This window comes from Oncorhynchus gorbuscha, linkage group LG25 (genome assembly GCF_021184085.1).
Source record: "Oncorhynchus gorbuscha isolate QuinsamMale2020 ecotype Even-year linkage group LG25, OgorEven_v1.0, whole genome shotgun sequence".
Taxonomy (NCBI): Eukaryota; Metazoa; Chordata; class Actinopteri; order Salmoniformes; family Salmonidae; genus Oncorhynchus; species Oncorhynchus gorbuscha.
The window spans coordinates 3,368,455-3,507,247 of record NC_060197.1 but is presented as its reverse complement, the minus strand read 5'-3'; the positions used below and the strand labels follow the sequence as shown (position 1 = coordinate 3,507,247).

General features: G+C 42.8%; 3 protein-coding genes and 1 long non-coding RNA gene across 9 annotated transcripts; 2 read left to right on the top strand and 2 right to left on the bottom strand.

Moving 5' to 3' along the window:
- Positions 1 to 6,704: 6,704 nt before the first annotated feature.
- On the bottom strand, positions 6,705 to 32,982 carry LOC124013789. The gene is made up of 4 exons (XR_006834931.1): positions 32,893 to 32,982; positions 21,675 to 21,772; positions 7,244 to 7,310; positions 6,705 to 7,078 (listed from the first exon to the last, which is right to left on the bottom strand). It is a non-coding gene; the product is annotated as an uncharacterized LOC124013789 (long non-coding RNA).
- Positions 32,983 to 76,090: 43,108 nt separating this feature from the next.
- Positions 76,091 to 90,650, top strand: LOC124013695 (zinc finger protein 239-like). Of its 3 annotated transcripts, none has more exons than XM_046328116.1 (8): positions 76,091 to 76,333; positions 76,604 to 76,800; positions 76,932 to 77,036; positions 77,145 to 77,240; positions 77,792 to 77,902; positions 78,200 to 78,320; positions 78,913 to 79,176; positions 90,574 to 90,650. In XM_046328116.1, exons 1-8 carry the CDS (start codon positions 76,300 to 76,302, stop codon positions 90,633 to 90,635), a joined length of 990 nt encoding a protein of 329 aa, XP_046184072.1. In that variant the 5' UTR covers positions 76,091 to 76,299; the 3' UTR covers positions 90,636 to 90,650. The 3 variants fall into 3 exon arrangements, with proteins under 3 accessions (XP_046184072.1, XP_046184071.1, XP_046184073.1); XM_046328115.1 differs by lacking the exon at positions 90,574 to 90,650 and adding an exon at positions 83,187 to 84,465; XM_046328117.1 differs by lacking the exon at positions 90,574 to 90,650 and adding an exon at positions 83,278 to 83,470.
- Positions 90,651 to 90,994: 344 nt separating this feature from the next.
- Positions 90,995 to 100,403, top strand: LOC124013697. 3 transcript variants are annotated; one of them, XM_046328123.1, is made up of 8 exons: positions 90,995 to 91,356; positions 96,145 to 96,341; positions 97,154 to 97,258; positions 97,367 to 97,462; positions 97,785 to 97,895; positions 98,074 to 98,194; positions 98,299 to 98,592; positions 99,218 to 100,403. In XM_046328123.1, exons 2-8 carry the CDS (start codon positions 96,192 to 96,194, stop codon positions 99,364 to 99,366), a joined length of 1,026 nt encoding a protein of 341 aa, XP_046184079.1. In that variant the 5' UTR covers positions 90,995 to 91,356; positions 96,145 to 96,191; the 3' UTR covers positions 99,367 to 100,403. The 3 variants fall into 3 exon arrangements, with proteins under 3 accessions (XP_046184079.1, XP_046184078.1, XP_046184077.1); XM_046328122.1 differs by lacking the exon at positions 90,995 to 91,356 and adding an exon at positions 94,318 to 96,010; XM_046328121.1 differs by lacking the exon at positions 90,995 to 91,356 and having other exon boundaries at positions 96,027 to 96,341.
- An 800-nt stretch (positions 100,404 to 101,203) lies between these two features.
- On the bottom strand, positions 101,204 to 134,426 carry LOC124013696 (ras association domain-containing protein 8-like). Of its 2 annotated transcripts, none has more exons than XM_046328120.1 (5): positions 134,179 to 134,426; positions 116,202 to 116,391; positions 113,128 to 114,059; positions 105,148 to 105,277; positions 101,204 to 104,867 (listed from the first exon to the last, which is right to left on the bottom strand). In XM_046328120.1, the coding sequence occupies exons 2-5, from the start codon at positions 116,311 to 116,313 to the stop codon at positions 104,752 to 104,754; spliced, it is 1,290 nt and encodes a 429-aa protein (XP_046184076.1). In that variant the 5' UTR covers positions 116,314 to 116,391; positions 134,179 to 134,426; the 3' UTR covers positions 101,204 to 104,751. The 2 variants fall into 2 exon arrangements, with proteins under 2 accessions (XP_046184076.1, XP_046184074.1); XM_046328118.1 differs by having other exon boundaries at positions 116,202 to 116,375.
- Between the last annotated feature and the right edge of the window lie 4,367 nt (positions 134,427 to 138,793).

The window sequence follows — 138,793 nt, the reverse complement described above, 5'->3', positions numbered from 1 at the left end:
TGAGACACTCCCATTTAACTAATACCACTCTTTATGTATGATAGTGGTTCTCTGTATTTACAAACCACCCATTTGCAACATAGCATCACTTCTGAATTTTCAGGATCTTGGTGGAGAAAAGTAGGGGTTCTGTGTTACGCTGAATGCTTGAGAGCAAATTACACTAATTAATTTAATCAAATGTGTACAAGGAGGGGATGGAAGTAGACCCCAGTTGTGAGCACTGTTGATCATTGTTCTACCATGCTAAATCAGATGACACCTGTAGGGAGGAACACTTGTCAAGCGTAGCAATTGCATCTTCTAATTGGGAAGACTTCAGCTGGGGCACAGACACAATCAATAGCCCACTGTGAGAGGAAAGTCAAACCCATTCATACACTGCCATGAGCATTACGAAAAGTTTGAGAGTACATTTTGTATTGATGCACTTTGTTTCAGATCGATTGCAGAAACCAGAGAGTATATCGTAAATAGTTCAAATAGGACAAGAATAGGCTCATATGTAGGCTAACAGCTGTGAAATTATATGAGGTCAAACCACATCATTTGGGACTCATTGTGGCTCCTTTAATTCCACAATGGTTAAGTTTGCCCTGTGGTATTTTGGAATGGCTGACACTCTAGGTGACACAAACTGATTGTGTTTATCATGTATGGATTCAGAAAGGTTTAGAACACCCACTCACTTTACATGCCACTGTACACTCTTACACTCTCTATCTAGAACCTAAAATGGTTCTTCGACTGTCCACATAGTAGAACCCTTTTTTGTTTGATTTTTAAAAAAACTTTGGGTTCCATGCAGAACCCTCTGTGGAAAGGGTTTTTCATGAAACCAAAAAAGGTTCTACCTGGAACCAAAAAGGGTAATTCAAAGGGTTATCCTGTGGGGACAGCAAAAGAACCATTTTAGGTTCTAGATAGCGAGTGTAAGAGTGTACAGTGGCATGTAAAGTGAGTGGGTGTTGCAGAATCAGCCAACAGCAGGGGGCGCTGTGTCTATTTGAGTCATTACCCAGTATTGGGTTCAGGTGTGATCACTGAGCTGCTTTGCTTATGCACTACCCTAATATACAGTGTTGGGGATCTGTGTTGACATTAGTCCATGCTGTAGGTAGGTGGTTGTATGTGTATGGCAAGAAGGGACGAATTGTCTTCAACTGGACATTCAATCAGGTCTCATTTATCTTCAAGCGCCTGTTCAGTTGTGAATGCAATTTTCTTTGCAGGAAAACCATTTTGTATAAACCTATAGAAATACAACCCTATAGATATGCAGCAGATGTAGTATGCAACCCTGTCTGGATGTAATGAATACTCATGGGAAAAAGGTGTAGATTCACAGGCAGAGTGTGGCAGATGTTTATTAAGCCTTCACAGAAGGCAGGCATTGTGGTCGCAGTCAAAAAACAAACAGTACCTCACAACCATACAAACAGAAAGAACTGAACTAAATAGGGAGCTGATGAGACCAGGTGAGAAACGAACGCAGGTGAAATAAAAGAACCAGAATGAAAGATGGCTACGTTCCAGAACACAAAGAAACAGGGCTACGTTCAAGAACACAAAGAAAAAGAACACAAGGTTGACCAATGAAAGAAAAGCAGAACCTTACACTGGATGGTTGTGGGGAGAGAATATAGCCATTCCTATCAGGAATGGAATTATTTTCTAGCCAACATTATCCAGTTGTTGACTGAGCAAAACTCTAACATTCTCAGTAATTACAGGTTTAGCTTGGTACTGGACACAGCAGCAGCAATTGAAACAATTAATGTTGTTTGAGAAGCTGGGATGCAACACAGCAAAGACCATTAACAAACCATTAAAAAGTCATAACCACTGTGATCACTGCCAGAATGCTGACACACTCGTTTGAGGACCTGGGATAAGGAAGCGTTATTGTGAGATATGTCTTGCTAAGACATATTTAGCCAAAAAGACTCAGCAGCAAGGTTCACTATTGGTCAAAGATGACTAATTAAACTACTAGTATTGAGGACGCAGATACTGGCCTTGTCCGAATACCCATACCTACAGTAAACTTGGGTTATAAATACTGTAGTAGCCAATTTCAACATTTGAGTACTCTTTAAAACAAATAATGTGTATAAACCCTGGATTGCTGATGCTATGTATTGGCCAATAAATTGTAATTACTTTGCTACTATGGCCTATTTATTGCCTTACCTCCTCACGCCATTTGCACACACTGTATATAGACTTTCTTTTTTTCAATTGTGTTATTGACTGTACTCTTGTTTATTCCATGTGTAACTCTGTGTTGTTGTTTGTGTCGCACTGCTTTGCTTTATCTTGACCAGGTAGCCGTTGTAAACGAGAACTTGTTCTCAACTTGCTTACCTGGTTAAATAAAGGTGAAATAAATAAATAAAAATACAAATATTGGTATTCCTCAGAAGGCGCAGTCATAGGAATTAATGGAATGCTATAATATTTCACAAAAAAAAAACGTTTCAAGGACATAATTACATGTATTTAAGTATTTCCTTGTTGTAGTTGGGACAGTAACATTAGCACTCTCTAAAAACGACTTTAAGGAATATGTTTTTATATATTATTCATGTTTATGTCTTATTCACATAATATAATTGTAAAGTATGCATTAAGGTGTCTGTATTAGAATATGCTTGTCAAAACGACTGTAGACATTAATAAATGCATTTCTGTAGCTTCATATTTATTTATTTTACAATGGAGGAGTACCAAAATGGCTGTGCGGTGGCTTCCAAACAGCATCCCCCTGTCAGTCATTGTTTAACGCCAGATGTCAAACTAATTTTGGCCTTTCATCTAGTAGAATTGGCTGCATGCTATTGAGGAAGAGAATCGTCTTTTCAGACCCATGTGTGTTTGACAACAACTGATCATTCGCTGGCAGGACGGGTTGTACCAACATGAATAATTGGCGGGAAATGCAATTGTGCATTAGATGAAGCATTCTCAGTATATGTGAGTCCTAGTATGCTGGCATGTTTTGCTTACTGCATCATTTCTACTAAGCAGTACATTCAAAATAGTGTGTACTATGATTAACAGCCTATACAGTATGCTGTTGTAGTAAAATGTAGGCAAGACAGATTTCGGACATGACCATTGAGTATCACTTTCTGAATTAAATATACAAATATACACATTTACTCAGGCACCTCAATTCTGATCTTTTTTTACCACTAATTGGTCTTTTGACCAATCACCTCAGATCTTTTTCAGAGCTGATCTGATTGGTCCAAAGATCAATTAGTGAAAAATAGATCAGAATTTGTCTGCCTGTGTAAATACATCTTAATCCTTCTTAGACTGGCATAGTTTAGGCTACATTTGGCTCACCCTGCAGTTGTTTAGCATGCGTTTCACTCACTGGGCTCATCTGATTCAATATTTGTCAGAAGTTCAGGTTTAATTACAAACTCCCCGAACACACTGCCGAAATTCCATGGATTATCCAATTACCATTTTATTTCCGTGCTGACAAACAAGTGGGCTTCTTTGCGTTCCGCTAATTGCGGTAAGAAGTGGAAGCAGCGCTCGGGGGGAAACGGCTACGAGGAGGAATTATTGAAGAAAGGAGAGAAGAAATAGAAAAGAGAATGTGTGGTGTGCCGGCAGCAGTCGGATTTCCTCTAGTTTCATCATGAAACCACAAACTGGATCCCCCAGACAAATGGCTGGTGTGTGTGTGTGTGTGTGTGTGTGTGTGTGTGTGTGTGTGTGTGTGTGTGTGTGTGTGTGTGTGTGTGTGTGTGTGTGTGTGTGTGTGTGTGTGTGTGTGTGTGTGTGTGTGTGTGTGTGTGTGTGTGTGTGTGTGTGTGTGTGTGGGCGGGCTGCTCCCAACCACAGTGAAGAAGAAAAACATGCTGGTCTTCTATCAAGTTTCCACTTTACCTCAATCACTCACTCCAGACTGCTCCGCTCCACTCTGCTGTCACGGTTCGCCTGTCCCTGAAATCACTCAAACTCTCTCAGGCTTTCCCTGACAATCATGTCCGAAATATTGTTTGCCTAGCCAGTGTCAACTTTTTACCCATCAATATTGCCTTGATTTTTTTTTTATGACAACACATTGGCACAAATTTATCAACATTGACAATTTATGAAAGGATTCAACCCAGTGCTCTTACAGGTGTTAGGGGTCAAAGGTAATTGGGTGTGTTTGTTAATTGCTATTTACATACAAAATGAGTAGGAGTTTAGACTTGTTCAACCCCTGCAACAGCCTTTCAGTATTTAATTTGAGAACACAAGTTTGTCTAGGTGTTGCGAAAAGAATGCTTTGGTGTGTGTGTGTGTGTGTGTGTGTGTGTGTGTGTGTGTGTGTGTGTGTGTGTGTGTGTGTGTGTGTGTGTGTGTGTGTGTGTGTGTGTGTGTGTGTGTGTGTGTGTGTGTGTGTGTGTGTGTGTGTGTGTGTGTGTGTGTGTGTGTGTGTGTGTGTATCATTTAAATAACAGTGCAGATGAGCAAAAGGTGTGTGTGTGTATCATTTAAATAACAGTGCAGATGAGCAAAAGAAACAGATCGGTACAGAAGGTTGGCTGAATGCATAATTTATTAATCAATTCGCACCATTGAAAATATGAAAACAAATGAAGAACGGCAACAACACAAAACACAGAAGAGCATTATTTATTACAGGAAAATCTGCCAGGAGATAGATTCTTATAAGACAGAGATGCATGTATATACATACAAAGACTTCATATTAATGCATCAACTCAACTCAGGAAAACAGAGAGGCACACGCAGCCTCAGGCAGTGAATCCATTGGCAGTAATCTATTCCAACACATTCTCCCTGAAAGCTTGGAGGTCTATAGAAAACACTGTCAATAATTGATGCTCCTATCATGTGTTGTGATGTAGATTTATAGTGTGAACATTCATGTACATTAGTGAGGGTGTTGAATTATTACACTTCAGCTATGATGGCAGCTAGAAGTAGGTTTTATGAAGCACATAGAATAACATTTCACACTTTACAATGATTCATCTCAGTATTCTAATGTTCATCCTATTTGGGGTTGGGAACCTGGACGAAACTCACCTCAGTTTAGATGGATGTAGTCGACCTACCTTAGCTTGAAGTATTCCATCCATTTGTTAGCAGAACCGGGCTTCCCTTTTCTTAAGGATTTCTTGAACAAGGTTGTTTGATAACCAGTGAATTACAGAGTGGTTTTGGACTATATCCTAGGACTTTCTTTGGCTTTGTTACAGCCTTCAGTACTGGGCCTTTGTTGGTGGGTCTTTGAGAGTTGCCATTCTGTTTAGGCCTATGTGTTTGACATTTCTGTTTAAAAGTTGTTTTTTTCTCCCCAATTTCGTGGTATCCAATTGGTAGTAGTTACAGTCTTGTGTCATCGCTGCAACTCCCTTACGGACTAGGGAGAGGCGAAGGTCAAGAGCCATGCGTCCTCCGAAACACAACCCAACCAAGCCGCACTGCTTCTTGACACAATGCACATCCAACCAGGAAGGCAGCCGCACCAATGTGTCAGAGGAAACACCGTACACCTGGCGACCTGGTCAGCGTGCACTGCGACCGGCCCGCCACAGGAGTCACAAGTGCACGATGAGACAAGGATATCCCTGCCGGCCAAACCCTCCCTAACCCGGATAACGCTGGGCCAATTGTGCGTCGCCCCATGGACCTTCCGGTCGCGTCCAGCTGCGACAGAGCCTGGGCTCGAACCCAGAATCTCTGGTGGCACAGCCTTAGACCAAAGTAACTTAACGGGTGCATGTAGGCCTAGAGTTAGACAGTAAACTCCACTGTAACATCACCGCAGGCTATTTGCTCTGTGTGGAAAAGGAAGCTTTGGCTCTACTGGCCTGCACGTTGACCTCTCACCGTGTGTTTAGTGGCTTCTATCCCTACATGAACACATCTACCCTCACGTAGGAATAAAAAGCCATAAGACACAGCAGCAATCTCACAGGAGGAGGAGGAGGAGGGACGGACATCACCTGAAAGAGGGCAAGGAAGAAAAGAGGAGGAGGAGGAGGAGGAGGAGGGACGGACGGACATCACCTGAAGGAGGGAAAGGAAGAAAAGAGGGGGAGGAGGAGGAGGAGGAGGAGGAGGGACGGACATCACCTGAAGGAGGGCAAGGAAGAAAAGAGGGGGAGGAGGAGGAGGAGAGGAGAAACCGGTGCTCGGAAACTAGTGGAGGAGGAGAAGAACAGTGGGGCAGCAGGGACGTAGGGACGGGGGGAGACACAGAGACAGGGACATTAAGGGAACTAGCTACTAGCAGGGAACAGTCAACATGGACAGGTGGAGGCTTGGCTGGACCGTGTGTGCATGACTCTGCGTGTAGATTATCAGTAATACACTTCTCGTCAGATCTCAAAGTGTAACTCATCTCAGCTCCCCTGTTTGCGTGTGAGAAACTGCCTGTTTATGTGTCGGTTTATCAGGTGATTGACATGTAGATTTCACTGACCATCCTCACTCAGGACATCTCATGCTCGAACCATTAGGAATGCACCTCGTTTTCCTCCTTCACTTATGTACCACGACTAAGTTATGCCTGCGTGCGGGTTATTGTGCGAGTGTATTCGTGCGTAAGCCAGGCACACTGCGATAAATATGCATGACTGTCTGCCGCTGATATCCTGCTTTGTATGGAAATGAGCTTGTGTAAGTTTAATAATGCAATCCCGGAGGATTGGAAAGCCGACACGTTGCAGAGCGGAATTTTAAACAGGGCTCTCCGCCTGTGGGCTCCTCATGGCTGGGATCAGACCTGGCTCTCCGTACAGCAGAGACACCATGAGAGCATTCCCCTCTGCGGCCCAGGGCTCTGACATGGGGGCCAACGTTAATGAGGGATACAAGAGAGGGAAGGCCAACTGGATTCTCATTGGAAGCCACTGTCACAACTAAACCGCTGGGTGGAAACAGCAGGACTGAACAACAAGGGACTGGAGTCAAGTTGGTGATGGGAACTGGAGTCATGTGAGGTTGAGTTCGAGCTGGTTTGGAGCTTTTAAACTCTTAGGGCATGATGGGATTCTTGGGATTCATGGAGGGTGAGCCCAGCACATCTTGTGACCTGTTTTAGAAAGAGGGGGATGGGGGGTTACACAATTGCAGGTATAATTATGGACATGGTGCGTAAAGTATTATATAGACCGATAACCTCGCTTTATCTCTATAATAGATGTCTTCTGAAGACACGACTAACCTGTATGTGAGATGGTGGCACCAGCCAACCCACCTGTTAATGTGCTAATTGCTGACATGTTGGTCACTGAAACAACTTCTTCCAATGATTTTGCGGGGCCCTGAAAGAAGAACGGGGGGATAGATTATTATAATTATTATATAAAATAATATAAATGTAATGTGGTGACAGTTAGTTACTATCACCATTGCTAAACATCCCTATTGTTAATGGCAGCAGTATAAAATGAGTTAGTAGTACTGCCATTAGCAGCACAACTGAAGCCTTCTATAAAACCCTATGGACCTCATTTGATAGATGTGCAAAAAATAGGTTCTCTTTTCAAAGTGTCCTATTTTCTTCCCTTCTCAATTTTGTTCCAAATGGTTCAGTATTACATGGCACACAATGAGCAGTGACAGATTTATTGTAAAAAGATCGATTGATCCGCCTCAAACTGGCGCTATTGGAGAGACAGATTGCTCAAACATTTTTAGCTCCAATAGCACTACATGACAAATGGGCTATTTACACAACAGATGAATAATGACTCACTCTAACCATTAGAAGTGGACTCTGGAACTACCCCAAACTGCAAAGGCCTTGCCATCTATTAACATGTTGTACATGAATAATTAAACTCCTATAAAGTGCTAATTAACGTGTAATTGATGTACTATCCACGGATTTGATTGGGTTCTGGCTCTGATGGATCTTTGGGTGCGATTTCACAGTGGGAACAGATGTATACTCGTACATCTGAGAGAGCTACGGTTGCTAGTGATCATTCCCACCCCACTGAGAACAAAATAGCCCTCATATATCCCTGTAATCTGCATTAGCACTGGAGCGGGAGCTCCGAGACAGCAGCTAGGAAGATGAGTAATGGGCTACTGCTGTAATGGCTGCCCCTGAGCCACACCCCAAAACCAAACCAAATTGCATCCAAGAGAATAGGAGATGTTAGTAGAAGGAAGCTCCCCTCAACACTGTTTCTAATAACCAGCATCTCTCCAGCTATTACGACACGTTTCACAATGATACACCTGTTGAGCTAAAGACCAAAGAACACATCCAAGTCAGAAAACTGCCCTAATACTGTAAGTCCCAAGACATCATGGAGCAACTCCTCACACAGACGCCTGCACTCAATAATTCAACACAACCAAGACCTGGCCTGAAGACCCCTTCCCAACTTAGCCAACATTTCTCTGAAGAGTGTTTCCCTGCAGCAAGATAGGACATCCATATCTGATGTTGGAGAAGCCAAAGCCAGCATTTCACCCTTGAGGATGAAATAGCCTTCAGAATGTCATGATAAAATGCCCTTAATTTAAAAATCAAATCTGTCCTCCCCTGCAATCTTCCATTCAGCTTCTTTCTCGTTCTCTTTCTACCTCTCGTTCTCCATAGCACTCCCACTCCCTTCGACTCCTCGATAAGTGAAAAGATTTTAGAGTAGGCAATAAAAGGCTCATCAGGACAAGCTGAAATGATTTCTTAATACGATGGCTTTTTAATGAGGACTGAACGAGACGGCCGTGTGGCTGATGGCAGGTCCCTCTTTATCTACGAGGGCAGGGCAGGAGGACTGATGGCACTTAAACACTCTGGCTGGCAACCCTCTCCACGGTGTGTGTGTGTGTGTGTGTGTGTGTGTGTGTGTGTGTGTGTGTGTGTGTGTGTGTGTGTGTGTGTGTGTGTGTGTGTGTGTGTGTGTGTGTGTGTGTGTGTGTGTGTGTGTGTGTGTGTGTGTGTGTGTGTGTGTGTGTGTGTGTGTGTGTGTGTGTGTGTGTGTGTGTGTGTGTGTGCGTGTGTGTGTGTGCATGTGGATCATTGATTGGCCTTTATTCAGCCTACTCCAGTCATGATTTTTTTACTCTGAAAACCTGCCTCCTGCATTGTGAGAAGAGAGCTCTACCATATGATGACAATGTTATGAAAAATATTGCAGTTAAAGCTGCAATATGTAACTTTTTGGGCGACTGGATTAAATTCACATAGAAATGTTAGTTATAGATCTGTCGTTTTTGCTTCTTTTACTTTTGGTTTTGTACACCAGTTTCAAACAGCTGAAAATACAATATTTTTGGTTATTGAAAAATATTTCCCAACAATTTAGATGGTACAATAATTATATACACTATAGTTGCTTGTTTTGTCACATAAACTGAAATTAGGCGAACAATTATAATTTTAGCAACCAGGAAATGTGTGATTTCTACATAGCGCACCATTACATTTCTCTGCCTGTTAGTGAATGACTCGTCAGAAGTATAGCGTTTGGTTACAACTAACATAACCGTACATGCTGCATTGATTCTGACTGGAAAAGTCTATCTTTGTTTGTAGAATTATGTTCTACACCATTCTTCTATTCTTCCAGCATTCCTGTATGTCTGTCCTTATTATGTCTATTATGTCTGTCCTTATTATTATTATGTTATTTCTTATCCTCTCACATCTCTCTCTCTTTCTTTCATTTCTCTCACTCTCTCTTTCCTTTGACGGCTCTCACGTGGGATGAGTGGTCAGAGTTGGCTGACTTTGCTATGAAACCTGGAGGTCAGATTAGAACGAAGGCTTCACAAGATGAAGAAGGGGCGAGGAGTAGCAAGTCGGAACGGAGGAGGAGAGAGGCCCCCTGCTAGGCAGACAACAAAACGTGTTTGCGAATCGCCCGCGTGGGCGTCCCGCCAAGCCGCCCCCCTCACATAATCAGAGCCTGGTGCGGACACAAGGTCGTTTCAACACCGGCTACGCCTCCCCAATTAGCATGCAGCCCGTGGCGCGGCCTGTCTGGGAGCAAACACGTGCATGACGCGTCGCTGCCTTAATGAGCTGCCAGTCAGCAAGGAGCAGGCGGCAGGCACAACGTAAAAACTTTCGCGGAGTGTTTGCGTGTGGTCTCAAGGGCGGAAGAGGACACTCCAACCTTGAGAATACCGTCCAGCCATATACTCTGCAGGTCATCCTGTCAGCTCCTTTGGAGAACAGGTGCTAAACTGGTGTTGCTATTTTACTTCATGACTCTGCCCAAAGGTCCTCAGAACTGTGTCTGAACCACTACAGCACTAGAACTTCCAAAGCTCTGTCAATATTGCTTATACATATTTGTAAAGGCCCTTTCCGAAGACACAAACCTTCTTTGCATGTTCTGTCCCATTGACAAATAACATATTAAATGTCCGTTTTCAACTGAAAGTGACTCTCTGTTGTGAGCCAGCTATACAGCAGTCTTCCTGTTGTGTTTGAATCTGTAATACTTTACATAGAATACTGTCCTTCAGCAGTTTATCAGTCTGCATCAAGTGATGATGTGGTCTACACAGAGTAACAGCACTAACACATTCAGGCCAAGTACACCGGAAAGCCTCTGTAACTGCTAAGAGACGTTACTTAAACACAAAGGACAATATTTAGACCTGAGCCATCTCTCTCTGTGCCGAGGATCGATGGTAGGAGTCAGTGGGGGATCTTGACTAGATAGAGATGGTTTTTTGGGGCTAAGTGAGTGTCAGCTTTCCTAGAAGCTCTGTAAACCGTCGGGAGCGTTCACGATTCAACATTTCGCTAAACAAACACACCACATATTGCCCATTATTCCATTCATGTTTTATGTTAGACACCTAGTCTTTTAAAACCCTAACCCTAAAAGAGGTATCCGTCTCAGAAAGTGTAGCTTAAACCATTTATAATGAAGTATATATCAAACCCTGTGTAATGCATACATGCAGTATATTCCTTGACTATTCATAATGGTTGGTTAAACAGGTCCGTAGTCTGGGACTTTGCCAAATGTAGCATAACCCTTACGTCACCCTTTAGTATGATACGTACTTCGTTTCGCTTTTGATTCCAACCATGATCTGCGACTATAAAACCTTTCAAAATCTAAAGAAGATCCACCGTAACTCCTGTTATGGGATCAATTCACCAACCGTCTGGCATCACTGGGCGCCGCTGAAATCGATTGAAGGGTACGTTTCAGGTTTGCCGTCACTAAAGACATTTGCCAATTCAAACAATGAAAACAACCATAACAACAGCTGTTGGTTTATCAACATGCCGTGGCGTGTTACAAGCATATAGAGAGCTGAATGCAAAGCTCTGGCTTGCAGGCCCACCAAGTGTATGCATTGGTATATTACACTGATATATTTTAGTAAGAGAGGGGCTGTAAGGAGGATAATTATCCAACAGAATCTTCTGCTTCCCACACGTTTGTTCCAGATTCATCCTCCACACCAATCTGTCAGGACAATCTGCTCGATCGCCTTGCCCAAAGTGTGATCAAACAGCCTGAACCAGCAGACTGGGAAAGGAAATACAAGAACTCACTAGTTTGATACTCCTTTGAACTCTCAATAAAGCACCGTGTCATTCTCAAACATAATAATTGATTTGTTTATTTGGGCATGAATGACTCAATTCATTAAATCCAAATGGGACCATTTTCTGATAGACTGCAGCAGGTTTATAACACGCTGACAGCACTGAATAACAAGAGTACAGTAACACAACGAGTACAACATTAAGGTGCATGTAAGTTTACGTACGGTATTATTAAGATGGACATTAGGCCATGCTTAACATTAAGGTGCATGTAAGTTTACGTACGGTATTATTAAGATGGACATTAGGCCATGCTTAACATTAAGGTGCATGTAAGTTTACGTACGGTATTATTAAGATGGACATTACGCCATGCTTACCATTAAGGTGCATGTAAGTTTACGTACGGTATTATTAATATGGACATTACGCCATGCTTAACATTAAGGTGCATGTAAGTTTACGTACGGTATTATTAAGATGGACATTACGCCATGCTTAATGTCCCCTAGGAACCAATGTGTCGGGTCCTTTACTGCTTCAAGTCCTCTGTAACAGTTTGCCATCATTACATAATCACACTACTGAATGGCACATCTACAATCAAGTCTATGCGAAAGCAAGTCACGCCTCGTAAAGCCCCGACGGAGTTCGCTAACTGTCTGTTTTGTCATTGCATCCACATAGTGCCGGTTCCTGTCGGCAAAGGGGTGTTCTGTTATTGCTGAGCCAATCACCCTGCTGACTGTCTGCTGGCCCCTATTTCCCTTCCACTAATCTGCCAGATCTCTGATGCAGTCGCTAAATCAGCTTTCACTCCCGACCTGCCACCCCATGACGACGCAGGGAGCATCCCAAGGGCGCCTCGCGGAGCAGCCAGAGCCCAGGGTTTCCATGGAGATGTGAGTGTTAGGACGTGGATGGGCGGGCTAATGATGCCGTTATCTCCACTCTAATGGTTCTGGCAAGAGGCCAGGGTTATTAACACCATGAGATGACCCTAACAAGGAGGTCAGCCATTGACCGAGGGCCTCTACTGTCCAAATACACCTGCTGTCTACTACGTGTTTTGCGTGTTTGTGTGAGTGACAAAGAGAGAGCCGTTTAAAGGCATACAGGATGTTGAGGCCTTACAGCTCTCAGAATATATTACAACTCATGTGTTACAAACACAATCATCTTTGATACATGTTATACCAGGGTTTCCCAAACTCGGGGGGGGGTTCAGTTTTAATGGTGTAACACAGGGTATCCCAAACTCGGTCCTCGGGATCCCAAGGGATTCAGTTTTAATGGTGTAACACAGGGTATCCCAAACTCGGTCCTCGGGATCCCAAGGGGTTCAGTTTTAATGGTGTAACACAGGGTATCCCAAACTCGGTCCTCGGGATCCCAAGGGGTTCAGTTTTAATGGTGTAACACAGGGTATCCCAAACTCGGTCCTCGGGATCCCAAGGGGTTCAGTTTTAATGGTGTAACACAGGGTATCCCAAACTCGGTCCTCGGGATCCCAAGGGGTTCAGTTTTAATGGTGTAACACAGGGTATCCCAAACTCGGTCCTCGGGATCCCAAGGGGTTCAGTTTTAATGGTGTAACACAGGGTATCCCAAACTCGGTCCTCGGGACTTCAAGGGGTTCAGTTTTAATGGTGTAACACAGGGTATCCCAAACTCGGTCCTCGGGATCCCAAGGGGTTCAGTTTTAATGGTGTAACACAGGGTATCCCAAACTCGGTCCTCGGGATCCCAAGGGGTTCAGTTTTAATGGTGTAACACAGGGTATCCCAAACTCGGTCCTCGGGATCCCAAGGGGTTCAGTTTTAATGGTGTAACACAGGGTATCCCAAACTCGGTCCTCGGGATCCCAAGGGGTTCAGTTTTAATGGTGTAACACAGGGTATCCCAAACTCGGTCCTCGGGATCCCAAGGGGTTCAGTTTTAATGGTGTAACACAGGGTATCCCAAACTCGGTCCTCGGGACTTCAAGGGGTTCCGTTTTTTTTGTTGTATTTTTCACCCCTTTTTTCTCCTCAATTTCGTTGTATCCAATTGGTAGTAGTTACAGTCTTGTCTCATCGCTGCAACTCCCTTATGGACTCGGGAGAGGCGAAGGTCAAGAGCCATGCGTCCTCCGAAACACAACCCAACCAAGCCACACTTCTTCTTGACACAATGCACATCCAACCCAGAAGCCAGCCGCACCGTGCCCGGCCCGCCACAGGAGTCGCTAGTGTGCAATGTGGCAAGGATATCCCTGCCGGCCAAACCCTCCCTAACCCGGACGACGCTGGGCTCCTGAGGACCAAGTTAAGGATACCCTGTGTTATATTATTAAAACTAAACTAAGGAACACTTTACCTTCAGAACAGAATTTAGTGTCCATTTGGCTGTAACAGTGTGAAATCTTGTTGGTAAGAATTCCTCCACAGGATCGAATGGAGGGCTTCTCTCACCACTTGAGAGGGCCAAGCGGTGAGAGATGTAGCTAAGAAGTGAATAAACTCAGAGGAAGGTGGTATGATTAATATGCGAGAAGTTACGGCTAACACACAGACACACTTAGCCCCCCGTTATCGAGCAGCACAGATGTGCACAGCCACTTCCCAGCCCTCCCCTCATCCACATCCATCAGAGAAATGCACCTTGGGAGATTGAGAGGATGGCACCGGCGCCAAGCCCACCATCTGCCGTCATTTAGAGATAAATGACGGCCCAAACCTAGAGGGAGATCTCCATCCGCCTGTCTGGTTCTGCTGCCAGCCCCCGACGTGGTGACGGATCCGCCCAACCTTCACGTCCAAAATCGATGTCTGAGACCCTGGCTGTCAGAATGGAGCACACCTCGGAGAGAAACTCAGCCTGGCTTTGGTTGGCCGAGCACAGTCTTTTCCTCTGGAGGGTGGGCAGTTGGAACAGCTCCAGTGGCACTGATGCCACTTTGTAAAGGTACTCACTAATACCTTACAATTGGTCAGGTTAATCAAAGCAACATGATAATATTTTGTGAACTATGCATCTAAACAGCTGTACGTTAGAACTGTATGTAAGGAGCACCTTGGGGAACATCATTGCTCCAGATCTAGGAACATCCTCTGTTCCCTGGGAAAAGCACTAAAGTTCCAGTTAGCTAAGTTCTCACACTGACTCCACTATGCCACTATGTCACCAAGCCACCAAGCCATAGCAGTCTGCTGATGGGAGGTTAGCTTGATTAATTTCATGGATTTGGAAATGAGCCGTGGTGATAAGGCTATCGCTCCCTCATCTGGGGCTGACGGGGGCGTAATTAAACAGATAGCCAAAGATGATGAGGAAACGGTCTGGAAAGCCTGGGGAATATGAGGGCGGAATCGTCGGCTCGTTTACGCAGGCGGATGATTAGATTGGCGCTTAATTGCTGCCTATGCTATTTTTAGGGGATCTGCTCACATGAGGCGTTCCCCCACTCCATCATCCGAGCGGTCAAGGTCAGCCTACTGCTCCCCTACTCAATTGTTAAGGCTGTGTCAAAGGGATGGGTGGTAGGCGATATTGAGAAAAGGTGCCCACGAATCTCCACCAACCCCCCCCCCATACTCAATAGAACTTTAGCTGCCTCTGGTGCTGAAACACACCTTTCTGCAAGCCAGAGAACAGAATAAAAAGTCACTTGGGTATTGGAGCCACACAATAGCACTTATTTGCAAATTGAACAGTTCCTATAGTGTTGCAGCAAACAGAAGGTTTGGGTGGTATTACTGAAGGAAAATAGTTTGATAAATTGTCCCCTGGCTAGATCAATATCATAGCCTGATTGTTGCGCCATAGCAACGAAGACCGTGAGACAGAGATGGATAACTGGATAACGGCATAGACGCCATTGTGTATTTCTCACAAAAGCTATTGGATGAGAGCTACCTGAGCAAAAAGTCATCAGGCAAGGCTATTGGGTGAGGTGATTTCATACATACGGACACATGACACGATTGGGGGGTGCGAGTCTTTCGAGAAACAGAGAGGACGATTGGATGAGACAGATGTGAAAACGTGCTGTAGACGTCTGTCTCATGCTCACGCAGTCTGCCTGAACGGCCATGGTGTCTGTGCTGCATGCCGTTCTCCAAAAGCCTCTGCGAAACGCTAAAGCCGTCCATAAAACCATAATCCCGACTCTGCAGACACAGAAGACAATAGAGCTTTATCGCTTTGGGTGACACTCTGTGTGTTTCCCAGCATCCTCCGGGCTTATCGCGCCACGGCACCCAGCGTATTGTCCCGTTATCCCAAGCACCGGGGCAGTCCTTAGAGCTGGAGAATGAGCAGACTTGTCAGACAGCAGTACAAAGAGAATCTGTAGAGCCATGGATTAGAGCGATAGAGATAGATAGATGCAGGGAGGGAGAGAGAGATGCAGGGAGGGAGAGGCAGGGAGGGAGAGAGAGAAAGTCAGAGGGAGAGAGGTGCCTAGAGAGAAAACGAAAAGGATGTTGAAGGCGAGTTCTACCTTATACCTGTCGTGGAAATTCTACACAGGGACAATCACATACCCTTTGCAGTCGTTCAGTGAATTCTGGGCTGACCAACTGAATTGTTGCTAAAGGTAGCAACAATCTTTAATCAATTAAAAAAACAAGCAAGCATTCAATCAATCAAACAGGATGAAAGAGAAAACACTTTATTTGTGCAATAAAGTGTGCTTGCAGAAAATACCTCCTCTCCCGTCCACAATCACTCACACACACCCGGACGCCAACTCTCGTAGAAACCCAATATCACCAAAAAGCTATATGGTGCAGACGAGCACGCACGCCATCCCAAGATCCCACACTTCATTACGTGCCCAGCCAACCTTGACAGGAGTAAATCGATGCAGGATAATAGCCAGCAGACGCCTCCTCCCTCCATCCCACCCGAAGGTTTTATCAGCGCTGCAGATCATTCCGCTTATCAGACTGGGCCAGTAATAACCCTCCCATATAACGTCTGTTGTGATCACTGACAGCTTGGCTCTGCTCTGTGTGGTGACAGTATGTATATGTTAAGCTCACTCTCCTGTTCTGTCTACCGTGTGTCAGACTCCTTTCAGTTTGGGGCTGTTCTGTTTGATGTATTTTCAGGTATCTGAGATGTTTGTGTTTGTGAATGACAAACAACAACAAAAAAGCCCTGCACAAGGTTATTGCTACCCAGTCTCATGCGCTCTATTTTAAACCATGACAAATGCATGTTTATAACTTAGCCTATATCGGGACATATTAAATTTCTTTGTGTGACAGTTAAGGCATTTCTAATAACCAAACGCAGTTTTTTTTATGTGGAATTAAAAGGGAACAAATCAATTATGGGGATTTGTTAAGATGTGAAGAGGGAAAGGAGGTAGAGAAGAAAAGACAGCGAGTCAAAGGTCAATATCGCAAAGTTTTGCGATATTAGAATTAAATAAAGAAAATGTCTAGTGTGGAGAACCAGTCAGCTCTGTCAAACGAACCATTTCAAAAAATGTTAAAGACACTTCTTAAAACAAAATACGGTAGTGGGAAAGAAAGGGAATTCAGATATTTCAAAGAGCTGTCAAAAAGCAAGGTTTGCTCAGGTGATGATGATCTGTAAGCAGAGTATTGATCAAAATTATGATCAAAGATGGCATCCTTTCACCTTACCAGTGGGAAGCAAAACCCCAACTTATCTATGATGGAGAGCACGGTTGGTGAGTTAAAATTTTTTTTTTTTTGTAATTTTTAGTAGGCACTTTTATCCAAAGCAACTTATAGGAGAAATTAGAGTTAAGTGCCTTGCTCAAGGGCACATCGGCATATTTTTCACCTAGGCTGCTACGACATTCAAACCAGCAACCTTGCGGTTCCTGAACCAACCCTCGTAACCGCTAGGCTACCTGATGTCCGATCTAATGGTGTCTCAAAGCTCTACCATTTCTTGCAATCGTCATTCCATTCCCTGGCAGGAGCTCTGTGTAAATACATTTCAAATGCACCCTTCCTTTTTCCTTTCCCTGGGGTAATGACTGCTTGGCATAACTAGACTGGTGTAGCAAACACCACTATCTCCTGACAGGACGGGGACTAAATAAATATCAAAAGACTTACAAATAGTCAAATATCACGTTGAAAGAAAATTGTACTATGAATCAACTGAAAGTCTAAAAACATGTTAAATAAAGCCTACAACACATAAATGTAAAAGAAATTCATTCACTCTTCAGCTGTTTGGTAAGTAAATTCCACTGCAGACGAGCTAGATGTAAGGTAAACCTATCCGAGGCTGGTGTTGATGCAGAGTTAATATTGAAGCAGCTGCAACTCTCAGTGAGGCGGCCATTAAGATGGGGAGGGTGATCGAGGGGGTTCTCCAGAGAGGAGGTATCTAATGAAGGAACATCGCTCCTCGACATCTGCCTCCCTCCATCCCCGTTTACACCCCTCCCACTACCGCAGCAACCCCATCGCCTCCATCTCTTCCTCTCCTTGTTAACTATGTTTGTTTTCAGCCGTTTTTCGGTGGGGGGTCTGGAGAGTATGAAGGAGGGGTGCCCCCCCAACACCTTCTCCCCAGGGCTGCTCATAAACCCACCATCCATCTCCATTATGCCCCAGAAAATGCTGTTTGTCACTTTGCGGGGGGAAAATAATCAATATGTCTTGTGGGGGCAGCGAGCGCATTAGAGGAAGCAAATTGATGTCTCTCGCCCCAGCGCGCCTCTCCAGCACACTGCACCCCAACTAATGGGAAACCTCACAGGTCTGGCAGACAGGGACACATGGCCTGTGTGTGTGTGTGTGTGTGTGTGTGTGTGTGTGTGTGTGTGTGTGTGTGTGTGTGTGTGTGTGTGTGTGTGTGTACGTGACTGAATAATTGAGTGAGCAGGCCATAGGGAACCGGTAAGTAATGCATTTGGCCAATGGGTTTGGCAGTGTGGCTATATAACTGTATCTCTGTATGTATGTGGCTCCTTCTTCCTTAAGCCTTAGCTCTACTAGCCATCTGGTACCAGATCTCTGGGCATGTCTCTCTGTCTCAGGGCCTCCACGGAGCACCTTAAAGACCACCTCCCAGACTGACACTACACTGTCAGGGCCAAGAAACCCCGTCCCCTGATTGGTGCCTTGCAGACAGGAGTGACTCCCACTCACGTCTCATCACCATGTTCCTAGAGAGCTCTGGTCTTAGCTCAGTTGGTCGGAATCACAAAGGTCCAAGTAGAGCCTGCCAACATCTTTTAGAATCTATCATAATAAGTCTCTCTCCTCTTCCTGGAAGGGTGATGGTGGTTACAGTCAGCTTAAGACACTTGTCTTTAATAGCCCCAACCCTGGGTAGGTTGAGACAAGGTATGTGGTTGGGTGTCTCAAAGATAAAGATTGGTCGCAAAATGAGAAAACACACACACACACACACACACACACACACACACACACACACACACACACACACACACACACACAGAGAGAATCATTCTCAGAATCTGTCAGAGTTCAGAAGGATACAGTGGGGCAGAAAAAGTATTTAGTCAGCCACCAATTGTGCAAGTTCTCCCACTTAAAAAGATGAGAGAGGCCTGTAATTTTCATCATAGGTACACTTTGACAGACAAAATTAGAAAAAAATTCAGAAAATCATATTGTATGATTTTGAATGAATTTATTTGCAAATGATGGTGGAAAATAAGTATTTGGTCAAGAACAAAAGTTTATCTCAATACTTTGTTATATACCCTGTGTTGGCAATGACAGAAGTCAAACATTTTCTGTAAGTATTCACAAGGTTTTCACACACTGTTGCTGGTATTTTGGCCCATTCCTCCATGCAGATCTCCTCTAGAGCAGTGATGTTTTGAGGCTGCTGCTAGGCAACAAGGACTTTCAACTCCCTCCAAAGATTTTCTATGGGGTTGAGATCTGGAGACTGGCTAGGCCACTCCAGGACCTTGAAATGCTTCTTACGAAGCCACTCCTTCGTTGCCCGGGTTGTGTGTTTGGGATCATTGTTATGCTGAAAGACCCAGCCACGTTTAAGGAGGAGGTTTTCACTCAAAATCTCACAATACATGGCCCCATTCATTCTTTCCTTTACACGGATCAGTCGTCCTGGTTCCTTTGCAGAAAAACAGCCCCAAAGCATGATGTTTCCACCCTCATGCTTCACAGTAGGTATGGTGTTCTTTGGAAGCAACTCGGCATTCTTTGTCCTCCAAACACGACAAGTTGAGTTTTTACCAAAAAGTTATATTTAGGTTTCATCTGACCATATGACATTCTCCCAATCTTCTTCTGGATCATCCAAATGCTCTCTAGAAAACTTCAGACGGGCCTGGACATGTACTGGCTTAAGCAGGGGGACACGTCTGGCACTGCAGGATTTGAGTCCCTGGCGGCGTAGTGTGTTACTGATGGTAGGCTTTGTTACTTTGATCCCAGCTCTCTGCAGGTCATTCACTAGGTCCCCCCGTGTGGTTCTGGGAGTTTTGCTCACCGTTCTTGTGATCATTTTGACCCCATGTTGTGAGATCTTGCGTGGAGCCCCAGATTGAGGGAGATTATCAGTGGTCTTGTATGTCTTCCATTTCCTAATAATTGCTCCCGCAGTTGATTTCTTCAAACCAAGCCGCTTACCTATTGCAGATTCAGTCTTCCCAGCCTGATGCAGGTCTACAATTTTGTTTCTGGTGTCCTTTGACAGCTCTTTGGTCTTGGCCATAGTGGAGTTTGGAGTGTGACTGTTTGAGGTTGTGGACAGGTGTCTTTTATACTGATAACAAGTTCAAACAGGTGCCATTAATACAGGTAACGAGTGGAGGACAGAGGAGCCTCTTAAAGAAGAAGTTACAGGTCTGTGAGAGCCAGAAATGTTGCTTGTTTGTAGGTGACCAAATACTTATTTTCCACCATAATTTGCAAATTAATTAATTAAAAATCCTACAACGTGATTAAAAAAAAAATTCTCATTCTGTGTGTCATAGTTGAAGTGTACCTATGATGAAAATTACAGGCCTCTCATCTTTTTAAGTGGGAGAACTTGCACAATTGATGGCTGACTAAATACGTTTTGCCCCACTGTATGTGTCTCATTCCAAGCTCTGGATGGGGGCTGGCACCACAGGATATTATATTATTCATCTATTCGCTGTTGAGGGCTTCAGGGCCTGTCAATCACAATTTACCTGGGCTGTCCACACACTCCCATTCCCGCCAGCTCCCGCTAGCTCCCCCCTGCTCAGCCACACACACACACACACACACACACACACACACACACACACACACACACACACACACACACACACACACACACACACACACACACACACACACACACACACACACACACACACACACACACACACACACACACACACACACACACACACACACACACACACACACGCACACGCACACGCACGCACACACCAGCTCTGAACACCTCTATTTTGCACATTTCCCTTAGTTGTAGTCCTTGATCCAAGCAATGTGATCTAGAGGGATTACATCCGCCTTACAATACAAAACTGGTTGCTTTCGAGCAGCCAGCAAACAAATTCATCACACAGACTCACAAAGGGTTGACATTGCAAGGTCTTTTGGGAGGCATGTAATAGAGAGGAAATAGGATTTTGTATATTTATGAAGCATTCTCTTGAGTATTTACCATTATAAATTGAATATTTTAAATGTTTTAAGCACCATATTATCCAATGACTTTCAGAGATTAGACCATTAACAACTTTACTTGATTAGAATATCTAATTTCATGCAGCAACAAGAACATAATTCAAAGTTGAATATTTTAAAACTTTACAATGTATGCACACATCCCTACTGAAAAAAAAAGTTTAAAAAAAAAGTAAGCACAGATCCACCAGGAAAAGGTGGATACTTAGGCTTTGTTTACACAGGCATACAAATTCTGATATTTTTTACACTAATTGGTCTTTTGACCAATAACATCAGATCTTTTCACATAAGATATTTTTCAGAGCTGATCTGATTTGTCAAAAGACAAAATGAATGATTAAAAGATAATAATTGGTTGCCTGTCTAAACACAGCCTAATCAAACATTCTTCACAGTTAAAATGAGTAAAGATGATGCAGTAGGTGGATAAATACAGACGAATGGTTTCAGTATTGATGCACACAGACACACACATGATGACACACCTATGGTAGAGCTGAATGGTCCTCGTGGCATGTTCCGCTCCAGTCGATGTCAGTCTGTACCACACACCGTCCATAGTAGAATATGAACATCAGTTTACCTGCATAACAAAAACAGAAGAGACCCATTATCAAAGACAGTAAGACATCTCTTATCTTTATCATAAAAACTGTATACTCTACAATCCCTTCCATGTAAATTCAGAACACGTTATCTAGCAAGTGCTATTATCCTATCATCTATCTTAAAGGGAGGATGTGAGCAGATTTGGACCTCATTGTCTGGTTGCTGCTGACAGCATGTTTGCATGGCCATTTGTCTGCCTGTCCCTACCTGACTATGGCAAAATGTTAAGACTGTCACATAGAAACCTGTGCCTGATTGATGATGACAGCATGTTTGGTTTCTCGTCTGTCGTTATGTTCATTGCTGATGATGATTAATGACAAACAGTTGACTGTCATGACATATTTAAGATTATAAACTGGGTGGTTCGAGTCCTGAATGCTGATTGGCTGACAGCCGTGGTATATCAAACAGTATACCACGGATATGACAAAACATGTATTTTTACTGCTCTAATTATGTTGGTAACCAGTTTATAATACAAATAAAGCACCTCAGGGGTTTGTGGTATATGTCCAACATACCACGGCTAAGGGTTGTGTCCAGGCACTGCGTTGCGTCGTTCCTAAGAACAACCCATAGCTGTGGTATATTGGCCATATACCACACCCCCTCGGGCCTTATTGCTTAAATAGAGACTGATGATGATTAGGAGAAGTTCTCACTGGCTGCAAATCCAGGATCAGCTTGTGTATAAGTAACTGCTAGATTGTGTATAAACTGTAACTAAGTACAATGTAAGTATTATATAGAAATGTGCAATATGCATTAGTTTGCAAGTAATGTATAATAAACGATGTGCAGTTCAGTTCCAGTGGTAGAGCAGGTGCAAATTGGTTTCAGTGAAAGAGACATGGCAGTGTATGTAAGGGTTTAGGTGAAAGAGACATAGCAGTTTATGTTAGGGTTTAGGTGAAAGAGACATAGCAGTGTATGTAAGGGTTTAGGTGAAAGAGACATAGCAGTTTATGTTAGGGTTTAGGTGAAAGAGACATAGCAGTGTATGTAAGGGTTTAGGTGAAAGAGACATGGCAGTGTATGTAAGGGTTTAGGTGAAAGAGACATAGCAGTGTATGTAAGGGTTTAGGTGAAAGAGACATGGCAGTGTATGTAAGGGTTTAGGTGAAAGAGACATGGCAGTGTATGTAAGGGTTTAGGTGAAAGAGACATGGCAGTGTATGTAAGGGTTTAGGTGAAAGAGACATAGCAGTGTATGTAAGGGTTTAGGTGAAAGAGACATGGCAGTGTATGTAAGGGTTTAGGTGAAAGAGACATGGCAGTGTATGTAAGGGTTTAGGTGAAAGAGACATGGCAGTGTATGTAAGGGTTTAGGTGAAAGAGACATAGCAGTGTATGTAAGGGTTTAGGTGAAAGAGACATGGCAGTGTATGTTAGGGTTTAGGTGAAAGAGACATAGCAGTGTATGTAAGGGTTTAGGTGAAAGAGACATAGCAGTGTATGTAAGGGTTTAGGTGAAAGAGACATAGCAGTGTATGTAAGGGTTTAGGTGAAAGAGACATAGCAGTGTATGTAAGGGTTTAGGTGAAAGAGACATGGCAGTGTATGTAAGGGTTTAGGTGAAAGAGACATGGCAGTGTATGTAAGTTTAGGGAAAGAGACATTATCATTCTAGTATACAACATAAAACACTTCTCTCATGTCAAGTCATTTTTATGATATCCCCATAATCATTTCCGTTCTGATTGAATAAGGAGCAATGTTTGGCAAAGGTGCCATTTTCAAGAAGAAACATTTTGTTCACATCACAGACAGAATGAGATCGAGACGCCGTAGGGTAAATCTGAGCTTTGTCTGATGCCGACAGTGAAACTGTGGCAATTAGAAAAACAGTGTGTGAGTTGGCTGGTGTATGCACCGCTGGGCACAAATGAGTCTAGCAGCCCGGGTGACACAGGCAGGCTGTAGCGCAGCCGCCTAAGACACGCCTAAGACTCCCATTGTGCCACGGCTAATCCATTTCCACTCTAACAAGCTGCTGCCTCCGACTGAGTCATCCAACTAGTCGTTTCTCTCACGTCTGTTGGGCCTCGTTCAGGTCCAAACTCAAGCTGTACTGGGATCTGTGTGAAGCTAACATGATGGCTCTGTTACAAAAGGCAAAGTCTCTCCCAGTGAAATAGTTACTGGTTCAGGGACTGTCCACGTTTATTGTTAAGTTCAATGAAAAGCTTTAAGGCTGGTGGTGATTATGATCGTAACACCTCAACAAATGTGGATGTAATATTCGAAGCAGAGCAATACATGTACCATGCACAGACTCAATAATAGTACGTTTGAACCGATACCAGCGCAGTGAACATTCTTTAGATGACTGAAATATCCTAACGTGCATTTCTCCAGCATAAGAAGAACATACTCTGTACCTCAGCAGGGATTTGTGTGAAGGTTACTGACTTTCCTCTCGACGTTTGATGCTGACAGGTGGCAAATCAGCTACAGTGCATCCTCAGCCGTTCTGACACATGGCAGTATCAAGTACCCTGCAGTCAATGTGAGATGATAGGAGTTTCTCTCTAACCAGTCGAGTATGAGCATCAAAGCAGCCACAGCAAGCCGCATATATTGTACAGAGAATTAAAACTGCCCTTTCAACTTCAACTACAACTTAACACCATTGTAACTCCCTGGGGAGACCATGGAGAAGATATTGGCACGTCTCCAGTCTGGTATCATGAATGGGATCGTGCTCTTCATCACTTAAGACATATAACCCCATTTATACATTCTTTAAAACACTGCCACAAAATCTGTTCTCTACGATTCATTTTGGTGATGGAGTGGATTTTGTACAGACAATTTGGTCCTAATCGGTGGACCTACTTTCCAAGTCAGTAGTTCCTTTTCACATAGTTTAATAATTCAAATGATTGTGACAAATACCTATCTGGAAGTTAGTCCAAACAGAGGGAGATTTTTTAGCAAACGCAATACCTCCCATGAATTCATTTCCCTCACTAGAGACAATAAAACTAGCAGAAATTGGGGGCTCTAAAGCTGGTTTAAACAGTCCAGAGCAGGGGGGCTCCCAAAGTCAGGTAGAGGCTTGCAGAGACCTTACAAGGACTCACAGAGAGGAGACATGGGGCTCTCCTAATGAGGCCCTTAGAGACAGAAAGGAGTGACATACATGTACTGCCTTTAAAAGGTCCCATCGAGTCCGGAGGTTAGTCCTCCACTTTTTTTCTTATCAATTATTCTATTTTTGTCTGCCTCTAGCCTTCCCCCGCTATAGGCCCGTGACTCTAGAAAATTAGAAGAAAGTGTTTATTACATTTTTTTAAATCATGGAGGTCCTATTTCAAAGGAAAATGTGTATGGGCCAATTTCGGCCTGTCTCTGTCTAAGCTGGTCCCACTTTACAATAAATGTCCCTCAGACCATGTTGAGTGTAATTACAATTGTGAGTTAATTTGTAAATCCTTGCATGATGCATGATGCAAACAGGTATTAATGTGTAACAATGTATAACTAAACTGTAGCTGTCTATAGAACGACCATGTAAATGCATAGTTACAGTTTGATTTTAGTTTATTGTCTTAAAAAGTCAGCAGTAGACATTGGTTCAACAACTTGTTTTGTTATTTAAATACTTATTTTCTGTGTGTTTGAGTATTTACAAATAATGTGACCCGAATCCACAACCTCTATTGAAGTATTTTCAAGTATTTTCAAAGACTTATATAAAATACTATTTTTAAAATACTTGGGTTAAATGCATGGGAGTGTAGTTGAGTTAGTGTATTTGAGTATTTACAAATACATTCCATTATTCAACTACTTTTCAAATAAAAATATCTGAATACTTACTTCCAGAGGTCTTTGAAAGTAATTGAAATACCCTAAATAGTATTTAAACCCAGGTCTGGTCAGCAGTAAAATTACCAACAGACCAACATGCTTCTGACATACCAGAAGATGACCAAGTGAGAGTCCTCCACATCTCACATAACATCAACAGTCACCACATCTCACATAACATCAACAGTCACCACATCTCACATAACATCAACAGTCACCACATCTCACATAACATCAACAGTCACCACATCTCACATAACATCAACAGTCACCACATCTCACATAACATCAACAGTCACCACATCTCACATAACATCAACAGTCACCACATCTCACATAACATCAACAGTCACCACATCTCACATGACATCAACAGTCACTACATCTCACATGACATCAACAGTCACTACATCTCACATAACATCAACAGTCACTACATCTCACATAACATCAACAGTCACCACATCTCACATAACATCAACAGTCACCACATCTCACATAACATCAACAGTCACCACATCTCACATGACATCAACAGTCACCACATCTCACATAACATCAACAGTCACCACATCTCACATAACATCAACAGTCACCACATCTCACATAACACCAACAGTCACCACATCTCACATAACATCAACAGTCACCACATCTCACATAACATCAACAGTCACCACATCTCACATAACATCAACAGTCACCACATCTCACATAACATCAACAGTCACCACATCTCACATAACATCAACAGTCACCACATCTCACATAACATCAACAGTCACCACATCTCACATAACATCAACAGTCACCACATCTCACATAACATCAACAGTCACCACATCTCACATAACATCAACAGTCACCACATCTCACATGACATCAACAGTCACTACATCTCACATGACATCAACAGTCACTACATCTCACATAACATCAACAGTCACTACATCTCACATAACATCAACAGTCACCACATCTCACATAACATCAACAGTCACCACATCTCACATAACATCAACAGTCACCACATCTCACATGACATCAACAGTCACCACATCTCACATAACATCAACAGTCACCACATCTCACATAACATCAACAGTCACCACATCTCACATAACACCAACAGTCACCACATCTCACATAACATCAACAGTCACCACATCTCACATAACATCAACAGTCACCACATCTCACATAACATCAACAGTCACCACATCTCACATAACATCAACAGTCACCACATCTCACATAACATCAACAGTCACCACATCTCACATAACATCAACAGTCACCACATCTCACATAACATCAACAGTCACCACATCTCACATGACATCAACAGTCACCACATCTCACATGACATCAACAGTCACTACATCTCACATAACATCAACAGTCACCACATCTCACATAACATCAACAGTCACCACATCTCACATAACATCAACAGTCACCACATCTCACATAACACCAACAGTCACCACATCTCACATAACATCAACAGTCACCACATCTCACACAACACCAACAGTCACCACATCTCACATAACACCAACAGTCACTACATCTCACATAACATCAACAGTCACTACATCTCACATAACATCAACAATCACCACATCTCACATGCCATCAACAGTCACTACATCTCACATAACATCAACAGTCACTACATCTCACATAACATCAACAGTCACCACATCTCACATGACATCAACAGTCACTACATCTCACATGACATCAACAGTCACCACATCTCACATAACATCAACAGTCACCACATCTCACATGACATCAACAGTCACCACATCTCACATGCCATCAACAGTCACTACATCTCACATAACATCAACAGTCACCACATCTCACATAACATCAACAGTCACCACATCTCACATGACATCAACAGTCACTACATCTCACATGACATCAACAGTCACCACATCTCACATAACACCAACAGTCACTACATCTCACATAACATCAACAGTCACCACATCTCACATAACACCAACAGTCACCACATCTCACATAACACCAACAGTCACCACATCTCACATGACACCAACAGTCACCACATCTCACATAACATCAACAGTCACCACATCTCACATAACATCAACAATCACCACATCTCACTTAACATCAACAGTCACCACATCTCACATAACATCAACAATCACCACATCTCACATAACATCAACAGTCACTACATCTCATATAACATCAACAGTCACCACATCTCACATAACATCAACAGTCATAGGTTACGCTACACCATCAGCTATTGTTTGCCTTCGATGCAGTGTCCCCTCCACCCACTCCCTGCCAGGGTGTAGTGATATGAGATTATAGATTAACAGGCTGTTCAAAGTGACTGCTACTTGCGACTTTTCTGATTGGCAGAGGGAAAAATCAACAAAATAAACCTCCAGCCAAGGACAAGGCACGTCAATAACTGCCAACCTCGGCTTAGAGGAGCTTATAACAGGGTCTCATTTCCTACTTTAAAACAACGAGCCTGGAGACCGGCTCAGTGCAAACAACAGAACAAGAAGCCAAATCCCACTCACCTTCATTTTGAACACGTACAGTTGGTGTTTTGAGCCACAGCAAATATTAGCATTAAAACTAGTGGGATGCTATCTGACTGTTTCGCTGTCGTTTGGTTTCTAGAATCCTCTGTTAACAAAAGCAGAATAGACAAAGAATGTACTATTTTATGTGTGTGAAATGAAAAAAAGTAACAACCTAGAATGTGCATCAATGTTTAGATAAATCTGGACACGACCTTTTGATGTGTGATGCGATCTGGTATAGCCTGGCAGTAACAGCAGTATGCCGTTGGTAAGTTATGACTATGTATGCTACAGTATACACTCTAAAAGCAAACTCGAGATGTGCTTACATTATGTGGTCACCAAACACTTGGGATATTGCAAATGTCAATGTCGGTGTTCTACTTGTATAGTATCCTGGTGGCAAGCTCTTCCTGTGTGGTATACTGGTGGTTAACATAGGGTAGAGAGGCTACGCAGTGTGGCTTTGGCTATAGCACCTCGCCAGCTCTTACATAGTTCTTCCTCTGGTAGAGTTGTTTCTCTGGTCACCCACACATTGTGGAAGGATGAGTTTTCCTCAGTGGTAATGTGTGCAGTGAAGCCTCTATCTGGGGAGCGTAGACATCTATTAGAGCCATAAATCATGTTAGTGGGAGAGGAGGGTGGACAGGGGGAGGTGGAGGGTGGACACGGGGAGGTGGAGGGGGGCTCAGGGTCGTAAATCTCATTACCTGAGACTGTTGCTCCCCGTTCTCAATCACTCCCATTATCAGCTGACCTTGACCAGCAGCGCAGACACTTACACTCAATCAGGCCTCGGGGAGATGTATGCTTGTGTGTGTGTGTGTGTGTGTGTGTGTGTGTGTGTGTGTGTGTGTGTGTGTGTGTGTGTGTGTGTGTGTGTGTGTGTGTGTGTGTGTGTGTGTGTGTGTGTGTGTGTGTGTGTGTGTGTGTGTGTGTGTGTGTGTGTGTGTGTGTGTGTGTGTGTAGTGAGAAAATGTCAGAAACCTCTTTACTTTTTCCACATTTTGTTGTGTTACAATGTGGGATTATAATAGATTTAGTTGTCATCTTTTTGTCACTAATGTCAAAGTGGAATGAAAAATAAAACGAATATGCTGTATCTTGATTAGATGAGTATTCAACCCCCTGAGTCAATACTGTACATGTAAGAATCGCCTTTGGCAGCGATTACAGCTGTGAGTCTTTCTGAGTAAGTCTCTAAGTCTAAGGGCTTTGCACACCTGGATAGTGCAATATCTGCACATTATTCTTTTCTTCAAGCTCTGTCAAGCTGGTTGTTGATCATTGCTAGACAGCCATTTTCAAGTCTTGCCATAGATTTGAATACCAATTTAAGTCAAAACTGTAACTAGGCCACTCAGCAACATTCAATGTTGTCTTGGTAAGCAACCAGTGTATATTTGCCCTTGTGTTTTAGGTTACTGTCCTGTCTGGGGAAAAGCAGACTGAACCAGGTTTTCCTCTAGAATTTTGCCTATGCTTAGCTCTATTTTATTTATTTTTAGCATAAAAACACGTCCTAGTCCTTTCCGATGACAAGCATACCCATAACATGACGCGGCCACCAAAAAACATATATGATGAGTGGTACTCAGTGATGTGTTGTGTTGGATTTACCCCAAACCTAACACTTTGTATTCAGGACAGAAAGTTCATTTCTTTGCCACATTTTGTTTTACAGTTTTACTTTAGTGCCTTATTGCAAACATGATGCATGTTGTGGAATATGTTTTATTCTGTACAGGCTTCCTTCTTTTCAGTCTGTCAATTAGGTTAGTATTGTGGAGTAACTATAATGTTGTTGATCCATCCTCAGTTTTCTCCTTTCACAGCCATTGTTTCTATTTTAAAGTCACCATTGGCCTCATGGTGAAATCCCTGAGGGGTTTCCTTCCTCTCTGGCAACTGAATTAGGAAGGACACCTGTATCTTTGTAGTGCTTGGGTGCATTGTTACACCATCCAAAGTCTAATTAATAACTTCACCACGCTTAAAAGGATATTCAACGTCTGCTTTTTGTTGTTGTTACCCATCTACCAATAGGTGCCCTTCTTTGCGAGGCATTGGAAGACCTCCCTGGTCCTTGTGGTTGAATCTGTTCTTGAAATTCACTGCTCGAATTAGGTAACTTATAGGTAATTGTGTGTGTGGGGTAGAGAGATGAGGTAGTCATTAAAAAATCATGTTAAACACTATTATTGCACACAGAATGAGTCCATGCAACTTATTATGTGACTTGTTAAGCCAATTGTTACTCCTGAACTTATTTAGGCTTGCCATAACAAAGGGGTTTAATACTCATTGACTGAAGACACTTCAGCTTTGAATTTTTAACGAATTTGTAAACATTTTGAAAAACGTAATTACACTTTGAAATGACAAGGTATTGCGTGTAGACCAGTGATGAAACATCTCCATTTAAATTCAGGCTGTAACACAACAAAATGTAGAAAAAGTGAAGGGGTGTGAATACTTTCTGAAAGTACTGTATATCTGACTAGGTCAGGGTCGTTTAACCTCCGTACAGTATAACCAATAGTTCCAATGTGTCCATGATATTCGTGATCTCCCTAAGTGCACGAGGGTGATAGTTTGCAGTGTGATTTCCTTCACGTTCCACTGAAGTACTGAAAACCTTCTTTTTTTTATAGTCTCTCACCACAACAAAATGTGGAAAAGTCAAGGTGCTGAATACTTTCGGAAGACACTGTATATTATGTGTGTGGGGGCTCATGTGTTAGAGGAGTCTTGTTGTCATACAGGTCAGCTGTTACGATGCTCATAGTGTCAGTGGTGCGAATGGATTTGGACATGAACGTGTTCCTTTTTGTTCATATGTTTCTGCATTTCCATGTACTGTATGTTGCGTTTCAGCTCGTTTAGTTCTTTGATTCATTTTTTGTCTTTGCACTCCAATCTTCTCTATCGTCTCAGCCGACTTTCTCCATCTGTCGTCTTTATTGGACCTCTCTGACCTTTTCTCAGTCTCTGTCCTGTGCTGTTTGCTTTTCTCAGAGTGGAGTTGCAGCTCTGTGGCGTTGCCCTTGGTTTCTCTGTTGTTAGAGCACTCCTGCCATCAATCTAACAGTGGGGAACACTGACCAAATGAATGTCAGGATTCCAAAAAGAGCAGAGAAGCCAGTCTTGTGTTGCTTACACACACACACGCACGCACGCACGCACGCACGCACACACACACACACACACACACACACACCACAGGAGGCTGCTGAGGGGAGGACGGCTCATAATAATGGCTGCAATGGAGTGAATGGAATGGCATCAAACACATGGAAACCAATGTGTTTAATGTATTTGATGCCATTCCACCACTTCCGCTCCAGCCATTACCACGAGCCCATCCTTCCCAATTAAGTCAACCTCCTGTGACACTCACACGCACGCACGCACGCACGCACGCACGCACGCACACACACACACACACACACACACACACACACACACACACACACACACACACACACACGGATCGTTATTCACAAACCAATTTCTCTATTTTTCCCCCCACTGTTGGCTTCTTGCTACTTCACGTCCTCTTTCAAGCACACAACAATCAATTACCAGGTGGATGCAAACCACAGTGCAAGTTCACTTAGAATGTTTATGCTATATAAGGGGTGTTGACTGCATTCAGACAACATACCCTGCAAGCTGTCCACCAACAATGTCATTGGATATTGAGGCAAAACAACATCAGTCCTAACAATACACCTTGACAAACATTTTTTGTAAACCTGCAGTGCGGTATATGTTTTTGGGGCTTTAGTCACTTACTGTAGAGCACGCACACACACACAAACACACACAGGTCTTGGAACAGGTCTCATTAAAGACCACTGCAGGGTCAGAGTGCACCATACCCATGTCACTTAGCCATCCCACAATCCCTTGGGGCCTCAGCACAAACACAACAAATCACTGCACAATGCCTGCTGCCGGCATCCTAATGCCTAGATCTTTACACTTCAAAAACACAATTATGCTAATGCCAGGAATCATTTGCCATTCCGGGTCTGATTTAATTCACCCTTTTAGCGAAGAAAGCTAATTAGAGGGTTTAATTAACATTTGCGACACAAACCGAGAATGGGGCGGCGAGCCTGTCGATCGTAGAGAGCAACTAGCACTACTGAAGACGAGGGAAGAGAGAGCGAGAGAGAGAGAGAAAAGGTCTGAAACCCATGCAGATGAGGAGAGGGAGCACCATAGGGAGCACTAAGTGAAGCTCTTCCATCCGTCTGCCAGTGAATCAGAGCACTGTCTTGTGATGTTTACTGCTGCAATGGTTTGGTAATTATCACAGTGTGACTTAGCCAATGGCCGCCTCAGTAACACACTACGGGTGACATTTTACACTAGCAGTGCAGTCTGGCCAATGAGCAACAGGGGGGATGGAAGCTCAAAACAATAAAGCATGGAACAAGTGGTGACATCCCACCCACGGAAAGGAGGCATCCCAGTAATGCACTCTAACCCAGACCAACAGGTGATCACAGATAACCCTGGGAACATGTCAGTCACACACCTTAATGGAGTGTTAAAGGCCCAACAGTAGTAGTTGTGTAACACATCGGCTGGAGTCATCACAATGACACCCTACGATCCTGGCTGAAGCTAGCCATCAACGAGATGAGGATATTTGACAGGAGGGAGAATGGCACACCTTTGTATGCAGTGCACTCCACTCAGCCTGGGGCAGGAGAACACTTTCACTTTCGTCTTCATGGCACAGAGCAGCTCCTCGTCTCCTCCACCTGAAGGACAATCATAAAGAATACATTAATGACTGATTAACTTCACTCTCTCTCTCTCTCTTCACTTTCTAATTTTTTTATGACATTACCAATAGAGGTCTTCAACATCAAACCTAAAACCAACTTGACACTGGCTCAGTGGTACTCTTAGAAAAAAAGGGTTCCCAAAGGGTTCTTCGGCTGTCCCCATAGGAGAACCCTTTTGGGTTCCATGTAGAACCCTCTTTGGAAAGGGTTCTACATGGAACCCAAAAGGGTTATACCTGTCCCGGAACCAAAAAGGTTCTGTCTAGAACCAAAATAACTCTTTTAGGTTCTAGATAGCACTTTTGATTCCAAGAGTGTCAGGTGGTGCTCTGTCAACACCACAGCCCAGAGACGAACAACAACAGGAATATCTTCAGCTATGAAGTGCATCAATGTAGCGATTGACTTCAACAGTGTGTCATTTTGATAAGACTTGCTGGGGTCTCGCTATCGTGCGAAACACGGTTTTTCTATGAAGTCAATCACCGGCATTAATCCCCATCTTCAAAGAACTGTGAACATAAAGGCAGTGGGAGAAAAAAAAAACTCTGATAACTTCAATCGACAGTCTGCACCACGCAACGCTCATTAAAAAAACAATACGAGCCTAGAGGAACAGAACAGCGGCAACACTGGCGGTATACCAGGGTGGTTGGATGTGAGGGCTTTGTAGTGAACCTGATTAGAGGGAAATTGCTTTCTAATGCTCTCAGGGTCTGCCTCCCCGAGTGGCAAAGCTCTTGTCAGCGCTAAAGGTAGAGTCTCAGAAACTATTCTGTCAGTCAGAGATACCCAACATGAGGTGATGCTCCTGAACTTGTCTGCGCTGGAGAACAAAGAGCGAGGAGGTTCTGATGATGCCTAACAGGGTGATGGGTTAAATGGCTGTTGAAGAGGGGGACTTTGTTTTGAGTTCATATCCACTTGATCAGGTTGATGTTTCACTTGACACCAACGCAGGCAATCCAAGTCACCTCGACCATCTGGGAGGTTGCCTCTGAACTCCTCGACTCGCAAATAACTACAAAATATTCCAGATCCTGGTGGTCTAACATCACTGTAAATTCTGCTGAAAAATATGTTGGGCAACTTGGGCTATCAAGTTAAGTTCAGTTAATTAAGTCAAAAAAGTGTTTGGTTGATGTTTGATTGATGTCGTAATTAAACTGAGTGAGCACTCGGACCCGTGTCTGTATTGTATTCGTGTCTTTGCATTAGACTGTGTCGACTCGGCTCTAGATATGTCAGTGACCGAGCCAGGACAGGAATCCCATGGCAACACTCATCCCACACGATCGATAACCACTGTGACAACCGCCGCATCCGCCTCGCCCTCGGTCGCAGTCCACAGAACAAGCCATCCTGGGGCCTGAGACTGACGATAACAGCCCCGGAGAGGTAACTTGATTTACGACCGTAGTACCAAGATTGAGGCACCCCCATCCACCACAGTCGCCCCCACAAACGACCTGCCTCCAGTGGGGCTTAGCATGATGCTCACACCAGTCTCCCCACCTCCACGCTTGTCCACCCTCCAGTGTCTGTCTGTCTGCCATTTAATAAGGCTAATATGCAACATAGCTCAGGTTAAAGTACGTGCCCTGGAGGAGTCTGGGTAAGCAAACTGTCATTTTCTGTGTTAGAATGGACGTCACATAGGGCAGATAAGAAGACTCCATTTTAAAGAGTAAACAAGGAGAAATTAATATATCCCTCACCTCGATTAACTCGACTGCCCAGGTTAAGGGTGTGTCAGTCTGTCGGCCAAATGGAGCTATTCGCAGATGTTGTCCCATACCTCAGCCCCCACCGCCACCCCCTACCCACCTACCCACGACCCCCCCTCCTGTTCATCGGTGGAGGTTGATGAGCGATTGAAGACACTGCCTCCATCTCTCTCCCGAGCCGTATCAATATTCATGGGGCTGTCGGGCGTGTGTGCGCTGCCTGTCTCGTTACCCTTTGATCCCCCTGCGAAGGCTGTCGGAAGCCCAGCCGCACCAACAACACAGGCGGCGTTTGAAGTGAGGAGAGACCAGCTGCTCACATTGATCTCCAAACACTCTCCCTCTCTCTGCAGCACCCCCACACACATATAAAACACATACAAAACACATACGAAACACATACGAACACATACGTTCATTCCCACCCGCGGGCATGCACAGCGACGCATGAAGTACATTGAGTCTGTGATGAAACATCAAACACAAGTGAACAACCTCTATGTAGACACCCCACTGTGCCACACATAGTAATAGAAACAGTACAGCTGTGACAATTGCCTTGTTAATTTACTCTTCCATCTTATTGTCACAAAGAACTAATCAACAAGTTTTCACGGTAACGAATTACCATAGTTGCGTGGGGTCATTGCTGTATTTAAACACAGTAAAGAAACAGCAGGAAAACTAGTTGCTCGTAAATCATTTCGGTTTAGTTACTATCAGTGATATTATTCAGATCCACATTTAAATATATTATATTATATTTCACTTACTTCTTTATGCCCTTTCAACTTCGTAATATCTAGCAATTAAATTAAATAAAAATGGGAAGAAGTTGGCTTATTTGAACATTAATTGGTTTGAATGAGTAAATGTACATTTTTTTTGCAGTGATTGGTTATTTTAACTCTCAATAGAGAGTAAGTAACCTCAGGTTCGTTCAGCCAATCCTATGGGGGAAAATAATGAGTAAAGAATAAGGTTTTGCGATAAACGTTTAAAAAAAGGTCTGTGTTAAACACAGGCTTAGGAGATCTTCTACATTTTGTTCTATGAGATAATATCAGTCAGTTAACATGACCTTTATGAATTATGAAGCCTTTATGTGATTTTTTTATTACAAAAATGCTAAAAAAAATCAGTGACTAGCTGATGAAGATTATCTCATAGAACAAAAACGTATAAGATCTCTTAAGCCTGTGTTTACCACAGACCTTATTTTCAGTGTTTATCCAAAACCCCTAGAAAAACTCCATTAATTTCCCCAGGCTTTGAGCAACAAGTCATGCCTACAGTTAGAGTTAGTGCCTACAAAAAGACGCCATTACTATTGTGCTCTATTGCAGTCAATTTTACACAAATTTAAACCCAGAGTTAGAATAGGTCTCTGACTTAATCTGTAATTCTAACCAACCCAAACTATGATGACAACATCTACAACAAAAAAACATGAAGATTGAAATAATACATCTATTATAATCCTATTAAATTAAGGTTTATTGTCAAATACAATCTGGAAATCAGGCAAATTAGTAATATCAATACAATCAGTTATTACAGTGCATTATGTGGACATCTATAAGTACCTAGGTGTCTGGCTAGACTGCAAACTCTCCTTCCAGACTCACATCAAACATCTCCAATCGAAAATCAAATCAAGAGTCGGCTTTCTATTCCGCAACAAAGCCTCCTTCACTCACGCTGCCAAGCTTACCCTAGTAAAACTGACTATCCTACCGATCCTCGACTTCGGTGATGTCATCTACAAAATGGCTTCCAACACTCTACTCAGCAAACTGGATGCAGTCTATCACAGTGCCATCCGTTTTGTCACTAAAGCACCTTATACCACCCACCACTGCGACTTGTATGCTCTAGTCGGCTGGCCCTCACTACATATTCGTCGCCAGACCCACTGGCTCCAGGTCATCTACAAGTCCATGCTAGGTAAAGCTCCGCCTTATCTCAGTTCACTGGTCACGATGGCAATATCCATCCGTAGCACGCGCTCCAGCAGGTGTATCTCACTGATCATCCCTAAAGCCAACACCTCATTTGGCCGCCTTTCATTCCAGTACTCTGCTGCCTGTGACTGGAACGAATTGCAAAAATCGCTGAAGTTGGAGACTTTTATCTCCCTCACCAACTTCAAACATCAGCTATCCGAGCAGCTAACCGATCGCTGCAGCTGTACATAGTCTATAGGAAAATAGCCCACCCATTTTCACCTACCTCATTCCCATACTGTTTTTATACTGTTTTTATTTATTTACTTTTCTGCTCTTTTGCACACCAATATCTCTACCTGTACATGACCATCTGATCATTTATCACTCCAGTGTTAATCTGCAAAATTGTATTATTCGCCTACCTCCTCATGCCTTTTGCACACATTGTATATAGACTGCCCATTTTTTCTACTGTGTTATTGACTTGTTAATTGTTTATTCCATGTGTAACTCTGTGTTGTCTTTTCACACTGCTATGCTTTATCTTGGCCAGGTCGCAGTTGCAAATGAGAACTTGTTCTCAACTAGCCTACCTGGTTAAATAAAGGTGAAATAAAAAATAAAAATAAAAAATTAGATTGACATTATCCAGGCCAAGGGGTGTAATCAATATAACCCACTATCAGACATTTATAAGCCTGTAAACCTCACTAACTGTAGCCTCTGCATGACTCCATTTTATTTTATACTCAGTACATTCTCATGCTCTCTTTATATCTTGTGTGATAACTCATAACATACACATTGGCAAATTATTGTTATGGACTATGTACATAGAAACACATATTTCCCATTGTTCTACCATCGGTTGTGGTGTTGATTGGAATTGCTTCACACTGACTGAACAGAAATAAGAGGTCAATCTAATTTGACAATTTAACCCTAACAAATCAAGGTTTTAGTTTAGAACACCCTATGAGAACACCCTATGAGAACATCTTATGAGAACATCCTGTGAGAACACCGTGTGAGAACACCCTATGAGAACATGAATTGAGAACATGAATTGAGAACACCCTATGAGAACACCCTGTGAGAACACCCTGTGAGAACACCCTATGAGAACATCCTATGAGAACACCCTGTGAGAACACCCTATGAGAACATTCATTGAGAACATTCATTGAGAACACCATATGAGAACATCCTATGAGAACACCCTATGAGAACACCCTATTAGAACACCCTATGAGAACACTCTATGAGAACACCCTATGAGAACACCCTATGAGAACACTCTATGAGAACATCCTATGAGAACACCTTATGAGAACACCCTCTGCTGATTTTGTTCCAGTGACCAAATAACCTCAGCAAGTCTAGTTAGTTAATCAAATAGAATTTTCAATTTATGATCATATAATTGAATAAGCTAATTATTTCCCCTGGGCCTGGCTTGCTAAAGTAATACGATGCACCATTTTCAGCCTTGTATGTGAAGTTAGATGAATGTCTTACATTCTCAAGAGAAATTCAAGGACAAATCACGGGTCTCGATGCAAAATGGCTCTTTCACTGTTTTTGACAGCACCTTGAGTGTGCTTTGCATGTCAAAACATATCTTTCACAGGGAGTGCTCACCAAATTGTGGTCACCCGTGTAATATTGACTGCACAGTCCCATTCACTCAGATGCAAAGCAGAGAGCTGTAAAACACATCTGACCTATTCAAAAAGAGGGCATTGCAACAGTGCTATGGTAACCATGCTGGTAGTACTAAATGTATTTTATCTACGACTGGAAATGCTCATGGAAAACAAGACAAGTGCATGTTCTTAACAACGCTCTTATCGCAAGAGTGTTGTTAATACGAGCCCTGGTTAAATTCCAAACCTGGCCCCTCACTCCATCGTGGCCATGTAGCCTGGTTCCCAGTGTCAAATTAGCATAACCACTTCACTGTGACAGTGGATATGTGGTGAGAGTTCTGGCACAAAATGGCTGTCATGCATCACCCAGATGGGTGCATGAGTAAATCTGATGATCTCATGAGTTGGACAAATAAGGTCAGGGCAAGGTGGGGGAAGGTGGGGCTACAGTAGTATACAAGGTTTACAAAAAAAATGGAATACTGTGTTGACCACACTCTTTCTTTTCGGTCTATAATACAGCCTGCTAGGAACGATCGTTTTTCTAGTGATGGTACAGTGAATCATGGGAAACCCTCCAGGGATGATCCCCTGGAGAACGACAGGAGATAAGAAAGAGTCAGCTCTGAGAAATACACCCCAGCTGGAAGTCAACTCTAAGTACAGACCTAGGATCAGCTCGGAGAAATACACCCCAGCTGGAAGTTAACCCTAAGTACAGACCTAGGATCAGCTCTGAGGAATACACCCCAGGTGGAAGTTATCCCTAAATACATGTCTAGGATAATCTCTCCTTACCCCAGTCCTACTCTTTAAATTGACCAATTGATCAGTGTGTTAAAAGCATCTTAACTCATCAATACGATATATGACACTTGGTTTGTTAAGATGTTAAAGAATTACTGAAAAGCTGCATTCAGATCAGCAGCTGCATCGTCCATTGCTCCCAGAAGGAGAGGTTGGAGATCGATACAGCCAATCTTCAGAATAACGTTAGCCACTTCCTACTGGCGCTAATGAAGAGAGCTGTCTACAGAGAGCGAGGAAAACCTTTCTCAAGGGACCCACAGTTACCCATGATCACATTACGAGAGACGGGCAGTGAAACAGACGTAACAGATTGAGCAAACACATACCTAAATACACACACACACACACATCTACACACAGACTACAAACACACACCTAAATACACACACACACACAGACTACAAACACATACCTAAATACACACACACACACATCTACACACAGACTACAAACACACACCTAAATACACACACACACACAGACTACAAACACATACCTAAATACACACACACATCTACACACAGACTACAAACACACACCTAAATACACACACACACATCTACACACAGACTACAAACACACACCTAAATACACACACACACACACACACATACACACAGACTACAAACACACACCTAAATGCAAACTTGTTATAAACACTCACACAAACATAAGCCAAATGTGAGCCTGATACAAAATGACACAAAATCCTACATATGTATATTAAACGTTCCACTGTTTTAGTATACCTCTTAAAGAATTAGATTTAGAATTAGTTTCTCATTAGTAACTTGTATGATAAGGCCTTTATAGCACTATATATATAATACTCTCCCAAGGCACTTCAGTGCTCTTGTCTCTCTTCTGAACTTCAAAGATTTCTTTCCGTACAGCTATATTCAACATATTCCTCAGTGTTTACATGATCTTCACAGGACTAACGAGGTGGTTTTGTCCCAGTCTGATCACTAGAAATAGACTTGGATGTGAAAAGGTCCTGAGAGCGTGTGGATATCTGCCTTCCTCTGCACTCGCCCAGCAATGGGCACAAACTCATCATGCTCAGAGCCGGAGCACGCTGCTTCGACCACTGCGTCACCGCGGTTCACAGTTCACTCTAGCAAACCGTGAGAATACTTGATGATAGAAACAGGGCATTGTTTTTTATTATTTTGTTTTATTCCTGCCCCAAACCATAGCCCTGACCTTAACCACTCAGAAGTCATGCCTAAACTATTAACCTTTAGAGTTGTTTCTGTTTTAACTCTGTAACCACACGGAATCAACCCATGTACCCACGCAGAATTAATGCTTCAAAAATAGACTTTCATCCATAATACGTCGAATTTCAAAGGGAAACTGTGAGATTTGATGTTTTGTCCACCCGCTGAATGACACTGTGCCCTATGATGGCCGAGGGGTTGTGTTGGCAAATTATTTGACCGCTTGTAGAACAGTTTCCATAATGACTGATGGAAAGGTATCACGACTATATTCAAATAAGAGTTGCATTTAATATTTCTCACTGTGATATAGGAACTTGAACTACTGCAATATTGCCACAACCTGAACAAACTGCTATGACAATTATTAAATTTTTTTCACAAAGTACTGTCCATTTAGAAACCGCCACAAGGCTTTTCTTGGACATATAGCTGGACCTGATGAATACAAATAGAGAACAGAGCTGATGAATAGAGCACACATGTATGTAAATTCATCCACACTGAGTAGAACAACATGGAAGGATAGCAACCTGGCCGCAGGAGGACGGTTAATGTCAATGAGCTAGCTATGTGAATAGCCCCACTCCGCAAATACGCACATTGGGTCATATTTTTTTTACAAATGTTTTTGTCACTGCTCGACCAACTTTATATGAAATCTATCAATATATTTTTTATCTAAGACCACAAAGGAAACAACCACGTCGACTATTTAGTGGTATATGTTTAGTATTATATGTAGCAGCATTCATCCTGTTCATATTAAAATGTACACAAAATATATCCACAATCACACAGGTTATAAACCAGAAAGCATATCAGTTAGAAGTCAAATCAATTCTCTCTTGGCTTAGAGATGCAGAGACACCGCTGACGCAATGTTCGAACTTACCATGTCTCTCTTGAACGCAACCCAACACAATAGCTGAAAATGATGCAGACACCAACAAAACCTACTGTAATCCGCCTGTAAAACTCCTGTAAAAACCTGTTTCCTTTGTTGTTGAGGTAATGCAGAAAGTACAGACAATCTGCTCTCTTTTATTAGCCGACTAAAATTGTCTCCTAAAAAAGCACACCTGGCAAACTTCCCTTTATGACACACTTGCACACGCGGACAAACACACACACATCCACAGTTTCTTCACTTGGGTCACTATCAACAGCACATTTAGTGTGGTCCTTCTGTAGCTCAGTTGGTAGAGCATGGTGCTTGTAACGCCAGGGTAGTGGGTTCGATCCCCGGGACCACCCATACGTAGAATGTATGCACACATGACTGTAAGTCGCTTTGGATAAAAGCGTCTGCTAAATGGCATTTATTATTATTATTATAGTAGGTTCATGCAGATGTAGACATACTAGTTGCACAATACTCCAGGTTGCATAAAGCACCTTCTCTTTCCCACGCACACGCACGCACGCACACATTCCTCCAACCTGCCATTGACTAGCCTGCTTTGTACTCTGTAGAGTTTGTCACTCCCTTGCTATAGAGCTAAGCACACAAGAGCCAGTCTGATCTGAGCTAAGTGTAGGCAGTCAGGACAGCTTAGGGACATGGTGGGAACACTGCAGAGAGTGTAGAGCAGAGAGAGTACAGCGGAGGGAATAGAGCAGAGAGGGTAGAGCAGAGAGAGTAGAGCAGAGAGTAGAGCAGAGAGTAGAGCGGAGAGAGTAGAGGGGTGAGAGTAGAGAGGAGAGAGTAGAGGGGAGAGAGTAGAGAGTAGAGGGGAGAGAGTAGAGAGTAGAGGGGAGAAAGTAGAGAGGAGAGAGTAGAGAGGAGAGAGTAGAGAGGAGAGAGTAGAGGGGAGAGAGTAGAGAGGAGAGAGGAGAGCGGAGAGAGTAGAGCGGAGAGAGTAGAGAGGAGAGAGTAGAGGGGAGAGAGTAGAGGGGAGAGAGTAGAGAGTAGAGAGTAGAGAGGAGAGAGTAGAGCGGAGAGAGTACAGCAGAGGGGTACATACCTACAAGGCTGTGCCGAGGCTGTGGAGTCGCAGTGGTGAGATTCATCTGGACGAGCAGGAAGGATGGATCAGTGCTCCTCAACAGCTCTCAGAGCAGGAAGGATGGATGGATCAGTGCTCCTCAACAGCTCTCAGCTGAAGACTTGACATCCTTTAACAGGAGAGGAGCTGTTTCCTCTCTTCCCTCCTTCTCTCTGACTCGCTCCTCCACTCTCTCTGCCTTACGTCTCGCTCCCTCCCTTCCCCTACTCCCCTCGTTCTCTCCTCCCCTCATTCTACCCCCTCTACATTCCCCCCCTTTTCTAACCCACTCTTTCTCTCTCTCCTACTCTGCCCACCTTTTTCTTTACTTGTCTCTCTCTCTCCCTCCCTACACAACACTACTCCTCTCAATCTTTAGAATCGCTTTTATCCCAATGAAATTCTGAAGTTCTATGAATATTTGAGGATTATTTAGAAATCCTGAATGGAGGGAGTTGACTAAGTATCACCTGTCCCTCTGCGTACGTAGGATGGAACCCCTTTGTCCAAGTCCGAGTGTGTGTGATTTAGGAACAATGAATTAAGTCTAGAAACAGGTTGAGGTGTGTGTGTGTGTGTGTGTGTGTGTGTGTGTGTGTGTGTGTGTGTGTGTGTGTGTGTGTGTGTGTGTGTGTGTGTGTGTGTGTGTGTGTGTGTGTGTGTGTGTGTGTGTGTGTGTGTGTGTGTGTGTGTGTGTGTGTGTGTGTGTGTGTGTGTGTGTGTGTGTGTGTGTGTGTGTGTAGGACCTGAGAAGCTGGTCAGTAGCGATCGCTGATCGCCCCATCCTTCAGAATAGCAGAGATGCCGATGAGCTCTTGCCATCATCCGTGAACTCTGCTGTTTAATGCCTATTGATTATCACGCACAAAGACAATGCTCCAATATACTGTGGAAGAGGAAATACAAACATTACACACACAGGTCAGCTTGTGGCCACTGTAGCAGTTGAATGGTAGAGTAGCGGAGCTGATGATGATGATGAGCTGATGATGGCAGAAAAGGTGAAGTGCTCTCCCTGCCATTATCAGTGCCAGAGGGAGAGCGGGTGAGATCATCCCTGGACTCTGACTGCAGTCGGTGTTCCACCTTCCACCCCCCTTTGTTTTCTGCTCTTCCCTTCACTACGAAAGAGAGCTCTCACACTCTGCCTCATCCCCTGTTTCCATAGTGACTCTTTCCCCCTCTCAGGCTCGGCATAATCAAGAGCAGAGGAGTGGGGAGGGTAGTGGAGTGTGGCGGGGGGGGCAGAGAGAGTGAAAAAGGAAGAGAGATGAGGGAGGAAGATAGGAAAAGAAAAGCAGAGGGGAGAGAATGAGTACACATGCTAGAGAGAAAGAGAAAGAAAGGTGAGGGAAAGAACTGGCTGCAAAGGGAAAGAGAGAAGAGAGGGAGGAACGGGGAAGGAGAGAGACCTAAGAGAAGGGATTTTGTAGTTGAGTGAAGGAACTAAGGGAATGTAGTTGAGAAATACTGTATCTAAAGATTGTTTTGACTTGTGTTAAAAATATTTGCTTTTAAATTGGCCATAGCATTTTCTCTGGCATCAATGTCAAATGTAAAGAAAACAGACATGCAATACCAATTATGTCAAATAAACTGTTGATATAGCATTTAAACGTCCAAATCCTCTCCCTGAGTCGGATCCTAATTATCCCAATATACAGGATCAAAAGGATCCCGATCTCCACCTTTGAAATCTGAAAAAGAAACAGTTGCTGCATTTATGACAGAATGTCAGATTGGACGACCACCAGAATATCTGGATCAGAGAGATCGGAATCTTATCTTGACGTTTTGAAACACCTAATTGGAACATATAATAAAAAATGTGAAATCCCACATTTTTTAAAGCCAGTGGGCATTGAAGGTACAGTGGCTTGCGAAAGTATTCACCCCCTTGGCATTTTTCCTAATTTGTTGCCGTACAACCTGGAATTAAAATGTTTTTTTGGGGGGGGTCTGTATCATTTGATTTACACAACATGCTAATACTTTGTAGAGCCACCTTTTGCAGCAATTACAGCTGCAAGTCTCTTGAGGTATGTTGTTGTTATGGTATTTATGCCCAGTCTTCATGGCAAAACTGCTCCAGCTCCTTCAAGTTGGGTGGGTTCTGCTGGTGTAGAGCAATATTTAAGTCATACCACAGATTCATCAATTGGATTGAGGTCTGGGATTTGACTAGGCCATTCCAAGATATTTACATGTTTCCCCTTAAACCACTCAAGTGTTGCTTAAGCAGTATGCTTAGTGTCATTATCCTGCTGGAAGGTGAACCTCCGTCCCAGTCTCAAATCTCTGGAAGACTGAAACAGGAGTCCCTCAAGAATTTCCCTGTATTTAGTGCCATCCATCATTCCTTCAATTCTGACCAGTTTCCCTGCCGATGAAAAACATCCCCACAGGATGATGCTGCCACCCCCATGCTTCACTGTGGATGGTGTTCTCGGGGTGATGAGATCTTGGGTTTCTGGGTTTCCATATGTTTGGGGAGTCTCCCACATGCCTTTTGGCAAATACCAAATGTGTTTGCAATTTTCTTTTCTTTAAGCAATGGCTTTTTTTTCTGGCCACACTTCCGTAAAGCCCAGCTCTGTGGAGTGTGCGGCTTAAAGTTGTCCTATGGACAGATACTCCAATCTCCGCTGTGGAGCTTTGAGGCTCCTTCAGGGTTATCTTTGGTCTCTTTGTTGCCTCTCTGATTACTGCCCTCCTTTTCTGAGTTTTGGTGGGTGGCCCTCTCTTGGCAGGTTTGTTGTGGTGCCATATTCCCTCCATTTTTAATCATGGATGTAATTGTGCTCCATGGGATGTTCAAAGTTTCAGATATTTTTTTATAACCCAACCCTGATCTGTACTTCTCCACAACTTTGTCCCTGACCTGTTTGGAGAGCTCCTTGGTCTTCATGGTGTCACTTTCTTAGTGGTGCCCCTTACTTAGTGGTGTTGCAGACTCTAGGGCCTTTCAGAACAGGTGTATATATACACACAGATCATATGACAGATCATGTGACACCTAGATTGCACACAGGTTGACTTAATTTAAATAATTATGTGACTTCTGAAGGTAATTGGTTGCACCAGATCTTATTTAGGGGCTGTTATTAATTTATTTATTTATTGCTCATTTGCACACCAGTATCTCTACTTGCACATTCATCTTCTGCACATCTATCACTCCAGTGTTTAATTGCTAAATTGTAATTATTTCTCCAATATGGCCTATTTATTGTCTTACCTCCCTTACCTTATCTCATTTGCACACACTGTATATAGACTTTTCTATTATGTTATTGACTGTATGTTTGTTTATCCCATGTGTAACTCTGTGTTGTTGTTTGTGTCGCACTGCTTTGCTTTATCTTGGTCAGGTCGCAGTTGTAAATGAGAACTTGTTCTCAACTTGCCTACCTGGTTAAATAAAGATGAAATACTTTTTTAAATTCATAGCAAAGGAGGTGAATACATATGCACGCACCACTTTTATTTATTTATTTATTTTTCACTTCACCAATTTGGACAATTTTGTGCATGTCTACTGCATGAAATCCAAATAAAAATACAGATTACAGGATGTAATGCAACAAAATAGTAAACACACCAAGGGGGATGAATACTTTTGCAAGGCACTGTATATTCCACCTTTAAAAAAAAGATTCTCCATTGAAAGCACCAGCCCTCAGAGTGTCTATGGCGGTATCACGGTGCTGTACTCAGAGTACCAGACCCTGTCTGCCTCTGAGAGGATAACCACAACTCTATCTCTAGGATGAACTTGTTGGACTCTTCTGCCGTTATCCCAGGTATTAGTTTGGCAGCAGGAATGATTGACAGCTGGCTGATTGGGAGCTGTGGTTTCCCTGCCCTAAAGCCTTCGTTATCAGTGAGATTCAGCCAATTACAGCTCAAGGGCATGGAGACAGAGCACGGTGCCTGTGCAGTTGCTTCTCTCTGCCACCCACACTCACACAGTAGGGCCATCAGTGCACAGGCACGCACAGAGACAGAGACACAGATTACAGAGCGCAGGGAGATCCTGAAACAGGAACAGAGAATGCACTACAGACAGAGAGAGATGGATATTGTGTTGTACACAGACACAACATGGAGAGAGAGTCAGACAACGCATGCAGCTTTATGAAGACATTAGTTAGGGGGGAATGTGCAGTGGCTACTTTGAAGAACCTCAAATATAAAATATATTTAGATTTGTTCAACACTTTTTTGGTTAATACATGATTCCATATGTGTTATTTCATAGTTTTGATGTCTTTACTATTATTCTACTATGTAGAGAATAGTAAACATTTAAACTGGAATGAGTAGGTGTGTCCAAACTTTTGCCTGGTACTGTATATGGATATGACATTTGGTGTGTGTGTGTGTGTGTGTGTGTGTGTGTGTGTGTGTGTGTGTGTGTGTGTGTGTGTGTGTGTGTGTGTGTGTGTGTGTGTGTGTGTGTGTGTGTGTGTGTGTGTGTGTGTGTGTGTGTGTGTGTGTGTGTGTGTGTGTGTGTGTGTGTGTGTGTGTGTGTGTGTGTGTGTGTGTGTGTGCTCCAGTCTTCATTCAGGTCATGTCACTGGCCAGAAACTCAGCTGGTAATAGTGTCTTTCATCCTGATGTCAGATGGCTGTCATCCAGTTCAGTTATACAGAAGATGAGCAAAGACAACCTGAGGACTGACTGAGAGACAGGGATGGAGAACAAGGGAACACACACTCACGCCTAAGGACTCACATACTGTCTGCACACACATTTCTGCTAGAATGCGTACGCAAAAACAGTGCACACCTCACACACACCTACAGTATGACCACAAACCTTACACACATCTCACACACCTACAGTATGACCACACACCATTTTCTTCTTTGCTCTCTCCAATATTATTTTCCAGTTCTGGCAGAAGAGGATACAATTAGTGTCTCAGGGTGTTGTCTATACCTCACTGCTGTGTCTGTGTACTTGCATACGTGTGTGAGTATGTTCTTGTGCAGTGTGATACAGAGCTTATATTTCTTCTTGTTACCGCTCAGGTAAACTTGTTTACTCCATTTGTTGTCTGGGAAACTTCAATTAAATGTTTTACCTTCTTCCAGGTAAATATGATGATGAGCTGCATCTCTGTGACCTCAGAATGTCTCTGTGATAGACCTCTGCTCCACTTGGGAGGCCCTAAGGCACTGCATCGTAGTACTGGCGCCGCTACTACAGATCCTGGTTTGATACCGGGCTGTGTCGCAGCCGGCCGGGACCAGGAGACGCACAACTGGCCTAGCGTCGTCCAGGTTATGGGAGGGCACATGCACGCTGACACGGTCGTCAGGTGGACACATTGGTGCTGCCGGGTTAAGCGTGCATTGTGTCAAGAAGCAGTGCAGCTTGGAGGGGTTGTTTTTCGGGGGATGCGCGGCGCTCGACATTTGCCTCTACCGAGTCCGTACGAGAGTTGCAGCGATGGGACAAGATTGTATCTACCAATTGGGGTTATGACCATCAGAATGTCTCTGCCATTATCTGGAGTTGTACATCTCTCGCTCTCTACACACTCTATGCAGCAAAACAAAATGGCAGCATCCCTTTCACGTTTATCATAAATAACAGCCTTTCACACCTTAACATAACACAAAGGTTATTCATGAAACATTGCAATGTACATTTCACTTTTGAAAAATGCTCCTCGTTGTTCAGTTTACAGTCCATTCGGCCACAACATTGATTTATGGATTTCTACATGCTTCCAATAGCGCTGTCTCTAAAAACCTCTATGAAGAGATGAATGTATTAAAGAGCCTTGTTTACCTGGCCCGTGAAGAACCCATTAGGGAATGTAATATAGCATATCTGTCATGTTGAAGCCATACGTAATAACCTGTGGATGAGGCTATCCCTTTCTATTTCTGCCCAGGGACCTGAGTGTTCTATATTCGGACGGTGTGATCTGTGTGTCTACTGTCCACCCAAGGCTGTTCATTTGACCTGTCCTGAGTTTCATTCTGCCCTCACAATTTTTCATTTTATTTTCTCCTCTGTTCATTGGACTTATTTGACTGCTATGGAATAGATGGCTGTGGGGGAGAGGGTGTTCGGGGACTGCCACAGGGGTAGCCAATCGGTTTCCAATGCAGGGAATTCATTTGGAGGGAACAAATCATGAATCCTTAAGCCCATCGTTAAATATTTCACGTCAGATAGTCAGGTTGGTCGCCCAAAAGCAATAGACTAGACTAGAAAGACTGTCAAACATACAGTAGTTTTGGGGTGGCAGGTAGCCTAGTGGTTAGCGCGTTGGACTAGTAACCAAAACGTTGCTAGATCGAATCCCTGAGCTGACAAGGTAAAAATCTGTCATTCTGCCCCTGAACAAGGCAGTTAATCCACTGTTCCTAGGCCATCATTGTAAATAATAATTTGTTCTTAACTGACTTGCCTAGTTAAATAAAGGTTAAATAAATAAAAAATGAAAACGGGAATTGCTAAACAGAGGTTTGAAAATCAACCACAATGAGACAAACAGGAAGAATATAAAAAATATATTGCCCCTGTTCAAGAGGATCAAAACCACAATGTATCATGGGTAAATTGACTGACTGATCTACAAATAATAATGAGTGCAAGGTTCTTTGAAGATCAGTCATTCGGCAGTCCCCTGCACTGTCAACTGCAATGTCAAACAAGCCCATTATGTTGTTATCATTACAGACAACTGACAACAAGGAAAACATGAAAACAGAGTTAACAAAACCAGACAAAAAACACAGACATATAGACAAGCAAGCAGTCAGAACAGACTTTATGATGGCAAACAGACTAACACAAAAATCCTACACGTAGGCAGACAGTAATCCATCACGGCTAATAGCTTTCGCCTCTTCTCTGGAGCCAAGGCATCCCAGAGAAGGCTCTGAGGAAGGGAAAGGTCATGGGCGCTCGCCGCTGGTGTCGAGACCCTCGCCGAGACCCTCGCCGAGACCCTCGCCGCTGCCGGCAGCTTCATTAAGTCTGCTGGATTATATGTCCCTGCTTCTGAAACGGCAACAGCAGCAGGAGAAATGGAGAATCAACAACACAATAATAACGCTGACATTTACGAGGCATTGTGTATCATATCTGATTTCCCCTGCACGCTCTTAATTCCTTTTTAATTGCCTGTTGTGCCGGTCCCTGACTAAGGCTGTCCCTTCTCATTTCTCAGGATGGAGGAAGCTAGGGTGGATGGGTATAGGTGGTGGGGTGGAGGGATGGAGGGTGTATCAGTGTTCACTGACGGGGCCTGAGAAAAATGCTCAGAGACATCATTTCTTCACTTGCTGTATGGATAAACAGTATGATTAAGAACTTTTACTATGACATGCAAATGTATTTGATAATACTTTACTGAAAGTCCTCAATAATTTGAAGTCAGAGAGCATCATCATTCAGATACTACAAACCCAGTGTTACTTGACATGTGTCCTAATATTGCACATACTATGTCCTATGTTTGTTTTGGGTCCCTCAATGCAGTGTAACACTTTATATGAATAGTCCATCTGTAGATGCTCTACAGACTATCAGTAACATTTCAACTATCTACTAACAACTAGCCCTAACCTTATCCTAACCCTAAATTTAACCCTAACCTTAGTCCTAACCCTAATCCTAACCCTTATTCTAAACCTAACAGAAGTTGCTTATCAACAGATACTAGTTTGTTGATGGTGTGACCATTTGTAGAGCATCTGCAGATGACAAACCCGGACTATCCAAATAAAGTGTGACCCAATGCACTTCTTCCTAGTTGAGCTGTGAGTATTAACGTCTTAACCCACGGTCCCGGCAGCTGGCACCCATTGGGTTTCTACACCCGTTCTCAGTCAGCTCCATAGCCCAGGGGTATCACTATAGCCCGGTTCCCTCCACGGCTCAACGACCCATGACGGCCCGCACCCCTCAGACGAAGCTCTGTGATCCAGCCGTGTGTGTAGTGGTTAATTAAATCCCCTGAATTTCCATAATTCATGGATGCCCATCTGTTTGCCACCACCCCTGTGCCCGGCATAGAATAAACAAACACAGGAGTGGGGCTGAGGGGCCATTTACTGACAGCTCCAGACTCAGAGAGAGGATACACACACGCACACACACAGATACTCACACACACGAGCACATAGACACACACACACATAGAAATGCACATTACAAACATTCAATCCCCGAAACACACACACACACCGACACACGCATTATTACATTTGGCAAACACAATCACCTGCTCAAAGAAACATAGTCAATCATCCGCACTCATTTCTCATGAATAAAAACCTTGGGGATTGAGGTTGGTGAGGTACACCCATGTGGAAATATTAGTGTAATGTACGTTGAGACCATTGCATCATTATTGTGTTATCTTCAGGCTCAGGGCTGGCAGGGTTTGGGGGATGGGAGTGTGTTCCATCTTCATACAGAGGGATAGAGATGGATGAGCTAATAAAGCCTCAGCTATTCCTCCTGTCACTCTCAGACGTATCAGTGTGAATACCGACCGTTCTGCTGCAATGATATATTTAGAAATCCATATGTCTCCCATACTGTACACACAAAGATAATATCCAACTCACCCACATATGGACGTGACTGACAACACACAAAATCTGAACCCTGAACAAATCAGCAAACCTCTTTTTATGCTTCTGTATCACAGCAACAGCAAATGGATGCAGTTCAAATGTTTCACCAAAACACATGGCAGTGTAGAAAAATGTATTTTTTGTTTTGTTTTATTTTATACTGTAGGGCTGTGAGCTTTCCATTTAGCTTCTCCACTAACGGTCAGCATACAATGCATCTGGTTAAGCCACATGTATGAAACGTGTAGACTGCAACGTGGCGTAGCAGGGCCGTAACATACAGACAAACATACTAACACCTGCAGACATGGACACGATACTGTAGCCTACACATAGAGATACACACAGTGTTTCTTATGGCGTTTTATTTTAGAGAGCAAATGGATCACTGGGACTTAAGGTGAGCTTAGGTCAGACTTGCAGCTCAAAAGAAATGACCTGCCACACAGACCACTACAAACCCAAAGCTTGTTACTGGGACATTGGGCCACCCTATAGATAATTGGCGCAGGGTTAAGGGGTCTCCCTCCCGTGTGGCCTGCAGGAGGCCATGGTTTAATGGAGGGAACACTGTTTTAATTGTGTGGGTGAAGGAGATGAAGCAGTCTTTTCAGAGATTTCACACCTGTCTGCCTGCCTGTCTCTCAGCCTTCTCCGTAGATAGAGAGAGATATAAAAAGGAGGGAACGAGACGGAAAGAGTTGATGGAGGGGAAGAGAGGGAGGATGTGAGAGAGAGCAAGAATGAGGGCTGTCGTGGGTGGGTGTTGTCTTGTAATGAGAGAGAGAGAGAGAACAGGAGGTTTTAATATGCGATATAGGTAACATGGGCGATTTCAAAGCATATGTTTTCACGTTCACACCTCTCCCACATACAGCATGTCCTATTCTCTGGTTATTAGTTTAGATCCCATTCAAGAACAACCAACCCAGTAAAATGCATGCAGGTGTTCCTGGTCACTGAGCTTGCAGTATGACCATTTATATGGAGAAGGCTTCTTCAATATATTAGCTGGGGCCTTGATATAGACATAGACCAGTGGAGGCTCCTCAGAGAAGGAAGGGGAGGACCATCCTCCTCAGTGAAATTTCATAAAAATAGTGAAACACTAAAAAAGTTATCCTTTTGAGATACAACTATACTAAATATATTCACGTCACCAAATAATTTATTAAAACACACTGTTTTGCAATGAAAGTCTATAGTAACTTCAACAACACTTTCTGGGGTAGCACCATGGTGTACCCAGAGGACAGCTAGCTTCTGTCCTCCTCTGGGTACATTGACTTCAATACAAAACCTGGGAGGCTCGTAGGCCTACTCCATCCCAATCAAAACGTTTGCAGTGAACTGTCATGTTGTCCATCCAATCATAGGATTAAGATCAGATCTCCTACCCCCTAATTTTTCAAACATTCTGTTAAAAATCGCGCAACATTTCAGCGCCCTGCTACTCATGCCAGGAATATAGTATATGCATATGATTAGTATGTGTGGATAGAAAACACTCAGACGTTTATAAAACTGGTTAAATCACGGCTGTGACTTTAACAGAACATGCGTTTCATTGAAAAGTGCAGGAAAATCTGATCACTGAAAGTGGAAAAATATATCCATCCGCCGCTTCAACCCATTGTTATGGGCGAAAGACATTAAATAGGGCTGAGGTTGCAGTACCTACAGCTTCCACACGATGTCAACACGGACAGTATTTCAAGACGGACCCCTATAGAAAACACTTCGTCTCGTGATTAATTTGAACGCTTATTAACGTTTACTAATGCCTAAAGTTGCATTACAAAAGTATTTCGAAGTGTTTTGTGAAAGTTTATCGTCGACATTTTGAATTTTAAAAAATGACGTTACGTTTGGGGTGTTACATGCTATCAGATAATAGCTTCTCATGCTTTCGCCGAAAAGCATTTTAAAAATCTGACTTGTTGCCTGGATTCACAACGAGTGTAGCTTTAATTAAATACCCTGCATGTGTATTTTAATGAACGTTTGAGTTTTAACTAATACTATTAGCATTTAGCGTAGCGCATTTGCATTTCAAATCAAATCAAATCAAATTTAATTTGTCACATACACATGGTTAGCAGATGTTAATGGGAGTGTAGCGAAATGCTTGTGCTTCTAGTTCCGACAATGCAGTGATAACCAACAAGTAATCTAACTAACAATTCCAAAACTACTGTCTTATACACAGTGTAAGGGGATAAGGAATAGGTACATAAGGATATATGAATGAGTGATGGTACAGAGCAGCATACAGTAGATGGTATCGAGTACAGTATATACATATGAGATGAGTGTGTAGACAAAGTAAACAAAGTGGCATAGTTAAAGTGGCTAGTGATACATGTATTACATAAGGATGCAGTCGATGATGTAGAGTACAGTATATACATATGCATATGAGATGAATAATGTAGGGTAAGTAACATTATTTAAGGTAGCATTGTTTAAAGTGGCTAGTGATATATTTACATCATTTCCCATCAATTCCCATTATTAAAATGGCTGGAGTTGGGTCAGTGTCAATGACAGTGTGTTGGCAGCAGCCACTCAATGTTAGTGGTGGCTGTTTAACAGTCTGATGGCCTTGAGATAGAAGCTGTTTTTCAGTCTCTCGGTCCCAGCTTTGATGCACCTGTACTGACCTCGCCTTCTCGATGATAGCAGGGTGAACAGGCAGTGGTTCGGGTGGTTGATGTCCTTGATGATCTTTATGGCCTTCCTGTAACAACGGGTGGTGTAGGTGTCCTGGAGGGCAGGTAGTTTGCCCCCGGTGATGCGTTGTGCAGTCCTCACTACCCTCTGGAGAGCCTTACGGTTGAGGGCGGAGCAGTTGCCGTACCAGGCGGTGATACAGCCCGCCAGGATGCTCTCGATTGTGCATCTGTAGAAGTTTGTGAGTGCTTTTGGTGACAAGCCGAATTTCTTCAGCCTCCTGAGGTTGAATAGGCGCTGCTGCGCCTTATTCACGACGCTGTCAGTGTGAGTGGACCAATTCAGTTTGTCTGTGATGTGTATGCCGAGGAACTTAAAACTAGCTACCCTCTCCACTACTGTTCCATCGATGTGGATAGGGGAGTGTTCCCTCTGCTGTTTCCTGAAGTCCACAATCATCTCCTTAGTTTTGTTGACGTTGAGTGTGAGGTTATTTTCCTGACACCACACTCCGAGGGCCCTCACCTCCTCCCTGTAGGCCGTCTCGTCGTTGTTGGTAATCAAGCCTACCACTGTTGTGTCGTCCGCAAACTTGATGATTGAGTTGGAGGCGTGCGTGGCCACGCAGTCGTGGGTGAACAGGGAGTACAGGAGAGGGCTCAGAACGCACCCTTGTGGGGCCCCCGTGTTGAGGATCGGCGGGGAGGAGATGTTGTTGCCTACCCTCACCACCTGGGGGCGGCCCGTCAGGAAGTCCAGTACCCAGTTGCACAGGGCGGGGTCGAGACCCAGGGTCTCGAGCTTGATGACGAGCTTGGAGGGTACTATGGTGTTGAATGCCGAGCTGTAGTCGATGAACAGCATTCTCACATAGGTATTCCTCTTGTCCAGGTGGGTTAGGGCAGTGTGCTGTGTGGTTGAGATTGCATTGTCTGTGGACCTATTTGGGCGGTAAGCAAGTTGGAGTGGGTCTAGGGTGTCAGGTAGGGTGGAGCTGATATGGTCCTTGACTAGTCTCTCAAAGCACTTCATGATGACGGAAGTGAGTGCTACGGGGCGGTAGTCGTTTAGCTCAGTTACCTTAGCTTTCTTGGGAACAGGAACAATGGTGGCCCTCTTGAAGCATGTGGCAACAGCAGACTGGTATAGGGATTGATTGAATATGTCCGTAAACACACCGGCCAGCTGGTCTGCGCACGCTCTGAGGGCGCGGCTGGGGATGCCGTCTGGGCCTGCAGCCTTGCGAGGGTTAACACGTTTAAATGTCTTACTCACCTCGGCTGCAGTGAAGGAGAGACCGCATGTTTTCGTTGCAGGCCGTGTCAGTGGCACTGTATTGTCCTCAAAGCGGGCAAAAAAAGTTATTTAGTCTGCCTGGGAGCAAGACATCCTGGTCCGTGACTGGGCTGGATTTCTTCTTGTAGTCCGTGATTGCCTGTAGACCCTGCCACATGCCGCTTGTGTCTGAGCCATTGAATTGAGATTCCACTTTGTCTCTGTACTGACGCTTAGCTTGTTTAATAGCCTTGCGGAGGGAATAGCTGCATTGTTTATATTCGGACATGTTACCAGACTCCTTGCCCTGATTAAAAGCAGTGGTTCGCGCTTTCAGTTTCACGCGAATGCTGCCATCAATCCACGGTTTCTGGTTTGGGAATGTTTTTATCGTTGCTATGGGAACGACATCTTCGACGCACATTCTAATGAACTCACACACCGAATCAGCGTATTCGTCAATATTTCCATCTGACGCAATACGAAACATGTCCCAGTCCACGTGATGGAAGCAGTCTTGGAGTGTAGAGTCAGCTTGGTCTGACCAGCGTTGGACAGACCTCATCATGGGAGCCTCTTGTTTTAATTTCTGCCTGTAGGCAGGGATCAGCAAAATGGAGTCGTGGTCAGCTTTCCCGAAAGGGGGGCGGGGCAGGGCCTTATATGCGTCGCGGAAGTTAGAGTAGCAATGATCCAAGGTTTTACCACCCCTGGTTGCGCAATCGATATGCTGATAAAATTTAGGGAGTCTTGTTTTCAGATTAGCTTTGTTAAAATCCCCAGCTACAATGAATGCAGCCTCCGGATAAATGGTTTCCAGTTTGCAAAGAGTTAAATAAAGTTCGTTCAGAGCCATCGATGTGTCTGCTTGGGGGGGATATATACGGCTGTGATTATAATCGAAGAGAATTCTCTTGGAAGATAATGCGGTCTACATTTGATTGTGAGGAATTCTAAATCAGGTGAACAGAAGGATTTGAGTTCCTGTATGTTTCCTTCATCACACCATGTCCCGTTAGTCATGAGGCATACGCCCCCGCCACTCTTCTTACCAGAGAGATGTATGTTTCTGTCGGCGCGATGCGTGGAGAAACCCGTTGGCTGCACCGCCCTGGATAGCGTCTTCCCAGTAAGCCATGTTTCCGTGAAGCAGAGAACGTTGCAGTCTCTGATGTCCCTCTGGAATGCCACCCTTGCTCGGATTTCGTCAACCTTGTTGTCGAGAGACTGGACATTGGCAAGAAGAATGCTGGGAAGTGGTGCGCGATGTGCCCTTTTTCGGAGTCTGACCAGAACACCACCGCGTTTCCCTCTTTTTCGGAGTCGTTTCCTTGGGTCGCTGCATGCGATCCATTCCGTTGTCCTGTTTGTAAGGCAGAACACAGGATCCGCGTCGCGGAAAACATATTCTTGGTCGTACTGATGGTTAGTTGACACTGATCTTATATTCAGTAGTTCTTCTCGACTGTATGTAATGAAACTTAAGATGACCTGGGGTACTAATGTAAGAAATAACACGTAAAAAAACAAAAAACTGCATAGTTTCCTAGGAACGCGAAGCGAGGCGGCCATCTCAGTCGGCGCCGGAAGTACAGAGCTCTAGATGGGACGCCTGCATGCCAGGTAGGAGCAAGAGGTTAACCTAGTGTGTCATATTGGGGTTGTGCCGCAGAGCATTATGGGGGTGTTTGTGTTGAGAAGCTTGGTGGCATTATTGGATAGATAATTAAAAGTGATACTTGAGCATTTTAGGGATATTATTCAATTGAAATTTGTTTAGTCAAATTACAGGATACGGAGGATGTAGATTCTAAATTGTTTTCTTGGTTTTAGAATTATTATTTTTTTGTGTCCAGTTACTGCAATTTAGTGCAATTTATTTCAATGTGCCTTGCTAACTTCAGTAGCAAGTAGCAGTAAGTTAACGTTAGCTAGCTAGCTACCAGCTTCAGTGTCCAGTTTTCACCGCAAACGTAATTTTCTTTGACTTTTTGTTGAAGAACTCCTTTCATTCTCAGGGCTACACGGAAAAGGTGCGAATGAAAACCGAGGGTCGACCTCTGCCTCAGATCAGTTTCATGAAGAAGGATGAAAAGGTGAGGCCGTTCACTACCAATTGGTATCAAAAGTACAGCTGGTTAACAGGCCAGGGAGCCTTTCATCAAGCCGCCTGTATTGTTGGCCTTGTCTGCTTTTTTGGAAAGTCTGAGTCTTGGGCGAAAGAGGGGTACAGTGACCTGAAGAACATCGATCGTTAAGCTAAACGGCAAAACAAAAGCAGGGAGCATATAAATGCCCACATCAGATTCAAGCTTCTGGGAAAGAGCTGTGTCGATGATGAAGTCTGCGTATTCAAACTGAGCAACAACGAAAAAGTAAGAAGAAGCAGGGATGTTTCTCAAGCGGTTTATCAACACCACTGCATTTTTGGGCAGGCAAGCATTGGCTTTTAGAGGTTCCGCTAACAAGTGCAAATACAAGGAGCTTGCAGTGGTAATTGCATGTTACGATGCTTTACTTGCTGAACATATGTAACTTTCTACTGTCTTTTCTGGGATGTCAAAATCAATTCAGAATGATTTGATGGCTTCCATCACATCATCCATTAAAAGTTAGATTAAAGAGAGCAGTGTTGTCAACTCCTCAGTAAGGAAAGTAACTATTGGCTGTCCTAAAAGTAGCTAAATGTCGCTAGAAGTAGCTAAATGACATCATCGCCTAATTTGCATAATTTGCCATGTGCATGTAATTGGGATGGACGCTGTAGGAGAGAGGAACAAAGTCATGGGAGAGATAAAAACATCCTAAATATGTTTAGAACTACAAATCAACTTTCTTCTGTCGATTCTGGGGGTTTTTATGTCACAATTCCAACCCTCCTCCTTTATCCAGGCTTGGGACAGGCCAAAGTGACCCAAAAGAGACACTCTGGCAGAGTTACTTAGTTTTATATTTTATTTTAGTTTAGTTAATTTGGTTTGGTTTTTAACCTTATGGTCCACTTACAACAAGTCTACAATATAAACATTTTTAACCATAACATTAAAAAAAATGTATACAATCTAAATGGACCAAAAAAGAGAAGAAAAAAAAGTGTCAATGTGAGAAAATTATGGTAACTAGTCTGGCCCTAATTCAGGTTTTATTTTTTATTTTATTTTTTATGTAAGCCAGGGCGGTATCAGCCTGCCATCGCTTTCCGCATGAGTGAATCATTTGCCGTCTGGCCCTAATTCAGGTTTTATTTTTTATTTTTTTTTTATGTAAGCCAGGGCGGTATCAGCCTGCCATCGCTTTCCGCATGAGTGAATCATTTGCCGTCTGGACCGGAGGGGTGAACTTCTCCTGACCACGGCATTACCCGCTGCTTGTTGAGAAGAGTAAGAACGATAAATGCTTTCACGTCAGAGTCTCCAATAACACCAGAAGAAGTCGCCAGATTTGTCCCGAGTCGCTTTGTAAAAAATGTGTCGCTAGAGGGTTCTGAATACTCGCTAAATATAGCAACAAAGTCGCTAAATTGGCAACACTGAAAGCGAGAGGTTGACGCAGCAAATTTTTTTTGTGCGCGCTCAAGTAGGATTTCCACCTTCCTCCAGTATTTATTTAGCGAAGATGATAACATAATCACTCCGGACAGACAAGCAAAAAGTCATTACATAAATGTTGCAGCAGCGAAAATGTGGGATGCATGCCACCAAAGCCACTAAACAATACATTAATTGGACTATAATGGTGACAAACCGTGCACAGAAACTGTTAGGGCCTACATAAAGCTGTCCCACAGCAGAGTCCCAACACCTTACCTCTGCTAAACCTGGCTTTCAGCAGAGCCTTGTCTGGCAGCCAAACAGTTAATTCAGCCTCATTTACTGCCTTTTAAAACAAATGTGGTTTCTACTGACAATTGAGATGTACAAATTATGGCATAAGGGGACGACAAGCGGATAAGATGTCATCTGTAATGTCGATTAAGACATTAATGAGCAAGCGATGACTGACCTTAGTTATCTTCGTTTTCTTTATTATTTTGGTTAGGTCAGGGTGTGACGAGGGTGGTTTTTTAGTTTCTGTATTGTCTAAGAACACAGCCACTCCACTGATGAGCAGGCTAACATTAGTGGTTTCTTTGGAACGATTTCAGTTAGCCACTGATTCCTTCCAAACGACTCATTGTTGAATTTGCGATTTCCAACTTGTTGTGTAATCTTTATGTACAATGGCCAATGACACCGATACGTTTTATCTATAATTTCTCTTCGTTATTTATCTTCATATGACAAGGATTAAAAAGGATTTGCCAGTAGATTGTCGACTTCATGACAACTGATGATGACTGTTCGCTAAGACTTTGAAAGTAAGATGTTGACATGATCTGTCCAATCAAAGCTACCGTAGATATAACATTATTTAATGTCATTCTATCTGTGGCCAATGACCTTGAGCCTTCTTGGATGGGCACTTCTAATATAACTCTGGCAGAACTGTCACTCCTGCTCCCTGGCACTTGAGGCTCCCCAGCATTATGCAGTCCTGCCACCATTAGAACGCACACCTGTCTTCCCCGTCACGCGCATCAGCGATTATTGGACTCAATCACCTGTGTCCTTATCTCCCCTATACCTGTTTATTCCCAAGCTCTATTACCTGCTTCAGGATTAATGTTTGTTTGTCTTTGCATACCCGGTTCTTACGCTGTCTCTGTCCTGTTTGATGTCTGTTCCATGTTAAATGTTCTACTCCCCGTACCTGCTTCTCTTCCTCAGCGTCGGTCCTTACAAGAACCCAAGGGGCTAACATTTTTGAGCTCTGACCTTAGAATTGGGGATGACATACTGTCCCATGACTGACAGAAAAATGAGCCTATCAGGCGCAACACTCTGTATTTTCTGCTGGCTAGCCCCACCACCACAGAAAACACTGAGCTCGTCTGAAACACCTGCAATTTGGAGCTGCCTTACTCAAGAAAGCAAAAAAGAGACCATGTTTGTATGCAGATTTATTAACTCAATTACATTTGATTTACATTGTTTGCCAACTGATATGTGACATGTATTAATGCCAAAATAACAAGCAAAAAATATATATATATTTTTAACCTAAAAGTGTGGTGCTCAAAACAGGTGGGACTCTGCCCCATTAGAGATCTGACATGCTGTATTGGATAAAAACTAGACAATTTTCCAGCCTGATCAACTGTAGGCTACTACAGCTTATGTGAGCTGTCCCATTTGGTCAGGGTAACTAATTGGTAAAGTTATTTATTTATTTATAGTCCATTTGTGTATCAGGAGAAAATATATTCTATTCAAAATTGGTCTGGCTAGGCTGCCTCTACGTTTTCAATCCAAAATTATTAACTGGAATTAATCAATCAACATAATAGTGATGACACATGTGAGTACATTTTTTATAAGGCCTACTACAGTTGTTTAGGCTTGCATGATGCAAACATGCATGAAGCAAGCTCAACCCTGAGAGTTTGTCTATCAGTTGTTGTCTCTGTGTCTGGGTAGAGGACATCCCCCTCCTGATCTAGTCTAAATATAATTCATATGAACACGTTGCTGCAGTTTGACAGCGTTTTCCTGGTTAGGTTAACAGATAAGGAAAAACTCCAGGCCCCAGGGAGTAAAAATTGCCCCACCGCTCTGGGACCTATGGTGCCACCAGTCTGCTTGCAGTTGTCAGTTATCATCAGGTATGTGGATGATCAGGGCTTTATTCAGGAACATTTCTTGAGCTACTTGATGTGTCAAGTGGGGGAGATGTGCAGTCTGTGTTTAACTGTATGGAGAAACATGTTGTTCAAACCTACGATGGCACAGCTGTAATGGAATGTATCTGCTATTTGTATTTCCAGCTAGGTCCCCTCCAGCACCATGATTAAGAGGGGATGACTACTCCACTCCACTATCATTGTCAACTCTCTTTCCCTTCCAAGCACTGTGTATACCCCTATCAATTGTCTCTCATTACTGTATGTTGAGTCAATCACATACACAAACACAATCCCATTATTACACATCAATGATTTTACTCTTTGCTTGGACTAACTCATTCTTAGCTCTTTTGTCCAACTGTGTAATGTGTTATGTTATTGTATTTTGTCTTCCCAGACAAATCCTGTCCTGCACTGAAGTCAAGACTCTGAACACCTCAACTCATGCATCATACTCTCATTCAATCACAATCCCTTCCCAACACTGTATACTGTAAGTAGCCCTCTCATTCCCATTCCCCATAATATTGCACTATAATGTCTTTATTAAATGCTTTATGTTAAAATAATTTATCTTTGATGATTTTTGAAACACCCTTTGACGTCTCCATGCGTTCCACGCTTATACCGTGGGTCTCCCATCATCCTCAATTTTTCAAGTCACCAGCCTCCACTAACATAGATGTAGATTCGCTGAAAGAAACAGTGCTACTGGTGGTGAGGCAGGTTCTATATTGTTCCTTTTGAAGTAGTGAAAGTGATATAATGATGAGGTAAAAGGAACATGGGTCTGAGCTGTGAAGAACGTAGTCTATTCATGACCACGGCACTGTTGACTTTCAGTAACACTTGATTTGGAAAGTCCCTGCTCTACAGCCTAACAGTAACATTTAAACTAACAATCTACTAAACCTAACCCTAGCTCTAACCCTAAACCTTATTCCTAACCCTTACCCTTACCCTAACCCTTATTCTAACCCCAACCCTAACCTTAGGAAGCGGTTGCTTATCAACAGATAATGTCTTAATAGTATGACCATCTGTAGAGCAACTACAGATGGAAAATCCAGACTATCCAAAATAAGTGTGACCGTTCTTTCCCTTTCAGGAACTGAGTCAGACCTGCATGGGACACCAGGTGAGTGGACTCTCTAGCCATTCAAGAACATCTATGTATTAACTCCCCGGTAGAACATAAAAATGTCATCAGTTCAGGCCTCAGGGAGTGGAATTGAATTGCCCTGATCTAAACACACATGGGTTTTGTATAAAATAGTTTGGCTGAGCTATTTCCCCTTGAGCCTTATAGGCCTATATACCTTCTGAAAGAGGTAGAAATCCCTTGCCTCCTGAACACACAGAACATTTCCAGTATTGTAATGTCCCATGCCAACCTTGTAATAGTTCCCATGACATTCACTTGAGACAACAACGTTAAGGGGAGACAACAGAAAACATATACTCATTAACCATTAAACTATCTTGGGACATGATACATAATTCTAAAAATGATCTTACTTCCCAGTGGAGAGATGTGTGTTCATATTCCCTGCATTCCCCGGTGGCCATTCTCCCCGTCTAAGAGCAAGGGGGGTATGGGTGGGGGTGCAAACATCCCTCATTATCCCCAACAGCCAATTCATTTCTCTGCACCATGTTCAGACAACAACCCAATTATCACTGTCAGCATCGGCCGCAGAGGCACGGCTTATTTCAGTGATCTTTGGCATTTCCTCATATTAACATGCATGCAGTGTGGTGGTTTCACTATTGCCTGACAAAATGTCAATGCAACAGAAATATAATGAGAAGGGTGAGATAATGAGAATGTACAGAGAGGAAGTCATGGATCATTTGTTTGGGATCGGGGGAGAGAGAGAGCTGCGCATGAGTGTGGCCACATCATATAGGCTTCGTACTATGACATTAGCAAAGTAAATTTCCACAAGCCTAGACAGGTTGATCAGTTCAGGTGGTAAATCAATTTCTTGGGCAAAAATATAGGCAATGTGTTTCTTGTTTTTAGTTATTACTTTTCTCTGTGAAGTGTGTTGAGACATTGTTCAATGCACTTTAAATAAACTGAGGCTTGACTTGGCTACATAGCATCATTAAGGAGAGGTATTTTTGTAATTGGTCCTTATGTTAGTCAGTCTATTAAAATTGCATAGATATAGACTTCCCTTAGGTGTCCTGGCTGAAATAGTTTTTATTAGTGCAGTATGTAAAAATAATCCGTTACACAACCCTGCTTTCCTGCTGTGCCTGACTAGTAAGCTGTCATCCACAGTTGAATCAACTATGAGCCTCCTCTTCATCTAATATTGTGAGTCTAACCCACTAATGTATAATGCTAAAGTTGCCCTCAGAGGTTGTTCCTGGACAAGACCATCACCTGTCCTGCTGTGGTTAGCTCTGGTTGGCTGGGACTGTTGCCTCCAAACCAGCCCTCCATCCTCACTGGACAGCTGTCTGTACCATTCTGGTAATGGTGACTGAGCACTTCAGAGCCTTCTAGAGCGACCGTCTAGCCTGTGGCTGCTGGACCAGAAAGACAGGCCACCCACTTAGTTTGGGTTCCTGATTCCTTTCACAGCAATATAAGGTTGCGTTGAGACCAATGACTTAACAATGACCCAAGTCCAGCTCATTTAATCCCTACCATTGTGTCGCTGAGTTGTCATAATGCTTCAGCAAATGAACATTATCCCAGGGGCGCTGGAAGACACAATGTAAATAACATAATGTATGTCCCTCTTACTGCCCTGAATGCCTCTGCTGATCCTGCAGCTATTGTATGCAGTAATCATATGCCTATGAAACAGACACTGTTGGCACTGAAGTGGTGTGCCCTAGTAGGAAGTCCACTGTGTGCAGCTCACCCTGCACGAATAAAGATAACCAGAGCATGTCTACCTTTGCTAAGCTTCCCAGTAAAGCAATACAAATAATCAAGCATCCCAGAAAAGTGTTAAAAAATAGCCCAGGTTAACATATGTAGCTTTAGAAAAAATAGCCCAGGTTAACATATGTAGCTTAAGAAAAAATAGCCCAGGTTAACATATGTAGCTTAAGAAAAAATAGCCCAGGTTAACATATGTAGCTTAAGAAAAAATAGCCCAGGTTAACATATGTAGCTTAAGAAAAAATAGCCCAGGTTAACATATGTAGCTTAAGAAAAAATAGCCCAGGTTAACATATGTAGCTTAAGAAAAAATAGCTCATGAAATCAATCATTTGCTTGTTACAGATGACATTCATATTCTGACCATCTCTGAAACTCACTTAGATAATGCCTTTGATGATACAGTGGTAGCAATACATTTACGGAAAAGACAGAAATGCCAACGGGAGCGGTATTGTGGTCTATATTCAGAACCACATTCCCCTAAAACTTAGAAAGGATCTCATGTTAAATACTTTTCACCTGCCTCACCTAAAGCACATTCGTGTGGGAAGCTGCTATAGACCACAAAGTGCTAACAGTCAGTATCTGGATAACGTGTGAAATGCTTGATAATGTATGTGATATCAATACAGAGGTATACTTTCTGGGTGATTTAAATATTGACTGTCTTTCATCAGGTTGCCCACTCAAGAGAGCTTCAAACTGTAACTGGTTCAGGTTATCAATCAACCTACCAGGGAAGTTACAAACAGTAGAGGAATGAAATCATCAACATGTATTGATGACATCTTTACTAATGCTGCGGAAATTTGTTTGAAAGCAGTTGCCTAATCCATCGGATGTACAGTAGTGATCACAATTTAGTAGCCATATCTAGGAAAACCAAAGTTCCAAAGGCTGGGCCTAATATAGTGTATAAGAGGTCATACAATAACTTTTGCATTGATTCCTATGTTGTTGATGTGAAGAATATTTTGTTGGTCAATGGTGTGTAATGACGAGCAACCAGATGCTGCACTTGACACGTTTATGAAATTGCTTATCCCAGTTACTAATAAACATGCACCCATTAAGAAAATGAATGTAAAAATGGTTAAAACCCTGTGGTTTGATAAGGAATTTAAAAAAATGTATGGTTGAGAAGGATGAGGAAAAGAGATGGAAAGTAGGTCTGACTGTACAACCGATTGGCAAACATACTGCAAATTGAGAATCATGTGACTAAACTGAATAAAAAGAAGAAGAAACTACACTATGAAACAAAGATAAATGACAAAGAATGATAGTAAAAAGCTTTGGAGCACCAAACTCCGCTCCATCATTCATTGAATCAGATGGCTCATTCATCACAAAACCCACTGATATTGCCAACTACTTTAATCATTTTTTCATAGGCAAGATTAGCAAATTTAGGCATGACATGCCAGCAACAAACGCTGACACTACACATCCAAGTATATCTGACCAAATTATGAAAGACAAGCATTGTCATTTTGAATTCCGTAAAGTAAGTGTGGAAGAGGTTTGCTTTTAATGGAACTTTAACCTCATTCTACAGTAGGATACACACATAATGGAAAAGGACCCAAGAAAGAGGAAAGATTGTTTGTCTTTGGTCAGACGACAGCTTGAAAAGCTAGGACTCCGTCCATCTGAAGATCTTCAATCTACTTTCCCTGTCAACATGGGATTTGCCTGTGAGGCTTTTCAGTGAGCGAGGAATCACTCCTCAAAGTGTCTGTAGAAACCATGGCAGCACTGCGGGAAAACAGGGTGTATTTAGGCGTTTTTCTCTGTGAGACGGTTGTGGGAGAGATGACAGAGGGTTGGTGGAGGGTTGTGGAAGGGATGACAGAGGGTTGTGATCACACATCAAAGATATGTCCCCTTTAGATCTCACTCTGTGATGAAACACAAAACAAACGAGGCGCGGGGCTGAGAGGGGAGGAGAAGAGAGGCGCGACTGCAGCTATGGAAGTGTGTACTATCTGTGCCCAACTAAAAGGACTGAACAGTGAAGAAACAGAGCACACTCTGCTCCAAAACACTAATAGGCCAGAGATACATGCATAGTGTACACAGTGTATATCTAAAGTTAGAATCAGTTCAATCTGTGACAGTATCCACAAGTGTTTTTTGTGAGACCTTGGTTTGGCCAAGTGTGGTGTTGCACTCAAGTCTTTACAAAACATTACAGAAGCTAAAACCTCAGAGAGAGGTCAGAGGGAGTTGTATGTAGTATTTATGGCATAGCATGTGGCACATGCTACATCATTGTCCCTAGCCTTTCCAATAAGACTTCCTCGGGCAAAACCTTATTCCATTGCAGACATATTGCAGCACAAGCATAGAGAAATGGAACGAGGCAGAAATGAAATAGGAGAGCACCATCTAGCCTTGTTAGTGAGGAGAACCTTTACCCTAGGGCAGAAAGCTTCTCTCAGCGAAGTTGCTGTGATAGTCCATAAAAATACTTATTAACCAAGGAATTGATTAACATACGCAGGCACACACACACACACACCAAACTCGCATAACACACTGAATGCTTTATGCTTTACTGCAGGGGGTCCTACATTAGAACTAACACATTTAGTAAGCAATACATGACATATTAATAAAACACAACAATTCCTAAGTGCTTGTTAGTCAACAACTGAAGATATGAAAAAAATATACACAACCCACCGACTGAAATGTTACCATAAAGTCTCTGTGACTTTAATTTGCTGCACAGAAAGATACACAGATGATACAGATGCACAGTATGAGCATTATATAGACAGATAATGAGACAAACAGTTCAGGGGTTGTGTTTGAAGTTGCTCCCTGGGCACTAATGAGTCAGTCGCCTGGGGTCAGTTCAGTTGGTGTGTTTTTCATTACACTTTCAACAGGCGATAATGAGCCGTGAGGACTTTGGACACTGGAGCGCTCTGATCCCACATCAGCCTTTGGAGTGACTCAAGAGGACCTGACCACATTCTCACTATATCAGGGGGCTAGCACTCAGCATCCTGTCTGTCTGTCTGTCTGTCTGTCTGTCTGTCTGTCTGTCTGTCTGTCTGTCTGTCTGTCTGTCTGTCTGTCTGTCTGTCTGTCTGTCTGTCTGTCTGTCTGTCTGTCTGTCTGTCTGTCTGTCTGTCTGTCTGTCTGTCTGTCTGTCTGTCTGTCTGTCTGTCTGTCTGTCTGTCTGTCTGTCTGTCTGTCTGTCTGTCTGTCTGTCTGTCTGTCTGTCTGTCTGTCTGTCTGTCTGTCACTCCCTCACTCTTTCTGTCACTCCCTCACTCTTTCTGTCTCTCACTCTCTCACTTTTTCTGTCTCTTACTCTCTCTTTTTCTGTCTCTCACACACACACACACACACACACACACACACACACACACACACACACACACACACACACACACACACACACACACACACACACACACACACACACACACACACACACACACACACACACACACACACACACACACACACACACACACACACACACACACACACACACACACTCTCTCTCTCTCTCTCCTGTCAGAAGACTCAGAACACTGAGCGAGCCACCTGGACCCTTCCTCCATTACCATATAAATGAGGTGCTTCATGCTAACCTCTGTTCTCTCTGCTTCCTGCTCCTCGCGCAAACAATGACAGTGGCCGAGAACCAGAGACAGAGAGCGACAGAGAGAGAGAGAGTGCTAGGGTATATCAATTCAATTACATTCTGGAGGGGTTTTCATGTTTAATGGAAAGAGAAATGCTTTGGCTGCCACAATTTACCCCTCTGAGGAAACAACCATGCACCAGCTCTCTTCTAAGATAAAAGCCCTGAGGAAACAACCATGCACCAGCTCTCTGCTAAGGTAAAAGCCCTGAGGAAACAACCATGCACCAGCTCTCTGCTCAGATAAAAGCCCTGAGGAAACAACCATGCACCAGCTCTCTGCTAAGGTAAAAGCCCTGAGGAAACAACCATGCACCAGCTCTCTGCTCAGATAAAAGCCCTGAGGAAACAACCATGCACCAGCTCTCTGCTAAGGTAAAAGCCCTGAGGAAACAACCATGCACCAGCTCTCTGCTCAGATAAAAGCCCCGAGGAAACAACCATGCTACAGTTATTCCAACTGAGCCTAAAGGGAAATAGAAAGCCTTTAATGAGTCTTGCTGAGCCATCGCCTTTGGGAGACCTACTGCTATGGTCAAATTTGTGTGTGGGGTGTCTACTAAGTTAAATCCTCATGCAGCAACACAGATATACAGTACATATGTTTATTCCTGATAAACCCAAACTCTAGAGTATAGCTGTGTCTTTGACACTTTTATTTGAATGTTCAATTTGTCCTCATGTCTATACACAAGGTTGTCCTAAACAACAGTTGAAATTTGACTTTACTGTAATGACAATTTACATTGTATGACATTGTTACGGCAACGTTTGTCACATCTCCCCCATAAACCTGCTAGATGCTTTGGAACCGTGTCTAAACTCTATAGAAATGGTCTGGCTGTACCATAACACTTCATTAAACTCTCCACCCCATTACTTCCCTGTTCTCATTAAACTGCACAGACCAATCAATAGACCTATGTCCCCTGACTATAGGGTCATCTCAGTCATTTTGCCTGCAACAGACCTGTGTTTGAAGGCTATTATGTTTCAGGGGACCCTAGTAAACCATTACCTGTTTTCATTTAGCTATCCCAACACCAGGGATTAGAGACTATCCCAACACCATGGATTAGAGAATATCCCAACACCATGGATTAGAGAATATTCCAACACCAGGGATTAGAGAATATCCCAACACCAGGGATTAGAGAATATCCCAAAACCATGGATTAGAAACTATCCCAACACCAGGGATTAGAGAATATCCCAACACCTGGGATTAGAGACTATCCCAACACCATGGATTAGAGAATATCCCAACACCAGGGATTAGAGAATATCCCAACACCAGGGAATAGAGACTATCCCAACACCAGGGATTAGAGACTATCCCAACACCAGGGATTAGAGACTATCCCAACACCAGGGATTAGAGACTATCCCAACACCAGGGATTAGAGACTATCCCAACACCATGGATTAGAGACTATCCCAACACCATGGATTGGAGACTATCCCAACACCTGGGATTAGAGACTATCCCAACACCTGGGATTAGAGACTATCCCAACACCTGGGATTAGAGACTATCCCAACACCAGGGATTAGAGACTATCCCAACACCATGGATTAGAGACTATCCCAACACCATGGATTAGAGACTATCCCAACACCTGGGATTAGAGACTATCCCAACACCTGGGATTAGAGACTATCCCAACACCAGGAATTAGAGACTATCCCAACACCTGGGATTAGAGACTATCCCAACACCAGGGATTAGAGACTATCCCAACACCAGGGATTAGAGACTATCCCAACACCATGGATTAGAGACTATCCCAAAACCTGGGATTAGATACTATCCCAAAACCTGGGATTAGAGGCTATCCCAACACCTGGGATTAGAGACTATCCCAACACCAGGGATTAGAGACTATCCCAAAACCTGGGATTATAGACTATCCCAACAGCAGAGTTTAGAGATGTGAAATTGTGTTCCTGTTTGGGGACTTTTAACTTCAGGTAGAGAAAGTCCACCTTGAAGTAAAAATTGTGGTACAGTATATGTATATGGTATTGGCATAGTTTATTGTGTGTGCCTATGCTGAGCCAGCCTGCCCCCTAGAGGATGAACTAGGTAGGACCAGAAATCTGGATCTCTTTCAGCTCCCTATGAGGCAATATTCTTGCAAAATGGGTTGACTGGGTTTGTGGGGTATGATAGCATTTCTGTTGTACTGCAAGAGTGCATGTTTGTATTCATGTGATCACTTAAACCATGTCTATTGACTCTGAAAATGCTAACTTTGTCACAGTATGACAGTGCTTACTTCCCTAATGTCCAAATACCAATCCTGTATTGTTAAAAAAATAACATAGGATCTATTTTCTATTGGTATATGTTAACTGTCACTCTTTTTGTGTCACAGGATTCTTACCAAAAGCTGAAACTACTTTTGTGACTAAAACACACAGCCTATAGTGCCTAATGCTATTTCCAGCTATGCATGGTACTACTAAATGCACAGTATATCTTCCCGCCAATCAAGTAGTGAGATGAAGATAACAGCCAGGCTGTTGTTCCACTCTGTTCCCCTGAGGTGTGTGGGATCATTAGATTGAGACCTCTATTAGAGAAGCAGTAGACTCATTAGATGGAAAGGAAGACTGCCATCATATATAAATTCCCTATCTCTTTCACAAGCAATTACACATGCAGCTCACACACATATACATGCTCACACGTACATACACACACATACACACACACACACTTGCAAACTCAGTTTCTCCTTCACACAAAAAGCACGTTCCCACCTAGACACACAAGCACCAAATAATCCCATTCTAATGGAATGTGTTCACAGGCACAGTTCTCTGTCAATGTAAATATATATATATATCTGAAACACACAAACACTTTCTCACAAGCTCTCTCTCCCTCATACACACACCCACCCACTCTCTCTCCCTCATACACACACCCACCCACTCTCTTTCCCTCATACACACACCCACCCACTCTCTCTCCCTCATACACACACCCACCCACTCTCTCTCCCTCATACACACACCCACCCACTCTCTCTCCCTCATACACACACACACCCACTCTCTCTCCCTCATACACACACCCACCCACCCACCCACTCTCTCTCCCTCATACACACACCCACCCACTCTCTCTCCCTCATACACACACCCACCCACCCACTCTCTCTCCCTCATACACCCACCCACCCACTCTCTCTCCCTCATACACACCCACCCACTCTCTCTCCCTCATACACACACCCACCCACTCTCTCTCCCTCATACACACACCCACCCACCCACTCTCTCTCCCTCATACACACACCCACCCACTCTCTCTCCCTCATACACACACCCACCCACTCTCTCTCCCTCATACACACACCCACCCACCCACTCTCTCTCCCTCATACACACACCCACCCACTCACAGAAAGCTCATTATAACTTGACAGGGGATTGGCTTGACGTCCACATCTCCAGTTGATTAATTTGCCTATTATTATTAAAGATCCTTTAATAAAACACTCACTCTAAAGAAAGATGACCGGCAGCTCCTCCCCCACCCCCCAACTGTGGACATAATTGTAAAACTTCAAACACTTAGAAGGGAACTTCCTCCAGTGTGAACAGTGTGCTACAAGGACAGTTTATATTTCATTCCCATTGTTTTAGACTTTTTCCAACTCTGGTCGTTTATCCTATCCATCCAGATTTACAATGGCTTTGGCAGTTGTCAAGGCCACAGACAGTCCCTGAGCAAAGTGAGGAGTTCACTTGAGGTGATCTACTCAGCAGGCTTGAGGAAGAGGACTGTGTCAGGTTATCTGTAGTCCAGTGAGATGGACACCTTGGACCGCATTTTCTATTAGAAAGTCGTTTCACATACCAATTGTCACGCCGACGGCCATTCAGCTCTCCTGAGGAAACAATTTCTTCGGCGAGAGGGTAGCCCCATAACCATGGTTACCGGTGTGTCCCGTTCAAAAGAACTGGGCAGGATCGATAACATTTTATTTAAGAGATCCTTTGACTCCAGGGAATCAGACACTATTATCCTACCTGCCTCCTGTTCTCTGCAAATTGCAATCCAGGAAACATGATTTAACTTTGCAAACTGCAAACCGCCAAGATAAAAAAAAAAAAAATGCAGTGACAAGCTGTCAATTAGGACCTCTCTAACTTCCATCTCCATCTCTCTCCGTCTGTCTGTCTGTCTGTCTGTCTGTCTGTCTGTCTGTCTGTCTGTCTGTCTGTCTGTCTGTCTGTCTGTCTGTCTGTCTGTCTGTCTGTCTGTCTGTCTGTCTGTCTGTCTGTCTGTCTGTCTGTCTGTCTGTCTGTCTGTCTGTCTGTCTGTCTGTCTGTCTGTCTGTCTGTCTGTCTGTCTGTCTGTCTGTCTGTCTGTCTGTCTGTCTGTCTGTCTGTCTGTCTGTCTGTCTGTCTGTCTGTCTGTCTGTCTGTCTGTCTGTCTGTCTGTCTTTCTTTCTTTCTGTCTGCCCCTATTCCCCTTTCTTTCTGTCTCTCTGTGTAATTCATCAGCAAGCAGTGTTCACTCTCAGAACTATTAAAGAAACATTTTATAACGGAATAGTTGAATCCATACAGGTGACCTATGGTATGGAGGAAGTGGTTGGGGGTCAAAACATGGCAGCCAGATTATTAATAGATGCACCAAGATAAACATTTAAACTGCAGGCTTTGTTTATGAGGTTTCCAAGTCAATAATAGTTTGAATTCATGGAGATCAAAATGTTTTATTGTGAGAAAAGGCCTCCTGACTCAAACATGTCTGTGGAGGATAAAAATACATGTGCTTAATTAACCAGATTTAACCAGTAGCTGGACACCAGTTGTTACTGACTAAGGACTTGACGTTGTCGTCACACCAAACGTTCTAATTGTTGATTAGAATATGCAGAGATACTGTGTGGGTTATGGCCACTTCAATGGGCAGAGGAATACTTTGATATTCAAATGTCCAGATGTCTTGCCAGAGGCTGTCCTTCTTGGTGTTGACAACTCACACACCCTTTTCATAGAGTCTGAAATGTATTTCACTGTAGTGAGTTCTGAGGCATGTTTTGAATAAAGCCCAAAAATATCAATACCCAAGAAAATAACTTGAAATATATCAACTGCAGCAGGGAGGTTTGTAAAGCAGCAGTCAGAAGAGGACAATACCAACCATACTCATGTCTATGTGTACATATCATTTAAAACACTGCCAGCTTTTGATCCTCTGTTCCACCATAGTGCAGGTTTGATTGAATCTCAGCCTTATATTTCCATTAAGTTGTTTTTACTTACAGCACTACATTTACATTAAGACATAGTTAAGATAGAGAGTTGAGAGGTCCGCTGTGGTACCCTAAAAATGCTGGAGCTGTGGCCAAATCTAGCAGAGACTTTACCTGGGGATCAATGACCTGTAGTTTTCCATCTATCTCTTGCAATTGTGGGGGGTGGGGGTAGGAGGGGGCTCACTTGATGAGTTTCGGCTTCCCTGTAGGGACTTGATTAAAGTCACTGCCCTTTGAAAGGAAGGGGGTTGATTTCACTGAGATTCATTCTAAACCCAATTTTTTCATTAGATGATCAATATATCCTGACAGCAGATGGTGGTGGTAGCAGCTGCACTCGGCCTAAACTGCCAATCAGAGACCAGGCCAGCAGCAACCAGCTTCCCTTCTGCTAAACCCAATAACCACCTGGACATGGTTCCATAGGTCTGTCATAGCTCTCAGTCGAAAACTGTATTAGGCAGGTCAAAATGGAAAGATGGAGCCATTGATTTAGTAAGTTAAAGGAAAATAAGAAGGCACAAGTTGCAGAGAGGAAAGATCTGGAGGATTTACACAGGCTTGGGTTTGGATTTGGGCTATGAACATGGTTCTGTTTCGTAGACCCTCCACACACATAAAATCTCTCATTCTCTCTCTCTCTTCTCTCTCCCGCCCTCTCTCTCTCATTATCTGTCTCTCTCTCTCTCTCACACACACACATGCACGCAAGCGCGAACACATACACACACACCCATCACCCCCTCCTCTCTGAGACTCACAGCGTCCCTCCCCACTCCAAAAGAAGAGGCTATAGGGATGCTGGGCTGCCAGTCCAGCTGTCTCCATCTGGCCAGCTCACTTGGCAGCATGTGACACCACACAACTCATGCCAAACTGTGTCCCAGCAGCTGGAGGGCCACAGCAAAAACCAATCAACAAACAGAACAGCATCGGTCTCACTGTTGCTGGGCCAGCTTCTATACGCTCTGAGAAAATGTTCACGCTACAGTATACTGTAGGCCTATCCTACCAAAACAAAAGTCCCTGTTCCATTAAATTATTTTCCTATCCACTACAGGGATGCACCCAAACAGCAGACATGGTTTGGGACATTACTATGTGCTATCTATCAGTGTTGATTACAGCACATACCTGGGCTTGGGTATGCAGGGGAGAGCACATCTATGGTGGCTTGTTGCCTCACTCATTTACATAATAATACATTGCTTGTATGCCTAGCTAGGTTATAGAATATTTCCATTGTGCCAAGTTACCACATACTATTAAAAGAATTAGCTCGGAAGTTGCTTACCCACTCACGTGTGTGCCCAATGTTCATTATTCATTTGCGTAACAGACTGCTGTATGATCATTCTCCATTTGCCAAGAGACAGCATATCTAAATGTCATTGAGAACATTAATCAGCTGCTGAAATATGAGGGACCCTGTTTTCTCTCGGCTTGAGGGTATAATAGGCAGATGTCGCCGCAGGTCAGACATTATCATCCCTATTAATTAATGTTGATGGTTGAGAGACAGCTCCCCTATTGTGTCCCCAGAAAATTGCAGATGACTTTGACCTCTGTCTGACAAGGTAAGCAGTCTGGACAAGCCTAAAGCACAATGATGAGCACTCTAACTTTCTCGGTAAGATGGCAGGATGAGAGTAATGGTACTTTTGTTGACATTTGAGAAGTAAACATGAATATTTAATTTGTTATAATTATTTTTGAATTACTGAAGTAGAGCTGTCCAACAGTTAGGAATTCATTGTTTGTCTCTTACATTTCTTATTGTGATTTGTCTGTGCAATATTATAAACTCTCAATTAAATTAAATTATATATTGGAAAGACTAGATACAAAGAGATTCATATTTGAGGTTCGCATCTTTCTCTTTGTGAACAAAGTACTTTTTTCCTTTATCCGTCATTCAAAATTCAAAAGGCACTCTCATATCTCGCACATCAGCAATCTTTTTTTGCAGGTGCATGGTAACAGTTGGACAAGATGAGGGAAAAAGGAAACCGCACACTGCTCTCGATAGCATCACTGCTCTTTAATAAGCTTACGTATCAGCCTCACGGCCTTCCTCAGAGCTTTTTCTCCTTTATCCGTAATGGAATTGACCTTTTTTGTATATTTATTTCACCCCCGTTCAATTGGTGGCTGCAATACAACATCAGTTGTGGTAGGCCATAAAAGCGTCTGACAAAAAAAAAACATTTCAGTTACATGTTAGTTGTCACAAAGCTTACGATTTCCTCATCCAATAAACCACTACCGTAACTTTCTGTCTCTAAGTGGTAGTATTCATTCCCAATATCTTGGGTGTCTGAGATTTGATTGAGCTGCACCACTGACACTTCCTCATATGAACTCTTGGCTACATCAGGATGAAAATTAGAACCATGCTCTTTATCCTCAAAAGTATGTCTGAGGGTCTTTGCTGAGCAGTTGTTATTCCCTCATTTAAACTCTCCAGAGGCCAGAGGTTTTGAACCTGAGCCTCATTTACATTCTCTGCTTGTACCATTTTGTTTAATTTCACCTTGTTGTCCCTAGCAAAACAATGTATAAACGTGTCAGTCAGACAGGTATGACACTCCATCGTTGTTGCAGTTGGCTTCTTAACTAATCATCTGCTAATAATTGGTATTTGGAAAATCCATTAGTGCAAAGCAAGAGTGCATGAAAGTCATGTATGGAATTATTGTATTTCACACCAGGGTAAGAAAAAACAAATAGTTGAGGTTAATATAGCATGCAGCATTAAATGTAGGCATTACAAGAAAGACAGAGAAATAACCAGCAGGCTGTTTGACACATCCAAAAACGGAACATATTTGGTTAGTAGAATCCCAACTAAGTATTTTCCACCCCAGTTTATTTGACACCAGTAGTAATGTTTTTTCTTAACCGGTGTGTGGTCTTGCACTGACTAAAATCTTAAATTATAGTCATATGCTTTTGGGACACATATCTGCCAGATGTTTGGAGCTAGGCTGACAGTGACAACATAACATTCTAAAAGGGTAGCTGTCCATGGTGCTGATATGTGTATCACTGTTCAAATGTCAACATAAAGCTTCCTATGACCTAGCTTTTTGTTCAAATTCACCTGTTTTGTATTCTAGGGACTCTAGTGAGTAGTCTGGACCCTGGTAGTATGGACACACAATAAATCGTTTTTCCTGTACAGTGCTATATTTGTACAATATATATTGTCCAGGCAACCCACTTTAAGCTGTTTGACCACAGTAAAAAGCCAACAACACTCCGTATTATTCCGAGTCTCATGAAATACACTGTACAGACCCTACGGGGTATTTCCTATAATACTTTCACTGTGGCACCCAGAATAGTTTTTGTAATGTAAGCCAATGTGTATTCCTTATACAGGTATCAGCAATGTTTTAAAACCTACTTTTAATCAAAATGTCCCTTAATTATGAAAAAATGTTAATCATTGTTCATGTTCAGACAACTATTTTTCATATATCATTAATCACTGGTTATTGACGCATTTATACTATTACGTAACGTGGGGGACCTTTATTTAGAAATGTTTTCGAAATCCATGACCTGGAAGTACCTTATTAGTGTTGCTGTCGAGACCCTGGATCTAGCAACCTCTGTACAAAACGGTTTTATTTATCGTAGCTAACTAAGGTATTGTTAGCTTGAGTACATATGTCAACTTTTTTATTTACGTTGCAATCGCTTTAATATAACGTATATTCTAGGCTTGGTCGCACTATCTAACGTTAACATCAAACTTTTTAGCTAGCTTGTTTCGAGGGCTTTTTGCTTTGCAAACTAGCCATGGATAACATTATTGATCCAACATCAGAACAAGGTTAGTTTGCTGCTTTGTCATGCATTGCTTATCACATAGCAGTAGTTAAATGTAGAAAAGGATATGTCATGACTCATTACATTTTTGTTTTGTTTTTACATGGATCATTCAAATATGTCCTATAGTCTACCTACGCATAGCTTGTAATATTACTAACTAGCTGAGTTATTGGGATATATATTACTTGCTGAGTTATGGGATCAGTCGATTTTGAATTTATTATTTGTTTATTTGTTTAAGGGTTAATTGCTCTTTTCAATTCGGTGACAGATCTCCCCCTGTTCTCCTTGCGTCTCCTGGTTCCACCTCTACGCCTGATGTGCGCTTTCATGTGGCAAGTGACACAACGGCGTAATGTGATGCAGTATGGGAAGCTGGAGGAGTTTGTGACTTTGGTGACAGAGATGGTTCCAGAGCTGCTGAACTCCAGGCAGAGGACCCAACTCATCCTGGGACTGAGAGCAAGGGTGAGAGGTGTAAATATTGAGGGTTGGTATGGGAAGAGTCTTATGATGGAACGAACAATGGGCACCTACTAGCTGCAATTACTGTACATCTGTCACTAGTCCTGATTTTCACATATCCACCTCTGTTCCAGATGGTTTTAGAGTTGTGTCGCAGTGCGGGCACAGCTGACCTGCTGACCATCCAGGCCCACCTGGACATAATCCACACATTGACAGAAAAATCTTTACACAAAGAGGTTAGTTAAATTGGCAACACTTTATGAATGAGACACTGGGAAGAACATTATTTCTGAAAGATGCACTCCTGTACATTTGTCTGATGTTTTGTTTGCGCCTAATGACAGAGTCATGGTGATGAATTGGACGCTGCAGATTCTAACTTTGTGGAGCTAGTCCAAACCCTGCTGGAAGACCCTTCTGAGAGGGAGCATTTCTTCCAGGTGAGGAACTTTCTCTCTAGAGTTCTTTGATCCTTTTGCTTGAATATATTTATTAAATAGACTAGTTGAACATCATCTACTTAGATTAAAGGTAAGTATCCTTCTTCTGCATTCAGAATACCCTAAAGGTCTTGTTAAAGTGGCACGCCAGTCTCCTTTTCACATAATTTATCACCTAATTTACTTAACAAAAGGCACATCTCAACAGGTGATCCAGGTATGACATAGTACAAGTGGGGGGGGTGCGGTCAGGGCCTTTATTTTATGTTTTTGCTCCTCTATTGTTCCCACAAGCAAGGGAGGAGGTTGACAACATCAGACCAACTCAACTGCTTGAATGGCCTCCATTAAGTTTTTAGTTGTGTAAAAAAACACTATTTTGCTCAAAAGGTTTTTGTTGTTTTGTTTTTACCCTTAAGTGTGCGTAAATTTCCATACTTATACTTGGGATATTGTTTCTCAACAGGAAAAGTTCCAAAAAGCTGGAGTGCCTCTTATAGGGACATATTTGGCACTAGACCCCCTTTCATGCTAAATTGTCTATTTCACAGGAGGTGTTCCCAGTCCACTATGGCCCTCGGTATGACACAGCGCTGCAGACACTGGTGTGGGTGTTCCTCTCCAGACTGGAGGAGCTGCTGCCTGTACCAGACCTCACGCAGGTACTGAGGAAAACATCTCCGTTCTAAAAGATTGACGGAACATCACGTCATGTGGCTCTACGGATTAATTGAATGGTGTTTTTGGTCATTTCAAAACTTGTCTAAAACCTCAAGTGGCTGGTAAAACACTTTTGTGCTTTTACACCTGCATTGTTTGCTGTTTGGGGTTTTAGGCTGGGTTTCTGTACAGCACTTTGAGATATCAGCTGATGTACGAAGGGCTATATAAATAAATCTGATTTGATTTGATTTTGAACTTTTTAATGTACTGTATTCCCCCTGCCCTGCTCCTCTTAGACAACAGCATGGCTCGGTGCAGCCCCCTCTGTCCTGGAGGAATGTGGGCAGACTGTCTTTGACCCTGAACAACTGAAGACAGTGTTGCAGCACCATCAGCATCATGGAAACCTGAACAATAGTAAGGCCTAGATTCAATCAGATCAACCGTTAACCTGCGATGGCAGACACCCGCATAGCGGACATTTTGGCGGTATCGGAGGTGTAACTGTGTTGGAGCCGTCAAATCGGAAGCTGCTCTTCCGATCATGGTCATGAAGCCACACCTGCCAAGCGTTCGAAGTTCTGAGCGAGAAAGTGCAGCCTATATAGAAATAATTATGCTCAAATTGAGAAATCATTCAACTAAATGATGAGGATTTCTGTCATCCTAATCGAGGTATAGCTTACATCTCACATTCCAGTGTTCAAACTTGTAAACAAGGTTGCATGGGATTTTTGTTAATGCGACTCCGTGAACCCAATGGCAATGTCCGTTTTAGGTGTAATGCCGGGAGCCACTTGTGGATTTGACAGCTCTAACGCAGTTCTACCTCCGACACTGCCAAAAGGAAGCACTATGTGGATGTTGGCTAAAGTGGATCGGATTAAATCGAGCCCTATGTCTTCATCCAGATGATGGATATGAAGAACAGAGTCATATAGGATACCACTTGTCTTTTTAACTTGGCAATATACAGTAGGTGAATTTAATGATGTTCTCTCCTACCCAGGTCATGTATCTAATTACACCACAGATACCATCCTGTCCACACTGTCCCTCCCTCCAATAATCAGAGTTGTTATAAACTACGAACCAGACAACTCTGAAAATGTGAGGCCATTCTCAGATGACGATGAAGACCACAATGAAATCCTGGATGAAGGCACTGATAGATGTTTGGAGGATCTAGGACTGTCAACATCACAGGAACAGGAACAGGAGGGTCTGTCACCTGCAGAGACCTCAGTGTTGGTTACTCCAGTACCCTGTGATGGTAAGGAAAATAAAAAAGGTCAAACACTGATCCATTGTTAGACTAATATAGCATCTAAATTCAAATTTATATACTGAACAAAAATGTTAACGCAACAATTTCAACGATTTTACTGAGTTCCAGTTCATATAAGGAAATCAGTCAATTTAAATAAATTCATCCGGCCCTAATCTATGGATTTCACATGACTGGGCAGGGGCGCAGCCATGAGTGGCCACCCACTTGGGAGCCAGGCCCGGCCAATCAGAATGAGTTTTTCCCCACAAATGGGATTCATTACAGACAGAAATAAACTCTTCAGTTTCATAACTTCAGTTTCATCAGCTGTCTGGGTGGCTGGTCTCAGACGATCCCACAGGTGAAGAAGCCGGATGTCAAAACATGAGACATCTTTGGCATTATGTTATGTGACAAAAATGCACATTTTAGAGTGGCATTTTATTTTCCACGGCACAAGGTGCACCTGTGTAATGATCATAATGTTTAAGCAGCTTCTTGATATGCCACCCCTTTCAGGTCGATGGATGATCTTGGCAAAGGAGCAATGCTCACTAAAAGGGATGTAAACAAATGTGTGCACAACATTTGAGAGAAATAAGCTTTTTGTGCATATGGAACATTTCTGGGATCTTTTAATTCAGCTCATGAAACATGAGACCAACCCTTTACAATATCTATATATATGGTGGTTATATATACAGTGAGGGAAAAAGTATTTGCTCCTCTGCTGATTTTGTACGTTTGCCCACTGACAAAGAAAAGATCAGTCTATAATTTTAATGGTAGGTTTATTTAAACAGTGAGAGACAGAATAACAACAACAATCCAAAATCAAATCCAAAATCAAATCAAATCAAATTTTATTTGTCACATATACATGGTTAGCAGATGTTAATGCGAGTGTAGCGAAATGCTTGTGCTTCTAGTTCCGACAATGCAGTGATAACCAACAAGTAATCTAACTAACAATTCCAAAACTACTGTCTTATACACAGTGTAAGGGGATAAGGAATATGTACATAAGGATATATGAATGAGTGATGGTACAGAGCAGCATACAGTAGATGGTATCGAGTACAGTATATACATATGAGATGAGTGTGTAGACAAAGTAAACAAAGTGGCATAGTAAAAGTGGCTAGTAATACATGTATTACATAAGGATGCAGTCGATGATGTAGAGTACAGTATATACATATGCATATGAGATGAATAATGTAGGGTAAGTGACATTATATAAGGTAGCATTGTTTAAAGTGGCTAGTGATATATTTACATCATTTCCCATCAATTCCCATTATTAAAGTGGCTGGAGTTGGGTCAGTGTCAATGACAGTGTGTTGGCAGCAGCCACTCAATGTTAGTGGTGGCTGTTTAACAGTCTGATGGCCTTGAGATAGAAGCTGTTTTTCAGTCTCTCGGTCCCAGCTTTGATGCACCTGTACTGACCTCGCCTTCTGGATGATAGCGGGGTGAACAGGCAGTGGTTCGGGTGGTTGATGTCCTTGATGATCTTTATGGCCTTCCTGTAACATTGGGTGGTGTAGGTGTCCTGGAGGGCAGGTAGTTTGCCCCCGGTGATGCGTTGTGCAGTCCTCACTAACCTCTGGAGAGCCTTACGGTTGAGGGCGGAGCAGTTGCCGTACCAGGCGGTGATACAGCCCGCCAGGATGCTCTCGATTGTGCATCTGTAGAAGTTTGAGAGTGCTTTTGGTGACAAGCCAAATTTCTTCAGCCTCCTGAGGTTGAAGAGGCGCTGCTGCGCCTTCTTCACGACGCTGTCAGTGTGAGTGGACCAATTCAGTTTGTCTGTGATGTGTATGCCGAGGAACTTAAAACTAGCTACCCTCTCCACTACTGTTCCATCGATGTGGATAGGGGGGGTTCCCTCTGCTGTTTCCTGAAGTCCACAATCATCTTCAGTTTTGTTGACGTTGAGTGTGAGGTTATTTTCCTGACACCACACTCCGAGGGCCCTCACCTCCTCCCTGTAGGCCGTCTCGTCGTTGTTGGTAATCAAGCCTACCACTGTTGTGTCGTCCGCAAACTTGATGATTGAGTTGGAGGCGTGCGTGGCCACGCAGTCGTGGGTGAACAGGGAGTACAGGAGAGGGCTCAGAACGCACCCTTGTGGGGCCCCCGTGTTGAGGATCAACGGGGAGGAGATGTTGTTGCCTACCCTCACCACCTGGGGGCGGCCCGTCAGGAAGTCCAGTACCCAGTTGCACAGGGCGGGGTCGAGACCTCGACGAGCTTGGAGGGTACTATGGTGTTGAATGCCGAGCTGTAGCATAGGTATTCCTCTTGTCCAGGTGGGTTAGGGCAGTGTGCAGTGTGGTTGAGATTGCATCGTCTGTGGACCTATTTGGGCGGTAAGCAAATTGGAGTGGGTCTAGGGTGTCAGGTAGGGTGGAGGTGATATGGTCCTTGACTAGTCTCTCAAAGCACTTCATGATGACGGAAGTGAGTGCTACGGGGGGCGGTAGTCGTTTAGCTCAGTTACCTTAGCTTTCTTGGGAACAGGAACAATGGTGGCCCTCTTGAAGCATGTCAACAATGTTATAAATTGATTTGCATTTTAATGAGGGAAATAAGTATTTGACCTCTCAATCAGAAAGATTTCTGGCTCTCAGGTGTCTTTTATACAGGTAACGAGCTGAGATTAGGAGCACACTCTTAAAGGGAGTGCTCCTAATCTCAGTTTCTCAGTCCACAGAAGCAATCAATCAATCAGAACCCAAACTCTCCCCCATGGCCAAGACCAAAGAGCTCTCCAAGGATGTCAGGGACAAGATTGTAGACCTACACAAAGCTGGAATGGGCTACAAGACCATCGCAAAGCAGCTTGGTGAGAAGGTGACAACAGTTGGTGTGATTATTCTCAAATGGAAGAAACACAAAAGAACTGTCAATATCCCTCGGCCTGGGGCTCCATGCAAGATCTCACCTCGTGGATTTGCAATGATCATGAGAACGGTGAGGAATCGGCCCTTAACTACACAGGAGGATCTTGTCAATGATCTCAAGGCAGCTGAGACCATAGTCACCAAGAAAACAATTGGTAACACACTACGCCGTGAGGGACTGAAACCCTGCAGCGCCTGCAAGGTCCCCCTGCTCAGGAAAGCACATATACATGCCCGTCTGAAGTTTGCCAATGAACATCTGAATGATTCGGAGGACAACTGGGTGAAAGTGTTGTGGTCAGATGAGACTAAAATGGAGCTCTTTGGCATCAACTCAACGTGTTTGGAGGAGGAGGAATGCTGCCTATGACCCCAAGAACACCATCCCCACCGTCAAACATGTAGGTGGAAACATTATGCTTTGGGGGTGTTTTTCTGCTAAGGGAACAGGACAACTTCACCGCATCAAAGGGACGATGGACGGGGCCATCTACCGTCAAATCTTGGGTGAGAACCTCCTTCCCTCAGCCAGGGCATTGAAAATGGGTCGTGGATGGGTATTCCAGCATGACAATGACCCAAAACACACGGCCAAGGCAACAAAGGAGTGGCTCAAGAAGAAGCACATTAATGTCCTGGAGTGGCCTAGCCAGTCTCCAGACCTTAATCCCATAGAAAATCTGTGGATGGAGCTGACGGTTCGAGTTGCCAAACGTCAGCCTCAACCTAAATGACTTGGAGAAGATCTGCAAAGAGGGGTGGGACAAAATCCCTCCTGAGATGTGTGCAAACCTGGTGGCCAACTACAAGAAACGTCTGACCTCTGTGATTGCCAACAAGGGTTTTGCCACTAAGTACTAAGTCATGTTTTGCAGGGGGATCAAATACTTCCCTCATTAAAACGCAAATCAATTTTTAGTTGCCGTGTTTTTGACATGGATTTTTTTGTTATTCTGTCTCTCGCTGTTCAAATAAACCTACCATTAAAATTATAGACTGATAATTTCTTTGTCAGTGGATAAACGTACAAAATCAGCAGGGGATCAAACACTTTTTTCCCCTCAATGGTGGTTATATAATCTGTTCTCCTGTATTTTCTCACAGAATTGAACTTGGATCATTCTCTCAACGTAATGGTGAATGCTGACGAGCCATGCCAGGTTCTTACCTGCGCTCTGCCTCCATTCTCTCACAGTGAAATGGCCAACCTCTGCAAGGACAATACCGACCAAGTAGAAAAGGACAGAAAGCAGATTGGCAAGAAAGAAGAGGTGGTCAGAAAAGGGGACAAAAAGAGGTTGATCAAACCGGTTGACAAGAAAAAAGAGGGATCCACTGCACCCCAGAACAGGACTCATACATGTGAGTGTGGGAAGGTTTTCAAAAAACCATCACTGCTGACGCTACATATGGGAGTTCACACGATGCCACATCATTGTGACCAGTGTCCCAAACGATATGCTACTCCTGGGGCACTGAAAAAACACCAGCTACTTCACACAGAAGAAAGACCATTCGCATGTGAACACTGTGACCGGAGGTACAGGAGTGCTTATGATCTCAAAGTGCACGTACGCATTCACTCTGGGGAGCGCCGTCACATGTGTACTATTTGTAAGAAGAGGTTTGCCCATCCAAGTACACTAGTGAGACACACGCGAATGCATGCTGGGGAGAAGAATTACTTATGTAGCATATGTGGTAAGGCATTCCTTAGCTCAGGAGAAGTGCGACTGCATACACGAACACACACAGGAGAAAACCCCCACACCTGTAAACATTGTGGAAAGGGTTTCAAAGCGTCTTGCCATCTTACGGTTCATCTGCGATCTCACACAGGCGAGCGTCCTTACACCTGCACCCAATGCCCCAAATCTTTCACTACCTCTGACTCTCTTAGAACGCACATATATACACACACTGGGGAGAAACCTCACCGGTGCTCAGAGTGTGGGAAAACATTTACTCAAAGGTGTAATATGGTAAATCATATGAGAAGAGTTCACCGGTTAAGATTCTCCAAAAGCAGTCCAACGGAAAGAGACACAAGTCTCGTAAAAATGCTTTGAGTTCGAAAGAAACTATGTAATAAGTCATTCCAATGAAATATTGATTGGAATTATTGAGACAAGAAATTCCATGTATAATTCTGCTTTAAATACATGGTTTTACAGGTCCTATTTTGTATATCAGATTATCATATCAAAACATGTTTTTCAATAAACTTCAAATCAAGGTTCTTCACATCTACACATGATATTTAGTTCTCAACTAACATCAAGGCGGTGGCCCGTTCCTGTAGGTTCATGCTCTACAACATCCGCAGAGTACGACCCTGCCCCACACAGGAAGCGGCGCAGGTCCTAATCCAGGCACTTGTCATCTCCCGTCTGGATTACTGCAACTCGCTGTTGGCTGGGCTCCCTGCCTGTGCCATTAAACCCCTACAACTCATCCAGAACGCCACAGCCCGTCTGGTGTTCAACCTTCCCATGTTCTCTCACGTCACCCCGCTCCTCCGCTCTCTCCACTCGCATCCGCTACAAGACCATGGTGCTTGCCTACGGAGCTGTGAGGGGAACGGCACCTCAGTACCTCCAGGCTCTGATCAGGCCCTACACCCAAACAAGGGCACTGCGTTCATCCACCTCTGGCCTGCTCGCCTCCCTACCACTGAGGAAGTACAGTTCCCGCTCAGCCCAGTCAAAACTGTTCGCTGCTCTGGCCCCCCAATGGTGGAACAAACCCCCTCACGACGCCAGGACAGCGGAGTCAATCACCACCTTCCGGAGACACCTGAAACCCCACCTCTTTAAGGAATACCTAGGATAGGATAAAGTAATCCTTCTCACCCCCCTTAAAAGATTTAGATGCACTATTGTAAAGTGGCTGCCCCACTGGATGTCATAAGGTGAATGCACCAATTTGTAAGTCGCTCTGGATAAGAGCGTCTGCTAAATGACTTAAATGTAAATATTTACACTGCAAATAATGATTTTAGAAGTGGGATGATGATGATGATGATGATGACATTTACCCAATTTAAACTGTTTGATCAACCAGATTCCTTAATAACACCTGTAAGATATACATATACAAAGTGTCCCGACTACCTCCAGAGGTCTTCAGGAAGATTTGATCACACTCTGTTCACTATGCGTCAATGGAATTGGCTACATGAGTTTATTTCCAAAATTATATATCCACCAATTTTTGACATTGGTGTTTTTTCACCTGAAATTATTGCATGTGGGTACCTTCATGTGTGTGCCAATTCATTGATTTTAGGTGTATATTAAAACATATTATTTTTAAGCAAAACTATATATCCATTGTTTAGTTTTAGTATTTTACTGTGATATGTGGTGGTTGTCTCACCTAGCCATTTTAATAAGGGTGCTTTAATCTCTATGGGATTGGTGTCCCTCAACCAAGACAGTTGTTGCTCAAAATGCGATAATGTGACTAGAATTATGTTGTAAACAGCCAACTTTCCTGGACATAGACTTGTTTTATATGGGCAGTGTCCAATTTACAGTAGCTATTACAGCAAAAAAAAAGACCATGCAATTGTTTGAGGATAGTGCACAACAACAAAACACTGGTTTGATACATTCACCTATGAAGGTAAATCATGTACTTACATTCAGTAATCTTGCTCTGATTTGTCATCCTGGGGGTCCCAGAGATAAAAATGTAGCATCATTTTTCTTTGATTAAAATCTAATTTTATATTCAAATGTAGGAACTGGGTTTTACAGTTTGACCCCACTGCTGTCTCTGGCTCCACACCCACCCCGCCCTACCATCTAGATGTGAAGGTTAGTGTATTTTCTGTAGGGAAGCTAATGATCCATCATTTATGACATTCCTGGGAGTGTGTAAACTAAAAACAATTATTACCATAGCATTTTTGTATGTTCTCTAAAGTTATGTATTTGAAAATGTATTACATTGACCAATTCGGCACATTTGGGCTCCTGGCAGACTTGATACAAAATATTGTGTTGTGATTCTTCACTGGATCAGTCAAACTTTGCACACACTGCTGTCATCTGGTGGACAACATCTAAATTACACCTAGAATCCTATCTCAAAGTATGGCCTTTCTCTGGCATTTCTCAAAGATGATGAAATATAGAAAATGCATGTTTTTTTGTTTGTACCAGATCTAATGTGTTATATTCTACATTAATTTCACATTTCCACATACTTCAAAGTGTTTCCTTTCAAATGGTATCAATAAAATGCATATCCTTGCTTCAGGTCCTGAGCTACAGGCAGTTAAATTTGAGTATGCCATTTTAGGTGGATTTTTTTTTGAAGTGTCTGGATCCTGGAGTGTTTGGTAACCTTATCCACACTATAAGTCATATGTGAAATTCAAATTAACCCTGGCTGAAATGAATCCTAGACCTGCGTGAGTAGCTGACCCAGGACCAGAATGCCAGGTGTTGTGACGCAGCAGTGCGAGTAGCGTGGAACTTCTTTGCCAGGTGTAAACAAGCTAGCTAGCTCACTAACATGTGGAATGTGCGTCTTGTGTACTAATTATAAATCGCTCTGGATAAGAGCATATGCTTAAATGACTAAAATGCCAAATGTAAATGTTTTTATACATCTCATGGTATTGATTTTTTTTTAAATATTGATGTCACAAATGTATCATTTGTACAGTTAAAAGGTAGTTAGGATTTTTTACATTCGACTACATAGCAGTAATATAGGCCTACTGCTTATTTTCTGAGATTACGGCGATATAGTGTTTTGCAAAAATATATACTATTTGTCTCTGAAATGACACCAAGTGATTAATTTCAAACAAATATACAGTGCCTTGCGAAAGTATTCGCCCCCTTGAACTTTGCGACCCTTTGCCACATTTCAGGCTTCAAACATAAAGATATAAAACTGTATTTTTTTGTGAAGAATCAACAACAAGTGGGACACAATCATGAAGTGGAACGACATTTATTGGATATATCAAACTTTTTTAACAAATGAAAAACTGAAAAATTGTGCGTGCAAAATTATTCAGCCCCTTTACTTTCAGTGCAGCAAACTCTCTCCAGAAGTTCAGTGAGGATCTCTGAATGATCCAATGTTGACCTAAATGACTAATGATGATAAATACAATCCACCTGTGTGTAATCAAGTCTCCGTATAAATGCACCTGCACTGTGATAGTCTCAGAGGTCCGTTAAAAGCGCAGAGAGCATCATGAAGAACAAGGAACACACCAGGCAGGTCCGAGATACTGTTGTGAAGAAGTTTAAAGCCGGATTTGGATCCAAAAAGATTTCCCAAGCTTTAAACATCCCAAGGAGCACTGTGCAAGCGATAATATTGAAATGGAAGGAGTATCAGACCACTGCAAATCTACCAAGACCTGGCCGTCCCTCTAAACTTTCAGCTCATACAAGGAGTAGACTGATCAAAGATGCAGCCAAGAAGCCCATGATCACTCTGGATGAACTGCAGAGATCTACAGCTGAGGTGGGAGACTCTGTCCATAGGACAACAATCAGTCGTATATTGCACAAATCTGGCCTTTATGGAAGAGTGGCAAGAAGAAAGCCATTTCTTAAAGATATCCATAAAAAGTGTCGTTTAAAGTTTGCCACAAGCCACCTGGGAGACACACCAAACATGTGGAAGAAGGTGCTCTGGTCAGATGAAACCAAAACTGAATTTTTTGGCAACAATGCAAAACGTTATGTTTGGCGTAAAAGCAACACAGCGCATCACCCTGAACACACCATCCCCACTGTCAAACATGGTGGTGGCAGCATCATGGTTTGGGCCTGCTTTTCTTCAGCAGGGACAGGGAAGATGGTTAAAATTGATGGGAAGATGGATGGAGCCAAATACAGGACCATTCTGGAAGAAAACCTGATGGAGTCTGCAAAAGACCTGAGACTGGGACGGAGATTTGTCTTCCAACAAGACAATGATCCAAAACATAAAGCAAAATCTACAATGGAATGGTTCAAAAATAAACATATCCAGGTGTTAGAATGGCCAAGTCAAAGTCCAGACCTGAATCCAATTGAGAATCTGTGGAAAGAACTGAAAACTGCTGTTCACAAATGCTCTCCATCCAACCTCACTGAGCTCGAGCTGTTTTGCAAGGAGGAATGGGAAAAAATGTCAGTCTCTCGATGTGCAAAACTGATAGAGACATACCCCAAGCGACTTAAAGCTGTAATCGCAGCAAAAGGTGGCGCTACAAAGTATTAACTTAAGGGGGCTGAATAATTTTGCACGCCCAATTTTTTAGTTTTTGATTTGTTAAAAAAGTTTGAAATATCCAATAAATGTCGTTCCACTTCATGATTGTGTCCCACTTGTTGTTGATTCCTCACCAAAAAATACAGTTTTATATCTTTATGTTTGAAGCCTGAAATGTGGCAAAAGGTCGCAAAGTTCAAGGGGGCCGAATACTTTGGCAAGGCACTGTATGTCATTCAACAACCCCACGCCATGATTAGATAGCCTAGTGAAAAAACACCAATGTATTTCATAAATTCTTTAAACAATAAAAGTTAATTTACCAACATTTCTGAAAATTGATATTGGCCTATAGCATTTTGAAAATAAAAATGGGAATGCCAAATGTGGGCACAGTCTGAATGTTGCCAAAATCAGGACAGGATTTACAGTATGTTAGCGCAAGATATAAATGGCACTTAAGAATGGGGGAGCTTCGTGCTTTTTCAATTTCAGTCAAGGGGATATTGGTTTAGTATTTGTTTAAATCTAGTCCAGGGGATGATCATGTAATTGACTAAATGTAGTCCAGTGTTTTAGAATTAGTTGCTTATTAGGCTATAAATCCATGTGCGCGAAGGAGCCCCTTCATCTATGATTCTCCACTGGGCGCGCAATATAATGTGCACCTATCGGCTATTTGTGTGGTCTCAATCAAATCATTCTTAGCCTATAGTCAAAGAAGTGCATGTTCAGAGAAGAACAGAGCAAAGTTATATTTCAAACAGTGGCTACGCGTCATTCAGTGCAGTAGTATTTTACTGGGTGACTTTCGCTTTTACTTGAGTCATTTTCTATTATGTTATCTTTTTCTCAATTATGACAATTAAATACTTTTTCCACAACCAACTCAATTATTATTATTTTTTTTACATTGTTTGCAAACTGATATGTGACACGTAGTAATGCTAAAATAACATGCAAAACAGGCACACACAAAAAACAGGTGGGGCTCACCTTGAGTAAAATTATTTGGTGTTAAATATACTTAAGTATCAAAAGTAAGTGGAATTGGTCAAATATACTTAAGTATAAAAAGTAAAAGTATAAATCATTTCAAATTTCTTATATTAATAACCTCTACAGGATCGGTGTTTTCCCCCCCTGCGGGACGGTTGAGCTAACTTGCGCCAATGTGATTAGCATGATGTTGTAAGTAACAACAAAATTTCCCAGGACATAGACATGTCTTATATGGGCAGAAAACTTACATTCTTGTTAATCTAACTGCCCTGGCCAATTTACAGTAGCTCTTACAGTGAAAAAAATGTCATGCCATTGTTTGCACCGTGATTGGCTCAGTGTTCTGTCACTCATGGGGACAATACGCCACCACAAAATCTATGGGTAAAATCTAGCCCCTTGGGTGCTGCTATAGACTTACATTATAATTGCCTATCCAAGAAGGCTCAAGGTCATTGGCCACAGACAAAATTACGTCAAATCATGTTATATCTACCGTAGCATTGATTGGACTGATCATGTCAACATCATACTTTTAAAATCTTAGCTAGCAAGCTAGACAAGCAGTCATCTACATGCATCAAGTCGGAAAACTACTGGCAAATTCTTTACAATCCTTGTCATATGAAAATAAATTATAGATAAAACGTGGCCGTGCTTATCAGACATTGGACATAAACATTACACAAATCTCAAATTCAACAATGAGTGCTAAGGCGCCACTGCAGCCTCGGGCTCAATTCCAGGCTGTGTCACAGCCGGCTGTGACCGGAAGACCCATGAGGCGGCGTACAATTGGCCCAGCATCGTCCGGGTTAGGAGAAGGTTTGGCCAGCCGGGATGTCCTTGTGTCATCGTGCTCTAGCGACTCCTTTTGGCGGGCCGGGCGCCTGCAAGCTGACCCCGGACGTCAGTTCAACAGTGTTTCCTCCGACACAATGGTGCGGCTGGCTTGGGGTTAAATTAGTGCGGCTTGGCTCTCGACCGTCGCTGAGTCCGATGGGGAGTTGCAACGATGAGACTAGATCATAACTACCAATTGGATATTAAGAAAAATGGGGTAACACCATGGGCCAGAAGAGTTTGAATATGCTGATAATCCAGCATGACTTCTGTCGCGTTCCAAAGAACTGGAAACGGTGAACATGGAAATCTCAGACTTCAGTGAGTTCAAGACAATTGGGAACTCGGATAAAACTAGTTCAGAATGGGAAAATACGGAAAATTACAAGTCGGGATTTTGTTCCCCTTATTCTAGAGCCCACAAGAAGGACTGCCACACCACCTTCCTGTTCAAGTGAGCATAGCACAACAAGGTGAGTCCAAAAAATGTCTTGTATGCTGCTGCATAATGTAATATGCCAGGGAGATATGTGTACTGTATCCAAGAATGTAATAATAAGTATATGTTGTCCATCCATTAATGTCTTAATTGAAATTATGGAATTACGGATTGCCTCTTATCCGCACGTTGTTCCCTTATGCCATAATTTGTACATCTCAATTGTCAATAGAAGCCACATTTGTAAGCAAGTCAGTCATATCAGCTATGTTTTTAAAAAAGGCAGTAAACAAGACTGAATGAACTGTTTCGTTGCCAGACAAGGCTCCGCTGACACCCAGGTGTAGCAGTGGTAAGAATTCACTATGGGGCGGTTGGGACAGCTTTATGTAGGCCCTAACAGTTTGTGGGAACCGTTTGTCACCGTTATAGTGCAATGAATGTATTGTTTAGTGTAGTGATTTTGCTGGCATGCATATCTTTTATTTTTTTGCCCCACCAACATTTACATGCTCAAATCGCCACTGATTTCTAAGATAGCTGCTGGGATGGTGTAAGTAAAACTGGGTTGCATTATACACTGCAATGGATATTCCAAACCTGATGCCCAGCCGGCTCTGCTGTCACTGATCAAAAATGTTTTTATTTGCTGCCTAACCCAATGGTTGTGTTGTGTATAGGCCTACAGTGGCTGTTCAGGAGGAGAGTCTTGTATATTGAACAATACTGTACAATGCCACTTGAGGATCGGCAGATTTGGTGAGTCATTGTGTATTACATTTTACATTTAAGTAATTTAGCAGACGCTCTTATCCAGAGCGACTTACAAATTGGTGCATTCACCTTATGACATCCAGTGGAACAGTCACTTTACAATAGTGCATCTAATGAGCATCCCAGTAAGACTAGATGTCACCATTAGCATCGGCTAATAGAGATCCCAGTAAGACTAGCTGTCGCCATTAGCATCGGCTAATACACACCACAGTAAGACTAGCTGTCGCCATTAGCGTTGGCTAATAGAGACCACAGTTAAGACTAGCTGTCACCATTAGCGTCGGCTAATAGAGACCACAGTTAAGACTAGCTTTCACCATTAGCATCGTCTAATAGAGACCACAGTTAAGACTAGCTTTCACCATTAGCATCGGCTAATAGAGACCACAGTTAAGACTAGCTTTCACCATTAGCATCGGCTAATAGAGACCACAGTTAAGACTAGCTTTCACCATTAGCATCGTCTAATAGAGACCACAGTTAAGACTAGCTTTCACCATTAGCATCGGCTAATAGAGACCACAGTTAAGACTAGATGTCACCATTAGCATCGGCTAATAGAGACCACAGTTAAGACTAGCTGTCACCATTAGCATCGTCTAATAGAGACCACAGTTAAGACTAGCTTTCACCATTAGCATCGTCTAATAGAGACCACAGTTAAGACTAGCTGTCACCATTAGCATCGGCTAATAGAGACCACAGTTAAGACTAGCTGTCACCATTAGCATCGGCTAATAGAGACCACAGTTAAGACTAGCTGTCACCATTAGCATCGGCTAATAGAGACCACAGTTAAGACTAGCTGTCACCATTAGCATCGGCTAATAGAGACCACAGTTAAGACTAGCTTTCACCATTAGCATCGGCTAATAGAGACCACAGTTAAGACTAGCTGTCACCATTAGCATCGGCTAATAGAGACCACAGTTAAGACTAGCTGTCACCATTAGCATCGGCTAATAGAGACCACAGTTAAGACTAGCTTTCACCATTAGCATCGGCTAATAGAGACCACAGTTAAGATTAGCTTTCACCATTAGCATCGTCTAATAGAGACCACAGTTAAGACTAGAGTATCTAGTCTAGACTAGAGTATCTAGACTAGAATATCTCAGTAACCCAATACAAGATACGAAGACAAGGATTTGAACCCTGGACATCAAATTGTATTTATATGCTGAATACAACTGGTGTAGACTTTACCATGAAATTCTTACTAACCAACCATGCAGAGTTTAAAAATAAAATAGTATTAAGGAATAAATAAAAATACACAAGTAGAGTACCAGTACCAGATCAATGTGTAGAAGTACGAGGTATTTGAGGTAGATATGTACATGAAGGCATGGTAAAGTGACTAGCATTGAAGGTCCCCAAGAATGTCTGCAGCATTGAAGGTCCCCAAGAACACAGGGGCCCCCATCATTCTTAAATGGAAGAAGTTTGGAACCACCAAGACTCTTCCTAGAGCTGGCCGCTCAGCCAAACTGAGCAAACGGGGGAGAAGGGCCTTGGTCAAGGAGGTGACCAAGAAGCCAATGGTCACTCTGACAGAGCTCTAGAGTTCTTCTGTGGAAATGGGAGAACCTTCCAGAAGAACAACCATCTCTGCAGCACTCCACCAATCAGGCCTTTATGGTAGAGTGGCCAGACGGAAGCCACTCCTCAGTAAAAGGCACATGTGACAGACTGCTTGGAGTTTGCCAAAAGGAACCTAAAGACTCTCAGACCATGAGAAACATAATTCTCTGGTCTGATGAAGCCAAGATTGAACTCTTTGGCCTGAATGGCAAGCGTCACGTCTGGAGGAGAACTTGCCCCATCCCTATGGTGAAGCATCATCCTGTGAGGATGTTTTTCAGCAGCAGGGACTGGGAGACTAGTCAGGATCGTAGGGAAAGATGAACGGAGCAAAGTACAGAGTGATCCCTGATGAAAACCTGCTCTAGAGCACTCCGAACCTCAGAATGGGGCGAAGGTTCACCTTCCAACAGGACAATGACCTTAAGCACACAGACAAGACAATGCAGGAGTGGCTTCGGGACAGGTCTCTCAATGTCCTTGAGTGGCCCTGCCAGAGACTGGACTTGAATCTGATCGAACATCTCTGGAGAAACCTGAAAATAGCTGTGCAGCGACGCTCCCCATCCAACCTGACAGAGCTTGAGAGGATCTGCAGAGAAGAATGGGAGAAACTCCCCCAATACAGGTGTACCAAGCTAGTAGCGGCATACCCAAGAAGACTCAAAGCTGTAATCGCTGCCAAAGGTGTTTCAACAAAGTATTGAGTAAAGAGTCTGAATACTAATGTAAATGTGATATTTAATTTATTTTATTTTTTATAAATTAGCAAACATTTCTGCAAACCTGTTTTTGCTTTTCCATTGTGGGATATTGTAGATTGATTGTAGATTGATGAGAGGGGAAAACAATTCAATCAATTATAGAATAAGGCTGTAACTTAACAAAATGTGGAAAAAGTCAAGGGGTCTGAATACTTTCTGAAGGCACTGTATATACAAACCCTATAGACACTCACTCAACACTACACCACTACATTGACACTCCCACACACATTCACATACACTACATAAGCACACACACACACACACACACAGACCGACACAACACAAACACACATACATACACATTACACACACATGCACATTCACACACACTTTGAAACTCATCAATTGCTGCTGCTCTGTTATTTATTGTACCCATGTTATTATCTATCCTGATGCCTAGTCACTTTACCCTGCCTTCATGTGCATATCTACCTCAAATACTTTGTACTTCTACACATTGATCTGGTACTGGTACTCCACTCGTTTTTATTCCTTGTGTTACTATTTTATTTTTATTTTTAAACTCTTTTGGTTAATAAGCATTTCATGGTAAAGTCTAACCCAGTTGTATTCAGCACATAAATACAATTTGATGTCCAGGGTTCAAATCCTTGTCTTCTAATCTTGTATTGGGTTATTGAGATATACAATAACTCAACAAATCTTGTTCAAGATACAAAATCGTGTGTGGACAGACAAGATTGTAGCTTAATCTGATCCTGTCAGTTCCTAATTTCTTCACATTGGGTAATAATGAATGAGTCGGCTATGTCTTAATATTATTGCTGCAGGTCAACAAAATGACTTCTTGCAGTCCAAAAGTTCAAATATTGTCTTTTCATATTTTGAGATGAAATGTGCTACAATAGTAACAAACACAAGAAAGGGCAAATGTTCAACACTGGTCTAAATGTACTAATTAAGCATTTCATATAACATCAGCTTATTACAATGTTGCCATAGACGTGGCAAAGTCATTTCTCTCAGATGTTTGTGGGGAAAAGGAAGTAGATCATGTCATTCTCATCCACGACAGCTCCGACATAGAGAGCAGTAGCAATGGTGCATTTTTGTAGGCACTAATTCAGCCATGGTTCGTTGGACGAAGCTTGTGGGGAAATTAGTGGAATTTTTGCAGGGTTTTTGGATAAACTGCAAAAATTTGTTCTGCGGTAATCACAGGTTTGGGAGATCTTATACGTTTTGTTCTATGAGATCATCTTCATCAGCTAAAGTCACTTTTTGTGAATGTTTAAGTATTTATGTAATTTCAAAAAGTACAGAGCACATAAAGGCTTCATAATTCATTAAGGTCATGTTAAATGACTGATGTTATCTCATAGAATAAAACATTCAAGATCTCCTAAGCCTGTGTTAACCTCTGACCTTATTTTTGGCGTTTATCCCAAAACCCTATTCTTTCCCCATCCATTTTCCCCATGGGAATGGCTGAACGTATGAGAGTTAACTCATTTTCGGCTTTTAGTTGGCGAGCTCTATTATCATCCCTATGAATTAATGTTGATGGTTAAGAGGCAGCTCCCCAGAAAACTGCAGATGACTTTGACCTCCATCTGACAAGGCAAGTACGCAGGACAAGCCTTTTCCACAATGATGAGAGCTCAAATATTCTTTATTAGATGGCAGGACAGTAACAGCAATTTTGTTGACATTTGAAACAAAAATATGAACCATTTAATAATATTTCATTCATTTTAATGACAGAAGTGGAGCTGTCTCTCCGTCAGGGTTTTGACTAGGTGGTATACAGGATGTTTTTTGTAGCAGGTTAGGAGAATTAGGCTATTTTGGTGGGAAATATTATAAACCCTCAATTAAACTAAATGATATATTGCAATTACTAAATACAAAGAGAATAATATTTTGTGGTATGCATCTTTCTTTTTTAAAAGGAGGACCTTTATTCTGAAGGATTGTTTTTAAACATCACCCGGAAGTACAGTACTTCGTCGAGGTCAATGATTTGTTTGTTGTTCGTCAAAGCACAGATAGATGAGTAGAACATCTTTGGTAAAAGTAATGGGATGTGCAAATCTATAGAAAACTGGTTTAGTTTGCTAGCTAACTAATATAGTATTAGCTAGCTTGCATAAAGATATCAACCTTTTTAGCTACGTTGTAAACCCTCAGTGTATATTCTAGGCTTGGTCACTCCTAACATTAGCATCAAACTCTTTAGGTAGCTAACAGTAGCTTGTTTCAGTGGCTTCTTTTTCTTTGCAAACTAGCTATGGATATCATTATTGATCCAGCATCAGAACAAGGTTAGTTTGTGTAAAATGTAGAAAAGTGATATCCATTCAAATATGTCCAATAGCCTACACATGGCTTGTAATAATAGTAACTAGCTGAGTTATGGAATGTATTTGTTTATCTGTTAATTGCTCTTCGGCGACAGATCTCCCCCTGTTCTCCCTGCGTCTCCTGGTTCCACCTCTACGACTGATGTCAGCTTTCATGTGGCAAGTGGCTCAAGAGCGTAATGTGATGCAGTATGGGAAGCTGGAGGAGTTTGTGACTTTGGTGACAGAGATGGTTCCAGAGCTGCTGAACTCCAGGCAGAGGACACAACTCATCCTGGGACTGAGAGCAAGGGTGAGAGGTGTAAATATTGAGGGTTGGGATGAGAAAAGTCTTATGATGGAACAAACTATGGGCAGCTACTAGCTGCAATTACTGTACGTCTGCTCTGATTAATCAGGCAGTAATAAACAATTCATTGGTACATACAGACAGCAACTAATGCCTGCAAAATCGTATGAATGTTCATTACAAGCCAGAATGTTGAATAAAATTACATTTAAACTTACTCTACCGGTTGTCTGGCGGATTGTCCTTCAGCATTTGTGACATTTCCACAGGAAATTATTGTTTACCCAACCTTTTAGAGATATGGTTCGGCACCTAGGTAAAATTTGTTTAATATTGGATATTTGTTTTTCTCTTCAATAGCTATAGAACCAATATTCTGAATCGGGGGAGGATGGAGAACAATCCACACCTTTTTTTGTGCGTGAATATTTTTCAATATTTCTTTCCCCTACAATTCCACACAAAAATAATCTCTATCCTCCCGTTTCAGAAAATACCATTTTCATTGTCATGGCAAGCTTGGAGAGAGAGAAAAAATCCAATATATAATTACCTTCACCTTAGTAGGCTCTAGACAATACTTTCCTGCGGATATTTTATTGAGTTTCAAGCATCTGAAGGACAAAGCACACAGACAACTGGTAGAGTAAGTTTACATTTAACTTTATTCAACATTCTGGCTTGTAAGGAACACTTACACAATTTTGCAGGCATTCATTTCATGCTGTATGTACCAATAAATAGTGTATTCCAGCCTGATTAATCAGACTACCCTGGCCCTAGTCCTGCTTTTCACATATCCACCTCTGTTCCAGATGGTTTTAGAGTTGTGTTGCAGTGCGGGCAGAGTTGACCTCCTGACCATCCAGGCCCACCTGGACATAATCCACACGTTGACAGAAAAATCCTTACACAAAGAGGTAGTTTAAATTGGCAACACTTTATGAATGAGACACTGGGAATAACTTTATTTCTGAAAGATGCACTCCTGTACATTTGTCTGATGTTTTGTTTGCGCCTAATGACAGAGTCATGGTGATGAATTGGAGGCTTCCGATTCTAACTTTGTGGAGCTAGTCCAAACACTGCTGGGAGACCCTTCTGAGAGGGAGCATTTCTTCCAGGTGAGGAACTTTCTCTCTAGAGTTCTTTATGATCTGTTTGCTTGAATATATTTCTGAAATAGGCTACTAGTTGAACATCTACTTAGATCAACTGCTCCTCCATTGTTCCCACAAGTAAGGGAGGAGGCTGATGACATCACATCAGACCAACTCCTTGAATTGCCTACTGCTTGTAGTTTGCACCCTTACATGTGTGTACATTACTGTACTTATACTTGGGATATTGTTTCTTAACAGGAAAAGTTCCAAAATAGCTGGAGTGCATCTTAAATGGAGACATTTGTCACTAGACCCATTTCATGTGATATTGTCTATTTCACAGGAGGTGTTCCCAGTCCACTATGGCCCTCGGTATGACACAGCGCTGCAGACACTGGTGTGGGAGTTCCTCTCCAGACTGGAGGAGCTGCTGCCTGTACCAGACCTCACGCAGGTACTGAGGAAAACATCTCAGTTCTAAAAGATTGACGGAACATCACGTCATGTGGCTCTACAGATGAATTGAATGGTGTTTTTGGTCATGTCCAAACTTGTACCAGCCACTTGAGGTTTTGTATTTCAACTCTTTATTATCCTGTATTGCCCTGCTCCCCTTGCCCTGTCCCTCTTAGACAACAGCATGGCTCAGTGCTGCCCCCTCTGTCCTGGAGGAATGTGGAAAGACTGTCTTTGACCCTGAACAACTGAAGACAGTGCTGCAGCACCATCAGCGTCGTGGAAACCTGAACAAGAGTAAGTCTCCATCCAGATAATGAAGTAAATAGTCCAATTGGACACCTCTTGTATTTTTTACTTGCCAATGTAGGTGAGTTTAACTGATGTTCTCTCCTACTCAGGTCATGTCCCTAAATACACTGCAGATACCATCCTGTCCACACTGTCCATCCCTCCAAAAATGGGAGTTGTTATTAACTACGAGCCAGACAACTCTGACAATGTGAGGCCATACTCAGATGACAATGAATGCATAGATAAGGGGGTAGAGGTCAGTGAATATGAAGACCACAATGAAATCCTGGATGAAGACACTGATAGATGTTTGGAGGATCTAGGGCTGTCTACATCAGAGGAACAGGAGGGTCTGTCACCTGCAGAGACCTCAGTGTTGGTTACTCCAGTACCCTGTGATGGTAAGGAAATTAGAAAAGTTCAAACACTCATCCATTGTTTATGACTAATAAAGTATATGAATTATAATGTGCAAGTAATTGAAAAAATAATAAAAACATTTGAGTAAATGAGGCATACGAAGTCTATTCTATGTGCTTCCACGCAGGTGTGGTTCTTGACTTAATTAAACAATTAAAGTCACATGCTTAGGGTCATGTATAGAAATGCTGGGCAGGCTATTTGCCTACCATGGCTATGCCTCCATAGGATGGCGATGCCCCCATCCACAATGCACGAGTGGTAACTGAATGGTTTGAGCATGAAAACGATGTTAACTATGTGCCATGGCCGTCAGTCACAGATCTCAACCCAATTGAACAATTATGGGAAATTATGGAGATGTGCCTGAGAGAGCATTTTCCACCACCAACAAAGCACAAAATGATGGAATTTGTTGTCGAAGAATGGTGTCGCTTCCCTCCAATAGAGTTCCAGACACTTGTAGAATCTATGCCACGGTGCCCAACGCCCTTTGAAAACATTTTATATTGTTGTTTCCTTTAGTTTGGCATTTACCTGTGTAAAAATATGAATCTATATATATGGTGGTTATGTAATCTTATCTCCTGTATTTTCTCTTTACAGAATTGGACTTGGATCATTCTCTCAACGTAATGGTGAATGCTGATGAGCCATCCCAGGTTCTTACCTGCACTCTGCCTCCATTCGCTCACAGTGAAATGGCCAACCTCTGCAAGGACCGACCAAGTAGAAAAGGACAGAAAGCAGGTTGACAAGAAAGAAGAGGTGGTCAGAAAGGGGGACAAAAAGAGGGTGATCAAACCGGTTGACAAGAAAAAAAAGGTGGTCAGAAAGGGAGACAGAAAGAGGGTGATCAAACTTGTTGACAAGAAAAAACATGTGGTCAAAAAGAGGTTGATCAAACCGGTTGACACGAAAAAAGAGGGATCCCCTGCACCCCAGAACAGGACTCATACATGTGAGTGTGGGAAGGTTTTCAAAAAACCATCACTGTTGACGCTACATATGGGAGTTCACACGATGCCATATCATTGTGACCAGTGTCCCAAACGATATGCTACTCCTGGGGCACTGAAAAAACACCAGCTACTTCACACAGAAGAAAGACCATTCGCATGTGAACACTGTGACCGGAAGTACAGGAGTGCTTATGATCTCAAAGTGCACGTACGCATTCACTCTGGGGAGCGCCGTCACATGTGTACTGTCTGTGGTAAGAGGTTTACCCAGCAGTGTGCACTAGTGAGACACACGCGAATGCATGCTGGGGAGAAGAATTATTTATGTAGCATATGTGGTAAGGCATTCCTTACCTCAGGAGAACTGCGGTTGCATACACGAACGCACACAGGAGAAAACCCCCACACCTGTAAACATTGTGGAAAGGGTTTCAAAGTATCTTGCCATCTTATGGTTCATCTGCGATCTCACACAGGCGAGCGTCCTTACGCCTGCACCCAATGCCCCAAATCTTTCACAACCTCAGACTCTCTTAGAACGCACATATATACACACACTGGGGAGAAACCTCACCGGTGCTCAGAGTGTGGGAAAACATTTACTCAAAGGGGTAATATGGTAAATCATATGAGAAGAGTTCATCGACCGGTTAAGATTCTCCAAAAGTACTCGCAACACAGACAAAGTCTCGTAAAAAAAATAACTATGTAGGAGTTAACTCCAATGTAAATACTAGCAGTATACACGTGATTTTACATGTCCTCTTTTGTATATCAGATTATCATACCAAAACATGTTTTTCAATAAACTTCTTCTGATTTTTCATGTCTACACATGATATTTGAGACTACAAATAACGATAATGATTTTAGAAACGGGATTATGATTTACACTGACCCAATTTAAAATGGTTTAAACCTCCAGATTCCTTTACACTTGTAAAATATGCAGAAACAATGCATCCCCAACTACCTCCCGTGTTGTTCAGGGAGATCTGAAAACTTGTTCGAGATGTCTCTTTAATTGTGTACAATTAATTGTGTAAAAAATGTGGGCACAATCAGAATGTTGAAGATCAGAACTTATGTTAGAGCAAGGTATAAACGGGCTTGATTCAGTCTGCATTGCAGAATGATCGTAGAAGATTTGCGTTATAGCGCGATTAAAATTGAAAGGCATTGTTCCTGAATTTGCGGAGACTGTGTTCATGGTAAACACTGCATATGTCGACTCAATCGGAAATAACTTTTAAATTTGTACACATATCTTCTGTGATACGGATTGAATCCAGCCATAGTCTATACATTTCTCTCCCAGATCTGCAAAACCAGTGGTCCAGGGTTCAAATCCATCTTTTCTTATGTGTTGGATTATTGAGATACATACACACTATGACTCAACCACTCAACAGATTGTTCCAAGACACAAATCATTTGTGGACAGACAAGATTGTGGCGTCTAATCCTCTGTTCCTAATTTCTTTACATTTGGTAATATCATTCATTGAATGAATCAGCTGTGACACAATATTAGTGCTGCAGGACAACAAAATGAGTTCAAATATTGTCTTTTCATTTGAGTTGAAGTCCGCTACAACACAAGGACAAACTTTCAACACTGGTCTAAATGTATTAAGCATTTCATATAATATCAGTTTATTACAATGATGTCATGGATGTGGCAAAGTCATTTCTCTCAGATGTTTATGGGGAAAAAGAAGTAGAACATGTCATTCTCATACTTGACAGCTCCGTCTGAAATGTTGGCAGAACTTCCTTCCAATCGTTTACTCTTTGGGCTGGTTTCCCGGACATATCGTCAGCCTAGTCCTAGACTATAAACTTTATTCACGGGAGATTCTCTATTGAACGTCCTTCTCAATCCAAAACTAGGTTTAAAGCCGGATTTAATCCGTATCGCTGAAGAGCTGCGACACAGAGTTTCTAAACCCAGAGACTTTCGGGAAAGCTTGCGAAACAGACCAAGCAAACCAGGCTGGGGTTTGAGAAGTCAATGAGAGAAGTGAAAAATTATGAATTAGTTCTCAATTTAAAGCCACAACCTAGCTTCGAGACAATATTTTAAGAAATTGAACATGTTATTACCTTTTGACCTTTGGAGACCTGTGCATGTGCAGTACGGTGCGAGATGACCGTTAGACCCGATGACGTGTTTCCAACGTTGCCGTGACATCGCCTACAAGTCTGGGCAGGTATTTATTTTGGATAAGCAGTTTATGCCTTCGTTACTGTCTTTTGCTGCACAATAGAAATGTAAAGGCAATGTTCCCGCGTTCGTGGAGACAGCATTCATGGTAAACGCTGCATATGTTGGCTCAATCAAAAATTATATAAACATTTCAATTGCGCTAGAGCGCTACAGATTGAATCCAGCCCTTAATCTGTGTCTAGAAAACCGTTGATTATAGACATGTTTACGAAGACAGGCCCAAAAGACTTCTGAGAACACCATACTCAGTTGGTGCAACATTTAAAAACAGTCCTAAAAGATTTCAGTCCAGTCATTCCATGTCATTTCAGCGAGCAATGACACCCACCATCTCAGATTGTTCAGAAATAGTTTGTTAGAAACAAGGTAAAATTGGCATTCCTAAAACATTATTTTATTGAAATATAATTTAATCAAAATAATGTTTCAGGAATGGTAATCGTATCTGTTACTCACTACAGAAACAATTTCAGAAAAACCTGAGATAGTGGGTGTCGAAATCCTCATGTGTTTTTTGATGTGAAACGACCCTGCAACTTTGGGCCTTTATTTGTAGGCTGTGTCTAATAACCACCAAAATATGGGGCACTTTTTAGGGTTTAAAAACCCTATTTGTTTACAGTTTGCATTTCGGTGTCCTCTGACATATTCGAGTGAATGCACTGATCTGGGACCAAGACATGCCACTGTAGAAGACAGAGCCATGCAGTCCGTAACATACACTGTGATAAATATTATACTTCCATACTTATAACTCCACTATCATCGTAAGCCTCTGGTCATTTCAACAATACAAAAACATCACTGAAACCAAGCCATCAGTGCATGCACCAAGCTGTCCACAGAGTAGCAGGATAAAACCAAAGTTAATTCATATTACGTACAACTATTGTCTTTGTCAGCATTATGCATTCTTTTAAATATTGTAAAAATATTCCAATACTATGTAGTGATTATTTACAATTCAGTAAGGCATGCTAATAGTCTATGCTGTGTACGTTGTTAAGCGCCATTGTTCTTGTGTTAGTGGGTTACATTTTGGCGACACAGCTCAACCCTTCATGATCCAAACTAGGACATCAATAATACTGAATGGAAGGAGCTTTAGGTCCGTCTAATGACCTTGACGTGCGTCCACCGGCTTTGCTGTTGGTGGGTTTCCCTGGTATCAACTAGTCCACAACCAAATAACAACCTTTTATCTCACACAGTCCTCTCCACCGGCTTTGCTGTTGATACCAGGGAACCCACCAACTAGTCCACAACCAAATAACAACCTTTTATCTCACACAGTCCTCTCTCTACGAGGCTGAAGAACCACAGAGTGGAGTTCGATCTATTGACAGATACATTCACAGTCCAATAACTCTCTCCATTACAAATGCATCACTTTTAAAGTGGAGGCAGATACAGTGGCCCCTGTAAAGGCATTTACAGAGCATGTTCTGTTTTAACAAATTAAGTACATTCAGGTTGACCGCTACCAATCACATTGTCTAACTTGCTTTGGTTCATGTGAGACATCTTTTTAACTTCAGAAAAATTATTAGCCATGTAAGACTAGACAAACCAACAATTATTCAAAAGGTTACAAATGATAAAAGAAAACCACAACACAAACAAGACATTATCTCTAAAAACTAAGTGGTAAGTACAAATTCTACAGGCCCTTCCAAAGTAAAAGTGCAACGGTAAACTTACAGCATACTAAAAGATACCAATGATGAAAGTGAATAACCACATAAATTGCATAATGTAATATTTTTGCAAGTATAATCAATATGAAATGACCAATATTAAGATCCTAGCGAAATATTTTATGAGATGTATTCTGCCACCCAGTGGCAGACCAGATTATACAGCAATTGACATCAGTCACAAAAAAAAATAAAATAAAAATCACACAACTGATCAACAATGAGTCACTAGACTGCTGTGTTGACCATAAATGGTGCATCAGATCTCTGGAGCATAGCTGCCATGACTATAAGTATCTGTTATAACAGCCTTTACTGTTCTTAAAGTCTTTAAGGCAGTCAGATATGGCTCTGCTACACACCACAGGTCTCAGACAAGGTGGCCTACCTGTGTAAAATATGGTTTTCTGACCCATTCTGTTTCGTTAACAAATGGCCATTAGACTTTTGAGACCTCTGTCTTTGTAAATCATGGTTGTCTGAAGATATTTTAATTTCCTCTATATCGCATGATCTCCAAGGGACTTTCTTTAGTCTCAACCCCTACAAACAGCTGGATTTCCTCATGGTTGGCCAGGGGCAGCAGTGGACTCTTTAGTTAAGTCATCACATGGCTGTGATTGTGCACTTTACTAGTCCATTAGCTTGCTATATGAAGGTAACAGAGTGCTAGGTGGTGTTAATACCATATTTCTCGCATCTACTCAGTCCTTGTAGGTCTTTGAGAGGAAATAGAGAAGTGCACAGAGGTGAGGCTAAAACGTTCTGTTTGAAATTGGGCCTTCTGTACCTCAAAAGATGCAAGACTGTTTCAAAAGCATAGCAAGAACATGGTCGAGCTCTCCAGCTATCTACCAGTGGCAGAACAGCCAAAACGAGGCAAACATTCTAAATCCTATAGTCTTGACAAAACTGTTGGGGGTCTCTGTGTGTTCTTATGGAAGATGGAGGAAACGCAGCAGAGAGAAGGGGAAGGATGGCATTGTGGGAGGACAGGGTGGAGATCAGAGGAGGCTAGGGGATGAGCTGCCAGCGCAAGTGCTCATTGTAATGGTTGTTTCCATGTGTTTGGTACCATTACATTTATTGCATTCCAGCCATTACATTGAGCCCTTCCTCCTATAGCTCCTCCCACCAGCCTCCTCTGGTGGAGCTCCAATGGAGATGAGAGATGGCTCCTCCAGGGGAGAAGCCGACTCAACTCCAGCAGAGGGTCACTGATGGTAGGCAGCAGAAGGTAAAGGTCAGGGGTCAGACGTAGATGCCCTCAGGGTTGAAGCCTGAAGACACTGGACTCTGCAGAGCTCGGAGGTTGCCGGGGAGGAGGCGGGAGGAGCCCAGACGTTTCAGCAAGCCTGATTGGAGGTCTGGAGAGAGAGGGGAGGAGGAAGTCATCAAGAAGTCTATGTTGTATTATTTTAATTTTAAATTATACTTCTTTACTTTCAGGTTGTGCATTTAGTGTGTAAATTAGACTGTGGCGTGACAAAATGTAACATTACTATCCAAATAAAGAGCTTTACAAAAACCTGACATGGTGTACTAACTTCCAGTAGGGGGTAGTGTTGGATAATACATTTTTTGAAATGTTTGAGCCCAGATTGGGCAGAAAATCTGACGAGGAAACTTTGTAATGCTTGTGTGTACCTGTGTTATTCTCCTGGTCATTGGGCTGGGCTGGTAGAACGCTGACCTTGGTGCCAGTCTGATGGATGAACTGCTGAAGGTTCACCTGTCTCAGCTCCCTGGTCAACTGCTCCAACTCCTGCTCCTTCTCCTGCAACAAACAACCACTCAACTAGTCAACTACTCTATACTCGGTTTGTCAACTGATGGGGCCCACCTGGCCACTCGTGCCTAACAAGCAACTTTATAGATTCATACAATGTTTAAAATATATCTTTATCTCGTGGAATTGTATTCCTTTACATTTAAGGCTATTTGCAGGTGGAATTGTTGCATTGAGAAGAACCTTTAAAATCAGACAGTTTACGGTTACATACATATTGCAGGTGGTTAAACCCAATAAAGGAGCAGTCATTCTAGGGCCCAGCTAAGGAAGAGTTGGTTCTAGGGAAAGAGTAATGTAAGTCTGGTGGAGTAGATCTGAAATTCTTTTCAGGCCCCAAAATCACCAGTAGTATATAACTCACCACCCAAATCTTTAAAATAACTGTTTTACCTCACGCCCACACTATTGCTGCATTTAGACAGGCAGCCCAATCAGGCAGATTATTTCCACTAATTGGTCTTTTGACCAATCACAAAATATATTTTCACATCATCTCTTTTTCAGAGCTGATCTGATTGGTCAAAAGACCAATTATTGAAAATAAGATCAGTATTGGGCTGCCTGTCTAAATGTAGCCTGTGTGGTGTACTCCACCCTGTAAGTAAACGTTACATCATGAGAACTAATAAGAGGCCTCCAAAATGTTCCTACTAAAAACACAGGGCCCTTTTCAATCAAACACAGTAACTTCAAAAACATTCTTCCCAAGCAGTGAGAAACCATGCTTAAATTAATAAACAGTTATGTTGCATTGTAAACATGGTTTTGTCAAGGACATGAATCCAAACTAATATAAATTCAGCGCCAGACGAATGTAAAATATATATATGTAGTACCAGTCAAAGGTTTGGACACACCTACTCATTCCAATGTTTTTCGTTATTTTTACTGTTATCTACATTGTAGAATAATAGTGAAGACATCAAAACTATGAAATAACACGTATGGAATCATGTAGTAACCAAAAAAAGTGTTAAACAAATCACATTTTATATTTGAGATTCTTCATTGTAGCCACCCTTTGCCTTGACGATAGCTTTGCACACTCTTGGCATTCTCTCAACCAGCTTCATGTGGTAGTCACCTGGAATGCATTTCAATTAACAGGTGTCCCTTTTTAAAAGTTAGTTTGTGGAATTATTTGAATGAATAATGTGTCAGTTATGTTGTGACAGGGTAGGGGTGGTACACAGAAAATAGCCCTATTTGGTTAAAAAAACAAGTCCATATTACAGCAAGAACCGCTCAAATAAGCAAAGATAAATGACAGTCCATCATTACTTTAAGACATGAAGTTCAGTCAATCCGGAAAAGTTCAAGAACTTTGAAAGTTTCTTCAAGTGCAGTCGCAAAACCTGCCACCTTTATTTAACCAGGTATACCAGTTGCGAACAAGTTTTCATTTACAACTGCGACCTGGCCAAGATAGAGGAAAGCAGTGCGACACAAACAACAACACAGTTACACATGAGATAAACAAACGTACCGTCAATAATACAATAAAAAAGTCTATATACAGTGTGTGCAAATGTAGTAAGATTAGGGAGGTAAGGCAATAAATAGGCCATAGTGGCGAAATAATTACAATTTAGCAATTAAACACTAGAGTGATAGATGTGCAGAAGATGAATGTGCAAGTAGAGATACTGGGGTGCAAAGGGGCAAAATAATAAATAGCAATATGGGGATGAGGTAGTTGGGTGGGCTATTTACAGATGGGCTACGTATAGGTGCAATGATCGGTAAGCTGCTCTGACAGCTGATGCTTAAAATTAGTGAGGGAGATATGAGTCTCCAGCTTCAGTGATTTTTTTCAATTAGTTCCAGTCATTGGCAGCAGAGAACTGGAAGGAAAGGCGGCCAAAGGGGGAGTTGGCTTTGGGGGTGATCAGTGAAATATACCTGCTGGAGCACGTGCTTCGTGTGGGTGCTGCAGTGACCAGTGAGCTGAGATAAGGCGGGGCTTTACCTAGCAAAGACTTATAGATGACCTGGAGACAGAGCGTTTGGCAACGAATATGAAGCGAGGGCCAGCCAATGAGAGCATACAGGTCGCAGTGGTGGGTAGTATATGGGACTTTGGTGACAAAAAGGATGGCACTGTAATGCACTCTATTTAATGAGTAGAGTGTTGGAGGCTATTTTGTAAATGACATCACCGATGTCAATGATCTGTCATTTTTACGAGGGTATGTTTGGAAGCATGAGTGAAGGATGCGTTGTTGCGAAATAGGAAGCCGATTCTAGATTTTGGATTCGAGATGCTTAATGTAAGGCTGGAAGGGGAGTTTACAGTCTAACCAGACACCTAGGTATTTGTAGTAGTCAACATATTCTAACATGGAACCCAAAATGGCTGCGCACGTGCGCCATCGTGCATAAATGAATTTTGTCCACCCACACCAAACGTGATCAAAACAAAATATCAAAACAAACTCTGAACCAATTACATTAATTTGGGGACAGGTCGAAAAGTATTAAACATTTATGGCAATTTAGCTAGCTAGCTTGCACTTGCTAGCTAATTTGTCCTATTTAGCTAGCTTGCTGTTGCTAGCTAATTTGTCCTGGGATATAAACATTGAGTTGTTATTTTACCTGAAATACACAAGGTCCTCTACTCCGACAATTAATCCACACATAAAACGGTCAACCAAATCGTTTCTAGCCATCTCTCCTCCTTCCAGGCTTTTTCTTCTCTGGACTTTATATTGCAATTGGCAACTTTCATAAATTAGGTGCATTACCGCCACTGACCTCGTTCGTCTTTCAGTCACCCACGTAGGTATAACCAATGAGGAGATGGCATGTGGGTATCTGCTTCTATAAACCAATGAGGAGATGGGAGAGGCCGGACTTGCAGCGTAATTTGCGTCACAAATAGAACTGACTTCTATTTTATCCCTTGGCAACACAGATGCTCGTTGGCGGCGGGAGCAGTGTGGGTGCATTAATTGAATAATAGAGATTTCTCAATTTATGTTGTAACGCTCTAACAGAGTAGTGATGCTAGACGGGCGGGGTCCAGAGTAGTGATGCTAGACGGGCGGGCGGTCGCGGGCAGCGATCGGTTGATGAGCATGCATTTAGTTGTGCTTGCATTTAAGAGCAGTTGGAGGCCATGGAAGGAGTGTTGTATGGCATTGAAGCTCGTCTGGAGGTTTGTTAACTCAGTCTCCAAAGAAGAATCAGAGAATTACCAGCAACAAGAGTGTCATCGTTGATTTATACAGAGAAAAGAGTCAGCCCAAGAATTTTTATTTAAACCAGCTAGGCAAGTTGAGAACAAGTTCTCATTTACAATTGCGACCTGGCCATGATAAAGTAAAGCAGTTTGACACATACAACAACACAGAGTTACACATGGAGTAAAACAAACATACAGTCAATAATACAGTAGAAAAATAAGTCTATATACAATGTGAGCAAGGGAGGTGAGATAAGGGAGGTAAAGGCAAAAAAAGGCCATGGTGGCGAAGTAAATACAATATTGCAAGTAAAACACTGGAATGGTTGATTTGCAGTGGAAGAATGTGCAAAGTAGAGATAGAAAAAATGGGGTGCAAAGGAGCAAAATAAATAAATAAATACAGTAGAGAAATAGGTAGTTGTTTGGGCTAAATTATAGATGGGCTATGTACAGGTGCAGTAATCTGTGAGCTTATCTGATAGCTGGTGCTTAAAGCTAGTGAGGGAGATAAGTGTTTCCAGTTTCAGAGATTTTTGTAGTATGTTGCAGTCATTGGCAGCAGAGAACTGAAAGGAGAGGCGGCCAAAGGAAGAATTGGTTTTGGGTGTGACCAGAGAGATATACCTGCTGGAGCGCGTGCTACAGGTGGGTGCTGCTATGGTGACCAGTGAGCTGAGATAAGGGGGGACTTTACCTAGCAGGGTCTTGTAGATGACCTGGAGCCAGTGGGTTTGGCGACGAGTATGAAGCGAGGGCCAACAAACGAGAGAGTACAGGTAACAATTTATTGAGTAGGGTATTGGATGCTATTTTATAAATGACATCGCCGAAGTCGAGGATTGGTAGGATGGTCAGTTTTACAAGGGTATGTTTGGCAGCATGAGTGAAGGATGCTTTGTTGTGAAATAGGAAGCCAATTCTAGAGGAGAGTTTACAGTCTAACCAGGCACCTAGGTATTTGTAGTTGTCCACATATTCTAAGTCAGAATCGTCCAGAGTAGTGATGTTGGACAGGTGGGCAGGTGCAGGCAGCGATCGGTTGAAGAGCATGCATTTAGTTTAACTTGTATTTAACAGCAATTGGAGGCCACGGAAGGAGAGTTGTAATGGCATTGAAGCTCGCTTAGAGGGTTGTTAACACAGTATCCAAAGAAGGGCCAGAAGTATACAGAATGGTGTCGTCTGCGTAGAGGTGGATCAGAGACTCACCAGCAGCAAGAGTGACATCATTGATATATACAAAGAAGAGAGTCGGTCCAAAAATTGAACCCTGTGGCACCCCCATAGAAACTGCCAGAGGCCCGGACAACAGACCCTCCGATTTGACACACTGAACTCAATCAGAGAAGTAGTTGGTGAACCAGGCGAGGCAATCATTTGAGAAACCAAGGCTATCGAGTCTGCCGATGAGGATGTGGTGATTGACAGAGTCGAAAGCCTTGGCCAGGTCAATGAATACGGCTGCACAGTATTGTTTCTTATCGATGGAGGCTAAGATATTGTTTAGGACCTTGAGCGTGGCTGAGGTGCACCCATGACCAGCTCTGAAACCAGATTGCATAGCGGAGAAGATATGGTGGGATTCGAAATGGTCGGTAATCTGTTTGTTGACTTGGCTTTCGAAGACCTTAGAAAGGCAGGGTAGGATAGATATAGGTCTGTAGCAGTTTGGGTCAAGAGTGTCCCCCCCCTTTGAAGAGGGGGATGACTGCAGGTGATTTCCAATCTTTGGGAATCGCAGACGACATGAAAGAGAGGTTGAACAGGCTAGTAATAGGGGTGGCAACAATTTTGTCAGATAATTTTTAGAAAGGAAGGGTCCAGATTGTCTAGCCCGGCTGATTTGTAGGGGTACAGATTTTGCAGCTCTTTCAGAACATCAGCTGAATGGATTTGGAAGAAGGAGAAATGGGGAAGGCTTGGGCGAGTTGCTGTGGGGGGTGCAGTGCTGTTGACCGGGGTAGGGGTAGCCAGGTGGAAAGCATGGCCTGCCGTAGAAAAATGCTTATTGAAATTCTCAATTATAGTGGATTTATCGGTGGTGACAGTGTTTCCTATCTTCAGTGCAGTGGACAGCTGGGAGGAGGTGTTCTTATTCTCCATGGACTTTACAGTGTTCCAGAACTTTTTTGAGTGTGTGTTGCAGGAAGCAAATTTCTGCTTGAAAAAGCTAGTCTTGGCTTTTCTAACTGCCTGTGTATATTGGTTTCTAGCTTCCCTGAAAAGTTGCATATCACGGGGGCTGTTCGATGCTAATGCAGAACGCCATAGAATGTTTTTGTGTTGGTTAAGGGTAGTCAGGTCTGGAGAGAACCAAGAGCTATATCTGTTCCTGGTTCTAAATTTCTTGAATGGGGCATGCTTATTTAATATGGTGAGGAAGGCATTTAAAAGAAATAACCAGGCATCCTCTACTGACAGGATGAGATCAATATCCTTACAGGACACCCTGGCCAGGTCGATTTGAAAGGCCTGCTCGCTGAAGTGTTTCAGGGAGCGTTTGACAGTGATGGGTGCAGGTCGTTTGACCACTGACCCATTATGGATGCAGGCAATGAGGCAGTGATCTCTGAGATCTTGGTTGAAAACAGTAGAGGCGTATTTAGAGGGCAGGATGGTCAGGATGATATCTATGAGGGTGCCCGTGTTTACGGATTTAGGGTTGTACCTGGTAGGTTCCTTGATAATTTGTGTGAGATTGGGGGCATCTAGTTTAGATTGTAGGACATCCAGGGTGTTAAGCATATCCCAGTTTAGGTCACCTAACAGTACAAACTCTGAAGATAAATGAGGGACAATTATTTCACATATGGTGTGGTTGGGGATGGAAATTTCTATATTTTTGGTGTCCTTCCTAAACCAGGATTCAGACATGGCTAGGACATCCGGGTTATGCTAAAGCAGTGAATAAAACAAACTTAGAGAGGAAGCTTCGGACGTTATCATGCATGAAACCAAGGCTTTTACGGTTACAGAAGTCAAATGATAGTGCCTGGGGAATAGGAGTGGAACTAGGGGCTACAGGGCCTGAGTTAACCTCTACATCACCAGAGGAACAGAGGAGGAGTAGGATAAGGCTAAAGGCTATATGGCTAAAGGCTATAGGAACTGGTCATCTAGTGCGTTGGGGACAGAGAATAAAAGGAGCAGATTTCTGGGCGTGGTAGAATAGATTCAAGGCATAATGTACAGATAAGGGTATGGTAGGATGTGAGTACAGTGGAGGTAAACCTGGGTGTTGAATGACGATGAGAGAGGTTTTGTATCTGGAGGGACAAGTTAAGCCAGGTGAAGTCTCTGCATGTGTTGGGTGGGACGAAAGAGCTATCTAAGGCATTTTGAGTGGGACTGAAGGCTCTACAGTGAAATAAAACAGAAAAAAGGATAAGTTCATTAAAGTTATCTGCACCTCAGTCCAATGCTTCACAGAGTTTAACTAGCAGACATCTCAACATAAACTGTTCAGAGGACACATGAATCAGGCCTTCATGGTCAAATTTCTTTAAAGAAACCACTTCTAAAGGACAACAATAAGAGCAAGAGACTTGCTTGGGCCAAGAAACACGAGCAATGGACATTAGACCGATGGACATCTGTCCTTTGGTCTGATGAGTCCAAATTTTAGATTTTTGGTGGATTGATTGATCTTCGCATGTGTGATTTCCACTGTGAAGCATGGAGGAGGTGTGATGATGTGGGGATGCTTTGCTGGTGACACAGTCTGTGATTTTATTTAGAATTCAAGGCACACTTAACCAGCATGGCTACCACAGCATTCTGCAGCGATACGCCATCCCATCTGGTATGCACTTAGTGAGACTATCATTAGTTTTTCAACAGAACAATGACCCAACACACCTCCAGGCTGTGTAATGGCTATTTGACCAAGAAGGAGAGTGATGGTGCTGCATCAGATGACCTGGCCTCCACAATCACCCAACCTCAACCCAATTGAAATGGTTTGGGATGAGTTGGACCGCAGAGTGAAGGAAAAGCAGCCAACAAGTGCCCAGCATATGTGGGAACTCCTTCAAGACTGTTGGAAAAGCATTCCAGGTGAAGCTGGTTGAGAGGATGCCAAGAGTGTGCAAAGCTGTCATCAACATTTTTGGTTACTACATGATTCCATGTGTTATTTCATAGTTTTGATGTCTTCACTATTACTCTACAATGTACAAAATAGTAAAAATAAAGAAAAACCGTTGCATGAGTAGCTGTGTCCAAACGTTTGACTGGTACTGTATATGTTCCAGATAATATGCAGCCCTGTAAAATGGGCTTACATGTCTTACTTCATTATAATGTTTTCATCACAGTATAATCACCATCATCCATTTTACATAAGGTGTTTGTGTGTCTTCCAATCAATGATAAATGTTGTATTCAACCCTATTTTACAAAAGGTGTTTGTTTATGTACATCATGTGTTGTTTTCAAAACATTTAGGAATCTATGGAAAATGTTTAGTGTGGCACTTCTCTCTCTACTGCTTCTGAACATGTTTCATCCCTTAGGTCTTCATCAGTCAAAGCACATAGGAGCATAGATTGCAGTGTTCAGAGTCTCCAGCACCTCCCTAAAACGCTGAATTTGTGTATGTACAATCACTGTTTTCCTATACATTTTTCCTTCTACCAAAGCTGACCTGTAGTTTCTTGCTGGACTGTCCCAGTGAGCGGTCCACAGCCCTGCAGCTGCTCTCCAGCTGCACTCTGTGTTGGACCTGCTGCTCCAGCTCCGCCCTGACCTTCCCCAGCTGGGCCCAGGCCTCCTCCTCGTCCACCTGCCTGCTCTGCTCAGTCTCCTGCTCCAGGCCAGCCTCCATGCCCTGGATACGGGTCAGGTACTCTCCCAGCCGGGCTTCACACTCCCGCACCCGTCCAATCAGCTCCTGGAGCTGCTCCCTCAGCTGCCGCTCGCTCTCCTGCTCGATCTGCAGCTCGTTCTGCCAGAACTCCTCCTCGGACATCTCCACCTCATTCCTCCGCAGCTGCTGCTCCAGGCGCACCAGCTCCTCCTCCAGCACGCCAATGCCCTCCTGACCCTCGATGCACATGCCAACATCACCGCTCTCACAGCGGTGTAGCTCTGCCTCGGAGCCCTGCAGCCGGCTCTCCAGTAGCTGGAGCTTGTCCTTCTGCAGCTGGACCAGGCGCACCAGCTCCCGGGCTGGACTGAGGGGCACAGACACCACCCCCCTGCCCTGGTTCAGTGCTCTCTGCTGCTGCTTGGCCTCGGCATCTCTGCCCTTCCCAAAAATATCCCTCAAGCCCTTGGCCGTGAAGGTGAGGGACTTACGCTTGGGCTCCCGACGCTTGAGCGAGCGGTCATTGGCCGATGGGCGCAGCTTGGCCAGAGGCGGCAGGCTCTGGCGGTACAGGCCACGCTCGGGCACACGGGATGCACCGTCGGAGTTGGGACATTCGCTGAGGGAGGGGCCGGTGCGCTGGAGAACCAGCTGCACGTCGCTGGCATACTGGCCCCACATGTTGAGGGACACCACAGGGTTTTCATGCGGGGCCAAGTGACGTTCCGTCTCCCGCCATCTCTCGATCAACGTGTACCTGCCAGTACGCCCTGCAAAAAGAGTGAGATAATGATTTGATCAGATTCATTAATTGGAGCTTTACTAAGTAATTGGGCTTAGATGACCAATGTACAGTAGTCACACGGCAACTTTGTTTGCTATTTCTTGCCACATACCAGCCGGTGACCAGTTACATACAGACCAGTAGCTAGACTACACTCTGCAGTAGCAGCAGATTACAGAGATCACCTACCATTGACTTTGTCATTGTTATGCCCTCCTGCATTCAGAAACACAGCCACAACCCTAATCTGAACTCTTTACCTCCGCTAAGAACAGGGAAACTCTATGGAAGAACCTCAGACACAGTTTATTGGGTGGGCACTGTGCAGAGTTTTCAGAGTAATGGGTCGTTTTTTCTAGGAAGAACCCAACAGGGATTTCTCTATTCAAATATAGGAGCAGTTGTTCAGTTCCCATTCATGCTAGGGTTGGAGTAAGGTTCAATAAAATTGTGTGTGTGTGTGTGTGTGTGTGTGTGTGTGTGTGTGTGTGTGTGTGTGTGTGTGTGTGTGTGTGTGTGTGTGTGTGTGTGTGTGTGTGTGTGTGTGTGTGTGTGTGTGTGTGTGTGTGTGTGTGTGTGTGTGTGTGTGTGTGTGTGTGTGTGTGTGTGTGTGTGTGTGTGTGTGTGTGTGTGTGTTCTGCTGCAGTTAAGAGCACAAGCCACAGTCTTCCCCCTCTCAACAGCAGAACCCCTATGAAGGGAACACAGTTGTCACTACAGCTGAATCTGGCTGAAGGCCTTTCACATCAAAGTACCCTGGGCCAGACAAAAGACTGAACACATACAAAAGAGGCCCTGGACCATAACTCCTGTACTGTTGATGAAGACACAGCACAAATCCAATGGATTCATTTAACCCTTACATGCTACCTCTAGGACCTCCAAGTATTTTCTCTATAATAAAAATGACCTATGTAAACCATGACATCTCCACAGAATTTTGGTTCTAAGCAGTGCAAAGTGCAAGTGCAAAACTGTGCCTGTATGAACTGAAAACAGTATGAAATGATAGCAGTATGAAATGACAGCAGTATGAAATGAAAACAGTATGAGCAGGGTATTGTCGGGCTGAGCCATACTCACACAGTTCAGAACAGGTCTGCACAGTACTCTATCTCCATAATGCAAAAAATTGAAAAGTGGCTCCATGCTCCATGCCATGAAAGTGGCTCCCCGCTGGTTCTACAGCTATTTGGGGTAATAGCTTCATATACATAAATGCGGTTTCATTATGGGAATACAATCCAGTCATCATGTAGTTCTCTCTTCTCCTCTGCGAGCATCTCAATGACATCTATGAATCCTCCCAACACAGCTCATCTTGATTCTCACAATCTCTGTTCACTCCCAGTCAACGCTCATCTTGATTCTCACAATCTCTGTTCACTCCCAGTCAACGCTCATCTTGATTCTCACAATCTCTGTTCACTCCCAGTCAACGCTCATCTTGATTCTCACAATCTCTGTTCAACGCTCATCTTGATTCCCAATCAACGCTCATCTTGATTTCTCTGTTCACTCCCAGTCAATCATCTGATTCTCACAATCTCTGTTCACTCCCAGGTCAACGCTCATCTTGATTCTCATCTCTGTTCACTCCCAATCAATCATCTGATTTCAATCTCTGTTCCCAGTCAACGCTCATCTTGATTCTCACAATCTCTGTTCACTCCCAGTCAACGCTCATCTTGATTCTCACAATCTCTGTTCACTCCCAATCAACGCTCATCTTGATTCTCACAATCTCTGTTCACTCCCAGTCAACGCTCATCTTGATTCTCACAATCTCTGTTCACTCCCAGTCAACACTCATTTTGATTCTCACAATCTCTGTTTACTCCCAGGTTAACGCTCATCTTGATTCTCTGTTCACTCCCAGTCAACTCTAATCTTGGTGCACTCCATCGTCTTTAGCATCTCTCAGAAACGGACTGTCAAATATGCTGCATGCACTGTGGATGCGTGTCCTGCAAAAGGATCCATTCTCACACATGGTAAGGCTTAAAGGTGTACAGTAGTTCTCTTTAGTTTAATCTTATTTTCAATTTATCCCTTGAACTATCACTTTAATAAAAAAAAACATTTGGGGGGGGGGGTTTGGACAATATTGCAGGATGGATTGACTCACCAATGGCCTGGGCCAGGGCGATGACCACCTCCTGGCATGTGGTGAGCTCTGTGACGCCACATACGATCCGCTGCACTCCATCCACCCACACTTTCAGCTCCATGGCTCTCATCGAAGGGGCGTCGTCATTCCTCCTCCACACAAGGGGGCGCTACACAGAATCTCTCCAGCATTCTATAGAACAGAGAGACTGTCAAATGCTGGGTTTACTATATAGCTCTGTGAGTTTACTGTGTTCCTAAATGCACACACACAAACACTGAAATACAGAGACTCACAAACCATGCTAAATTATCCATCTTGCTCAGTAAGCTTAAAAATGTACACATCAGAGGTTCTGGGAAATTGCAACTTTCTTGGTGACTACATGTGAGATGAGAAAGCAAAGAAGATGCCAGTTCATTGATGTGAATTAAACCACTCAATATCTCCCCGTATCTCTATCAAAACGGGGGGCAGGACTAAGTTTGAGAAACCTTGCTCTCGTGTCTTACTGCTTTGTCATATTCCTCTCCCATTACTGCTACAGTCAATATTGGCAGCCGTAGAGTCCCATAGAATCAGAGCATTGCATTTCCAAACTGATGCGGGTTACATGGATAGAAAAAGGCTTATAAATAAAACAATTAGGAATCTGTTGCTGCACTACATGGACTTTAAAGCTACTTTAGGAGTCCCTCTGTAGCTACTACCAAGGACGAAGGAGAAACTTCAGCAAAAGTTCAGTTAGTGTTTCTGGTTTCGAGGTACAGATTTAATCATTGGAATAATCGGTTTAATGCAGTGTCTTACAGTCTGTCTCGAAGGCCCTATCTGACGATGGTGGTTCTATTTGGTAATGCCTACGGGAAAGTTTTCGCTGCTCGCTTGCATGAGGAACCCTTTAAACTGCCGACACAAGCACCTTAGCTGAAAGGCAATCATTACAGACCTGGCAATGAATCAGGCAGATGCAACAGTGCAGATCTGAACCACCAGCCTCCCGGGCCAGGGAAAACACAGATGCCCGGAGTTTAAGCATAATTTCTTATCCCTCTCTTGGAACGGCCATCCATTTTCCCGTTTCGTCCCATTATCCACTTTCTGATCCTTAACTCCCTAATGACACGTGAGGCGGGAACAGCTCCCTTGCCTCTTTAAGCATCTTCATCAAACCTGCTGCCAGCTTCACAATAATTCCCTGTCACTTTCCCTCTGGTTCGACACCATCCTGCCGCGGGTATCCCTCCGAGACGCCTCTGGTAACTGAAGCCTTCCCTAACTGAGCTATCTGTTCAGGGGCACCACGCTACGTATACAGGCCTTTGGAATCCCGAAGGCGGTGTTGTGTTGCACTGGGAACTGGCAGAGTGATTTGTAACTGTAGACAGTTACTGCAGAATCTCCAGGCCAGAGCCGCCTGTTAACTGGCTGTAAATAGGGCCATTCCCATGCTGCACACAGCTCAGGGGTAGGAGAGAGAGGTGCAGGCTGCCAGGTTTTAAGTGTTCACATGGAAATTGTATTTTGGGTGGCAGAGGAGGAGGCAAGGATATGGGATTATATGATACAATGTAGAAGTATGGTGTTTTTCCAATCTAATAAATTCCATCCCTCAAGCATTTGATAAGGTCATAAAAATACCCTTTGTGGAATACTGAGAAATATGGATTGGGGTATAGAATCTTCTTCACGGGACCTTTGAAGGCAGGGGCTGGGTGTCAGACTGAGGAGCTCCCTGTGAGATTCTCTCTCCATCCTCCATTTTCAACATCTGTCACGTGTTAAGTATAACTGAAACCACCCTTCTTCGACTGAGAGCCTCGAGGGGAAAAATAAGCTTGACTACTAAGGATGAAGGATGTCATTACTTCACAAGGGCGAAATTGTGGTGTACATATTGGGCAGGGGAAGTAGACGGGGCATCCCCCGGGGCATCCTCCCAAAAACGCAAAACAAAGAGCAAATGTATACAACAAATGTGTACAGTCACAAGCTTGATGTAGTCATTGTGTGCTATGAATATGGGAACAAATACTTAACTTGCTATGACTTTAATACACATAAGTGAATTTGTCGCAATAGTTTTGCTCCCCTAAAATGGGATAATGTACAAAAAGTGCTGTAATTTCTAAACGGTTCACCCGATATGGATTAAAATACTCTCAAATGAAAGCTGACAGTCTGCACATATGGAATTCCATAAGTGTTATTGATGTCTTCACTATTATTCTACAATGTAGAAAATAGTACAAATAAACCCTTGAATGAGTATGTGTCCAAACTTTTGACTGATGCTATATATATATATATATATATATATATATATATATATATATATATATATATATATATATATATTTTATGCTCTGATTCTATGGGATTGGCTGGCTGCCAATATTGACTGTAGCAGTAATGGGGAGAGGAATATTACAAAGAAATTAGATACAGAGTTTCTCAAACTCGGTCCTGTGCCCCCTCTGGGTGCAAATGTTTCTCTCCTTTGGCAATTGTGCCTATGTTACCTCATCCTGTAAGGCTCACACTCACATCTGACATGATCAGCACCCGTACACAGGCACTACAAAATGTATGAATTAGCACATAGATCAAAGTTATTTCTTCAATGTCAAAGTATTTGTTTGGGGTGAATATCAACAGTCATGGTTCTGTGGGGGATCATGTATAAATGTCATCCGACTCAGAACTCTTCAAATTGGCTTTGTAGAAAACATCTGTCTTTCATCAGAATATTGATGTAACTTTGGATGCCTAATGCCTTAATAGATGTTATTGAACAATGTGAAATACATAATCAATTATCATCAATGTGGAAAATACGCTGTAACGATGACACAACATCGCTAATCAAATACAGTACTACTGTTACTGTCTTAATGCCAATTGACACTCAATCATAGTTCTGACCCGAGTTGAACTAACAAAGACCACATACACACAATATTGTGTGTTCCTAATTACCAAGAGGACATGGTATGGACACATCTATGAGAATATTTGTGCTGAAGTGCTGCACCTCCATCGTAAGACTTTCACTTAGTACTGGGTATTAGGCAACCAGATGCAAGCACAGCCTCAGAATTGGCAGTGGAGAAACTTAAGCCCTTGAGCGTCATTTAGCCTACTTGCAGTGTTTGAATGCTACACCGACAAATTAGTATAGCTGCATGCATAAAACATTTGATACTGTGTTTACCTTAATATATATATAATAATAATAATATACCTCAATTCTGGTGGTACCAAATTCACTTTCAGTCAGGAGTGGGAAATCTGGACTTTTCTTCAGTACAGACCTACCTTGACTATAACTAAATCATGGCGCCAGTCTAAAGGGCAAGAGATTGTGAAGCACGATGACCTAAATATGGCAGGTCTCCCTGGTCTTTTGTGGTTCCCTGCTCAGGGTCAGAGCACATGGCTGAAGCCTGCTTTCCCTGACAGCTGAGGGGCTACAGTATCTACAGTTTACCTAGGAAGGGTGGCCGTCAAGCCTGGCCTCCACTGAAAACCTGGAGCTAAACTTAGGGTTCCCTTTAGCCTGGCCCTCCATTCAACCTACATTCTCTCCATGCCTTGAAGATGGGGGGAGGGGAAGGACTCTACTGCACAGTAAGATCAGAGAAGAGTGAAAGGTCGGCAGTTTTGCACAGCTTCGCAGGAGAGAAAATGTGAGAATAGAAGTGGCTATGGTTGAGCCACAATAAATTGTTCTTTGATATCATGATGTTGCCTGTTATTAAGTTGAGTTATTTCTTTAGCATAGTATTTGGATATCCTATTTACTAATCAATTAAAAGTACAGTTGATAAAATAAACAGATATTATTCCAGATTTTCCACTGGTAAAACCAAAGATGAGTGATAGACCAATGCACAACAGAGAGAACTTTAAAGGTTCCAAGGATGTGTTAACAGACGAGGGGGGTTGTTCTAACAAGTGGTACACAAACAAAGAAGCATGCTGACGAGGGGACCGCCCACATTGGCAGCGCTGGCATGACTGGATGCAAACAATATCTTGCCATGGCAACTAGTCCCTGGATTTGTAAAGCCCCAACAACGCTGACCGGATTGGTTGGCTCAGCCCTGGGAAAGAACAAACATTCACTGGCAATTAGGAAATAATCCATGTTTTTCTGTCAGTTCACATTTTTTCTACAATATGGTCAGAGTGGAGTAGACTAGACTGTGGATAAGCATAAACTCTCTTTATCAAAGCTCGAGGTAAGAGAGTTCTTCCTCTGTGCAGGTTTTGTTTTAACAATACAGGAGAGGAAAAGTGGTGCAGCGGATGACATTGAACATAATGACATCATTCAGCATTATTACTCCATGTCAGCAATTGATGACCGACACACACACACACACACACACACACACACACACACACACACACACACACACACACACACACACACACACACACACACACACACACACACACACACACACACACACACACACACACACACACACACACACACACACTTGAAGAATCATAGACAAAAACACAGCCCCAGCAACAGACAATAAAAACAGAAGCCACATTTTCTGGGCTGGCTTGGTGGGGTCTTGGTGTGAGTCTTATCCCCCAGTGGGCCGAACAGAGCCCTCTTAAAGCTAGAATCCGCAGTTGAAACAATTAAGTGCCACACCGCCTCGGTTTTGGTAAAAAGCTGAGGGATGGGCCTGGACAAATGTAACCACTCTCAAATTCATAGGGTTATGGATGCAAGGACTGACCACCCATGATATAAACATTATAGTTTTAACCGTGTTGAGGCTATACAGTGTTTGTTGACATTGGAGCAAAAAAGTGTATATCTTTGGTTATGATGGGGTAGGACAATTGAACTAAGCTCATGAGGCACTTCTAAGTTAGATTCTTCAGGGATCAATGGGTGCCTTCAGAAAGTATTCATTCCCCTTGACTTATTCCACATTTTTTCTTACAGCCTGAATTGAAAATGGTTTAAATAGATTTTTTCTCTCACCCATCTAAACACAGTATCCTATAATGACAAAGTAAAAACGTGTTTACAGAAATGTTTGCAAATGTATTGAATATGAATTAAAGAAATATAAAATTTACACAAGTATCAATACATGTTAGAATCACTGTTAGAAGTGATTACAGCAGTGAATCTTTCTGAGTAAGTCTATAAGAGGATTGCACACCTGGATTGTACAACATTTGAAATTTTTTCATCCTGAAAAACTCCCTTGTCCTTAATGATTACAAGCAACCCATAACATGATGCAGCCACCACTATGCTTGAAAATATGGAGAGTGGTACTCAGTAATGTGTTGTATTGGATTTACCCCAAACATAACACTTTGTATTCAGAACATAAAGTTAATTGCAGTGTTAATTTACTGCCTTTTTTTCCAAACAGGATGCATGTTTTGGAATATTTCCTTCTTTTCAATGTCAATTAAGTTAGTATTGTGGACAGTGGCATGTATTCATGGATGCTAAGGGAAGCCAGGATTCCCCCCAAAAATGAACCTATAACAAAAACATAAAATAATATATATTTTCTCTCTCTGTGTTTCATACTTTTTCTACAATTCACAAGAGGCTGAATGTATCTCACCAGAGAAAGGATCCGAGTGAGTGAAACAGCGCCCCTCTGCCTGTGTATGTGTAGGCCATCTGTCTGATGCGGTCTGGTCAAAAATAGTATGACATTGTTGCCGCCCATAGCATTGAATGCAAGCCTCCCTTGATAGAAAAAAAGTATAAAATAATAGTCAATCAGCGTTGAGCTAAACTGAGTGAGCTCAAATATGAATGGTCCTGGTGCACCAATTAAAAAAAGTGTGAAGGGATCAGTCTTTCAAGTGTGAAAAACTGGAAATGTCAAGATTTTACCTCAATTTTACCCTTGGAAAAAATGACATTTCATTTTGAAGCAAAGATGGTTTGGAATTAAAACATGTAAAATATCTGACTCAGGGGCCTCCCGGGTGGCTCAGTGGTCTAGGGCACTACATCGCAGCGCTAGCTGTGCCACCAGAGACTCTGGGTTCGCGCCCAGACTCTGTCGAAGCCGGCCGCGACCGGGAGGTCCATGGGGCGACGCACAATTGGCCTAGCGTCGTCTGGATTAGGGAGGGTTTGGCAGGTAGGGATATCCTTGTCTCATCGCGCACCAGCGACTCCTGTGGCGTGCCGGGCGCAGTGCACACTAAACAAGGTCGCCAGGTGCACGGTGTTTTCTTCCGACACATTGGTGCGGATGGCTTCCGGGTTGGATGCACGCTGTGTTAAGAAGCAGTGCGGCTTGGTTGGGTTGTGTTTTGGAGGACGCATGGCTTTCGACCTTCATCTCTCCCGATCCCGTACGGGATGAGACAAGATAGTAATTACTTACAATTGGATACCACAAAATTTGGGAGAAAAAGGGGGTAAAATGTAATAATAAAAAAAAAAAATATCTGACTCATTCCACCAGAGCAAGAGGAAGGCCTAAACAGACGATTGATGTTAGGGTGCTGTACTAGAAATAAAATAGCTGATTGCTGATTGGCAGTCGGCATTATAAGTCATTTGTCAAATAACTCCATCCCCAACCGTTGCATTCTTCCCAAGACATGACATATTCAACAGGTGAGATTTTCCCAGGTAAGCCCCTCAGCAGGAGGACCACAGACTTGTCCCACTCTCTGCCTGTCTAAAATTACATTTCCTTTCACTTAATCTGACACCAGCTTTACTGAGTACAGACGGATCCCCGAGCAGCCAAAATCACTTATTTTCCTGGTGATACTGTAGGTTGGAGTAATGAACCAGGCAGAGCTGAACTGCTACTGATCCAGTTCTGAGGCTGGGAGGCTAGCTGCAGATAGCAGACATGGCATCGCAAACAACATGGCATTGGCAGAGGAGTTCCTAGGATGGGCTCGCCTGGAATTATATCACAGAGATTTCCCAAAATGTCCCCAAAACTGGGTGTTTACAACACATGTTACAACACCTGTTAATCACGTGACTGACATGTCTTACTCACAATACCTGAAACTTGTGCCTAGACTTACCTTTCCAGCAGCATATTCAGCTAATTTAGTTTTTACTTATATAACAGGGAGCTTCAACTTAGTCAGTCACCAAACAGACAGTTTTGGTCTCTCTGGTGCCCTTTAAGACCGATGGAGGAAGGGAGAAAAAGAATTCAGCTCCTCTGGACCGAATCAGCCAGTCTGATCAGTAGTTCCAAATGCCTCACTGTCATCAGAGTTTAAAAGACGTTCAGTTTATAATGAAGGCAGGCAAGGACGTTAAGTGAGCCTTCACATATGGCCAACTAATGTTAAAGCTGATGCTTAGTTTTAAAATTCATAGTCAGCCAATATGAAAAAAAAGGAAATAATATGCACTTTGCCACACAGAGAGCTGTCAGTTTTGTTAGAATCAGGGGAGGTTATTATTAGTAGTAGATTGGTAGCCTTACACTCAGTTAAGAAAAGTTAATTTAAAGTCACCCAGTGAGGTTAATGAGGCAATAATTTACTGCACCGTTGTGGTGACTCACTGGGCACAGCAAGAATCTATTTCCAGATCTCAGCTGGAAATGACTGAGCAAATGCTGCTCCAAGAACAATTCTATCACTTGGCTGTTCATCTATAGTTGGAAAATATTAACTTTCAAATCAATTCTGTTATATAGGCATCAAGAGTTTCCAAAAACAAAAGGACCTTCCCTAGTAGGCCTTTTCTTGAAAGACCAGGGGATGCTTGAATGAGGAGTAATTGAAGGGAAAGGCTGCAGCTTCTATTGAATCACAATTTCAGCAGACCAGGGGTAGTTCAACAGGATATGAAGTATCTTCAAATTAAAACACAGAATGTGCCTTCAACTGATGCTGCTACTTATACAACAGTCTGGTGGTCTACTGTAGTCGGCAGACATGATCAAAACCATATCTTCCACTACTGATGACAAAACCAGCGTAAAAACAAAATAGATTTTTGAATCCACATGCTTGGTTCATTACGTTTTTTTTTTTTTTATAAATGCACAGCCGCCTTTTCCAGTTCTAAGGCCAACCTTAACGAATAGTGAACTAAGACACATGGCTAAATCAGCTCACTCTGTTGGTCACATGCTTAAAATCCCATTACTCAGGATGGCGCACCTAATCATCTTCCACGGCATCGCTCCTAGTGAGAAAATGTGGAGCCTCAAAAGGTTGAATGTAAGCAGCTTGGGGAGAGCAATAAGCTGTTAACCCTGTAAGAAGAGGAGCTTATGTTGACAACAGGGGATGGAGAAAGCCAAGTGGCATTAAACAAGCCACAGCGTGCAATCTGTCATGTGTTTTAACAAGTTCATCTGGGTTCTCAATTGTCCTTTCAGTAACTGGTGAAACAAGGCACTCAATATTTAACGGAGTGTACGAAACATTAGGAACATCTGCTCTTTCCACTACATAGACTGACCAGGTGAATCCAGGTGAAAGCTATGATCCCTTATAGATGTCACTTGTTAAATGTATTTATATTTTATTTCACCTTTATTTAACCAGGTAGGCTGGTTGAGAACAAGTTCTCATTTACAACTGCGACCTGACCAAGATAAAGCAAAGCAGTGCGACATAAACAACAACACAGAGTTACACATGGAATAAACAAGCGTACAGTCAATAACACAATATAAAAAAAGAAAGTCTATATACGGTGTGTGCAAATAGTGTGAGGAGGTAAGGCCATAGTAGCGAAGTAATTACAATTGAGCAAATTAACACTGGACTGATAGATGTGCAGATGATGATGTACAAGTAGAAATATGGGTGTGCAAAAGAGCAGAATTTTTTTTTTTAACAATATGGGGATGAGGTAGGTAGATTGGATGGACTATTTACAATTGGGCTATGTAGAGCTGCAGGGATCAGTTAGCTTCTCAGATAGCTGATGTTTAAAGTTAGTGAGGGAAATAGAAGTTTTCAGCTTCAGCAATTTTTGCAATTCATTCCAGTCATTGGCAGCAGAGAAATGGAAGGAAAGGCGGCCAAATTAGGTGTTGGCTTTGGGGAGGACCAGTGAGATTTTCCACTTCAATCCATGTAGATGAAGGAGGTGAAAGGTTAACAAAGGATTTTTGAAGCTTTGAGGCAATTGAGACATGGATTGTGTATATGTGCCATTCTGAGGCTGAATGGGTAAGGTGCACCGGTGTGTGTCAAGAACTGCAACGCAGCTGGGGTTTTCATTTTCACATGCAACAGTTTCCTGTGTGTATCTAGAATGGTCCACCACCCATTGGACATCCAGCCAACTTGACACAACGGTGGGAAGCATTGGAGTCAACACAGGCCACCATCCCTGTGGTACGCATTCAACATTTTTTGCGAGCCATCGGAAAACCTCCCTGGTCTTTGTGGTTGAATCTGTGTTTGAAATTCACTGCATGACTGAGGGACCTTACAGATACTTTTGAATCTAGGCTAACAATTTGAATCAGCTATGTAGTGCTAGGTCAGAAAACAAAACGTGCACCTGTAACAGTATAACTTTAGACTGTCCCCTCGCCCATACCCGGGTGCGAACCAGGGACCCTCTGCACACATCAACAACAGTCACCCACGAAGCATCGTTACCCATCACTCCACAAAAGTCGCAGCCCTTGCAGAGCAAGGGGAACTACTACTTCAAGGTCTCAGAGCAAGTGATGTCACCGATTGAAACGCTATTTAGCGCGCACCGCTAACTAAGCTAGCCGTTTCACATCCGTTACACACCCAGAGGGCTCCAGGACCAAGTTTGGGAAACACTGTCCTAGGCCACTATTGTGAGCTTATTGTATGAGGAGGATTTAATGAGGGAGTTCAAGTAGGCTAGCAATTTGTGCTACTCTATAACAGCATCTAGATCAGAGATTCCATACATGGGTGAGAGGTAGGGGTACACAACTCCTGTCCGGCTAGAAGACCACAGTATATGCCGGGTTTTCCACCTTGGCCTTTCACAGACTAATTAAGATTTGGTGTGTAGACCCTCAAGACACACTAGTTGAAATAATAACTAGCTCAGCTAATAATTAGTTGCTACATGGAGTGTGCACCATTTGTTTTATCTTTAAAAATAAATAGTTTCATCCAAAAACAATGAGCCCTAACATGTGCAACCTTCCAACACTCCCCCAGGTATGCTCGACAGATGGGAGTTTTAGCCCATGTGCAACCTTCCAACACTCCCCCAGCTATGCTCGACAGATGGGAGTTTTAGCCCATGTGCAACCTTCCAACACTCCCCCAGGTATACTCGACAGATGGGAGTTTTAGCCCATGTGCAACCTTCCAACACTCCCCCAGGTATGCTCGACAGATGGGAGTTTTAGCCCATGTGCAACCTTCCAACACTCCCCCAGGTATGCTCGACAGATGGGAGTTTTAGCCCATGTGCAACCTTCCAACACTCACCCAGGTATGCTCGACAGATGGGAGTTTTAGCCCATGTGCAACCTTCCAACACTCCCCCAGGTATGCTCGACAGATGGGCGTTTTAGCCCATGTGGAACCTTCCAACACTCCCCCAGGTATGCTCGACAGATGGGAGTTTTAGCCCATGTGCAACCTTCCAACACTCCCCCAGGTATGCTCGACAGATGGGAGTTTTAGCCCATGTGCAACCTTCCAACACTCCCCCAGGTATGCTCGACAGATGGGAGTTTTAGCCCATGTGCAACCTTCCAACACTCCCCCAGGTATACTCGACAGATGGGAGTTTTAGCCCATGTGCAACCTTCCAACACTCCCCAGGTATGCTCGACAGATGGGAGTTTTAGCCCATGTGCAACCTTCCAACACTCCCCCAGGTATGCTCGACAGATGGGAGTTTTAGCCCATGTGCAACCTTCCAACACTCCCCCAGGTATGCTCGACAGATGGGAGTTTTAGCCCATGTGCAACCTTCCAACACTCCCCCAGGTATGCTCGACAGATGGGAGTTTTAGCCCATATGCAACCTTCCAACACTCCCCCAGGTATACTCGACAGATGGGAGTTTTAGCCCATGTGCAACCTTCCAACACTCCCCCAGGTATGCTCGACAGATGGGAGTTTTAGCCCATGTGCAACCTTCCAACACTCCCCCAGGTATGCTCGACAGATGGGAGTTTTAGCCCATGTGCAACCTTCCAACACTCCCCCAGGTATGCTCGACAGATGGGAGTTTTAGCCCATGTGCAACCTTCCAACACTCCCCCAGGTATGCTCGACAGATGGGAGTTTTAGCCCATGTGCAACCTTCCAACACTCCCCCAGGTATGCTCGACAGATGGGAGTTTTAGCCCATGTGCAACCTTCCAACACTCCCCCAGGTATGCTCGACAGATGGGAGTTTTAGCCCATGTGCAACCTTCCAACACTCCCCCAGGTATACTCGACAGATGGGAGTTTTAGCCCATGTGCAACCTTCCAACACTCCCCAGGTATACTCGACAGATGGGAGTTTTAGCCCATGTGCAACCTTCCAACACTCCCCCAGGTATGCTCGACAGATAGGAGTTTTAGCCCATGTGCAACCTTCCAACACTCCCCAGGTATGCTCGACAGATGGGAGTTTTAGCCCATGTGCAACCTTCCCATCCCCCAGGTGACAGATGGGACCATGTGCAACCTTCCAACACTCCCCCAGGTATGCTCGACAGATGGGAGTTTTAGCCCATGTGCAACCTTCCAACACTCCCCCAGGTATACTCGACAGATGGGAGTTTTAGCCCATGTGCAACCTTCCAACACTCCCCCAGGTATGCTCGACAGATGGGAGTTTTAGCCCATGTGCAACCTTCCAACACTCCCCAGGTATGCTCGACAGATGGGAGTTTTAGCCCATGTGCAACCTTCCAACACTCCCCCAGGTATGCTCGACAGATGGGAGTTTTAGCCCATGTGCAACCTTCCAACACTCCCCCAGGTATACTCGACAGATGGGAGTTTTAGCCCATGTGCAACCTTACAACACTCCCCCAGGTATGCTCGACAGATGGGAGTTTTAGCCCATGTGCAACCTTCCAACACTCCCCCAGGTATGCTCGACAGATGGGAGTTTTAGCCCATGTGCAACCTTCCAACACTCCCCCAGGTATACTCGACAGATGGGAGTTTTAGCCCATGTGCAACCTTCCAACACTCCCCCAGGTATACTCGACAGATGGGAGTTTTAGCCCATGTGCAACCTTCCAACACTCCCCCAGGTATGCTCGACAGATGGGAGTTTTAGCCCATGTGCAACCTTCCAACACTCCCCCAGGTATACTCGACAGATGGGAGTTTTAGCCCATGTGCAACCTTCCAACACTCCCCCAGGTATGCTCGACAGATGGGAGTTTTAGCCCATGTGCAATTTTCACTTTAAAATGTATGCCAAACAAAAAGAAATGACTGCAAAGTTAAACAAAACATACACTTCTATGCACAAGGACTACTTTTAACAATTTCCACTGAAAATGTGACAAAAACACATTTACTTGAAGAACAGTGCAGATGCCATGTTTGGTAACAGAATGACGGCACAGACAGACAGCACAGACAGACAGCACAAACTGTCTTTGCATCTGCACTGTACTTCAAGTAAATGTGTTTTTGTCACATTTTCCATGTATGTTGTTAAAAAGTAGTCCTCAATCCTTTGGTTTATTTTAAGGATGAACTGTAATTCCAAATGTGGGTCCTGGTAGGCCACCTGTAATTACAGCCCAGTGTATATACTCTAGAAATGAAATAAGATCCACGACTCTGGAGAAACATGCTCAGTCTCCCCACAGGGGGAAGAGGAGGTCTACAGTGCGGGGGAGTAATAGTCGAATCCTGGGGGTCTCTCTTGATGTCTGAAGCTGCCTGAAAACATCTGTTTCTGCCCCACACACTGTACAACCCTGGTAACCCCTCAAAGATGTTGGACCCTCTGACTATTTAAATTTGTTTGATTTAAAACACACACTATAAAAAGTACTTAATCCCCAAAACTGGTCTGCTCTTTTAGGTTTAGCAAAGGACATTTTCTGGTGTTGTTTAATTCCAGTTGTACTGTATGCCTCTGTTCACCTCTTCCCAGCATTTCATTGGCAAGCAAATCCACCCGTATAACTCCAACAATGCCTCATTTCCTGTGATGCCACTCATCAGGTGTCACCATTAACAGGGATTCCATAAAACCTGTGTTTATGTTGTTTGCCGGCTGTGCTACAAGCATGACTACAGTCTCACAGTCCTTTACCTCACAGATTAGTATCAATCCTGAAAGAGCTTTGAACCGTTACACAATGTAAATTCACGTCTAACACAGCCCCATACATGGACCGTGTACTGATGTGAGGAGATCGGTGCAGAAAAGTGCATGGAAGTTTGTCAGTGACACTACAAACACGTGTTGGCACTTACAGTAGTCTGCTTGACGTCAGTGGGTTGTCTGTGTTTGATTGCACATTGTCATACCATGTAAATCATCCAGTAGCTGGTTGTTCACTCGTGAAGGGCAAAATAACCAAACCAAACAGTCAGCAGAAAATAGAACTGCCACATCAAACAAAGAAATGAGACAGAAGGTTCAATTCAAACAAGCAGAATTTATGCTTTGTCCTGAAAAAAATATGATAAATCACCACTGTCACATCAAATAGGTAAATGGTGAAATATTGCAGGTAAAATGCCTTCAGAAGTATTCATACCCTTTGAACTATTCCACAATTTTATGTGATACAGCCTGAATTCAAAATGGACATACAATACACCATGATGACAGAGTGAAAACATGTATTTAGAAATGTTTGCAAATTCATTGACAATGAAATACAGGAATATCTCGTCTGCAGAAGTATTCACACCCCTGAGTCAATACACGTTAGAATCACCTTTGACAGCAATTACAGCTACGAGTCTTTCTGGGTAAGTCTCTAAGGGCCCGATTGCAATTTAGGAAATGATGCCTTTCTTACGCACGCCTTTCATATGCACTTCTTAGTAGTTGGTTTTCAGACTTACCTTATGAAGGTGCATAACGGGCTTTGCTGGCGTGGTTCTCTTGCACGCTCTAAATAAATGTAATTGAACCGCTGAAAATACTCCCACTTGCTAGCCCACAGATTTTCTTGTGGATTTTTCATTCAATAGGTTTTATCTTAACCCATCCATTTAAATACGGTGTACCTTTTAGTTTTAATTTTTTTCGACAGACTCAATAGAATATCTATAAAATAGGTTCAGAATTAGGGGTCAATGAAAGAAAGGCATCTACAGGGGCTTCAGAAAATATTCATACCCCTTGACTTATTCCACATTTTGTTGTGTTACAGAGCTAAGAATTTATTCAATTGTTGTTGTTTTTCTCACCCATCTACACACAAGTGAAAACATGTTTTTAGACATTTTTGCAAATGTGTTGAAAATGAAATACAGAACATATACATAAGTATTCACACCAGATTCAATACTTTGTTAAAAATCACCTTTGGCAGCGATTACAGTTGAGTCTTTCTCACCTTGATTGTACAATATTCTTCAAGTTCTGTCAAGTTGGTTGTTGATCATTGCTAGACAGCAATTTAAGTCTTGCCATAGATTTTTAAGCGCATTTATGTCAAATCTGTAACTAGGCCACTCAGGAACATTCAATGTCATCTTAGTAAACAACCAGTGTATATTTGGCCTTGTTTTTTTAGGTTGTTATCTTGCTGATAGGTGAATGTGTCTCCCAGTGTCTGTTGGAAAGCAGATGGAACCAGGTTTTCCCTCTAGGATTTTGCATGAGCTTAGCTCAATTCCGTTATTTATTTTTGTATCCTAAAATACTCTCTATTCCTTGCCAATGTCAAGCATACCCATAACATGATGCAGCCAACACCATGCTTGACTATATGAAGAGTGGTACTCCCTGATGTGTTGTGTTGCCCCAAACATAACACTTTCTATTCAGGACGTAAAGTTAATTTCTTTGACACATTTTTCAAACTTTTACTTTAGTGCCTTATTGCAAACAGTATGCATGTTTTGGAATATTTGTATTCTGTACAGTCGTGGACAAAAGTTTTGAGAATGACACAAAAATTCATTTTCAAAGTCTGCTGCCTCAGTGTCTTTAGATATTTTTGTCAGACGTTAGCTACTATGGAATACTGAAGTATAATGATAAGCATTTTATAAGTGTCAAAGGCTTTTATTGATAATTACATGAAGTTGATGCAAAGAGTCAATATTTGCAGTGTTGACCCTTCTTTTTCAAGACCTCTGCAATCCACCCTGGCATGTTGTCAATTAACTTCTGGGCCACATGGCAGCCTGATGGCAGCCCATTCTTGCATAATCAATGCTTGGAGTTTGTCCGAATTTGTCGGGGGGTTTTGTCCACCCGCCTCTTGAGGACTGACCACAAGTTCTCAATGGGATTAAGGTCTGGGGAGTTCCCTGGCCATGGACCCAAAATATCAATGTTTTGTTCCCCGAGACAATTAATTATCACTTTTGCCTTATGGCAAGGTGCTCCATCATGCTGGAAAAGGCATTGTTCGTCACCAAACTGTTCCTGGATGGTTGGGAGAAGTTGCTCTCGGAGGATGTGTTGGTACCATTCTTTGTTCATGGCTGTGTTCTTAGGCAAAATTGTGAGTAAGCCCACACCCTTAGCTGAGGAGCAACCCCACACATGAATGGTCTCAGGATGCTTTACTGTTGGCATGACACAGGACTGATGGTCCTGTCTTCACCGAACAAGCTTTTTGTCCGGATGCCCCAAACAATCGGAAAGGGGATTCATCAGAGAAAATGACTTTACCCCAGTCCTCAGCAGTCCAATACCTGTACCTTTTGCAGAATATCAGTCTGTCCCTGATATTTTTCCTGGAGAGAAGTGGCTTCTTTGCTGCCCTTCTTGACACCAGGCCATCCTCCAAAAGTATTCGCCTCACTGTGTGTGCAGATGCACTCACACCTGCCTGCTGCCATTCCTGAGCAAGTTCTGTACTGGTGGTGCCCCGATCCCGCAGCTGAATCAACTTTAGGAGACGGTCCTGGCGCTTGCTGGACTTTCTTGGGTGCCCTGAAGCCTTCTTCACAACAATTGAACTGTTCTCCTTGAAGTTTTTGATGATCCGATAAATGGTTGATTTAGGTGCAATCTTACTGGCAGCAATATCATTGCCTGTGAAGCCCTTTTTGTGCAAAGCAATGATGATGGCACGTGATTCCTTGCAGGTTACCATGTTTGACAGAGGAAGAACAATGATTCCAAGCACCATCCTCCTTTTGAAGCTTCCAGTCTGTTATTCAAACTCAATCAGCATGACAGAGTGATCTCCAGACTTGTCCTCGTCAACACTCACACCTGTGTTAACGAGAGAATCACTGACATGATGTCAGCTGGTCCTTTTGTGGCAGGGCTGACACGCAGTGGAAATGTTTTTTGGGGATTCAGTTCATTTGCATGGCAAAGAGGGACTTTGCAATTAATTGCAATTTCATCTGACCACTCTTCATAACATTCTGGAGTATGTGCAAATTGCCATCATACAAACTGAGGCAGCAGTCTTTGTGAAAAATAATATTTGTGTAATTTTCTAAACTTTTGGCCACGACTGTACAGGCTTCCTTTTTTTCCACTCTGTCATTTAGGTTAATATTGTGGAGTAACTACAATGTTGTTGAAACATCCTAAGATTTCTATTACAGCCCTTAAACTCGGTAACTGTTTTAAAGTCACTTTTGGCCTCATGGTTTCCTTCCTCCCCAGAAACTGAGTTAGGAAGGACCCCTGCATCTTTGTAGTGACTGGGTGCATTGATACACCATTCAAAGTTTAATGAATAACTTCACCATGATCAAAGGGATATTCAATGTCTGCTTTTTAATTATTACCCGTCTACCATTAGGTGCTCTTTGTGAGGCATTGGGAAAACCTCCCTGGTCTTTGGTTGAATCTGTGTCTGAAATTCACTGCTCGACTGAGGGTCCTTACAGATAATTGTATGTGTGGGGTACAGAGGTGAGGTAATCATTCAAAAGTCATGACAACCACTATTAAATCGCACACAGTGAGTGAGTCCATGCAACTTATTATGTGACTTGTTAAGAACATTTTTACTGCTGACATTTCAGCTTTTCATTTTTTATTCATTTGTAAAAATGTCTAAAAACATAATTCCCCTGACATTATGGGGTATTGCGCATAGGCCAGTGACACACTATCTCAATTTAAGCCATTTTAAATTTAGGCTGTAACAACAAAATGTGGACAAGTCAAGGGGTGTGAATACTTTGTGAAGGCTTTGTAGATTCTTTCCAACATAGATGGTTCCAGTCTTGGGAGAGAGCATGAATGTTATGGCACAGTACTGTATCTTAAACAAAGCCTAGTACATGAACATGATGACAGGTTTGATTGAATCCCACCCCTTGTGTCACACAGAACTTTCACATGGGCTGGAGCATTACACAAGATTGCTAGTTGCTGGATACATTTATAAAACATGTAATTGCTCACCATTGTTTAATATATATATAAATATATATTTGAAATCCTTTTCAGGTCCTGTTGACATGTTGAAGCGAGTTACAGTAGTGACCGCACGTACAAATTCCATTGACATTCAAAGTGGGCAAGGTATTCTGCAACCAGTCCAGATAGTCCATAGATTTGTTTAGGTCACATCGCCTACTACATCCATAGGCTATTCAATTAGGGAAAATTCCCCTAATCTCATCTGGCAATGTTTTTCATGTGACCAGACTTTTTTTTTAGAACCCTAACTTAATATTTGAGGCCACCCAAACTGTATGTGGGTATGTATTTATCTTGGTAGAAATAACATAGATTAATTAACTTAGAGAGAATTAAAATGCATTGGCTATACCACAGGCAATTTTACATTTGCAGCTATAGGCACCATCCTACTTGAGATACGGTGGGCTCTTTTTTCGCTCTTAACGCTGTACTGCGAAGTGGCCTTCGCATTGACTGCGCCTATTGCAAAAATCCATTTACCTCTTTCCAGCCGCAGTCCTCCGGCTAAAAGTGTATGAGAAACTCCCCTCTTTCTCTGGTCCCACTCTGAATTCGCTCAGGCATTCAATCGGGTGATAGATAATTGTTCTCTGCGGGATATTTTATCGCATAATCCAAAGGTTTATATTTTGTGCAAATAGGCTACCTAATTAAAGTTCGCACTCTGCATATCCACGCGTGTTTACTGTGTAATCTGTTGTAGGACATCTGATTCCAGCTCATTTTTGTGTAATGTTGGCAACTGTAAGGGGACCGCAGAGTATCACTTCTGGGTAAATTCATTCAGCCTTCACAATAAAGGTCCCTCATATAATATTTAAAAAACGCTGTCTTATCATAGTTAAGCTTAAGTGGAGGAAATAAAGGTAGACTACACTTGCTGATACAGCTATCTGCTTTAGATAGGGCTTCTGGGTAGATCCCTACTTTCATGGACGCACAATTCATTTGTTGCACAGTTCAATATGTTATTGCAATACAACAAAATGCAAACGACATTTTAATATGACAATGTAGCAATTAAATTGAGATTAAACTGTGGCCTGGACTCAAACTCGGGTCCCAGTCTAGTTCTACGGGTAGGTAGCCTACAGTGGTGGCTGGTGGCACTTAAAATGGGGAGGATGGCTCTTGTAATAGCTGGAACAGAATAAATGGAATGGTCTCAAACACATCAAACACCTGGTTTCTGTGTTATATGTGTCCGTTCACTCCGTTCCATTCATTATTATAAGCCGTCCTCCCCTCATCAGCCTCCTCTGGTAGCCTACCCTTAGAACTAGAGGGACCTGAGTTTGAGTCCAGGGCGCAAGTTAGGATCGTTACACTACCCCACTCCTTTGGGATGTGCACAGACTGTATCAAGGTCCTTCTGTAGCTCAGTTGGTAGAGCATGGCGCTTGTAACGCCAGGGTAGTTGGTTCGATTCCCGGGACCACCCATACGTAGAATGTATGCACACATGACTGTAAGTCGCTTTGGATAAAAGCGTCTGCTAAATGGCATATATTATTATTATATTATATATTATCAAAGTGAGCATTTATTAAAAACATGGATTTCCTATAATTTACTAAGCAGTTTCACTGGGGACTTTTATTTCGATGGCAGTTATCAGAATAAGAAGTTATATTATTGCCAGTTGTTGGTTATTGTTGCCACGATTACAGATCTCTCATTGCACAAGCTTGTAAATAACATTGTAATGTAGATGGGAAACTGCAAGGCATTGTGGACAGGTTTAAAGCCACACATACCAATTGGATCCGCAGATCCACTTTTCCTCAGGTTCTGAGCACTTAACAGTCAACAATGTGCAGGAATGTGCTGTGTTTATCAGTAAACTCATTAACTGTCTCATCTGCATCACCCTAAAATGGTTTTCTAACACAAAATAAACGTGTGTGGTGAACTTTGGTTGATGATGTAAAATGATCTACAACCCTACCAATGTTCTGCTTTTGAGGACACCCGCCTTTAGCTAATAGGCCTTTGTGATTCTCTGCAACCATTTTTGTTAAATAAAAAGCTAACAGGAGGTGTGTGTGTGTGTGGGGGGGTGTTCAAAGCCTAAGATGAAACGAATGATGTACATAAGACAATTTGGAGGTACCTAGAAGGCACAACCATATATGCCTTTTTTTAGGAACAACATTCGTCTCTCTCTTTCTGTAAACAGACCAGCCTCCAATCTCCAGTCTACCGTCACTGCTCAGGATGGAAGCACTATAATTGCTCCAGTAATCAACAACTCATTGTAGGAGATTCCCTTAACATTAACTCTCTCTCTCTCTCTCTCTCTCTGTCTCTGTCTCTCTCTCTCTCTCTGTGTCTCTCTCTCTCTCTGTGTCTCTCTCTGCAGTGTGTTGCGTGAGTTGGTCCATTTTACTTACCCACAGTGTGCAGAGAAACCCAGAACCCATCTTGTGCTTCATGCAGTACCACTGCAATATGGAGATAAATTTAAAGACAAACAAAACAAAGACAAAATACATATTTCATTATAAGTGCATATGCATGAAGAATTATAATGCATGGATGCGCTATTAGCTTGTATTGTATTGTGCATTATATTCAATTTTGCATATGCATGAGCTTATAATGCATTATAAAGAGAGCACTGATAGGAGATGCTACCATACATGCAGTATAAGTAAATGTGGCTGAATGGTTTTGAATTTGTTGCAGAGGATGACACTACTGATATATAAAGTCCATTAAACCACATAGCACTACACTATACCTTATAGTGGCTGAGTAGTTTCATCCATATGGGTGACAAAAGGAAGATTCTGATAAGTTTGTATCTTGTGTTGTATTCTCCCTCCTTACAGACGTCATAGAGAAAGTTAAAGATCAACATAAAGCCCAGCTGAAGGAGAAGACTGAATTTGCATTTGAAGGTATGTCAGTGGATTAAATGAGATTTACACAGAGCAATACATCACACCGGGAGAGAGTGAAGGGGTTAATAAAGAACATGAGATTCTGCAAATTGAGGATACATACAGAAAAAAAACATCATCAGACACTTCACTCAACTGCAAAGACATCTTCAAACTCAAACCTGTTCAAAGACAAGAGAATAAGAAACCCACCGGAGCTTTAACGACGAAGGTCATTGCTGGCATCAGAAAAAAACAGTATATATTCAGAAGTTCATCCTTGACTGCGTAAAAGGTCAAGCCAATCAGGAAGTTGATTTCATCTTTGTGCTCGCTTTCAGAGAGCTGAATTTGATTAAAGATGACCAGTAGTCTTCAAGAGCTAAACAACACACAGAAATTCCATGACTATAACACAATGTTCGTATTTGATGGTCTGGATAAAAGCAGACTTCCTTTACATTTTCATCAGAACAAGAAGTTAAGTGATTTAACTGAGATGCTACCATACATACAGTATAAGTATTCAGTGGATGTGTTGCTAACAAACCTCCTCAAGGGGAATCCGCTTCCCAAAACTCTCATCTGGATAAACTCACGGCCAGCAGCAACCAATCAGATCCCCCGTCAGTACATCGACAAGGTGACGGAAGTATGAGAGTTCACTGGCAAACACAAAGAAGAATACTTCAGGAAAAGAACCTCCACATCATGTGTCACATGCCAGTCTTATTTATGCCATGGCTCCAGAGCAAATTTTCCAGGGCAATATCTTGTTCGAAAAGAAAAGACCTGGAAGAATGTGGCATGATGTCAGTGATGCTTCAGTGTATTCTGGGTTTTGCACAGAGTAGTATTTAAAGAATACTTTTTTGTTTCATCAGAGGAAGGTGTATTGCTATGTTCATCTAAGCTTTCAAGAGCACATTGCATCTCTGTATGTGTCCCCCTGCTGTGGGAGCAAGAACACTAAGGTGCTTGAGTTTTTCCTGGAAAATGTGTCCATAGAGCTCCGTTTGTTCATGAGTTGCTGAAGATGATAGTGGATATAACCTTGAAATGTGAGAATGGATATCTGGACCTGTTCCTCCACTTCTTTCTTGGCATCTCACTGGAATCCAACCACAAACGGTTGCAGTGGCGTGTATTATTGGATTCCAAGGGAAGCCAGGCATCCCCAAAACATTTACCAAGAAAGAAATATGTATCTTTATATCTTTTAGCTCTTTCAGCTCTCTGTGTTTTATAATTTTCCAACAATTCGCAAGAGGCTGAATGTATATCACGGGAGAAAGTATCAGAGCGAGCGACATAGCACCCCTTTGTCTCTGTTTGTGTAGGCATTCTATCTGATGCTGTCTGGTCAGAAAGAGTATGACATTGTTTCCGCCCGTAGCATTTTCCGCCAGCGAGCACTTGGCCTCCCTTGATGAAAAATGAATGAATAAAATGTTAGCCAATCATTGTTGAGCTAAACTGTTAATGGTCCTGGAGCACCAAAAAAAAAGTGTCAAGGGAAGCCAGTTTGGATTTGGCTTCACTCCTATCACATCACTTTGAGAGAAATACATAATTGACAGAAACAACTTGAAATGTAGCATTTAACTGTGTTGTTGTCCTCCGGTGGCTAGCTAGCTAGCTAAATTTGGCCCTTTCTAAATTAGCAATGGATGGAGATAGGGATTTGGACTTGTGGTTTTACTGGCCAATGATTGTAACTGCGATTCTGATCCAACCATTTATTCATATATTGTGCCCCTGGACTTAGGGTATGGAAGACCAATATGTAGCTAGATGTAGAAGGCTAAAGTTCACTAGCTAACGTTACCCATGAAAGGAAGTTAGGCTAGTGAGCAAGCATTTCAGCCAGGTAGCCTAAGACAACAAAAAAATCACAAACAAGAAAAGAGCTTTCAGATACACACTGCTCAGCACTGCCCAATGCTGTGGCGATGTCAAAGGGCATGCTGGATGAGTTTGACTTGAGAAAATATAACATATCTGGTTGGGGAAGTGAAAGACTGATTCCTGCAGTGAGGAAACTTAGAAAGGCAATGTAAGTACAATAATAACAAAATGGCAAACTCACACAACTATAAATAATTATACAATTTTAGACCTTAGGGGCTTGGTGTGTTATTTTTTAAATTCACTTTGACACTTCAATACGGTGCAAGACGCAACAGCATTGGGGACAAACATATGACACT

Bases quoted from the DNA above. Each gene is read 5' to 3' on its own strand.
- LOC124013695 (XM_046328115.1), top strand. From the start codon at position 76,300: ATGGATAACATTATTGATCCAACATCAGAACAAG. The intron at 76,334-76,603 runs GTTAGTTTGCTG...ATTCGGTGACAG, and splicing joins TGATCCAACATCAGAACAAG to ATCTCCCCCTGTTCTCCTTG. The intron at 77,037-77,144 runs GTTAGTTAAATT...GCCTAATGACAG, and splicing joins AAAAATCTTTACACAAAGAG to AGTCATGGTGATGAATTGGA.
- LOC124013696 (XM_046328120.1), bottom strand. From the start codon at position 116,313: ATGAGAGCCATGGAGCTGAAAGTGTGGGTGGATGGAGTGCAGCGGATC. The intron at 114,060-116,201 runs GTGAGTCAATCC...CTCTTTTTGCAG, and splicing joins CGCCCTGGCCCAGGCCATTG to GGCGTACTGGCAGGTACACG. The intron at 105,278-113,127 runs GTCAGCTTTGGT...TGTTTGTTGCAG, and splicing joins AGTCCAGCAAGAAACTACAG to GAGAAGGAGCAGGAGTTGGA.
- LOC124013697 (XM_046328121.1), top strand. From the start codon at position 96,102: ATGGAATGTATTTGTTTATCTGTTAATTGCTCTTCGGCGACAGATCTC. The intron at 97,259-97,366 runs GTAGTTTAAATT...GCCTAATGACAG, and splicing joins AAAAATCCTTACACAAAGAG to AGTCATGGTGATGAATTGGA. The intron at 97,896-98,073 runs GTACTGAGGAAA...TGTCCCTCTTAG, and splicing joins CTGTACCAGACCTCACGCAG to ACAACAGCATGGCTCAGTGC.